This window comes from Cryptomeria japonica, chromosome 11 (genome assembly GCF_030272615.1).
Source record: "Cryptomeria japonica chromosome 11, Sugi_1.0, whole genome shotgun sequence".
Classification (NCBI taxonomy): Eukaryota; Viridiplantae; Streptophyta; class Pinopsida; order Cupressales; family Cupressaceae; genus Cryptomeria; species Cryptomeria japonica.
Window position 1 is genome coordinate 449,394,628 of NC_081415.1, and position 144,179 is coordinate 449,538,806.

Here is a 144,179-nt window from a genome sequence, read left to right on the forward strand (position 1 = left end):
TCAACTACTATGCTGCCACCACATCTCAAACATGTCTAGTAGGATTAGCCTTTTCTTTCCGTTATCCTGAGATGTCCAATGTAACTTGATCTTTGATATTCTTTGTGATAGAGACGTTATCAAAAATTACCAAATCATTAGCATAATTAATTCCCAAATTGGCTAATAAATCCGCCACCCGATTTCCTTCTCTGTATGTGTGTTTAATATCATATGTCCTAATTTGGTTTAACAGTCTGGTAATGCATGGAATCCACTTATTTAGACATCTGTTCTGAAATTCCGATTTGGAGATCCCATTGATGACTATTAACGAATCTCCCTCTATAATAACTTTGGAAAGACCATATCTTACACAGAGGTTTAGTCCTTCAATAAGAACCCGAAGTTCTGCCTCATTATTGGTGCTTTTCCCTATTGTGCCATATGTTCCTATTAATATGTTCCCTTCACCATTCTGAACTACAGCCCCAAAGCCTGATGCGTCGTGATTCCCTCTACATGCTCCATCAAAATTTATTTTTACCCAGTCAACAGCAAGCGGCCTCCATCTAATGTGTTTTCTGTCCTTTCTATTTTTATATGGTACATTCCCCGGATTGGAATTTTTAAGAAGCCACTTCTTTTCCATGCACCTATCCCAATCAGTATAATATTGTACATGTTTTTTTATTTTACCATTGACCACTTATTCTATAGCCATTTTTATATTTTTGTTGATTCTGTCGAGGGGAAGACTTCTATCTTTGAATATTCGTCTATTTCTTTCCTTCCAGATATGCCAAACAATCAGGGAGGGTCCTGACATCCGAATATCACTCCACCTCGAATGCAAATTAGATGGCCAGGACAAAAGAAAATCTGAAAGTGTTTCATTCCTTATAGTACTATAATTGATGTTATCCAAAAACCAATTCCAACATGCGACCGCTATTGGGCAATTAAAAAGTAAATGGTTGGAGGTTTCTTCACTCATTTTCCACATAACATACCAGTTCGGTCTAGAGATTCCAAATTGTTTAAGCCTATCTCTAGTTAAGATTATGTTATGAAGTGCAATCCATAGAAAGGCCCCAGCTTTAGGAAGAATTCTTTTATTCCAGCAGAGGTTATATGGCCATTTCAAAAATACTCCTTTATTTCTTTGTACCTCATATCCCAATTTCACCTTATATTCACCCGACTTGGATGCGCACCAGAAGATATTATCATCATCATTTGAGATTGGAATATGTCTGCTATTTAAAATTTCCCGAAGTAAATTGCACATTGTTGGGTTACCTTTGTTCACCTATTTCCATATCCTAATGTTTCCATCTGTTGTTCCTGTGTCAAAGTAATCACTAAATTTTGTCCCAAAGATCGACATAACCAAATTAATCCATGATTGATCTTCAATGAGGTCGTAGATTACCAGTTCCCCATCCCAAGAGTCGAACCAAAACTGGGCAGAGTTACCATTTCCTATGTGCCAAGATATATGGTCAGTAATCACAAATCTGCAATCCCATAAAAAATTCCAAGTAGCCGATCCTCTTTCAGAATTTGCAATGGTTAGAATCATGTTTGGGTTGTCAGAGTCCAAATATTTTTTCCTAAAAATTTTGCACCATAATTTTTGAGGTTCTTTGTACATTTTCCATGTTAGTTTTTCCCCTAAGGCTATGTTCTGAAGTTCCATTTTTCGAAGGCCAGCTCCTCCAAATTCCTTTTGCATACACATAGTTTCCCAATTGATGAGTGGTATTTTACTTGCATCTTTTGCTCCTTCCCATACAAATTTCCTTAGAAGACTATCAAATTTCCTTCCAATATCCTGTGGCATTTTGAAGCACGACATGCTATACACAGGAATGGCAAAAAGAACAGATCTAATCATAATTAATCTCCTAGCTTGGGATAACCAACGATTTTTCCAAAGCTGACATTTTTCCTCGCATGATTGACAGACATCCTCCCAAATTTGAGTTTGCCTGCATCCCTTGTTAACATTGATACCAAGATACTTCAGAGGGAGCTCTGTGATTTTTATCCCCATGAATCCAGAAATTCTTGTTTGAATCTGTTTATGGTGTTGAAAAAGAATAGTTGGGATTTTTTTATGTTCATAACCTGTCCCGATATCTCCAAATAGCAGTTTAGAGTCTCCATGATGCTTTTGGCCTCAGCCATGGTCGCCTCCCCAAATACAACTGCGTCGTCCACAAATTGAGAGTGAGTTATAGCATCCAACTTACTATGTATCTTGACCCCCTTCCATTCACCCATCTCTTTTTTTTTCTGTATGAGTTTACCCAACACTTCTGCCATAATCACAAAAATTGAAGGTGATAAAGGATCACCCTGGCGCAGTCCATTAGTGGCAGAGAAAAATCTGCATACATTCTCATTTACAATAAGAGAGAAATTGACCGTGGAGATGCATAATTTAATGCATTCGATCCAAGAGGAGGGGAAGTCAATTTTTTCTAAAACACATATGAGAAATTGCCATACCACACGATCATAATCTTTTTCAACATCTAATTTGATTGTCATACCTTTCATGTTGTTTTTATGCATAGAGTGAATAACCTCTGAGACCAAGATGATGATATCTGCTATCTCTTGCCCCAGAGTGAATCCATTTTGGTTTTCAGAGATGATTTTTGGAAGTATTTTCTTGAGCCTTTCCGCCATTGCTTTGGAGATAATTTTATAAATTGTATTGCACAGAGCAATCGGTCGATAATCCTTCATAGTAGAGTAGTCTGATTTTTTAGGAATTAAGGAAATTAATGTATGATTGATCTCTTTTACAAACTTTCTCTTTTTCCTAAATTCCTCCACAACCAGCCAAATGTCATAGCCCATGAAATCCCAACAGTTTTGAAAAAAATTTGCGTTTATTCCATCAGGTCCAGGAGCTTTGTATGGATGAAGTGCAAATGTGGCTACTTTAACTTCTTCCAATGTACATGGAGGCATTAACATTTCTCGATCCTCATCTGATACCAGTGGATTTATTACTTCTGAAATTAATGGGAAAGAATCTCCACCATTAGTTTGTCTATCTCCTAACAGTTCCTTAAAATAATCAAGTGCCACCTGCTCAATGTCTTTAGGTAGGTTCCTTTGAATACCATTACAATCCTTAATAGAGTTGATTATGTTTCCGTTCCTCCTAGATTTTGCCGAAGCGTGAAAAAATTTTGTATTCATGTCTCCCTCAGCAATCCAATGATCGCGTGATTTTTCTTTCCAATAAATCTCCTCCCATTTTAAAACCTCAGAATATTGAGTTTTAAGAAGCTTCTCAATTTTGAATTCCATATTGGACATACCCATTGCCATAACCTTATTATTTACTATCTCCATCTCTTTTTCTATCCTCTCTTTTTCAGCAAAAATATTTTTGAAATTATATTTGTTCCATTCTTTTAACTTCCTTTTCACCTGTTGCATACGTTTGGTGAATTTGAAGCTTGGAGATCCTGAAAACATATTGCTCTCAACCCACCATTTTTTAAGAAGATCCAGAAGGGATGAATCTTTCCACCACATGCTTAAAAACATGAAATAGTTTTTCTAACCTTTAATCTCCTGAGCAACTAAGAGAGAGATGGGGAAGTGATCTGAGCTGCTTTGGGGTTCGATTGAGGATTCTAACGAATGATTGCTTAGTGCCCATCATTCTCCAACCGGAAATCTATCAAGTCTTTCAGCAATATTAGAGAAATTCAGCCTCCTATTATTCCAAGTATATTTCCCATTCTTTAGAATTATATCAACTAGTTTACAATTGGAGACAAAATCCCTAAAATCATCAATAACTTTATTTGGTTTTCTCAAGCCTCCTTCCTTATCATCCAAGTTTAGGATTGCATTGAAGTCTCCTACCATGATCACCTTACTTAAATCCATCATATTAGCTTGTATTGTTATTTCATTCCACACTCTTAACTTGTCTTCAGTCTTGATCGGTCCATAAACATTGAAGAATGGAAAGCACTGGTTTTTCTTCTTACATTTGACATTACATGCCATCCAATATTCAAATGAAACTATTGGAATTACCTCTATGTTATCCTAGTTCCACAAAATTCCCAGTCCTCCCGCAGTACCTCTTGCCTCTTGAAACAGTCCTTCCCACTTGAAGCAAAAGTTTTTAAACTCCATCGCCTTGTCCAGATTTAACTTTGTCTCTTGCAATAGAATCACATCTGATTCCAGCTTGGTCAAAACTCTTTTGACCAAGCGTCTTTTGTCAGGGGCTGATAAGCCCCTGACATTCCATGAAGAAATCTTCATCTTTCTCCAAGGGAGGGGTTTCCTCCCTTGGATACTTTCATGTATTCCAAAACACTGACCAGACCTTTTTCATTCGCCGTCTGCTCCCTGATAGTTTTGTGACTCTTTCTTCCTTTCAGTCCTTTAACTCTTCCCAATAGAGTATTAGCAGATTGGCTAATACATCTAGGATCCAGATTATTTAACTCATCATCATGCTCATAGTTATCATCTGGCCCAGAAGATTCAGATCCCGAATCAGGTATCCCATCCACTTTTTCTTCTTGATTTAGGGTCAAATTATTTTGATTATCAACCTCTGAGATCGGCTTAGCAATATCTCTGTTTGGCTGAGAGTTCTCTTTCGCAAGTGATGTTGAAATCGATTTTTGCTTGGACTAGTTGTTATCAATCTTTGGCCCTTCCAATAGTAATGTTTTGTTCCCTTCATTTGTTTTCTTTTTCCAAACCTTCTTATATTTTTTCGGTGGTTTCTTGAAGGCTTTCCTCACACAAATGCCACATCTTTCAGAAGTATGAGTTTTACTTCCGCATCTATTGCATGATATGATGATTTTCTCGATTTCAATCTGTTGATGCCATTCTCCCTCCTAAGTTATAATGGTAATAACCTCTGGAATTTTTCTCACAGCTGCAATTTTTAACCTAGCGCAAGTGTAGAGATCTGCGCCAATTATATCCTCATCAATATCGAGTAAGGTGCCCAGAGATCGCCCAATTTTTTCCAGACTTGGCTCGCTCCAATATTCGATGGGAAGATTATACAATCTAACCCATACAGGACCATCATAAATAGCTAGAGAAGTAGGATCAAAATTAGGGCACCACAGTTGAAGGTATAATGGATGAGTTTCCAGAAACCAATTTTGCTTTGAAAGAGTAATATCTTTCTCTTTGGCTTCAGCAAAATCCGCAATGAGAGAACCTTTCAGAAGGAATTTGACGATCACATGCTTGCCCCAATTTTTATCAATCCAAGTTCTGATGGTTTTCCTCGGAAATTTTGGACCAACAATTCGGCCGATAATGGCATGTTTTTCAAAAATATGTCTTTCCTCTTCTACTTCTTCTGAGAGATCCACTTCGATGCGATCATTAGGGTTTTCTGATTTGTTTAACCTCTTTTGATTACTGTGGTCGCTGATAGCAGGATCATCTTGTTTTGAATGTATTTCATCCCATTCGACTTCAAAGACCTTCCATTTGACTGGGTTTGGATACTCGCTTGGGTTTTTTCCATTGTTTTTGCTATGTCCTTGGTACTCACGAAAAATTGGTTCACCTTCACAATTTGCCTTCAAGCTACTCCATTTTTCTACTCCTGCTCGCTCCATTTTACAAAAATGCAAATTTAATCAATCTTATCACTATAGTCCAATAATTAATTTATCAATAAATTAATTATTTCTCCATTCTTCTAAGGCCACCTCAACCATTATTTCTTCTAAAACCCGCCTAGTTAATTAATTGTAATTAATTAACCTAACTAAAGTGATTCCTACAAATCACTTTCTCTAAACTCCACTTAGCCTAATTTTATATTCCTCCACTCATTTCAAATCAACCTTGAGACTTTCAAAGAAATTCAAATTTCTTTCAATCCCTCCATGCATCCTTTATTTTGGAAATTTTAATTCCTCTTCCCTCTCCCCAAGAAATTTTATATTCCTCTTTATTCTCCCCATGAACCTTGATCCATGTCTTCTCTCTCAAATCAATCTCAACCCTTCTTCCCAAAGTCAATCTTGGCCCTCCATTGGCCTCCTCCAATCTATAAATTGGGGTCTCCTCCCCTTCATTTTGAATATATATATATATATCCAATCAAGTAATCTCATGTTGTTAACACAACTCTAGAAATCCATCAAAAGCATCATCATTATACGAAAGAATCCATGGCATCAATATCCTTATCATGTCCTTATGATCCTTCATTAAATCCAAATCTATCCATTTCCATCTAATCCAAATACAAATCTTATCAAATCATCCACCAATATTGTTGTATATTTGGAGAGCAATCCAAATCCCAAAGAAGAGCACATCCAATCGAGTGGAGTGATAGGGCACCTCCACTTCATCATTGGCTTAATCAGAGGAACAAGAGAGATCTTCTCTTGCAAGGTATAAATTAGTTAGTTTATTATTCTCATTTGGTTTTATATGCTTATTTGTGTTTAAACTAACCATCTAACACCTTGCTTGATTTCTCTTGCTTCAAAATGTATTTGATGAGCTACAATTTATTGACTCTAAATTGTATTATGTGATTAGACTAAATATTTCTTCTTTTTGAACTATACAAATATTGGGTGTTTAATAGGTTTTTAAGATATTTATTTATTGTAAAGATAACACTTTTCTTATGATACTATGACTCATATACTTAATTGAGAGATAATAAATGGGATCAAGCTACTTACACACTCACAAGGATGTCTATTTTTTTTTTGTAAGCTCTAGTTAGCTTAGGAACTAGCAGATCATCAAAATGAATATCCGATGAATAAATATCACTCCTAGTAAAGTATTTTTCAAATTGTCAGGTTAAAAAGAAAACAATGGATCTTAAGAACATTGTATATATTATCTCTATTTCTCAAGTCTAACTCCTGTTTTGTTATTACGATGGAAAAAAATATGTAAGTCCTCTTATGTGTTACCAACAAACACAATGAATGACTAAGATATCTCACAAGACAAAAGATAACGATAAGGAACCTTGAGGTTATTATTTTCCACATCATAACTTGATTTCCCTTCAAGAGAGCTGAGATATTATGGTATCTTATCTAAGTTGGTGAACATGTCAAAACACCTCACTAACATGATAGTGTTAGTTCATATAGCTAAAGAGGAGGTAAAATATCTAATAAACTCTTGAGGAGTTCCACTTAGCATAGACAAAAATGGGAAAAGTATATTCCTCTTGATTAGAGATGCATTTTTAGTTTGATAACTTACATGGATGAGCTTGAAACTATGAAGGATGTAATGGGTATGTATGATTTTGATTGTTGGAGAGGTTATTGATAAGGAGATGGTAGCATTGAACAAGATTCACACATGGTACTTAGTATCCTTTTCTCTAAGGTTCAAAATACCATTGGTTAATGGTTGTTTAAAAAAACATCATCATGATGGAAATGTTAAGAAGTACAAGGTTTTCCTAGCTGTGAAAGGATATTCTCAAGTTGAAGAAATTAAAAATAATGAGATTTTTCTATAGTTGTCGATTTTATATCTAATGAGGTCTTATTATCTATTGTAGCAGCCTTTGATTTTGAGATTGAGAAAATGTTTGTGAATATAGTTTTCCTTCATGATGATTTAGAGGAATAAGTTTGCATGACATGACCATAGCATTGGTTGAAGAAGGTAAAGAATATATAGTATGTAATTTTAAAAAAAATATATAGTCTCAAATAGGTTCCTATGATGTACTAGAATTTTGATTAATCCATAATAGGTTTAGAATATTGAAAATCCAATTTAGGTCATTCTATTATAAGAGGAATGATGGTTATTTCTTCCTTATCACATTTTATATTGATTATATATTTTTCAATAATGATAATGATTTGATTTGTGATTTTAAGTCATACTTTCAACACAATTTAAGGTGGACTTAGGGGTTCCTAAATATATCTTGTGTCTGAAGATAATAAGAGATATAGTTTATAGAAATATTAAGTTGGGCCAAAGAAAGTATGTGAACTTTATGTTGGAGATATTTAACATGATACCTCATAGACCATTGTGTCTTTCTATTTTAGTGGAGACTGGGTAATCAATAGAGCTATACTTTATGTTACCTAATGAGATTGACATGACTTATGTGTTTTACAGTAGTGTTGTTGAGAGTTTGATGTATGACATGGTTCGTATTTGATTAGGCATTTCCCAAGAAGTGGGAGTCCTTAGAGATTTCATAATTAATCATAGATCTGAGTCCAATGGGATCTAGTTAAAAAATATTTTACATATTTGTGAGGTACTTATGAGTACTCTATTTCTTTTATTGTGGTGACTCTACAAAGGATTCACATTCATTGGATGTCATTGGATTTTTTTATTTAAATTGTGTGCATGCTATCAACACCAAGTTATCCATCAATGGTTACATTTTTAATTTATATGGTGGTTCTATTAGTTGGATGAGCAAGTAGTAGGTTATCCTTTCTTTGTTTACTATAGAATTTGAGTATATGAAAACTACCCATGCTTTTAAAGAAGCAATCTAGCTTAATAGATTGTGTTCATATGTGGGGCTGAGTTGGGGAGGCTATCATATTAGTATGTGATAGTTTTGATCTTATATGTATGCAAATAAAGGTCTAACCTTTCAAATGAGGGCTAAGAACATTAAATTTTAGTGTCATTTTTCTCACGACATGGTAGGTTAATGTTGGTAAATATTGACACTTTGTAAAATGTTACAGAAGCATTGACAAAGCCCATAAGCATAAAAAAAATTAGGTGATGTAGCGAGTTATGGGTTTTTTGACACCTACCAATTAGATTCTAGTGTGGAGTTCTTCTTGCTCTTTGGAAAGATATTCAACAAGTAGGGAAAAGTTGGGAATATGTGTTTCAACCTTGCATTCCAATTGTTCATACTTTTAATTAATTGATATTTGTTTGTATTAGTTCACTATTTTTTCCTCACATGAGGAGTGAGGCATCCTACTATGAATTGGTGCTATTTTCCATGTTTTGGATACTATTATGGTGTGAAAAAACATCTTATGACATTGTAAGATCATAGTTACTTATGATAGATTATTATGACATATAAGAGCAAGATCATAAGAGAGTTACATTGGAATCTTGACCGACATTATTAAAGGTTGAGGCGTATCTTTAAACGGGTTGTTCAAAACAATAAAAAATGAGACATAGATTTGGGAGTTATATATGATGGATTCTATGACAAGTTAGGACAATTGTAAGAACACCACAATATAAACATAGTTTGCAATTCCATGACCAACTTGGACATTGGAATTTGGACCAAACATTGTGCATATTTTTAGTCTTTCTTTTGTCCAACAGTTTTGAAAAATCATTCAAGATGGTTGGTGGTTTGATATTTTCCTATTTATTTATGCTTGAATATTGAGTATGTATAAGTTGAATGGTTCATTTGTAGTTATTTCTCGCTGCCAAAATCAATCCAATTTGCATGTTAGTGATACTTTTATAAGATCATGTCCCTAAGATTGTAGTGTAGCTTTATTTCTAATAATACAATTGATTCATGCTTTGGAGTGTGGGGTTTTTCTCCCAAAAAATTTCCCAATTTAAACATGTTTAATTGTATATTTGTTACTATGTATTATTTCTTATAGTTTTAATGTTCTTTTTTACATTTTATCTCAAAGATTAGCATATGAAGCATTTGTATGTACTCTCTCTTATTTCTAGTTATACCACCATTCTCCTCAACCTATGTACACTCCCTTTTTAATACTCGTGACCCTTTTTTTTCCTCCAACCCAACTTTCCTTCATCCACTCATATTCCTTTTATTTCCCCGCTTTCCCTTTAAGCACTCATATTTTCACTATTTCTTCTACTCGCCAAACTTTTCTAACTATTTTTTCACTATCATGAGTGAGTTGAAGGTATAAAAACCCATTTTATGGATCTATCAAATAAGTTACTAAACAATTCATTAACTTATGAATACTATGTACACTCCCTTTTTAATACTCATGACCCTTTTTTTTCCTCCAACCCATCTTTCCTTCATCCACTCATATTCCTTTTATTTCCCTGCTTTCCCTTTAAGCACTCATATTTTCACTGTTTCTTCTACTCGCCAAACTTTTCTAACTATTTTTTCACTATCATGAGTGAGTTGAAGGTATAAAAACCCATTTTATGGATCTATCCAATAAGTTACTAAACAATTCATTAACTTATGAATACTAGATTATCCTGAATAACCAACAAGAATTTTAGCTACTAGTTTTACAATGTATGATGTTAAAGGTGACATCTTGAAATTTATATGCACTTTTATTGTAACATGTTTGGATTATATTTGTGATGAAATATTTTTTATTGTTTCCACCAATCTTGAAATATTATTCACTTAAAATTATTTTAAATTTTTATCTCATAAAATTATAATCATCCTTTAGGGTCTTAGTTGATACTTTCATTCACCATTTCCAACACAATACTGGACTCAAAGTCATTTTTTCCAAATTACCATAATGTGAGAAAAAATCAAATGAAAAGATCAATAGTTACATGCTTATATTTCAAAGTATGCTAACAAGAATGATATATCAACCACCAAACAATGAGATTCAAGATTTGTTTATTGATAACTTATCCTTCTCATCGTTTAAGAAAAAAATATTTTGAGACCTATAGATCATTTTTTACATTATGCTCTAGTATATGTGACTATGAAATTCAATTGTTAGATACTAATCTCCTACACTATAACATCTATAGCATTCATCATCATCATCTCCATAAGTTTCAAATAATATAAAATTTCAAACATAGGTGAGAGTGGATTCCAACACAAGCATAAACATATGAATTATGTCAATATTATCTATGACTTTCATGCCAACATTCAATATTGTAACGAAACCAAGGGAGTAAAATTTAGTATATTTTTTATCCTCCATGTATGTAAATCTATAGCTCTTTCAACATCAATTTATCACCTTAGCTCCCGTCAAGCCAATTGATACATCTAGAGGCATCCTGCAACATTTCAATAATGATTACATTTTTGTACAATGCAGGTTCATAATGCTCAAATCTAAAATGTGATTTCTTATAAATAACAATGTGATTTGAGTAATGGATATTAAAGATAATGTAGTCAAATCAATAGCCCCTCTAAATAAAATTGCAATACCTACACTTATAATTTCCCTACCTATGAACATAATGAATCTAAACAATTGAAATTTGATAATAAGGATCCTCCCAATTCTAGTTATAATGGCTTATTTGATTTATATAGAAAACTAATTACATGTAAAATGTACCCAAGTTCAATGTTATCGAGGAATATATCAGACATGACAAGTACCAAGGACAAATAAGCATGCATTTATGCAATATTGCACCACAATATGGTGGTATGATGATTGATCCTACAACTCTAGTGAATATTACAATATGAACAAGGGCACGTCAAGAGAATCGATAAGATCCAATAATTAAGAGGAAATATTATTGGCTATACATTCTCATGAAAATTCTCAAAGTATTAAAAATAAATAAAATTTTATCACAAAGTATCAAACATAATTTCATAAAATATATATGTAATGCAAGGGACATAGTCCTAGCCAACTTCTCCAATGTTAGTTCAAACTATTGCCACCTCTATTTAATACCTTTGTTTATAGAGAGACAATTTATAAGTATCCAATAATAGCATCAACATATCATGGCATCATAGTGTAGCATCATAAATTGTAAACCTACACAATTTACACCACCTTTTGAGCCCCTATTGTAGTTTGTCTTATGTTAGCTCTCTTCTAGGTCCATTTCCGACCTTTTTACATTGAATCAGATGTTATCTGTCTGCATGAGGAACTTAACCCATGCCTCGAGTTGTGCCCCTTGATCTCTCGCTTGTCTACCCTATTTGTGGTGGACCATGGTGCCTGAGGCGTCCTGGTCCTTAAACAAGACAAAATTTAAATGGGTTGATGCACTTCCCTACCTCAATGATTTCGATCCTTGGTGTCTCAATTTGATCATTGGGGGTCGACCTAATTGGTAAATTACCTTGGTAACCCTATATAAGAGCATTTTTTCTATTCATTTGGACATCCACAATCAACCTCATAATTCATGCATCCAAATCAAGCATACAAGGCAACATTTCATCCTTCAAGCATCATGGAGCAACAAATCTACATCAATCTTCATGCAAGCATGTATTTTTTATTGGGTCATTCATGTTCATGTTATGTCAAGTCATATTATTGCATCAAAATTTGTGATCACATCTAAAGAGAATTGCATCATCATCCATCATCAATTACAATAGATCTAAGGCAATAGATCCATGAACTACAAACAAAAATTTCGACAGAGGAGACAATGATGATCAGTTTTGAATTTTGTGAAGGTGAAAATCATAGGACCACCTAACGAAAACCACAATGACCCTAGGAATTTTTGACAAGCTTTTGGGAATAGATTCTAAGTGACATACTGAATCTGAAATATTTCAATCTATCTGCATCCGACATTAGGGATTGGGACGCAAATTGCCACAAAGTCATACATTTCTAGGCCGAACTTACTGTTGTAGGTGCTTCTCTGATTCTCCTATTTAGACTTTGCTATGTGCCTTTGTATCTCATCTATAGCTGTTGTTTTTGTGCTTTCATGTCAATTATTCATCAGTCACCCTAGATCTAGCATTCAAATCAATTTCTGTTGGATTTTGCCAAGATCAAGGGGTCAATGAAATGTACAAAATAGAGACACAATATAGGACAAGAATAAACTGTATTCTCATCAATACAAAATGATTCAATAGTTGTTACATACAATGTAGAAGAGCCTGCTTATATAGGCAAGGCTAGGGATATGTATGAGCACACAAACATGACATGTGGCTCAATAAGAAACAAGGGTAGGTAGGAAATAGGTGTGGGTAGGTAGGAGAAATAATATAATATTCCACATGAGGTGGATCACCCACCGAAGGTGGAATTATCACTCCACAATAAGTGGATATGATAGTGTAATAACAAGATCAACACCATAAGAGGTGGAATTTCTCCTACACACACTATCCCAATGTGGCACAAACACCCAAGTGTCTCATATCCAAACTACTATGAAATGCATTGTCCTAAGTAAACTTAAGTAAGTGTAATAATATCCAAGATGAATAATTATTTACACCAACACCCCCCCTTAAGTGCAACTTAGGGGAATGCACTTAAGTCTACAATGCAACTAAGCAATGCAAGATGGGTCCCGGCTATGAGGCCATGTTAGGTACCCATGTACAAATGCAAATGCATGCAAACCAATGCACTGAAATCTCTCACAAAGTGGGGAAAGAGAGAAAAACCCAATGGGAAAAAACCCTCCCCCAAAAGAGAGAAAAACCCAATGGGAAAATCATCAAATGTGAAATCATCATCATCAACAAAATCTGAAAAGGAGTATAACCGAGATGCATGATCAACCACCCCAGTCGCAATGATAGCTCTAGTCTCCATGTCTCTAATGAAAACTGAGTCAGGTGTGAACTCCACAACTCTCTTAGTTGCGCCATGTGTGATTTGATAGATAGAAAGGAGATTGTTTGTCAAGTGGGGTACACACAACACATCATTGAAGGAGTTATCCCCAATGTCAATAGATCCTTTCCCAATCACATCCATGTATGTATGATTGCCCATCAAAATCTGAGGCATGGTGCAAGGCTCAAATGTAGAGAACATAGACTGCGAAGATGCCATATGATGAGAAGCCCCTGAATCTAGAAGCCATCTCTCTGAATCATGACTGATAGTAGCACATAGAGCTTTTCCTTTTCTTGTTCCAAAAGAGTGAGTCTTTCCACTTGTAGAAGCCATGAATGCTTGCCCTTTTCCTTTTGAATGTGAGGAAGTGGAAGTTGATGAATCATCCTTCTTGTAGACTTTAGGCAAATCAATGTTATGCTTTTTGATGATATGTGTGAGCTCATCAATCTTCTTAGAATAGCAACGATGCTCCTCATGACCAATCTTTTTACAATAAGCACAAGTAGGTCTCTCTCTCTTTGGTGAATTATCTCTCTTGGAAGAGGATGAATCTCCTTGTTGTGGAGAAGATGGTGTTTTTTCCTTAGGCTTTGATTGCCATTTCTTCTTGTTTGAGTTGTCCTTTCCTTGATTTCCTTTGTTCCCTTGATTTGCCACTAATGCTTGAGACTTAGAAGCCTTAAGAATGCCCATGCTTATCAACTTAGTTTGTTCCATCATCAACATTTCATTGAAAGCATCAAATGTAGGCATTGTGTAGCTTGAACCCATTGTCATCCTATGGGTTTGGAAACTAGAAACAAATGCTGCATATTCTTGTGGAAGCTTGCCTATCAAGTTGAATATCAATTGAGTATCCTTCTTATCAATGCCACAATCTTTGAGTTGTGCCCTCAACTCATTTGCCTTAGTGACATAATCTTGTATAGTATCAAAGTTCTTGGGATCTAACATGGTGAGATCACTATCAATTTGATATCCCCTAATCTCATCAACTTGACCATACAAGTCTTGAAACTTTTGCCAAGCATCCTTGATTAGAGTACATTTCTCAATATGAAAAATGAGATCCTTTGATACATACTTTCTTAAGGTACCAATTGCCATGATATTTTTAGTGAGCCAATCTAAGTGACCAAATGGATCAGCCTTAGGATCAGCTGGAGCAACAATAGTTCCATCAATGTAATGAGTGAGTCCTTTTTCCATAAGTTTACTCCTTGCATCAATTTTCCAAGTAGCATAGTTATGTGGAGTTAAGAGAGGAAACTTAGAAGAACCCATTGCAGCAAAAAGGAAGGAACACAAGAGCACAAAAGCACAAGAGACACCCCCCCAAATTCAATCAATCAAAGTACCCCCCCTAAAGTGATGATTTTGGCACTTTATACTTAGTGCAATTACAATGAGCCACTTGCAAAACAAGGCAAAGTGGACTTATGATGCAAATTTTACAACTTCTCAAATGAGATACAAGAGACTTCAATCAATAGTGCAATGAATCTAACTGAGATTCAAGCAAGTATACAAGTACCAAGAGAGCCAAAAATGGCCAAGATCTGAAAGTACAATTTCTACTTACAATGGCATCAATCTGATAGCATCATGTGAAAGTAGACGAAAAAATACGCACTTTCAAAAAAAACAGCACATGAAAAGGAGGTCGTATGACCCCAAACGAAGCCTTTGAAGTTGCAAAAACTAAGATTACTCAGGGACAGTCACCAAAAACTGCATTTTTTGAAAAATCCGTGCATCAAAATCAAAAAATTTCTTCACCACTGCGGAGAGCACGTAATTCTAGCCCATTTCAAAAAAAATTGCACCCAAAAAGGAGCAAAAATGAGCAAGTTATGGGCATTTGAAGTTGAACTGCAAAATCAAAAATGCAAATGAGAGGGGGTCCAAAAAATTTCAAACCCTGCTGATGTGGCGCTGACGTCAGCAAGTCAAGCGATTAAATTTGACGGCCGTATGATCGTCGCAAAAACTTCGCCCTCTGCTGACTGGATGTCCGTACTGTACGGACAGATTACGTGGCAGGCTGACTGTGTATTCCGTACTGTACTGAATTGCTGACTGGGCGAGTTGATTTGGCAGATGATGTGGTGATCCGTATGGATAATGTGTCGTATGGAAAATGCTAACTGTACTGTACGGTTTTCCCGCGGGCCAATGGCCGCCTGCCACGTGGCTGGCGCGGTCCTCCGGTCTTCGTGACTGGTCGTCGGCGTTGTGCCGGGAGGCGGCGGGAGGCGCTGGAGCCGAGCAGAGGGAGCCAAGGATGGCGGAGACCTGCAGTCGCAGAAGCTGGGCGGAGAGGGGTGTGGTTGCCGGTGCTGGGCGGAGGAGCCGGCTAGGCGGCGCTGCGGGGGCCGCTAGTGGCGGCAGTCTGTTGCCGGCGGGGACCTGCGAGCAGAGGGAGCAGTGCTGGAGCGGGGCGGAGGGCGCCGAAGCACAGGCTGCGGCGATGTCGCGGGGACGAACAGCGGGAGCCGGCGGGAGATAAAGCTGCCGGCGGTACAGTCGGCAGACAGGTACGGCACGTGGTGCTGCGGACCTGCAGACCTGCAGACGCGTAGGTACGGGCGTCACGGGGGGGTCTGCGGACCCCCAAAAAGCCCCTTTTTTTTTTGATTTTTTTTTTTGATATTTTTTTTTTTTTTCAAATTTTTTTGATTTTTTGAATTTTTGAAAAATACTTTTCAGAAAATAAAACAAAAAATTTCCGAAAAATAAAATAATATTTCGAAAATCCGTACAATTATAGCAAAATTGGGAAAAAAAATTTCTCACCAAAATAGGCCAACTTTATAACCAAAATTCATGGAAATGACCTTCTGGACGCAATGGAGAGGTCGGATCTGGTCTAGGACGCCTCCAAAAGATGCTGCTTCTCAGATCTGCCTCTTGACGTCGCAATAATGCCTCTTCAAGACGAATCAATGAAGCCCCAATGGCTCTGATACCATGTTGGATTTTGCCAAGATCAAGGGGTCAATGAAATGTACAAAATAGAGACACAATATAGGACAAGAATAAATTGTATTCTCATCAATAGAAAATGATTCAATAGTTGTTACATACAATGTAGAAGAGCCTGCTTATATAGGCAAGGCTAGGGATATGTATGAGCACACAAACATGACATGTGGCTCACTAAGAAACAAGGGTAGGTAGGAAATAGGTATGGGTAGGTAGGAGAAATAATATAATATTCCACATGAGGTGGATCACCCACCGAAGGTGGAATTATCACTCCACAATAAGTGGATATGATAGTGTAATAACAAGATCAACACCATAAGAGGTGGAATTTCTCCTACACACACTATCCCAATGTGGCACAAACACCCAAGTGTCTCATATCCAAACTACTATGAAATGCATTATCCTAAGTAAACTTAAGTAAGTGTAATAATATCCAAGATGAATAATTATTTACACCAACAATTTCAACCAGACAAAGGATTCAAAGGAACTTGAAGATCTGCATTTAATCCCCTTGCATTAGAGCAATTGAGTTCTCCCCTTCCTTTAATGTATTATTTGGAAAGTTGGATCATTTCCTAGTTTACAAGGTTTAACTTGTGAAACCCTAATTTTCCATCCAATACACATAGAAGATAGCTTAATGTTTAAATATTTGAGGATAACGATGTTTATGTCATGAATTATCCCTATTGAAATTGGCTCAATACTACTTTAATTTGTCAATAATATTGGTTACTCTTTCCCATCTCTATAACTAAAAACATGTTACATATAACTATAGTATTGTATAGATATATGTTTTATTCATGCATTATTTTAATCATTTCTCTTGGTATTATAACTTTTTGGGAAAAGTATGGTTTATTTCTTAATATTTGTGCTCCCATGTTGGCATAACTGATGAAGATAAAATTGATGGAGATTGTTGGCTAGATGATGATGATATAGTTGTAAGTTGTTTGATGACTTTATTTGTGTTGTCATTGATGGCAACCATGTTTGCTTAGTCAAATAAGTCATCTAGGCCTAGCGGTATAGCCTAACCAGTAGAGGAATGTGTTAGATAGCAAAACTGCTAAGTTGTTGTAAACCGGTAAATAGGAACAGAGCGATGATCAAGTGATTGGTACAGACGATTTGTGAAGAGTTAGACATTGCGGTTTTACAGGAGTGTTGAAGACAAAAACATGCACCTATGTTCCAAACCGCATCAGCAGATTCAGAGTATTGAGTGAGTTATGATAAACTATCATGAACTCTGTGAAAAGAATGTATACCGGTAACAAATCTGTAACCGGTAACGATTTATGGTTTGGCAGTGGATCTTATCATGTTCATAACTTAGTGATGACGTGTCACAATCCATGTGTAATGATAAGATGGAATTTGAGCGTGTACAAGGATCGAATTTCTTGGGAAACAACAAAGTGCTTAGTAGAATGTGACAAGAGTTTGATTGATTATCAAATCGATGTGTGGTGATGTGTGATGATCATTCAACGATGGAAATTGTCTATAACTTTTTTGTAATTTGTTGTAATGATCTGTGATGCAAATTCATTGTATTTTGAATGTAGTTATGGTTATGTAACCGACCTAACTGAAAAATATATTTAGGGCTAGTTGGAGAAGAGATTTTGTGTCAATAGTTCGAGGACAAGGTGTTGCCGAACCAGATTGAAGTGTTTGCATGTGTAGTAGAGTTATGTTGAAAAGGATCTGTACTAGCAAGCAAGGAAGTGTTTTGATCAGATCATTTTCCCTGGTTTTCCCTAACAATTACAACAGTTTGAAATTCCTTAATCGGGTAGATCCTAACAAGTTTTATATTGTAAATCCCTTCACCGGGTGGCTCATTAACTTGAGTTTAAAATCCTCTAACAAGGTTACTCCTAACAAGGTAGAGCTCCTAACAGGGCTAAGGTAAAATCCCTTAATCGGATGACTCCTAACAGGTTATGCTCTTAATCGGTCATATTGTAAGCTCTTAATCGGGCTAGGCCTTTAACCAAGCGCATTCTGAAAGAGTGCAAATATTTTGTGGGTGCTAATTCCCACTATGGTTTTTCCTAGTTGGGTTTCCACGTGAAAAATCTGTGTTCATATGGTGGTTGCATTGTTGATTTATGCATTTGATATCTTTACATTGTTTGCATAATGATGAACACTTGAGTGAATGGTTTGGTAAATCAATTTAGCAGATTGTTTCAATAGTTACCAGTAAAGGTTTTTGAAGTATTGTAGAATTGTTTTACTACTGATTCTACCCCCCTCTCAGTAGTAACCAACTCCTCACAATAACAATTGGTATCAAAGCCTAATTCCCTTAAAGGCTTAACCGCTTGGGAAGGATCTCTAAGGCTAACATGGGGGAAGGTTCAACGAGTTACAGAGAGATTTCACACAAGCTTGCAGAATATGAAGAAGCCCTTAGTGAACTAAAGGTCAAGTACAAAGCTTCATTGGCTAAGAGAAGAGAGTTGGCTGAGCAGTTGTTGGAATTTACTGAAAACAGTTCATCTGAGGAAGCAAACATTGATGCCTTGGCTAATGAGGTGGAAAATCTGAATGATGAAAAGACAAATTTGAGGAGAGAGTTGGAAGCCCTTACCATCAAGATGAGCCAAGAGTTGGAAGTCGGAGGACAGTTGAAGACAAAATAAGAGATAAGGAGGATGAGATCTTTAAGCTAAACCAGGAGATTGGTACCTTGCATGCATATCTTCGTGAGGAAAAAGAGGAAAAAGAGGAAATACAAGTTGTTCTAGACATGGCCATGTCTCTTAGAGAAAGTCTTACAAAGAAGAATGAGGTGCTTACCAAGAAGTTGGATGATGCAAATGAATTACTAGCTAAATTCAACAAGAGCACTGCTATGCTTGATGAGCAGATTCAGACACAAAGGCAGCAAGGAGATACACATGGCTTGGGATACACAACCTTTGAACAAGGAGAGCCATCTGATACTAAGGACACCGTGCATAAAGCCAAATATGCACCAAAGACCAATAAGAACACCAATAAGAGAACCTACAAACCAGTATGGTTTAACTGTCATAAGGCAGGTCATACTGCAAATGTTTGTAGAAGTAGATCCAGTACTTTTGATGGACATAGACCTAATGTTGTTGAGTGAAGGTCAAGTGTGAAGAATCAAATATCTTACTGGGTTAGAGGTCTAATGGTGAATGGCAAAGATCTTACAATGACCAGAGTAACCCTACTTGGCAAAGATCTTACAATGACTAGAGGAAACCTACTTGGCAAAGACCTTATGTGAATCGGTCTAGTCCATATGAAATGGAGAATATATGGAATGTGACATGTTCAATCTGTCACAACTATGGTCATGTAGCTATGAATTGCTGGAGAAGAACTAATAGAGGAAATGTTGGACCTTGGAGAGCATCTAGAATGGCATGTTTCCACTGTCACAAACCAGGACACCTTGCCAAGTTTTGTAGAGCTAGAATGAACAAACCAGTTAATCAGTCGGTTGACCGGAAAGGAAAGAAGAAGGTAGACGTGGAAGAAACTAGAAGTGAGATGAATAAAATATGGAAGAAGAAAAGTGAGGATAAACCATCGGAGGACTCAAATTCTTCACCCGGTGTGGAGAATCTCTCACCAGAAAACTAAGCTATGATGAAGCTTAGGGGGAACATATTGTCAGATCCATTTCCGGACCCCCTAAATGGTATGCGGTAAGTGAAATCTGCATATTTTGATGCAATATGATGTTATGAAGTGATTTTGAGCTAGTTACATTTCAAACCGGTAAATTGGATGTGATATGTTCAACCGGTAGCAAGTTCTATGGTTGAATGGTGATTAGGCTATGTTCAACCGGCTTAGCAAAAGGCAAATATATAGGTGTTTGATAGTCTCATGTTTCACTTAGTATTTTTTAGAGCACATTTGGAGAGTGACAGAAACATAGAAGAGCTTTTGATTGCTACTTTGGCGAAGTTGATAGCAGATTGTGAAGATTGTGGAAAGTGTTAATGTGAAAGTTGATGAGTATTCTAATAGATATGATGATACCAACAAGTTTGATGCAGTAGATGAACATAAGATAGTGATTATTGAACCAGAAGTTCAAAATAATGCTGAGCAGAACAGTGTGGAGGATACTACTCAATCGGATGAAGATGAAGAAGAAGAAACTTCTATACCAGAACTGGTTATACCTAGATATGTAAAGTTGAATCACTCTGAAGAACTAATAATTGGAGACAGGAATGTTGGAGTACAAACAAGAAGAAAGATCAGAGAAAGTGCTTGTCTGATTTCCACAGTTGAACCTAAGACAGTGAGGGAAGCTCTCAAGGATGATGATTGGATAAAGGCTATGAATGAGGAGATTGATCAAATAGAGAAGAACAACACTTGGTCACTTGTCCCCAGACCAATTGATAAAAATGTAATTGGTACTAAGTGGGTGTTCAGGAACAAATTGAATGAAAATGGTGAAGTGGTTAGAAACAAGGTTAAACTAGTCTGCAAAGGATATGCACAAGAAGGTGAGGATTATGCAGAAACCTTTGCACCGGTTGCTAGACTTGAAGGAGTAAGAATGCTACTTGCATTTGCAACATTCAAGGGACTCAAGGTATACCAAATGGATGTGAAGTCTGCATTTTTGAATGGAATTCTAGAAGAAGAGGTTTACATTGAACAACCAAATGGGTTTGCATTGACTGAAGACAAGGACATGGTGTGCAAACTTTATAAAGCTTTATCTGGGTTAAAGCAAGCTCCAAGGGTATGGTATGAGAGACTCCATTCACACCTGATAAAGATTGGATTTCAAAGAACCAGCGAGGACAACAACATTTACTTGAAGACAAAAGGAGACAAGTTATTGATTGCAGAAGTATTTGTAGATGATATCATATTTGGAGGAGATGATGACATGAGTTTAACTTTTGCAGAAGAAATGAAAAAGGAATTTGAAATGTCTTTGATAGGAGAAATCAAAATTTTCATTGGTTTGCAGGTCCAATAGATCAAAGGAGGAATCTTTATCAGTCAGTCTAAATATGTGAAGGAAGTATTGAAAACCTTTGGAATGGAAGACTATAAACCAGTTGGAATCCCATATGATTACTGGTTGCAGATTATCCAAGGAAGATGATTCAGATCCAGTGAGTGAAACTGGGTATAGATCAATGATTGGGAACTACACTATGTTTTTCATAACAGACTGGACATTGCTCATGCAATTGATATAGTGGCTAGATTTCAGAAAAATCCTAAAGAGACTCATATGGTGGCAGTGAAGAGAATTTTCAGGTATCTTAGAGGAACTATTGATTATGGATTATGGTATCCATACAAATGAAGCTTCTCTTTGAAGGTGTTCACAGAAGCTGATTGGGCAGGTAATATAGATGACCGAAAGAGCACAACTAGTGATGCATTCTTTCTAGGAGGAAGATTGGTATACTGGACTAGTAAGAAACAAAGTTGCATTTCTCAGAAGCAGAGTATGTGGTTGCATCTATGAACTGTACTCAAGCAATATGTATGAGACATGTATTAGAAGGATTCAAGGAGATTACGACAGAACCAATGGTCATATATTGTGATAATACAAGTGCAATAAGTATTTCAAAGAATCTTGTATTGCATGCTAGAACACAACATATTGAACTAAAGTATCACTTTCTGAGAGAAAGAGTGCAGGAAAAGAAAGTCGTGATGGATCATGTGTCAAGTAAAGAGCAGTTGGCTGATATCTTCACTAAGACATTGCCTAAAGCAACCTTTGAATATCTCAGAGGAAAGCTAGAGGTTATATCCCTATAGAAGGTTAACTAAGATGTTGTTGTAGCATCAATCTAGTGGACTAATTGAAGATATTTCACTATGGATTGATGAGAAAAGGGATACTTCTTAGGAGGAGCAGCAGAAATGAAGAAAACACTAGCAAAAAAAGGTGAATTTGACACTTTGCACCTTTGACATTGTTGTCAAAGGGGGAGAAGAAAAGTGATAAAGGAGGAGAAGAACAGTGAAGAACAGAAAGAGGAACCGATGAAGGGAGAAGATCAAGTACAACAGTCATAACAGTTAGTGTTCCACTTTTGCATGATGATCTTTTGGTGAGCTTTTGGCATTTCTATTTTGGTGTTGCCATTAATGCCAAAGGGGGAGATTGTTGGCATAACTGATGAAGATAAAGTTGATGGAGATTGTTGGCTAGATGATGATGATATAGTTGTAAGATGTTTGATGACTTTATTTGTGTTGTCATTGATGGCAACTATGTTTGCTTAGTCATCTAGGTCATCTAGGCCTACCGATATAGCTTAACCGGTAGAGGAATGTGTTAGACAACAAAACAACTAAGTTGTTGTAAATCGGTAAACGGGAACAGAGCAATGATCAACTGACTGGTACAGACGATTGGTGAAGAGTTAGGTGTTGCGGTTTTACAGGAGTGTTGAAGACAGGAACATGCACCTATGTTCCAAACCGCATCAACAAATTCAAAGTATTGATTGAGTTATGATTAACTATCATGAACTGTGTGAAGAAGAATGTATACCGGTAACAGATCTTTAACTAGTAATGATTTATGGTTTGGTGGTGGATCTTATCATGTTCATAACTTCGTGATGACGTGTCAGAATCCATGTGTAATGTAAGATGACATTTGAGTGCGTACAAGGATCAGATTTCTTGGGAAACAACAAAGTTCTTAGTAGAATGTGACAAGGGTTTGATTGCTTATCAAATCGATGTGCGGTGATGTGCAGTGATCATTCAACAGTGGAAATTGTCTATAAATTTGTTGTAATGATTTGTAATGTAAATTCATTGCATTTTGAATGTAGTTAGGGTTATGAAGCCGACCTAACTGAAAAGTGTATTTAGGGTTAGTTCGAGAAGAGATTTTGTGTCGATAGTTTGAGGAGAGGTGTTGTCGAGCTAGATTGAAGTGTTTGCATGTGTGTAGAAGAGTTGTGCCAAAAAGGATCTATACTAGCAAGCAAGTAAGTGTTGTGACCAGATCATTTTCCCTGTTGTTCCCTAACAGCTACAATAATTTTAAATCCCTTAACTGAGTAGATCCTAACAGGTCTTATATTGTAAATTCCTTCATCGAGTGGCTCATTAAGTTGAGCTTAAAATCCTCTAACAAGGTTACTCCTAACAGGGTAGAGCTCCTAATAGGGCTAAGGTAAAATCCCTTAACCGGGTGACTCCTAACAGGGTCTGCTCTTAACTGGGCTAGGCCTTTAACCGAGCGCATTCCAAAAGAGTGCAAATATCTTGTGGGTGCTAATTCCCACCATGGTTTTGTCTAGTTGGGTTTCCACATGAAAAATCTCTGTGTTCATATGGTGGCTGCATTGTTGATTTATGCATTTGACATCTTTACATTGTTTGTATAATGATGAACACTTGAGTGAGTGGTTTGGTAAATCAATTTAACAGATTGTTTGAGTAGTTACCGGTAAAGGTTTTTGAAGTATTGCAGAATTGTTTTACCACTGATTCACCCCCCCCGCCCCCCCCCCCCTTTTAGTAGTAACTGGATCCTCATAATGACAATTACTTACCTCTTGGGGATAAAATCAATAATGCCTTTTGTATAGATAATTTAATGTATACAATTAATACACAAGAATTTAATGTATACAATTAATACACAAGATTACACTACATAACACTCTCTACTTAGTTTCATTTTTTAACATGTTTAATTATAAGAAACAACTTTATGAATTTATTTCATTTTATTTTCTTTCCTCTTCAATTTGTGGAAACTTCATCATAGTCCACACAATTCAAGGAGATGCGTTAGGGTGAACCCACAATAGTGGGTTACACTTTTTTGGACAACAGAAGATGACTCTAATTAGTATTAATACTATTCTTAATTAATGCACATTGATTTGAAAAAATGGAAAGCTTAATGGACTATTATATATCATGTGCAAAGGACATTATACACATGGTTTAGAATCTTAAATCCAAAAATAAATATTATTTTCATGGCTACTTTACCTTCATTTTTACTTTGGCATGTTTTTTCATATAGATTTGAACATAAAACAAAGTTGTCATGAAGGGGGAGATAGAAGACAAGGATGTAACTACATGGAAAGTGCTTACAACAAACTTTTTAGTGACTATTTTATTATTGAACTTTTAAACTCAAAAAATTGGCAAAATATTTGATACCTAATTAGAACAACAATTCATCTGAATTTAATAAGTTATATTTGAAAATAAAATTAATTTGCTAATAATATTATATAGTTATTGATTAGTTAATAGCAATATATCTTGAACATTGTATTGTCATTGATGTCAAAGGTGTATGTCATAGGTGTTATATTATCATTATATTCTCCTCTATTTCAATGTATCTGGAAGGTTGCTATAATTTTAATTACTTTTGTCATGTCATGTCAGAGAATTTATGTTTGAAGGGGCAAAGTCAAGATATGTTGGATAGCCCTCTTGCATAGTGTTAATGGTATCATCATAAACTTGTTTCAGTTGTTTGCAGAGGTCTATAAGTGCATGTGGTATGATTTTGAGGTTTGTTACTAAAAAACCATATATACACTAGCATAGTGCTTTGGATTGCATTCTAGTACAGTGATGTCCACTTACTTATGATTTGGAAGATAAGGCTACACAAAAAGGCAAATATATTCAAGTTTTAAAGGTGGAGATCGAGAAGAAGGGAAGCTATTGGTAGATGTGTGCTCACAGTTCTAGTTTATTGTCTATGTTGGTGTTCCCGATGAATGCACTAAAGTATTGTAACAGGCCCCAACTAGAGGAAACGTGTGAAGGTTTTCTAGGACTAGTTGAGTTCATGTTGGGTAGCGCATTGCATGATCCCACTCTTGGTGTAACATGTTGGCTTTAGGATGAGACCTATTACATGCTTGGTTTAAGGTTTATTCATGTGGCTGACTTATGGATAGTGTAAATATGTTCTAGGCCAACTTGAGGATGTAATAAATGTTGGAGTGCATATATAACGTCAATCAGATTCATTCCAAGTGTGTTTGTGTGTGTAAGTAGAGGATAACTATGGAAAAAAAAATGTAGATCCTATGCATATTATGAGTGTGTTCTAAAGTAGATTAGATCAAATAAAAGTTGAAGACTTGGCCACAAACGTCTACATGATGTATCATTCATTTATCTTGTTGTTATTGATGTTGATTCCTCATTACCTAAGTTGGTGCTCAATTCTTGGATTAGGGGATTGATGTCTCATGTAGGATGATGCCTACAAATTTGTTTGGGGATGGCAATGCAAGAGCATTCTTGGTTGTAGAGCACGCTTGCATCAACCAAAAATAGTTTATTTTCTCACATTTTAGTTGGTAGCTTTCTCAACACATTCTTCTACATTTCACCGCATATTTCTCTTCATGTCTTATGGATCTAGGATTACACACCACACGAAGTCATATACATCATATCTAGAAATCTTATGATTTGTATTCATCGTCGCTAAGTTATTTCTCCCAAAACTTCATTCATTTTCTCTATCAACGCATCATGTGTTAGTTGGGACATTGTGCTTTACACCTTTCCAATTGCATGCAGATCTAATTGGAACATCACTTGAGGCGTTTGGGTTCAATCTTGTAGTGTCTAACAATATAACCAAATTTTAATCATCACCATTGATTTTATTTATAATATATTGGTTGGGGTTGTATTTCATGGGTTAACATGTATCTACTAAGCTCCAAACCCCTTTGAGACCAAACTTATATTTGGGTCGTTGATGATTTATAATCTAATGAGTGGTGTTAAATTTTGGAGGCCAAAATATACCTGCAAAGCTCCAATATCCATGGGGCCCAAAATAGAACCCAAACCTTTACATTATAAATAAAATAAATGATAGTGAAAGAATTTAGGTCTAATTCCAAATATTCAATTTTTTCTTTCAAATATTAAGGAATAAAAGAATTATCAACATGAGCACTAGGTCATAAGTCTTAAACTAGTCAACAACTACCACCCTCAAGCCCTTGTAAGCTTTTCCATAGAATTGTTTTGGAAAATAGAATGATTTGACATGGTAATTAATGCATTTGCCTATTTTTCATCAATATTCACCACGATTTTCTACAAACTTCTTGTGATTTATTAAATTCACTGAAAATATTAATATTTTTTTGAAAAAAAAAAGGAATGATTTTCCAATAAAAAATTATTTATTTTTCTCAAAAAAATGAAATATCTACAAAGATTTTATATTTTTTCAAGGGGATTCTTAAAGTTAAAAATAGTTTATAAAGGAAAAAAGTCCATACCTCATTATTTTATCCCTTCATTTTACACATTGCATGGGTGACTTTCTTAGAATGTTAATAACTAGAGGTATTGGTTTGCATGCCAAGATCTAAATGTGTCTAGGACATGTATTTAAGACATCTCTAATATCCTTTATGATCACTAATTGCTAGGAAAAAGTGTTTACAAGGACAAACTATCTTAACTACATCAATTGAATCAATATTTGCATTTATGTGAGGCACATTTTTAATATTTGTAAACTCTTCATGCTTGTATTGTTCTCAAAGAAGTCAATGGTATTCCAACTATCTATAATAAGCCCTCGTACATGATTTTCAACACCATCAAGTTTCAAATGTAGGCATGGACATTAAATTGAATACAAATTTCAAAATTATAAAGGATATCCATGTAAAGGTGAAGTGTTTGAGGATAAAACTATAGGTGTAGCCTCATGCCAAGAGTCATAAATCTTTAAAGAGTATTGTATTTGCATCTTAATCTCTATTTTAATATCAAACATTTCAAAATCAACATCATGAAAAATCTAGATAGATTGTCCATCGTTTCTATGTTATTTCATTTCATTATCTCAAATTTTATTTCATTTCTACTTCTTAGATAAATACACACAAGCACACATACATATATACATACACACATACATATATACACATACACATACACATGCATATGCATATCTATAATCATGGAGAAAACCCTTTTGAGAGAAAAAAAAACATGGATAGAATATATGAGCTCATATATATGTGTATGTATATACATACATATACATATGCATACACATAATATACTTCCACCCACCTCGAGAATAGGTGGTGCTTAGAACTATAATTCTATTGTGTTCAATTCCCACCTAACATAACTGTTCCCTCCTACCTAGATAGGATAAAGTTTTGAATTATAGTGGTGGGGTGAATTGCACTCTAGCAACTTTGCATAAGGCAAAGTCTGGTTTTTAAGGGGTGATCGTGAAAAAGTTGATAGATAAGTTACCTTCACTATCACTATATAAAAACGTATATGAGAATTTCACCTCATATGGCTTGTTCAATTCTTTTGAAGGAGGAACTTTTTGTTTTCTTAGTTTATATGTGCTTTCTTTCAATTCTTTTAAAGAAACTTTGTTTTGTGTGTGTGTATGCATATGTATATGCATATGTGTGTGTATGTGCATGAGTTTGTGTGTGTATGCACATGCATATGTATATGCATATATGTGTATGTATGTATATGCATGCATATGTACGTGCATACGTCCGTATGTATGTATGTACATCAATATGAAAATGAATACAAAATATCAAATCTATGAAGAAAATATTCATGTAGGGATGAGGCATTTGAGGAGAAAACTATAGGTGTACCCTCATACAAAGGATCATAAAGCTTTGAAGAAAAATTTCTTGACATATTAATCTCTATTCTAATATTGAAACATTGTTTTAGCCTTCTCTAAATGAGTAGTAGTTAATCGAACAAATTTCAAAATCAATTCATGTAAAATCTAGATATTTTGTCCATCATTTCTATGTTATTTCATTTTTTTTTATCTCAATCAACCATATTTCAAATTTTATTTCAATCTTATCTCTTACATAGACACACACAGTGTATGTATGCACAAATACACACAAAACATTGTTTTCATCTTCTTTAGTAGAGTTGTTTTAGTCTTCTTTCATAGAGTAGTAGTTAATCAGACAAATTTCAAAATCAAAATCATGCAAAATCTAGATAAATTTTCGATCATTTCTATGCAATTTCATTTCTTTATCTCAATCATTCATATTTCAAGTTTTATTTCAATCGGTCTCTTATATAAACACACACAATCATGAGGAAAACCTTTTTGAAAGAAAAACAGAACACAAATAGAATGTTTGAACATATACATGTATAAATTCATACTTATAAAAATGAATATATAAAAGATCAAATATACAAAAGAAATATTCGTATAGGGATGAAGTATTTGAGGACAAAACTATAAGTGCAGCCTCATACCAAGAATCATAAAAGAAAATTGTGACATCTTAATCTCTATTCTAAGAAGTAAATCAAACAAATATCTCAGTTTTTATTTAAATTCTCTCTTATATACACATACGTGTGTATATATATATATAAGAGGAAAAACAAATATAAATAAAATGCTTATATATATATATATTGAATGTTTGAACTAATATATAGATGGATAACTGTTCCTTACATAATAACATTATTAAACAAAAACTAAAACATATCGATGTTTAATAATTTCGCAAAGTCATCTTATTATAAAATATACGCAAGGTGATTCACAAGCAGATGAAACCCTAAAAACCAAAAAATAACAGCATGATCACATCAAAAACCTAAAAGTGCATGTCATTCACAGATTAAATCGTATAAGTGGATTGCGTTGTCAGCTACGTGGTTGAATGTCTGTAAATTAACTTGCCTTATTATCAAGGGAAGCGTGACGATGTTGAATGCTCATTGTTTTTCCTTCGGTTCTGAGAGTTCACTGTCCGTCTGTGAGCTGCTGCCTCGTCTAAACAAGAGGGGTATCTTCAAATGACTTCGGTTCTCAGAGTTTGCCTCTTCCATCTGACAATCACACCAAATATTTGTGAAACTCCAACTTCAATTATAATAATTTTTATAATGAAATAAAATTTATTTAAAACAATAATTTATATATATATATATATATATATATAATTTTTTAATTTTGATTTGTTTAGATGGATCATTGGAAATAATGTTCATATTTGATCTATTAACATTATTTCAAATGAATCATCTACACATATCAAAATTTAAAATGTACCGTCTAAACCATGTTTTGTTTTGTAATCAACCCATAAACTTGTTATCTGAAACTGTGTATGCCCATAAACAACAACCAAGACATTTATTGGATCTAATCATTTCACCTACACAAAACAAAACTTAAAATGTGCTGTTTAAATCATGTTGTACAGTTATAATCAACCCACAAACTCGCTATCTGAAACTGTGCATGCCCATAAACAACCAAGGGACTTTATTGGACAACATAATTGGATATAGTCATTACCATTGGTTTGGTGGGCGTAGTTCTATGAGCAGCAATGCCAAGGCCAAGCTCCAAATCCTGGTAACCACCTGTAGAATCTATAAGTACCCAATACATCTTAAACTTTCCCTGACTACAAGTTATTCCAGATCTTTCTTAACCTTCAAAAAAGAGAAACCTATAAAAAACATTTTCCTAGAAAAAGCTGAGTAAGAAAACGTACTTGGGTCCTCTTTTTTTTCATCGAAATCTTCAGATCCATATAAACTTGGATCAAAGTTTGTTACTGCTTCTTTCCCACTGCATTTGATGGCTTGCTTATCATATGCCCTACATAGCTCAGCCACAAAATCCAATCTCCGAAATAAACTCTCCTAATTTATGCATTCAAAAGACTAATTGCCGAATGTGCTTTTGTCCAAATATAAGCGAATTGGCAATTTAGCCTACCTCGCAGCTTCCTCTTCGCTGTCAAACAACCCCAAATATATATACCTGCTTCACCCATTATAACAACATTGTTAACCAGAAGAATGCCATATATAGAAATCCCACAAAAGCATTCTAAACAAATTTACAGGCTTGTAGGGATAATACTTTTGGTGAAGAGAATTTGTTATCCATATTATTGAGTGCATGAAAATGGAAAATGGCATTTTCATTACTTTTTCCCATGGAATTGTCCCATTCTAGCTTCCCATTTGCCACACTTATGAAGAGTAACGCCTCTATACTTGGAACTTCCACGTGAGAAACCAGTGCTTTGTCGACGAAGAATATGCACATATTCTTCTTTTGAGAAGTTGCTCACCTGGACATGACACACAGGTCAGCTCTTGCTTCATTAAAATGATAAATAAATAAAAAACATTGACAAGTAAAGATATTTCGTAGATTGATTAGTTGATTTAGGGTCTGATAGCGAGATTCTCAGTGACATAGCTGAAGCTGAAGTTGAGTTAAGGAATCATAATTTGAGATAACACAACATGAAATAATTTAAGATATAAGCAGACAAAAGAAAAAATTCAAACTTAAAGAATTGTGGCCTAATTGATAAGAATGACAGTATGTAAGGAGACGTATCTTAGACACCTCCATAAGAAACGTCCCATCCATGTCTCCCATTTCGAAAACCCCGAACCCTAAAAATTAAAAAAGGAAAGAAAATAAGAAAAGCCTTGCGATTTTTCTACACACATTTTTCATAGAATCGAAAGCTGACAAACTCACCTGGTATCAGACTCAGAAAATAGTGAATAGAGTAAAACTTATTTGGATTCCGATAAGTTTTAAATGTTTCCAGTTTCAAGAAACAATAGTAGAGATAAGAGGATTAAACCGTTTGTCATCAAAAGAATCTATACGGATGTGATGGCTATTAACAGTTGTGGTCCTGTATATTCTTAACCTATTACAAAGCTCTCCAGGATTTCTGTATCATGATCATGTCCAGCCTCCAATGCTATTTTTCCCATTGTAGAAACAATTTCCCAACCACATTACATTCCTAATCACAACGTTGGCCTCCACTCTTGCTCTAAATAGCCAATACACCTTTCCATATATGCATTCCTTATTGCTATCTGTGAGATGAAAGGATAAGAACCATCTGTAGGATTTAGTAGATATCTTGGTTCACTCAACTGAACATTCCACAGAGGGGGTATTAGGCAATTCAACATTGACTACCATCGAACATAACCACCAATTTTAGCTAATCAATTCCTTAGTTGGATAAAAAACCTATTACCTTACTTGATTCATGATATGAATGCGTCAAAATACTAATGTTCTACTTTTTATTTCGAAAAATGACATTAATGCGGGTACTCATCTCCTTATACCAGTAACAATACCAATCTCCAAGCAACTATTCAAAATGTTGTGTATTCTAACTTTATGCCTGACGTAGAGCTTTTTATTTGTTTCTTACATGCACATGAAACTAAACCACCACTAAAATAAATGTGTGTCTTAAGATTGATCTTCATTCATCAATATTCTGTACCCTATGTGTGTCACAATTTATCTAATTAGTTTAAGATGTTTGTTTAGGCTTCCATTGAATATACTTTGAAGCTTAATAATTCCTTTAATTTTTTTTTCTTTAACTTGAAAATTATATGGTTCATGACAGTTTGAAAATGTTGGGTCTACTAGAGATAACTGCATACATTAGGCTTCTAATTCCATTTTGATATGAGGTAACTGCCATAATTTTTTTATCTTATGTCTTGGGACACATGACTACCCTAACTTGTTACCACCTTTCCATTGGAGTATGTATTGGTTTAGTTTAGAGATATCCATATTAAAATTACTGAGTGTTCTCAATGTACCTTTCTTTATTACAATGATTTGTTTATTCTATTTGTCTATCATATTTTGAATGTCCAAAAAATGATAGTTTCACCATATGAAAGGTCATTTCAAATTTGGATATTAATTTAGTAGCTTAAATAAGTGTAGTTCACTTTTAGATCATCACTTATAATAATAGCATCATCAACATATAAAGATACAATTACAAGTAACTCATCAATATACGTTTAATGCAAGCATTTGAATCTAAAAGTAAATCCATGCACACACTACTGGCATCAAGATCTTCACAAACAAATTTCAAGCTGTGAAATTTCCATATTAACCTTATAAGGAGCTGTGAAAGATTATATCCAAAACAATTTCAATAGCATAACAATATATAAAGCAACATTTAGAAAGAAATAATAAAAGATTAATAACAGAAGTAACTACAAAAGAGGTACAATCACATAATATAACATATATGGAGAAAACCTTGTACCAAAGGTGTTAATGATTTTAAGTATTATTCAATAATAATAAAATTACAATACAGTCATCTTGAAGAGCACTCTCATGAAGAAACACCAACCATGTTTGGAGCTATTCTAGTAGAATAACCTTGCAAATGTATCATATGATATGCCTCCATCTCAAGTCCTCAATATATATAATTAAGGAGGTAAAATAATAATAGCACATGGGCCTAAACAAAGGTCCCAAAACATCATGGTAAGAATTCTTACAACCAAAATGATGGTTCAATGGGTTACTAAATATTTCTCCATGTGGATGCATCCCCTACCCAAAATGACCCCATCCCATATAGGGGACATTTCAAGGATGTAAGGATAGCTAGGAAACGTCCACACCCCATCACCTTTTTTATCAAAATTTATAAAACATCCTCTGGATGCCAAAAAAATTGTAAGGTGCATTAGGGGACAACTACTCATCCCCAACACGACCAAGGAACATCTAAATGCCCCTAATTTGTCTTGGGGATGGATAGTTAACCCTTAACATAAATGCCCCTAGTTTGTGTTACATGCTCTTATATGGATTATAGAATTTCTTAAATATCTTACTGATCTTGCAATCTCACAAACGCTCTTACACATCTTACATGACACTAGATATTCTCTAATGCACATCATTCAAATAAATACACATTGAATAAGTATTGACTCAAATTGGGATGCTCTTTTCTTATGATAGTAATAAAATAGTACAATTAAACCTATAATCTGGTGCTAAGATATGTGAGGTGTATGACAACCTATGATTGTTCCACTTGTCATATACCTTACAAGAGCATAAAGGAAACACTGGCAATCCATAAACTATTCACCAAGGGTAAAGCCATGTTGCACTAGCTAATTCTTCTATGCTTGTGGACTTCAATGAACTATCTACAACATCCACCAAGCAGCAACCATTTTGCTTTAACAAAGCATCTACAACATCCACTAAGTGTCAACCATCTTGACCATAACTGTCTCATCCTCCATCATGTCTAACCATGAAAGATTCAAAAGCCAAGCCAAGATGACACACTAAATGTCATATAGGAACACTATTATATCTAGCCTAAACCCACTATCCAAACACAAACTTAGGACATTCTTCTCCAAAATAGAATCCAGAATATACGATACAATCAATTCTAGCTATAACAATGATCACATCCAATTACACACAGATCTAACTAATTTTAACATGAAACTATTAGAAACTTGAGTTGTGTTGCCTATGTTGTCATTGATGTCAACATGTCTAATGTTGTCATCGATGTGACAATGTGAAGTGTGGATATTGCAGCTCATCCGGAAGTGAGTGTTCAGATGTTGCTATGTTGTTTTATGGTGACGTTGAGTAAGTATGAGGTGCTTCTGGAAGATTCGTATAGTGGAAGTTTCAATATGTAGGAAACAATATTTAAACATGTCTTTATGAAAGAATGATCTGCATTTCTTCGATTCTTGATGTTCATGGCTTGCAGTTATAGATATAATGTTTATGTTCTATGGATGTTGCACTATCATGATTTTAGGTTTTCAAATGCAAAGATGATGTAGTTGGCTGTGACAGTTTGCTGATAGTGAGGTTGTCTAGCAAGACTAGTTCAGAGAATGCTCTACATTGCTCCGCTATGGTGATTCAAGTGTTGCGGCTTGGAGGAAACTTTAATATGGTTTGTGTAGTATTCTAGTTTAGATTTCTAGTGTTGATTTGATCGACAAGTGAAGTTATGTTGTTCTATGTTGTGTGTTGTCAGTTGTGGTGGTCTATGGCTAACTTAGGTGGTGTATCTTTTTTGGATCATACTCTTTGGTTTGGATATGCATTGGAGGTTGACTTAAAATGTTCATATGGGTCTCACAGTAGCGTGTGTAGATCTGCATTAAGTATTTTGCATTAGGTGATGTGTTTTGAGTCGATTAGTTAACGTGTTTCATTGTTGTTATATATGATATAGTTGATTCCGACTTTGATGGATGGTCTAGCGTGTGTAGTTTGTTGGAATTGGCTTAGGAAGATGTGTTGTGATGTATTTGGGTCCTCTTTATCTCCTGGAGTGGAACACATTGTGTTGTTTTGGTCTGAGTGACCAACTTTATGTTATTCATGTATACTTTGTTTGTGGCTGACCTAGTTGAGGGTTTCAATGTATAACCTTGTATAAATAGATATGTGGATGTATGAGTTGAGTAATGGAATGTGTGTAGATTTTTGTGAATTGGATGTGAATGATATATGCAAGTAGCAGAAGTGCAAATTTTATTTTGTGATGAGCTTTAATGATTATATCTTCAATGCGAAAGTGTGTTAGGACAATAAATGAAGTTAGTGATGTTTGGCATGATATTGGTTGCATGACACGGTGGTTCAAGGATAGTTTCATGATCAGGAGATCTTGTTCAATACAATTCATTTTTCCCTGTACCTGCCAGAAGACAATGTGTCCTTTGGTAGCATGTGCAACTCTTTGTATCTTTCCCTAAGATTGTGTGTCTCAGTACTGCAAGTCCTTTGCATCTTGCCATAAAGTTGTTCACCTTAGCTTTGCAAGTCCAATCAAGTGCAAAGAGCTCCTTCGCCTTAAGCCTAAAACACTGTAATCAATTATTCATATGATGAGTGTGGTTCTCACCATGGTTTTTTCCCTATTTGGGTTTTCCTTGTAAATCTAGTGTTCTTATGTGTGTTGCACTTTGTGCTTTCATGTTTCATAATTGCAAAAATATGTTAATTATGGTTTTAAATTTGAAGGATTATAAATAAGTTGTTTAAGGTTCAAAATGATTCACACGCGCCCCCTCCTCTCAATCATGTCATGTGTTCAACAAAAACAAGGTAAACACAACCATTAGTAGACCTCATACTATCCAAACATCTATCCTAATCTGTAAAGTCCCTATATAGACAATGTTCTACTCAATGCTAATCTACTCTAGTAGCAAATATACACATGCATAAACACTAAAGACCATCAATACCAAAATCCAATAAAATTTGTCCAACATGGACACATATACCTCCTTATGTCTCCCACTAATTAGAAAATGTGTATTGCCAACCATAGCATCCAAATATCCATCAACAATGCTCAATTAAGGACACAACTTGTTTCTTTTATATCTTTATTGTCAAACAACACTCAATGATCTCCAAAACTACAACAAAAATGCTATTCCAAGATAAAGCATACTTGTACCAAAAAAATTTCTCATCCACTCTCCATTTATCTCAATGCTGAAAAATCTCTCTACCTTTTATACAACACATGGAAGGTAGCAATTGAAAGGCGCCAATCATCATACTATTAGTTAAAAATTATGAAGTGTAATAATAGTAAACGGTCAACATGATTAAAAGACAAACTAAATTATCTAATTAGCTCTACATAAATCCCAAATCCAATGTCATATGAATCATACCTCAACTAGGAAAAACATAGACCAAAGAAAGAAGACCTACAAGCCAAACCATACTCTTACATCAACACCACCAAGTTCTCTAGCTAGGACAAGTAAAATCTCTACCTCTAAAACTATTTAAAGTTGTCACACCATCTAATAATTCAACTCCAAGATGAAGCACAATATAAGATCAACAAACTAAAAAGATGTAACTTGTTTAAACTTCTTAAGTAAAAAGATCAAATTATGAAGAATTTACACAAGGAAAAATTCCTAGAATCACAAATTACCCCTTGTACTCCTCAAAATAGTCCCCAAAATTAACATCCACCACTCAAGACTTATTCACATGAAAAGACAAAGGAAAATAAAACCATGTCATGCACATCTCAACTAGTTCTCAAAATTGGCATCCACAACTTATGACTCATTCACATGAGAAACAAGGCACACAATAAAATGCATTTGAAACAAGTGAGGAATACCTATTAGCTCATTCTTTATTATCTGAACCGCTAAGAGGAGCATGAGATTTTTTGTCCTTAGATACTAAAGCTCATGTTATTAGTCAATATGAACAATTTCCTCATTAGGTCCATGCTAAAATCACATCCAACTCTAGGTGAAGGTTAAGTTTGATATTTCTATTGAAAATTCATCCAAAACATTTTGTTTCAACATTCAGTTTGTTAATTTACTTGGGTCTATGGGTATCATTGTGTTGTTGAATCATTTTCGTCATAAAGATAAGGTATCTGTTCCTTTCTATCTTCTTTGTTCTCTGATTACCAGTCTTAAGGATGTTAGGGCTAATACGGATGGTAACCCTGCTCTCCATGAAAGGTTAATGGTGTTATTGTATGATTATGTCAAATCCACTTCCATACAACAAACCATTTCTGACCATTCTGCCTCGAAAGAGGAAATGCATGATTCAGATGATTAGGAGGAAGGGGGGTCTGATATGGAATTAGAAGAGGATATGAACATGACTACCCCTATTAAGAATACTGGCAAAGGTAAAGGCAAAGAGACTATTGCTGGGTCTACTAAGAAGAATTTGGGGAAAGTGACTAAGAATAGGAGAAAGAAGAATCAAGAGGAGGAGAGTTGGTATGAGGAAGAAGATGATGACGATGAGGGTATGGAGATAGAGAATGAGGATGAGTGGGTTGTCTCTCCTCCAAAGAAGAAGACAAATATTATCTCTGCTAGAAGCCTGGGGGATGATGTGGGCAATTCGAAAGCTTTGTCCCCTCCTCTGGCTTCTAAGAGCCCTGTTCGACCTGTTGATAGTATGCTTAAGGGCATGGTAGGTGAGGTTTTCTCTCCTATCAATGACAAAATCCCTATTGTTGATTTGGAAACCCTTGGAGAAGAGGCTACTTTTACTAACTTGAACAATGACAACAAAGACCCTACTATCAATGTGTTGCAAACTACCAAGGATGGGGCACTGGATTTCTACAGGGTAATGAAATGGGTCTTTCTTGAGGTCAAGGACATAAAAGCCAAGCAAAGTGCTGCCTCCAACAAGATTGAAATTATTGAAGCCATGAGCACTGGTAAGCTTAGCTCTCTCCCTGATAATTTGAGGGAGCCGCCAAAGCAGTTAGCGATGCTGAAGCCATTACTGATGCTTATGGCTCCAATTTTAAAGTGGTAGAGGCTAGGTTTAAAGATCTGGAGAGGAGGGTTTCTAGTCTGGAGGGTACCCTCAAGAAAATTGGGGAGAAGAGTTATAAAATCCTCAAGGCCTCTGCTCAACAATTAAAAATCCGGACTGCCAAGTTGGAGCACGTCAACCAGGAGAAAGCTATTGTTGAGGTTATGGGAGACAATGATATGAGCCGTGAAGATGCTTATGCTGGCCTAGGTAAGTGAACACGTGCAAGTACCAGGAAGATGGCGTTGTGTGCTAATAAGGAGATCGAAGAAATTAAGAGTGCAACTGCCTCTATGGATCAACTGGAGCTGGAAGCTACGAAGCTCTTAAAAGTTTTGCTTAGGTCTATTTCTTGGTGGGTCCTCTGTTGTCCCTTGTGCGCCTGTGTGCTGTCCTTTTGCTGGTTTTTTGTCCTTCGTTGGCTTTTTGTCTGTTTGCCAGCTGTTTTATCTTTGTTTTTATGTTCTATCGATGTGGGTCTATAAGGTTTGGTCTTATTAAGTAATGCTATAAAGGGTTTTGGGGTCCCTTCAAAACATGCTTTTCACTTAATCAAAAACATTCAGTTTGTTATATCTAGAGATATCTAGCCTTACCTAAGGTTAAAATTTCCAAACCTTTCGTAGCATCACCACCATAGAATCTAAGGGCTTTTCATTTCATTGTCGATGTGGGTCTATAAGGTTTTATCTTATTAAGTAATGTTGTAAAGGGTTTCGAGGTCCCTTCAAAACCTGCTTTTCACTTAATCAAAAACATTCAATTTGTTAAATCTAGAGATACCTAGCCTTACCTAAGGTTAAAATTTCCAAACCTTTCATAGAATCACCACCATAGAATCTAAGGGCTTTTCATTTAATTGTGACTCATATATTCATAATAAAACATAATATGTCTCTAAATGAGAATTTTTCCCAAAAGAATACATATCACTACAAAACCTTTGTTTAATGTATTCTATAGATACAATGGTATATTAAATAATTCATTATTCTTTTCTGAGTGCTTAGCAGACCATCATGAGTGGGGAATGAGTTTTCTCCTCTTTAGATACTCTAAGTCACACTAACTTTGAATATGTACAATCTCCTCATTTGTTCTATGTGGAACTCATGTCCAACGCTAGGCAAAGGTGAATGCTCCTTAGTATTTTTATAGACACTTCATCAAGCTACATTATTTCAATTTTCACTTTGTAAAGCTAGAGATATCAAATTGTATCCAAAATTAAAATCATTTCCAAATCTCTCATTGCATCACTACTATAGCTTTCAAGGGCTTCTCATGAGATTCTGGTTTACATCTTTATAACAGAAGATGATTCATCTCCAATTAATAGATCTAATCAAAATCATACCTAATATGTCAAAACCTTCATTTAAAGTGTTTTAGAGCTACTCATGGAATCCTACTATATGTCCTCAAAAACTAAAGAACATTCACCAAGCCCTTGTTGTGGGAAATGGATAGAAATATTTTTTAAACTTAAGGTTTCCCATCCAAGTAATATAACATTTTTTGGCATCACAACTTGGTGCTCTACTTCTCATTAGAAAATTACAATATTTATTTCATCAAAGACATCTCGATATTCATAGATATAGGCATCCCTAGATAAAAGTACCTTACCCAAGTAATCATTTTCTTGACAATTCCTTTTCCTTTCAAGGTCTCACCAGAACCAATTCTCAAATAATTTTAATCCACAATGAAATAACCATAGATCAAGAACCTAATAAGAACCACCATTAAAATATTTAGTGACTAATCACACATTGTAGTGTTGTAAATTGTAACCCCTTTACAATTTCACACTCCTTTTAGACCCTTGCTTTAGTGTGACACCTTCTAGGTCAATTTGTGTCTGTGTTGGCCTTACAAAATCCAAATTGTTGCCATTTCCTCATTAGGTTACCTAATCATATGTCTTATTGTTGATTTCTTTGCGACCACCTTTGTTTTGTCCTTTTTTGGGTGGACTATGGTTTCTGGCACCCTAACCCCTCCAAAAGGGGCCCAAATTCAAACATGTGCAAGTGTTAGTTCCTACCATTTGTGATCCAATCGTGATATTTTCATATGATCGTTGGAAGCCAACCTATTTAATGTGAAAATACCTTGGGAACCCTATAAAATGCAATCATTTATTATTCACAAGTTACAAGATACATTCAAGCATTCGCAATTCCCTCATCAAGAGAAAATCTAAATACAAGGAGTATCAAGCTACAACAACTTATCTTCAAGTATGTTTTCATGATAGATTTTATTATGATTTGTCATGTTATACCACTAAAAATCAGAGTACTAATCTAAAGATAATTGCATCACAACCATTATCAATTCTAAGATATAGTATTGTTGATTCAACATTTCAATTATATTGTAGCCTCTACCCTACTAGGGGTAAGCTCTATTTATCATCATTATAGCTATTGTGGAGTTAGAAACACCAATGCAAGGTTTGACTTAGGCAATCCACTATACAACACAACATTTTTCCATCTTCTATGTGCAAGTTACAAATCTAGCAATAGAAAGTTGCAGATTTGCATTGAGAAGATTGCGACACACAGTCTTAAACTTTGAATAGGCAAAAACCCCTAGACTTTGCCAATTAGCTCCATAGTCCAACACGCTTAGGCTAAATTTTGGAGGGAAACATTTATAGAGCCTCTTGATCCAAAATCCAAAGCCTCAATTGACAAAAGACCTTCAAAGCTAGGGTGCCAGGTCCATGGTTAGACACTTTTAGCTCCAAATTCCAATTACAGGTTCCTCTTTGCATATCATTTCCAAATCTGTACTTATATGTTTGCTTCCAATTTTGTATCTTTTGGTTTATGCTAAATCATCCACCAATTTACCTATTCATTATATATCACATCAAATAAAGTCAAAAAGAGAAAATAATCATACATAACATCCAACTCTATGTTAGGACTAAAGTTGGATCTTGTTGGCTATTTCCTCCAATGAATGATTGTGATTTGGGAATTAAGATCCTTGGCTAAGACCACTACATTTTACACATGAACACTTTTACAATAAGAAAGCTACAAATAAACTCCTCTAACCATGCATGTGAGTCTACAACTATCTCCACCTAGAAAACCCTTGAAAATTATAATCTAAAAAACAATATCTTCACAAATCTACAAAAAAAAATTAATTTTGAAAGTGTTGGTATAGAATACTTAATAACATGCAAGATTTTGCTAGTGATTGTAGCCACCCAATATCTAGGAACTTCTATGAAAGCATGAGAGAGATGAGATATGAAAGAATAGTTCTATTATATCAAAAGATGCAAATTATAGACTACTTACAATTGAATTGATTGATTTGGATTACAAACGAAACCCTTTGGTTATATAGGATAAGGTGAACATAGGATTGTATAAGATTATGACATGTCTTAATATTATGACTTGAGACATATAGTGACAACTATCCTATGTGTAGCCTATGTAAACTTAAGTAATAAGTGTTAATAGGACCTAGGTGGTGAACTAGCTAGCTAAAACATCCCTTTCACACCAACACCCCTCCCTTATGTGCATCTTAGAGAGGAGTACACAAATGAAAAGGTTATGCAATGTTGGTTCCTAGATACTAGGCGATGTTAGGTACCCATGTTTGAATGTAGAAAATGAGGAAACTTGGTAGGACAAAACTCCTCCCCAAACAAGGAATGAAAAAACAAAATTCTATCAATGAAAAATGAGGACAAAACATCGTGTGAGGAAAAATTCCCTAATAAGAGAGATTAATAAAAGAGACCATGCAAACCCCCATTAATGTTTCTTCTAAAATGATGCTAGGATGCTAATCTTTTGATTTCGAAGAACCACTCTCCCTTATGGGAAAAACCTAGCACATTCACTAATGCCAACCCAATCAAATGGATTTCATCTGTCTTGAACATAGTCTCAAGAGTGGTAGTAGTTTTTCTATTGTCCATCCCTCTTCCTGAGTACATAATTATTTATATATGTATTTAGAAGAGGAGGAACATACCAAATAGGGGGTGGGAGGAGACAATTGCCCCATAGAGTCATCTATTTTCCTCAAAACTTGCTTCAAATGTTTGTTCAAAAGGAAGGAGCTAAATAGTTACCTCTAGCAATAGATTCATCAAAATCCCTATCGAAAGGCATCAAATTTCAAGCACTATGAGGGTGGGAATTAGGAAGATAAGTTGGTGGGAAGATGTGGTTAGAGGGAATTTTTGTTGCTCCAAAATGATTCAATCTCTAGACTTGCTTTCTTTATCGACTGATTCTCTCGACAGATGGGACTAAGTGACTTTTGTCTTTTACTTAACTTTTGATGAAAAGAATGGCAAGAAATCTCAACCAATTCTACCCTATCATTACACAAAGTTCAAACCTATAATGAAACCTACCATGATTTGACACCCGTTAACAAAACCTTACTTGAAGTAAACACACATTAATTGAACCTTGCCTTGAATAGACATCCATTAACCAAGCCAGACTAGCTACCCATGGCCTATCACTGAAAACTAAGAGTCAATGTCATAAATAACACGAGTGGATACTAAATGTAAATCCACCCAATCCTCTCAATACCTCTTTCAACAAGAATCGTTGTTTCTATTTTTCCTATGCTATGCTCATGTGTTCAAAAAAGATGCCCATCCCATTCTCAATGTTCCAAGGTTCCCCTTCACAGAAAAGAATCATACCAATCCCTTAACCATGAAAAAATCTTAGAGGAGAAATCATGCAAGCCTACATATGAGGAAACCAAAATAATCAACTTGGCTCTTCATGGGTATAAACTAGATTGCCAAGCTATATTGATGGATATGAAGGAAGGCTTGGTTAGACTAGAATATAGATAGATGGGACCCCACTATTTGCTAATCTATTTACTACAACCTCAACTCAATGAAATCCAACCACTCTCTACTAAGTGAGTTAATTGAATGAACCCTTTATATGGAATCCACATGTCAATATGTATTAGGAGAAGGTTTAACCATAGCATATCAGGGGCTACCGTTCATGACCAGCAATAACTGCTAATAAAAAGGTTTTTGTAGGACGAGCACATAGAAATTGTGCATTCACAATTCAGAAATCACATCCAAATGAACCACAAATAGATGATGCTCAACTTACAAGCTTTCTTCACTCATGTCAATGTGGTTACTACATCCACATACAAATCTATTCAATTGTTACCTTTTGCTCCTTCATAATCATTTCTTATGATTGGGACTATTCCACCACTAACAAAGATAGGCTGCTTCATGGTGATGTTGGTTGTCAACCAATTCAATTGTCATTTAATGCGTCCTCTCGTCTGCTACTAACCCAAGATCTACTACTTATTCCTAACACCTTACTAGTGAGGGGTGAGGTATATTTGTCTTCCTCGAAGTATGAATGAGAAATGAATGAAATGAGATAGAAGTTGTCACTCCTATCCACCCTAACACCTTGGGGTTTTAGGAAATACAACCAATACTTCATAACCTTTTTGAAGGGTTAATATCTATTCAATTCCATCCAATGCCCCTCCTCCCACTCCCCTTGCTACCTCATAACTATGATGATATCCCTTGAAACTATCACTTCTCCCACTTGGGAATAATTAGTTAGTAAGGAGGGGGCTTGTAGTTGAACCAATATCTTCATTATTCTACCAAACCTCGAGGACCCACTTCACCAAACTATATCTATTGTTGACTCCATCTCCACCCCCACTAGGGTTCAATCAATGCTTGGTCTCCTTTAACCACTTAACTACCATTTGAGTGTCTCTCAAATCGCTCTTCTTGGAGCCATTGATCATACGATTTCTAGTCCTCGTCTATCAATTTTTTTTCCCATTTTAGGTTCTATCAATTTTATCATTACTATCTTTGACATACGTGGCCCTAGAATGACTATGCACACATCACCTCTCTTTGCACCTTTACCATCACTCCTAGTTTGTTGAAACTTTCTCAGTAAGATCAACTACTAATGACAATGTCATCGATGAAGCCTCTACTAGAGGGCATGAAATTCAAAAGACCTTTAGCTCATAGTTTGATTGGACATGTGGGTTATTTTCGTACTAGTTTTTCACTTGGAACGATAAGAGCAATTCAATCACTATTAATTGGAATCTTCATTAATGTATTGATGATGATAAGTAAATTTGTGATGGTCCCGACATTACAACACACGTGTTAAATATATGGCGAATCTGGGCACTCCAGGGAAAACTATTCATTGCTCATTCACACACCAACTCCATATGCAAATACAAATCACCTAATAACTATCATCTAGACACACACCCCATCAAGAAGGATTGTTTCCCATTCACATACCTACTCATTTCTTAGGCATACGCGAAGTTTTGAATTTGTGTCATTCCTTGACCTAACCATATCTTGTCATTGAAAATGTGTAATATCATAGAGGACGGGGTGGGGTTGCAACTTCTAATATACTCTTTGAGGGATATCAATCGCCGAAATAAAGTGATTCTACATTGTTCCTCACAGAGTTTGGGGAAAACATCTTGTACCTAAAAATGAGTGTTAAAGATTATCCAATCACATCAAACAACATTCCTCCCTTAGAAAGAAACAAAACCAAGATTGTATGCAAGATGTCTTCCCATTCTTGAAAGGGAGATGAGGAAAGAAATATGAAGTGTAATGTCTCTAGATCTTTATAAGGTGTCTACATGTTGATGGTTAAAGTTGTCACAACCAAATCAAGTGTTCTAGGCCACATTGACAAAGATGACAATCTAGAATCTCCTAAAAAATTGATGTAAAACACAATCCAAAGACATAGATACCTACTCTAAAGATAAAGATTCCTCCTCTAGATGCCACTCAAAAGGATCCACACTCATGTCAAACAGTGATGAATAATCATGTGGAAAATGAACAAGAGGGTTTGAAGGTTCCATCACAACAACTAAAGAACACTCATCTCCATCAAAGAGAATATAAATGCAACCAATAGTGTATCCCAAATCTAAAATGTGAGACTCTACAATGTTCATCAAGTGATCATCCTAAGAAGATGCATCTGGAAGAGGAAGACAATATATGTCCCACTACACTGAATCACAAGTAGCCAAAATTGTGGCAACATAGGCATTGTCACAACAAACAATAGATAAAGGAGACAAAATATCAAAACGTTCCTTTAGAACCTCAATCGATGAAATAACACCAGGATTCAAATGACCATACTAAATCTTCTCAAAAGTGTTCACACTAGATGGCATAGTGTGTAAATCAGCTGAAATAACAACAATAGGAGCAAAATGTGAGAAGGTGTAGACTCAAGGTTGATGATCAAACTCCCCAACTGCAATCTGATGCATACTCAACACTCTTGTATGTTTCACCATGTGTGATCTACTAGATGGAAAAGATATTGGTTGACAATGAAGGCACACTAAGAAAACCATTAAATTATTTTTCATCAATGTCGATATATCCCTTCCCACAAACATACATATATGTGTTGTTAGCCATCAAGTTGGGTGGTGATGAACAAGAATCAAATGTAGATAGTATGATTTGTGATGAAGCCATATGATGAGAATCTCAAGAACCAAGTATCCACCTCTCTAACTAAAAATCTATAACTTCAACAAGTGTTTTCCCTTTACATCTCTCTGACTTTGATGAGGAAGAAGATGATGAAGCCCCTAACATTGCTGAATAAAAATTGATTTGATTCTTCTTAAGAAGATGCTTCAACTCATCAATCTATTTATGGCATTTATGTTCATCATACCATGTGTTCCTACAATATGTGCACTTAGGCTTCTCCTAAGAATATTCCTCTTAATAGGGAAAGGATTCAAATTTTGTGTAGCTTGGTCTTTTTCTTATTTTGCTTAATTTTAGGAATCCTTGATTCTTTCTATACCTTTGACTTGCTTGTCACCAATGCTTGTGGTTTAGAAGAACTGATGATACCCATTTGATTAATTATCCATCCCCTCGGGATTAGGAAATTCACAAAGTCATCAAACTTAGAAAAAACATATGATGATATCATAGAAAACCGATGGGTATGAAATCTAGAAACAAATACTAAATACTCAAGACCAAGCATAGTCTTGGATGTGGCAAAAAAATTTTGGATCAAAAGATTCACCAAAGCATTGTCAATTTCATATCCCCTAATCTTATCAATTTTACCATACAATTTTTCAAAAGTCTCCCAAGCCTCCTCATGTGTTCCTCATGATTCAATATGAAATTGTAAGTCAAAAGAGACCTACGAAAATATGCATGAAAGTGTTTTCTCTGATCAACCTCGCATCTTGTTGTTTCTTTAGCATTGGTAGGTTGAGAAATTTTTTCCTTTGTATAGCCTAAATAACCCTTTCCCATGAAATAATTCCTTAATTATTTTTTCCATGAAACCTAATTATATCCAATTAGAAGTTTAATATGTAATTTCCCTATTGCATGAGTATACAACTAATAAAAGAATGCAATAAACATCCACAAGATTACCCCCTGCCCCCATATCAGGCAAGCAAGGATCCCCCTTAACAATATATGATATTGGCACTTTATGCTTAGTGCGGTTGTAGGTGCTAGTTGCCAAAAACAACAAACTAGACTTCATCTTAGTGCTGCCAGATGTCAAATTAAGACATAAAATCAAAGCATAATTTTTGCACAAAATGAGATCAATTTAATCACACCACTACAAAGTATAGAAAAAGTTATTCACTTTAAATGATATTACACTAGAAAAATTTACCATAGGAGCAAGAATAGATCTCCAAATGTTACCAAAATGAGAATGGTTCAGCAACACGTTCGAATCTGCAATTTCTGAAAACCTAAGCACCAATTTTAAAAACAATGACCTTCGGATGACTGAGCTATAACCATTTGAAGTTGAACTACAAAATAAAAAATTCAAATGGAGAGGGGTTGCCCAAATTGGGGATCCGCTACTAATGTCAATAGATTGTTTGATGACATTAGCTAATAGATTGATGACATTAATTAACAGTTTCCTAACATCAACTAATAGTTATTTTTTATGATGTCACTAGCTGAAAGGTGACATTAGCATTTCAAAAGATGATTTTAGCATCTAAAATTGAAGGAATATTCTTCTCTATGTTGAAGTATTCACTGCATGGCTTCCTTGAAAGAATATACTATTAACCCTTGAATATTCCTTTTCACAATATTTATAAATTTAATGGTGAATCTTCTAGAAATATTTCTTTCAATAGAATCTTAGCCACCAACTGTGGGATCATTGGGTCATGGGGTTAGTTGACTTGTAGGCCAGTTCTGGTGCATCACATAGTACCTAGTTGTGCACCTATACCCTATTGTGCATGCCAACATACTCTATTCTTTTTTTACAATTAAAATTTAAAAATCAAACAAACAAAGAAATTAAAAAAATTGTCGACCATACCACCAATTATGCCAACATTTGTAGTCGTAGTACAAGGAATATTTGGTAGAATATTCTCTACCAATGTACAATCTATATAACAAATAGGGAAAAATATTCTCTAATGTCCCAAATCAAGAGTGTCTAATTCTGAAAAATTGGCAATCAATCTTACAGTTATTGGATCTCTGAGACATGATGGATGGGTATGTTTCTACCCAAAATTTTCCAAAAATGTGGCTAACTTCTAGATCTAACAACTAGCTTTGAGCTTCAAACCCTCATAGATATGACCTCACATGTCTGATTTAGACAAAACGAAAGATAAAAGTGACTTTCTTAGATACTTTGGTCTCAACGGTGAGCTCAAATTTGCACCAGCAAGCTCCAAAATGAACCTACAACACAAATCCACAAAGAGGAAACTATATAAATTTGAGCTATGTTTTTTACATGGATACCATATTTGGTAGTATGGATTTTCCCTCTACTCTTATTGAGGTTGTAACTAAAGGGTAGAAAACAATAAGTAACTAAAGCATCCAAAGCTCAATTTGGGTTCCATTAAACCTCTCTAGCATGTAACTAAAGGATAGAAAAGAACCATTAAACATAAACACTATCAACTATATAAGACCAAATATGAAAATTGAGCACAAAATCCATAAGAGAAAAGGGAGAATACATGTTACCAAATGAGCTCCACAACAAAAACATGTCAACATGAAGATACACATCATGCCAACTCTCCATGTTTACTCCACCTAGAGTGTCCAAAGCTTAATTTGGGTTCCATTAAATCTCTCTACCGTTATACAAGCTCTTACCATATTATCCCCAAAAAAATACAATCAATTACGAGGCTCCCATTCAAGAAAAAGTAATATTAGAAGAAGAACAAATCCTCCTAATATAGCCAATATCAATACCTAATACCAAATTAATACAAATACATGCATGTACACTAATAACACATAAAGCATAACAAACATAGCTCTAATAAAATTACAAGGAAATTGTTTCCATAAAGTAGAAATGTGATAGAAATTTCGAAAACATATTAGCATATAAAACAATATTTAAAAATAAGAATGAAGAAAATAAAAGTGCAGTGTCATAAATTGTAACCCCTTACAATTTCACACTCCTTTTGGGCCCTCATAGCTCTTTCCAAGCCCATTTTTGGCCTTGAAACAACCAAACAGTCGTCATACGCTAACTTAGTGACCAAATCCTATATCCAAGACCTATTCACTCCACAGCTACTTTTGTTTCACCCCTTTCTAGGTGGACTATGGTGCTAACCACCATAGTCCCCTAGAAATGGGCCCAAATTTAAACTTGTCAGGGTGCCAATTGCTACCTTTTGGTATCCGGTCTTGAAGTTTTAATATGATCGTTAGAAGTCAACCCAATTAAAAAATACCTTGAGAACCCTATATGAGAGCATCTTTACTAATTCATTTCACCTAAGAATGTCCATCACTATTCAACTACATCCTATAGCAAGCATTATGAGCAAATTTGCTCAGATCTGAGCATTGTGGAGCAGAAAGTTACAAAAAATTTCATGCAAGTGTGTTTTCATGATTGATCAAATTGTCTTCTCATGTCATGTTATTGCATCAACACTTGAGGGTTTTATCCAAAGAGTATTGCATCACCATCATTATCAAGTTTGAGGTATAATCTTGTCAATTCAGCATTTTACTTCATATTTAACCTCTAATCTACAAGGGGGTAAGCTCTCTTTTTCCAATCATCAGTGTTGCAATGGAGATTAACACCTATTCAAGGTTTGGTTGAGGCAAGCCCCCCTATACATCCCAATAGTCTTCCCCTATTTTCTATGTGTATAATTTAGATCCAACAAATTTGGATTAGAGATTTGTGAAGGGTAAGTTAAAATGAACATACCCAAAATTTGAAGAAGGAAACAACCCTGGTCACTGTAAATCAACCACAATGACCGATATGATTTCAACAAAATTTCAACGAGATGATCTTTCAAGCGTCCTTATCTAGAATCTGCTAATAAAATTTGTATCAAACATCTTTAGGTCAATGGAACCTATTGACATAGACTGGCACTTTTAAGCTCAAATTGCAAACATAGGTTCCCTCCGGAATCCTCTTTTCAGATCTCTCTTCAAAATTTGCATATATTTTATGTAGTTTACTGGTTATGTTGATTTTAGTCAAATTTGTAGTTCTTATATCATTTTTCATTCTACCTTTTCCAATCATAATCAAATCAATTCAAAAGAGAACAATCAAACCACAAGCAATGCCCAACTCTCCCAAAGGTTTGAAGTTGGGCCTAATTTGTTGTTCTCCGATAGAAATTTTTGGAAATGGTTTCTAGTTTGCATTCTTAGGCTAGATTCCCATTTTCACACATTACAGTAAGCAACCACTAAATGAGTAGAATCACATACCACAATATATATCTTAGGAAACCCCTTCAAACAAAGAATCTGAACAACAAAGGTGTCAGTGTCTTTATGCATTATTCAATAACAATATATACAATTATAATATAATCTCCAAATACCATCAACCCTCAAGCATGAGATTTTGAGATATTCCAGTATCATAACTTTGTAAATACACTATGAATTCTCCATTTCCATTCCTCAATAAATAGACTTCAAGAGACCTAGAAAAAAACCAATACCATAGGATTGAAACAAGGTCTCCAAATGCTATGATAATAATTCTCAAAACCCATACCCCATGATAGGTCACTATACTATTATTATCATATTCCCTTACACATCACGAGCATGTCATAATCTGCCACCAAACTCCAGGGCACCATTTTGTCATTCACCTCCTTGCAAGATGATTTATGATGTGTCATTCTTGCATGTCATAAGTGGTTAAAGATTCCTAGTCCACTATATAATCTCCCTCTTGCATGCTCTTACAAGCATTATAGAATCTCTTACATGTCTTATGCATCTTACAATGTCATCGATGATCTTGTGCATCTTGCATGCTATTAGATATTCTCTTAAACATGGCTTAAATGTCAACTCAAAATAGGATGCCCTTTTCCATAAGATCATAGTAAAATAATAAAACTAAATAAATAATGCAACATTAGGATATGCAACATGTATGACACTTAACCCCAAAATAATAAACACTTCCATTAACATGTCCTTAGTCCTAGAGGAAACCCTCAAATCATTCATACCATGATTTTGAGGAATAAATTAGTACATACATTGTCTTACATAAGTTCCTTCAAATTTTTTCATATCAATTCCTTTAAATTTTAATTTTAAAGGTTGGAACAATAGCTAAAAAAAATCCAATGAATTTTATTTTGAACACGCGAGTAGGTCATTTTTTTTCTAAATGGAATATGTACATTTACATCCAATTGCTCTTCTTCTCTATTCCCATGTCAATTTTTTCAGAAATTCATATTGAATGCCTCTTATATGTTGTATGATAACTCTTAATTGTTACTTGTAAACTAAGTGATTCATCAACTTCTAAATGGAGGGCATTTCATTCTTGTACCTTTTTGTTTTGTTTCCTTCTTCTTGTTGACATTCTAAGTTGTGATTTTTTTTTACATGATATAAATATGATTGATGCTTCTAATACTCATATTATTCTTTCTACAAAATAGTCCTCATGCTCTATGTCTTCATAAGGTTCAAAATAAAAAGACTCTTAGTTTTATATCTTTGTATGATTCTCCATCTCTACTAGTTTATGCAAAATGGTAATTTTATCAAAATTGAATCTCTTCTTATTAGAGGCATGTATTATGAAATCATAAAGTTTGTAGGCCTTTAAATCTAAGCGAGAACCAATCAATGTGATATCTTTGTCTTGTTAGATAATTTTCTATATCCTTTTATCTGGTATGTGTGATATGTTGAGCAAATGTGTATTTTTCTAAAATATAGTATTGTAGAGGTTTAGACCTAGAAAGAATTACATAACCTACTACTCTTAAGAATGCACTTTGCACATTCAATAATAATTATGTGTTTTCTCTCTATGCCACAATTATGTCATGGTGAATAAGAAGTGGTGTATTCTAAATTGATTCCTTCTTTGCACTTATTTTTTTATGTAATAGGGGTAAATTCATCTATATTATCTCTTATTAACTATTTCAAAGGATTTCCCAACTTTTTCTCATCAAATTTAGAATTTAAATATCTCGTACATTTTAAATACATTTGATTTATTTTGAATTAAATAACAAAGGTCAGTACATAAAAATCATCAATTAAAGATGATGAAATATCTTGCACCTTTATGTGATACTATTTGTATTAGTTTACAAATGTTTGAATGTGTCAACTCCATTTATTCTTTAGCACTTGTTTCTCCTTTATTTCAGCAATTTGAAAACTATGTTACTTTCATAAATTTGAATCCTTCACATGATAGAAACTACTAAATGAAGGTTAAAATTCTCTGCAATTTTTAATTTAAGTGAATGTGAATTTGCATGTCCAAATGTGATTTTAAAGGACCAACTTAAATCTTCCATCAATTTCTTTGTTAACAATACTTCGCGAATTTAGTACACAAATTGTACATGTTTTACTAAACCCACCATCTATAGAAAGACACATTCATTTCACACCTTTTATAAGATGTGATTTTTAGTCAAACTATACCACTATGTGCATATCTTCAATTTCGCTAATTGCTAAAAAAGTATTTTGCTAAAGTAGGGACATACCATGCATCTCAAAGTTCCTTAGATATCAAAAGATATATTTCCCACTATCATCATCCCATTCTTGTTATCTCCAAGAAATAAATTATTCTCTTTGGACTTTTGTATAGTGTCATGGGTTGAGTTGTCCCTAAAACCCAAGTAACAACACTTTAGTGTCAAAATTTCTAGACATAGCAACTATAAATAAACTCTCTTTTTGGGCATTCTTTCTTGAAATATCCTTAATTGAAAACCACAATGAAAGCACATTCCCTTTTTTTCTCTTTTGTGTCCTTTACAGTCTTAAAAACATTATGCTAAGATGTTTAATATTTTATCTCTCTTCTTCTTTTAAGCATTACCATTATATCTTACAAAAAATGGAGATAATGAAATGTTTATAATTTATTTCACTCTTCGTCTTAACATTATTGTTATATCAAATTAGAATCAGAGTTATAAGATGGATTTTTTTAAAAATTAAGTGAATGTGAAATTGCATGTCCAAATATCCAAATATGTGATTTTAAAGGACCAATTTCAATCTTCCAGCAATTTTTTTGTTAACAACTCTTATAGAATTTATGTACACATTGTATATGTTTTACTAAACCTACATATATAGCAAGAACCCTTCATTCACACCTTTTATAAGATGTGAATTCTTGTCAAACTATACCACTATGTGCACCTTTTCAATTTTACTAATTGCTAAAAATGTTTTTGCTAAAGTATGGGCATACCATGCATCTCAAAGTTCTTTAGATGCACCATTGTGCATATCAAATGCTATATTTCCCACTACCATCATCCCATGCTTGTTATCTCCAAGAATAAAATTCTCCCCTTTTGGACTATTGTATGTCTCGAACCTTCTTGTTAGTGTCACATATTGAGCTGCCCCTAAAGCCCAAGTAGAAACACTTCAGTGTCAAAATTTCTAGATATAGAAACTATAAATACACTCTCTTTATGGGCATTCTTTCTTGAAATATCCTTATTTGAGATCCACAATGAAAGCACATTCCCTTTTTTTTCCATTTTGTGTCCTTTACAGTCTTGAATGCATTACACTAAGATGTTTGATATTTATCTCTCTTCTTCTTAGCATTACCATTATCTCCTACTAAAATATATTGAAATGTTTGAGATTTTATTTCACTCTTCTTCTTATCATTGTTCTTATATCATACTAAAAATAAAGTTATAAGAGTCTTAACCTTAAATCAAGCAGCCTTTCTTCTAATTTTGACAAGGATTCTGGTAAACCACTAAGGAATATCATAACAATATTTTGTTTTATAATCACTAATCCACACACACTATTATTTAAGTTCTTAGACTAAAATTCAATTGTATAGTTTAATATACTACGCGATTCTTACATATTTAACTCAAAAACTTTTCTTGTATATAAATTTTTTGATTGAAAATCTCAATCTTCCTTTGTTGTTTTTCATTCACTTACATGCAAAAGCACATTATCACTCAAATTAAAACTACATAAGAACAAGCCTTGCCTACTTTTACCTTCCTCATACTAATCATGTTTGAATCTTGAGTAAGCTTAGTCTTTGTCTTTTTAACTATCTTTAGCAAGTCCTTGTTCAACAAATATATCTCCATTTTAATCTTTCAAAGATTAAATCTAACACCATCAACACATTCCACGAGCCTTTAAGGATTTGTTGCAATGAATGTGGTCATTTCTCTTCCTTTTAATAGTTTAGAAAATTAATAATCAATTGATGAGTCTGCTATAATACCATATTAAAATTCTTATAAATAACTACAATGAACAATGTCCCTATAATAAAGATATGCGAAAGTATTTTGTTCACTTTTTACATTATAAAATAATATCTCCTTGAAAAAATATAAATAAGATATTCTTAGATAACTCAATCTAATTTTATTATACCTACTCTATTTTAACTCAATTTAACTACAATTATAATTAAAAATGAAACTATTAAATGTTTGATTACTTTCCAACATGCTAAATGTCCTTTTTATATATAAAATATGGTTTATGGATCACTAGTATCTTCTTGATCCTTTAGTTAGTCATACTACAATATTTTATGTCCTTAATAATATGAAACAATCAAATAGGCCAATTGGCAGGTACATGCTTTTCCATACATATAAAGGCTTCCTTTGATTAAGAATGTATATTTTAAAGATATGCATTTGGATGTATGTATGTATGTATGTATGTATGTATATGTATATATACACATATATATACATATACATATACATATACATACATAAACATACACATAGACATATATATGTATATGTATATACATATACATATACATATATATATGCATGTATATGTATATATACATATGTATATATATGTGTATATATATGTGTGTGTGTATATATGTATGTATATATACACATACACACACACATACACACACACACACACACACACACACACACATATATATATATATATAGTTTTGTTACATAAGAATGAATTGTGGTTTCATTCTTTTAATATATATGTATAATTGAATTGATTTTTTAAGGGAGATGATTAAATATAACATTTATTGGATTCAAAAATATTCTTTAGATCTCATAATTATTGTATTAATTTTTTCAAGATTATTTTACTTCAAATTAAAGTGTTTATGATTATTTTTATATTTTTTTATTATGAATCTTTAAAAGATTCTTATTGCTTAAAATTTCATATAAAAATAATAATAATTTTTATAAAAATGGAATTTTACTATAAATTAAAAATACATATTTATATTGCCTTTATCATTTATTTAATATAATTTTGTGTTATAAAACCTTAACCTTTACTTAATGAACATATAACCATCATTCTAATCGAAGTCTCTACCATAAGTCAACCCAAAATGCTTATAAATCTAAAGTTATGAAAAATAAAATAACAAAGAGGTCGATATCATTTGGAAGATAAGCTTTACTACTATCTTGACTAAGCATGAGGGATTCCTCCATAAGCATAGTCATGCTATTAAATCAAGGAATTGCATTGTAATACAAGTGGTTCATGGTAATATGACCTAAGTATTGGATTCTCTTTCTTGAAATGGAATACGAATCAGATATATATCATGGTTACCAAAATTATAAATTGAGCACCATAGATTTATCTATGGGACATTTTATTAGAGTGGAAAGTAAATTTTGATTTTTCATTATAATACAAATGATTCATGGTATGACCCAACTATTGGATTGCCTTACTTAAAAAGGAATGTCAATCAGATATAGATCATGGTTGCCAAAATTATAAATTGAGCACCATAGATTTATCTATGAGATGTTTGACTGGATTGGAAATTGCATTTTGATTTTATTTTAAATATTTCAAAATTTTAGATGATTTAAATTTTGTTAAAATACAATTTAATTATTTGTTTTGATAATAAAAGTAGCAAAACAAGGGTGTTGACCCCATACAACAAAAGGCCCCAAGTGCAAAGAAACATAGGCCTAAAACAAACCAATTACAGTAGGCCTATAATAGACCATGTACAACAAGCCTTTTAACAAACCGCTTACATATGCCAAAACCAACCTCTTACAACACATGAGTAGTATTATACACAACCCACATCAAGAGTGGATAGAACATTAGCCCACAACTTAGGGAAGAATGTAGGGAGGAGAGAAGGAAGAAAGACCTTTCTCCATCTACTAACAATAGTTCAGGAAATACTACCATGTAGAGCACCATTACAAGGGGGAGAAAGAGGAACCCCCTTAAACGGTTTACTAACACAAGGAGAAAAATGTTGATGTGGCAAGAGAAAGCAAAGTACAATCCACAAGGCATAAGGAGGCCACACCAACAACAAGAGTCTAGCATCATCCTAGGTGGATTCATCATCATCCTAGGAGGAGTTCATCAATGGAAGACCCAAAAGCATGGGACATCAAGTGATCACCATTAGTGTCCTTCCACCAAGTAGTAGCATCTTTATGATGCAAGAGAAATCAATCCATGCCAAATGACCATTTGAGAAGCATTGACGAAATTAAAAAAGGGAGACCCTTATAATCCAACGAGTAAGTCCACAAACTATCCCCCACCATTATATCCACATCCTCATGAAGAGGTTTGGAGGTGTCAATATCAACCACAATGCGAGCAAAAGAAGAATGCCTCGTGAATGAAGTGGAATCATCAACCATGAAAAAATGGTCAATAGACTTGTCAATGACCTCATAACAAGTAACCTCCCAATATTGGAGCGGAAGATTAGGAAGATGAACCCACATTGGACACACATTGAGTGGTTCGGTGAGGGGATTAAAGGAAGTTGTCCAAGGTTTGATCAAGATGGAATGTACACCCCAAGACCACAGCTTGTTCATCACCAGATCTCTATCATAAAGAAGAAGTGAAGGAAGAGCACAACGAAAGAGCTCAATCTTACTTGACACTAAAGGCTTCCAAGAACACAAAACCTAGCCATGATCTAGAAGCGAAGGACAAAGACCATAGAACCTACAAACTAAGCCACAAATTTGGTAAACATCCTCATTATTCACCACATCATGGCCACACGCCACAATAGGGGAGGTTTTGGCATAAGGAAAAGTGCAAGTTTTTCCCTTGGGAGGATGAACAACAATAGCAAAACCGGTAACACAAGCAAAACTTCTATCAATAGCAATAGTGACAAGTCGTTGAGGGGGGAACCACCACTAACAAAACCAATAGAAGTAGAGACCTGTGGATCATGAGCAAAATCTCAACCCAACAATGCAGAAGGAGGCCTCACAGAAGCCCTAGAGCTAACCAACAAAGAGGGCAAGCTAGGCAGAGGATCACCCAACAAGCTAGCGGCAATGGAAAGGTTTGAAAACGCCTTGCACATGGCAGAGCAAAGAGAGCCATCAAATATTTAATTATTTGTTTATTTAAAAATATTTTTTATATTAATTGGGTTAATTTCATAGAATTTTTTTATATTAATTGGATTAATTTCATAGAATGCATATACATAAGAATGATAATTTTAAAATATGTAGGTATATATTTTTTTATTTTAAATTAAAGGTGAAAAGTAAATTTAGAAAATAAGGGTATTTAACTTTATAGAAAAAATAAAATTTGGTATTATGTTGAAAGATGAAGGTTTTGGGGTAAGGTACAAAATATGAGAGTTTTTAAGTCAATAGATTTGGTTCATATTTACAAATGCAAAAGTGGTCATGTGCCTATAAAAATGATTAGGAAATATGCACAAATCTACTTTTAATTTTAATTGATTCACCTATGCTTCTTTAACCTTTATTGATATTTATAAATAATGTAGAAGGGATATTCCTATTCCATAAGAGGATGTGTGTTCCCCTAGATCAACCCATAGAAATGTATGTACAAGATCAAAAACAACACTTTATCAAACATGGATATACTCCTACAATTATCATGCAGATCTAGATGCATTTTATTGCACTAATTTAGGTGTTATAATGCTAATAAGAATCAAATAGGAGAGGCTATGTAAAATGAAGGATTGAATTCCTTTAAACACTAGTGCATAGCATCCAAATTCACACAATTTTTACTTATTTGGCTCAGTGGAAATATAAAGGAGGCCAATTAGCCATAAATACTACAAAAGTGACCATGGGTAGGTAAACAAACATATCTAATTTTATAACAACTAGTTTTAGGTAGGTGTATGAATAAGTGTAGTAAGTGCAAGGACTATCTAAAGGTAATGGAAAAAATTAAACGTTTTTCGTAGTTCAACACTCATTCACACTAGAAGAGAAAGAAAGTAGTCATTAGAATTGGCATCCATAGCCAAGTACTCATTCACATGAGAATCTAAACACAAAATAGAATGCATCTAAAATAATAGGTGTGAAATACCTATAGCCAATCAATCTTCACTTCTAGGAAGAGATTGTTCCTCTTGAGAAATACTAAATCATAATTTAACTCTCTATAGAGAATCTTCTCATTAATTGAACTCATATCCAACACCAAGTGTAGGCTCCTTGGTCTTTATACTAAATTTCAATTTTGTACTCATCTTCTTCAACGAGGTCTTCCAAAATCATCCAACAAAATTTGTATTTCTATTTAAAACTATTATTTTGGCAACCTATTCAACCTCATAATTTATTTGAAAAATAAATCAGCCATCTTATTACATCATTTGTACTACATTTGTCATAATGTACTACATCATTTGTTTTATTACATGGAATAAAATATGCCATCTTTGAAAACTGGTCTTTGAAATATACAAATACAAAATCATTACCTCCCAAGAAATCCTAATACAAAATCCATATTTGTTTTCTCCCAAGGTTTCTCCCAATTAAAAAATAGTTTATACAGTCCAACATTTTGATCACTTCCTTTTGTGATTTAATAAATCTTGCAACTTTGAACGTGTATCTTGACATTGTTATACAATTGTGGCCAGAAATAGTTTTCACTTAGTAGTACCACTATCTTATCAACCCTAAAAGGACTAGCTATTTATCACTTCTATACTTCTCTTTGATTGAATTTTCCTTCATCGAGCTTCTTGGACTACCCTTGAATACTCATTCTAAATTAGATTATCAAGCCACTTATTTCTATGTATTCTTGCCCATTCTCTACATACTTTCCATGCTTCCAAAAAAATATGATTGGCTTCATACACATGCTTAGATTAATCAAACCCTACTAATTCTACCATCATTTTGTTCATCAATACTCAATCTGGAGATCTAAAACATTATTTGACTTTCTACTTTTGTGTTTTAATACAAAAGAATAACTTTGTGTAAACTCAGCCCATCTCACATTAGTGTGATTTATCTTGTCTTGGTTGTTGAAATATTGAAATTCCTAATGGTTTATGTATTACACAAGCTCTTTAAGTAACGAGTAATGTCTCCACTTCTTCAATGATTAAATTATGACAAAAAAATCCTAATAATACACTAAATACATCATTGCATCATCAAAATTCTCACTAAAATGAGATATCATTATGCCTTCTTCATTTAATATTGTTCCAATTACATTTCAGTTGCATCATAACAAACTTGGAATACCTTGTTAAAATATAGAAATGCTAACATTAGATGTTTAGTTACCTTCTCTATTAATTCAAAAATTCTATTTTCTCCTACTATCTATTTTATTTTTTAGGTTATCCCCATTCATTGTCTCAATTATTGCTACAAGATGCCTCAAATTTTGATAACGGACTTCCTATAGAAACTAGTTAATCCATGGAAAGATTGTACTTCAACATTCACTATTGTAGGTCACTCTACAATTATTCTTACTTGATTTGGTCCATCTTTGAACCTTCTTGAATTGAGGTTACATATCCCTTGTATACTACTTCTAACTCCATGAAAATACATTTCTTCATGTGTAACCTTTACAATTTACCAATTTGATATTCTATAACCTATTCTTCCTTAATTTTACTAAAGAGGCAAGATATCATCTAAGTCTTAAATATATAAGGTGTGTTAGTTAATTGAAAGGGCATAACTTACCACTATTATAGTCCTTCCTTTGTCTTACACACAATCATTCATTCATCTACTTTAATTTTGATCTAGTAATAATCAATCTTCAAATTAATCTTGGTGATCAAGCAATCCATTATATCATGCATCCTTGACAATGGGAATTTACACTTACTTATAATCTTATTTATTGCTCGATTTTCATCTTTTCTTCAATGCTACTTTTACAATTACCTCGCATGATCTTAAACTTTCTTTGATCAAACCTTTCCTTAGTAACTTTTGAACTTGTCAATTTAGTTCTTAATTATCTATTTGTGTCATCCTATGTGCCAGTTTACTTAATCAAGTATCCCCTAGAACTCCAAAAGTTGACTAATATTCCTTTTTGGTAATCCACTTGGCATACAGTCTAATACATATTGTTCTTACACTAAGTCAATAATTCTTAAAATTTTATTTGTGGTGCTTATATTACACTTTCACTTGTGTTTACTACCTTTTTGGTGCCACAAATTCAAGGGACCATTTAAAAAGACGCATTATCACATCTTAGACCATCTAAGAACCTTCTTCCATCCACTAAATATTTCTATAATTGCAACAAATTTGCCTCTCTTTCAATGGTAGCAAAATATGTTACTTGCAATCCTTCATCACAATGTAAGTTTCTCTCTCCCATTTTGTACAACCATTTTATCAAATTTCATGGTCTAACCAACAATAAGTGACACATATCACACAAAACCTCATCGTGATATATTACTATCTTGATTTTCATGAAATATTGTTCACTTACCAACACTACATGTTCTTTCTTCAACCATGAGATTCTATGTAGACTAGGGTCTTTCCAACATCTTAATTTTAGCTTATTAACCATCAATTAAAACATCAAATTTTCTATGTAGTTCCACTATTTCTTATAACCTTACAATATTTCTCTTTCACATGATTGTAAATAAACCATTCCTTTGTATTAGTTCTTTCACTAAACCATTCGGGTTTAGCAAAATTATTTTCCTAATCAATGAATTGACCCTCTTTAGTTCATCTACTAGTATCTATGGCCTTTTAAACTCTTCATAAACATATGTAGTTCTTGTGCTAACTTTTAAAAGTATCCTACTAATGCTTTCTAGATTCTAAGAACATTCAAATTATGTTGTTTGACCTTCAACTCCACACCTAAAACAAGTTCCCTAGAAATATCTTCCACCACCTCTACCATATCTTCCTCTATGTCCTTGATAACCATTATAATTATCTATATATAACTTTAGTGCCCCTCATCTTCCTCTATCTCCTTGATAACCATTAAAATTATGAAAATATTACTTTGTATATGTAAAGGCTTTGTATATGGGCTTCTCATTAAATATGCCCCTCTCATAGCTTGGGTCTATAGGTTTAGATCTTCCGCCTCATCTCTAGCAGTAGTGAGTTGGTCTCCCTATCAATTTGTTCATCTCCTTTCTCACTGTACATTTTAATTATTATATATCAATATAAAAGTTAAGGCATTATGCCTTTTCTTTACAAAAAATCATTATTATTTTATAATATTCTAATTGATATTAAATTATTATTAAGATATGATTATTATTGTTATAGTTTAATATATTTGAGGTCAGCCTAATTCTTTCTTATTGGGGCAATGTGTTTTATATTTTTAAATTTCCATTAAACTCTTTACAAAAGCTAAAAAGCTTCTAGTATCAAATTATCATTATTATATTAAAGTCTTAACAAAAGCAAAAAATCTATTAAGATTACATTATTATTACATTAAATTATATCATTATATTTTTATTTTATATTTGTTCTTATCCATATCCTTGAAAAAAAGTAAATTTTATGTAGGGACTCTTTCAATCCCCATAATTAATAATATTATTACTAATCTATTGGTATACTAATATTTTATTATATTATATATTTAAAATAATGTAAAAATATATTTTTTGTTTTTATGTATATTTACTAAGAATATTAATCTGCTAATCCTATAAAAAAAAAAAATGTTTTTTTGTTTTTCATTCACTAAGTGTCACAAACACATCAAATTAAATGCTTCGATTTTTTACAAACATTTTTGTGTCCACGTGTCAATGTAAAATACCTTTGACAAAATAAATCTCTTTCAAGAAATAAAAGGAGGAGGATAACAAGATGGTACTGCATATTACAAACAAGAGCTCATATAATGTACATGGGTACTACAACAAACTATTAAAATTAAAAAGTAGAGCTCTTATAATCTACATAAAACTCCTAGTACAAACGGATTGATGAAAAGGGAATAATAACTTTGAAACCAAAAGTAATAATTTAAAAAATGTGCAATTGTAGAATATATTATCATATGAAAGAACTTATCATGTGAGGATACAATGGCAAGATTAATAATTCATTCAAAACTACCCACAACTAGAATATAAGAAAACTGCTTTTTTAATCAAAGAAAAATGCTTTGTTTTCCATAGGTGATAGGTTATGCGCTTTTTTCCATAAGTGATAGGTTTGGCCCTTAGGAAACGAGCAATTGTAGAATTTGTTATCATATGAAAGAACTTATCATATGAGGATGCTAAATGGGAAGATTAATAATTCATTCAAAACTACCCACAACTAGAATCAAGAAAAATGCTTCTTTAAATAGGGGAATAGGGTATAGGTTTAGCCTTTAATCCATGAGATGTGTTGAATATGTTGGAATATGTAATGGTCAATAAGGCTTACATAATTGTTGATTTGTTATTATTAGGTCTTCATATAAGAGGTAGCAAGTAATTGTGGACATAATTATTGTTAATAAAAGTGGCTCAATTTATTTCAAAACAATTACTCTATTTCCTTCTACAATCTTGTAGATGTAATACACTATGTTATTTTACTCTTTAACTAAATAGTTTCATAAAAAGATGTTTATATAAAATTTGATTTTATTACCCAAATGTAAGCTCTACACCAAAATTAAGACATTATCCACATTTATTATTTACAAGAGAAAAGAAGAAAATAATAATTTTTCACAATTAAAATTAAAAACTCATATTTATTAGCACATGTCTCTAAAGTATTTATTAAATCATTACATGACCATAATAGCATATCATTCAATTTTTTTATTTTTTTAAAATTAGATAGAAAATATACTATATTAAAATATTCCCATTTGTACAAGCAATTGAAACATTTTGTAACAACTATTTTTAGTTGATTTTATTAAATTCGAATAATTTTTTTTGGATCATCCCCAAAATGATGGTTTCTACTTTTTGGTCAAACTTCACATTGAAATTAATATTTTAAACTAAATCTTCACATTTTGACACCCATGCTAAGTCATTATGAATTGGAAAATGATGTGGACTAGTGATTTGTGAGGTTTTGTTTGTAGATTCTAAATGTATTTTCTTTAAAAAATTAAAATTGAATTGTATTTTTTTTATGTAACTTTTAATAACTTGCTTTTTTTAATAATAAATAATATTTTTTAAAAGTGATAACATAACTTTTTTATACAGAGGATAAAATTCTTTTTTCTTTAACATAGATTTATGCTTGCATTTTTTTTTCATAATGTTTTGTGCATATTTTTTAAATTAATTTTTGAAGTCAAACTAATTATAATTTAGACATAAGTGTATGATGTTGCACTGTATTTGTTGAAACAAGGACATCAATACCTAATAATGTGGAGATATTTTCTTATAATTTTTTCATTAATTTACTATTTTTCCATATGTGAAAAACCTATGTCCAATAAAAAAATTAAAAATAAATTATAATAAAACCAAAATATATTAAAATTATACTTGTTGGAAAGCTCATTTTGAGGTAGGTAGAGAAAGTGCTTAGCCAAGTACCTTCGTTTCAAGGTATGCCATGCCCAAAAAAAAAATTAAAAGAAAACCTTTGAACGAAGGTAACTTTCAAAAATGGAAAAGAAGGAACTTTGTTTGAAGGTCTTTTTTTTCCATTTTTAAAAACTACCTTCGAACAAAGGTACTTTATGATGTACCTTGAAATGAAGGTGTTTTTCAATTCTCACCTCCATCCAAGTTCTAAAATGTGATGTCCCAAGTTTGTATCATGTTATTATTGGATTACTTATGACCATCTTGAAAAAACTCTCAAAAATAGTTATAATATTAATAAATTGTTTTCTTTTAAATATGTCGTGATTAATATAAATACTTTAATCTAAAAACGTTAAGAAATATCTTATTTATTTAAGAATAATTTTATTCTACTATATTGTTTACTTTTTCTATTTAAAAAATTATTTTACATTTTCAATATTGTTATAATTTTTTATTATTATTTTAATAATTTAAAACTAATTTAATCTTTATAATTAAATAAAATATCTATAAATTTTATTTTGATTTGTATGCACATTACATAATAGGATAGAAACAAGGAAATTCATTGTAAAAAGAAGAATAAACATAACCAGCGTTGCCTATATTGGGCTACTCATGGCGAGCAAGGAGGGGTTCAAGCGGGTCTGGTTGAAGAGTGATTCTCTTAATATCGTCAAATGCATTAAGGGATGTACGGTGCCTAGCTGGACTATCTTAAACTTAATAAGAGATTGTCTTGAAATGATAGCCGGCTTGGAGGATTTTAAGATTTTGCACGTTTTCCGGGAAGGAAACAAACCGGCGGATCATTTGGCCAACTTGGCAGTGGGTAACGTGGCAGTTAAATGGTGGAGTGGAGAGGAAACTTTCCCGAAAACCCTGTACGACCTAGCAAGAAATGATGCCAAGATCTATGACCTTTCCAATGAAATTTATGATGAAAGATTATGATGGGATGGGAGCCGTTGGGTTGGTATTTCGAATTATTACCACTTTGAGAAGTGTAAGAATGTTTAGTTTGCCCTATTTATGGTTTGCTTTCCTCCTGGTTTTTCTGGAATCTATGTTTTGCTTGAGCTTCAGAATGGGAGGGGAGAAGAATAGGTTTGAACCCACAACCTATGATAAATGGCAGAAGAACAAGGAGGTTTGGGAGGAAATATCTGATGGCGGGATGGTTCCTTTTCTGGAAAGACTGCATGGTCATTCAGCCATTGTTACGGAAAGCTTCGTCAAAGGATGGAATAAGGGTGTGTTGACTGCTTTCGAGGCGGAATTTCAAGTTGATGAGAATCTAGTCGCCACTGTTATGGGCTTGGATATGAAAGGCAGAAAATTATATAGAGACATGAAGTCAGGTGAAGAGGCTATTGCGGCCTTTTATGTTAAGGAGAAGGAAAGATTGAGGGTTACGAAGATGGCGAATAGCGGCTATAACAGGAAAGAGTTGATTTCCCTCTGGTCTGATATGGTAGAATTTATCATGAGGTACATCACCCTAGATGGTAGATATGCTAGTATTTTTTCTCATCATTTTACTATCTTAAACCATTTTAGACTTGGTAGATTGATTTTCATTCCCTTTTATCTGGTTTCGTCTTTGGAGAATAGTTTAGTTAAACACTTTGAAAATCAGGATAACCTTGTGATTCATGAAGGGCTTATCCTGTTAATTATGGAATACGCCCAGGCCCATGAAGTGAAACCCTCCCCCAAGGATAAAACCCACATTTCCTCTTCTAACCCTAATGTGCAGTTGGTTTCTGATACGGAAATGGATGAGGATGATAGTGGAATGGCCATGGACTGGCGGGATATCAAGGATATGGAGGACCCTAAGTATAAACCTAAAATTGAAGGGGAGTTTATGGTAACCCCGGGAACTCACAGCAGTAGGAAAACCAATCCCCAAAAGGGGCGACTAGTAAGTTTAAATCCAACAGTAGGAAAATGAAAGACCTGGAGCCTCCCACCAAAAAGAAATCGAAACTAACCAAATCTAGTGGATCCAAAGCCTTGGACCACAAGATTAAGTTAAACATCCTTATCAAGGTGGATGATGAGAAACAGGGTAGTGCGATTAAGGAAAATAAAGGCGTGATAAAGGAGGAGAGGGTGATGGGGAATTTGCTATTGGAGGCTACCAGAAGTCAGGAGCAATGTTGGAAGTGGGTGGAGAAGGAGATTGGATCCCTAAAAGAAGGGATTAAAGGAATTGTTGAAACCTTCACGAAATCCCCTGGGCCCAACAAATCTGAGATGATCATGAGTATGATCTAGAAAATTTCGCAGGATGTGGAAACCATGAAGGTTAACCAGGAGCACAGAATTGAGAAGTTGGAAGAGGATGTGAGTGAGATCAAGGAAAACCTGAACAATCTAGTGGAAATCAGTAGGCAGGCGATGAACAATAACGTTGATGGTTTGGAAAAGATTAATTCTATGATGACTGATTATAGAGTCAGGACCATCGCCAGTGACCCTCCCATGGGTGAAAAGCAAAAAAATATTGCTTCAGAGGCTGGACAGAGTGTTGTTGGGAAGATCAGTTCGAGTCCGTGTACTAGAACCAGGAGCCGGAGCCAGGATCGGGGTACCTCCAAATTCATCATGGAGGACTTGGAGAAGATTAATAGGAGTATTATTCACAAAAAACACTAATTTGATAAACTCTCTTAGTTGGGTGTGTGGTCCTGTTTTTGGTTCTACTTTTTTGTTTTTTGTTGTTGGTCTATGTGGGGTTCGTCCCCTATTCTGCTTAGTTTTTTGCTCTGGTTGTCTGCTGGCCATGGTCTGTAAAACTTTGGGTTTCAGGTTCCTGTAAAACCTGTTTATCTTTATCAAAATCTTTAGAATTTTCATTCTAAATGAAGTTGCCACTAAGAAGCACACTTATTAAAACATCCTATTGCTTAGTAAAAAAAGCATTTATTCTAACAAAAATTACTATTAATTAAGCTACTAACAAAAGAGTATTATTAATTAAACTAGTATTTTTAAAATTCTATGAAAGTATAATATATATACACACAAACATCATTTAGAATTTCTAAAATAACTTTATATTAATTTAATATATGAAAAGGGAAGATTGTCAATTTATAAAATTTATTTAATTTTAATTATTTTATTATCAATTATAATAATGTTTGATTTTAACAATAATTTTAAAAAACTTAATAATATATGTATAAATATACAATCTTTAATTTATTTTTTAAATTTCAAATTCTTTGAATCTTCACAAACTTACATGGGTTGTTAGATTTCTATAGATGAACTTTATATTTGATACTCAACTTTTTGCAAGGGTCTTAAAAATAAAATAAAATAGAGAAGTTCAAAGACATTAAAGTATTTCGTGATTATATGAATTTAATAAAAAAAGATTAGATATTTTCAAACTGTCATTTTTATATCTAGATGTAATAGGTTGACGATAACTATCATTTTAATTATATTAAGCTAATAAAAGATTTTGAAGAATTTAAAAAATAAAGAAAAAGAAAATTATAAAAGAATATAAGAAAAACTCTAAAAATGGAAACGAAACACTTTCATTTTTAAGTTGACCAAAATATAATGTCAAATGAATATAATGAGGTATAAATGTATAAAGAAATAAAATCACTATAATGTTTATATATCCTAATACAAGGGCTAAACTATAATATATTCAAAACTAACTTTAGAAGCGTTACATATAAAAATATATATATTTTAAGCTAGACTTAAAACTAAAATATAAACTAAATATATCCACTTTAATATTCTATTACTTACCTAGTGTATTTTATTAAAAATAAATAAAAAATTATTTTATTACTTTGCCTTCTAAGAAGTGTCTTTTTTGAAAAACTCTCCCTAAAAATATATACTTCTTTTTTAATTTATAGACTTTTTTCTCACCATCCTCCCCTTAACCTTAGCTTTTTTTCCCTTCTAAGAAATATCTTTTGTTCTTGTTACAGCTTACTCGTTTCAAAAATATTGTTTCTTTTATTATTAGACATTATTTTCTCATCTTCCTCCTTCTTAACTCTTAGTTTTTAATTACTTTCCTTCCAAGAAATATTCTTTATTCTTATTTCAAAAATCTTGAAAATATACTTTATTTTTCTAATCATTACATATTATTTTCTCACCATTCTCACCCTTAATGCTTAATTTTCCAACATGACTTGTATGATAAACGAAACATTTCTTTTGAGTTCTCTCAATAAATATATATGCAAGTTGATCTTTTCTTTAAATAAAATAGTATAGCTATAATTCTCCTTGCCTCACATAAAATGTTTTTTATTAAGGGAAAACAAGTTTTGATGGGCCCCTGAAACCCATTACAACAAAAGATCAAAAGATAGTCATTAAAGCACTACAAAAAGCCAGAGACAGTAAACATATAAAAGACAGTTGACCAACAAACAAAAGGCCAGCAACAAAAAGACAACAAACAACAAACAAGACCGATCGAGAAAAAGCCAAGGCTAGGTAAAGTTCTTAAGCAGCTCGGCAGCTTCCAACTACAGTTGCTCCATGTTATCAGCAATCCGCTTGATTTCTTCAATCTCCTTGCTTTGGCTTATCTTTTTTCTAGTGCTCGCGCGAGTTCTTCTACCATGACCAATCTCCTTATCTTCAGGGGTGTCTTCCTTCACCTCAGTAATGTCCGCAAAGGCCTTATCCCCTTGGTCACTATCAAGCTTGTTGATAAGAACCTTCATACTTGCAGAGGCGGCCTTTAAGATCTTATGACTCTGCTCCCCAATCTTCTTGAGCGTGTTGTCAACCCCTTCCAGCCTTTTTTCAGTAGCCCCAGCTCTGTTCTCTGGGATTTAGAAGCTATTACATTGAGCATTAATGATCTCCTTAGCATTACTGATTGCTTTGGTAAGTTCACTTAAACAATCAGGGAGGGAGCTAAATTTACCAGTGCCAATGCCCTCTAAAGTCTCAATTTTGTAGGCTTCCTAGGTTTGCTTGGCCTTTATGCTTATAATTTCCTTTTGAACCCAGAGGAAAACCTTGTTGAAGCTATTCGTGCCATTTTTTACGCAAAGGTCAATATCCAAAGGGGAGCCTTCCTAGGCCTTGTCTTCTGCAGGATCCAAATTCACCTCCAGACCCACCTCCCTCACATATACACTCTTAGCTTCCTTCATGGTGGTGTCCTCCCCAGCCAGACCCTTATCCTTAGAACTAGTCGAGAAGGGCGAACAGTTCTTATCTCCCACATCCTCATTTTTCAGAGTTCTTGCCTCACATAAAATGTTATGACACAATCTACATTGACTTTACATGAAGAACTAGATTTTTAATAGTTTGAATCATATTACTAGATTGTTATTCTTAATCTTTTAAAATTCCTTTCAACCAAATTATTCGACATGTTGAAATTTTTACTATGTATTATGCCTTCATTATAGAAAGAGAAACTATTTGTTGCTTCTTTGAACTCTACAACGGTTCTAAGAAAAAAATTATTAATGTTGAGTTATGATCAGCTACCAAGATTGCCAATTGAATTTAACATCCTATAAAATATAGAAAAACAACAATGCATGAAGGTTTGATGGTGATTCTATATAATCACATCAAGAACACTACCGTCCATCTGAATATAGATATCTCTAAGTCGGAAGAGGATCTCGATGACTCTGATGATGAGGAAGGCGAAGGCTATAACACAGAAGCCGAGACAGAGGACGACCCCCAAATTGCTAGGTTGAGCAAGAAAAATAGAAAAACAGAGCAAGGGAAACATAATAAAGGGTCGGCCAAAAAGAAGCAAAGAGGGGATGAAGAGGATACCTGGTATGACGAGGATAATGAGACTGATAACGCCATGGATACTGAAAGCGAGGAGGTCCAAACCCTCGTGAGCCAAATTCAGAAAAGGAAGACTCCTAAAACTAATAAATGTGGGAACCAAGAATCGGTTGCCTCTCACGACTGATTCTAAGGATAAGGGCCTGATGGGGGAGGATATGGCCATGAAAGAAGCTCAGAGCTCTGAAGTCAGGGAGGTGGGACTGGAAGTGAATCTTGAGACTACAGGTGACAAGACCCAGAAAGAGCATCACATGGATATTGACCTTTGTATCAATAATGGCCTGGATAGCTTCAAACAGGTGCTCCTCTGGATGCAAAAGGAAATTACTAGCATTAAAACCAAGCAAGCCAAGGAAGTAGGAAAAATTGACACTTTACAAGCTTTAGACTCGAGTAAATTCAATTCCCTTCCTGATTGTCTCAGCGAGCTTACCAAAGATATTGGTAATGCAGAGGAGATCATCAATGGTAATCGAAATAGCTTTCTTAGCCTGGAGAACAGATCAGGGGCCAGTGAAAAAAGACTTGATGGAATTGAGAACATGCTCAAAAAAATTGGTGAGCAAAGTCATAATATTTTTAAGGCTGCCTCGGCTAGTATGAAGGCTCTTATCAGTAAGCTTGAGAATGACCAAGGGGATAAGGCTTCGGCGGGCATCATTGAAGTGAAGGAAGATACCCCAGAAGATAAGGAGACTAGGCTTGGGAGAAGATCGCGAGCGAGCACCAAAAAATGCAAAAGCCATAGCAAGGAAATTGAGGATTTATCAAGCGGGCGACTGATAATATGGAACAGCTAGAGTTGTAAGCTGCTGAAATGCTTCAGAACTTAACCTAAATCTGGGCTCTTTTTGTCAGTCCTTTTGGTTTTTGACTAGTTGTCTCTAGTTTGCTAGCGTTTTTCTCATCAGTTGTCTTTTTCTTTGGTGTTGTGTTTTGTGTTTTGTTGCGCTTTAATGTAAATCTTTTGATTTTTTGTTGTAATGGGTTTCAAGGGCCCATCAAAACTTGTTTTCCCATATTCAAAAACATCCTATAAAATATAAACTATTTATTGTTTTTTAATGAGCATTAAAGTTTGTTCTACCTTTTATACAATTGAGTATTTTTTCCTCTTGAATAGTTTTCATGTGGATGTATTATAAACCTTGAAAACAAAATTCTACAAAAGAAATATTTAATCTAATAGTAAATATATAATTGAACTTCTAGACTTCAAAATGTACCATCAATAATGTCGTTACCTTTTCACTTTAAGCTAATGGGTTTGCCATGACTTTTTAATTACCCGTTCTATAATGCTTCAATAAAATTTGGTGTATATTCTAAATAAATAAAAAACATCATCATATGACTAGCTTATTTTCATAGCAAGAAGAAGTATATTAATCCAAGACCGATCATCTCAATTTCTCTAACCATTCTTGCTTGACTTCATATATTATGATTAAATTGTTATTTTGTTAAAATCTCTCTCTCTCTCTCTCTCTCTCTCTCTCTCTCTCTCTCTCTCTCTCTAATCACTTCAACTTCACATTCAATAATATTGGTTCAAACTACAATAAGGCTTATTTAAAGTCATATAAATATTTCCTTGCCTAGGTTATGATATAATCTTATTTTCCTTCGAATTGGAAACTTAATGGTCACTCCACATAAACTTTTTCTTCAATTAACTACTCAACAATTCTAATATCACATCCATTTAGACTAAATGCCTAATTATTATGGACCACAAAAGCTAGCATGTGTCTTATTAATTCCCAACAAGAAATCGATGCAAATATATTATCATTATCTATGCTATATAATTGTGTATATCCCTTTGCAAATAAATCTTTATATATAATATAAATATTTCCTTGTGTTATAAACAAAATCTTCTTTTCCTTTGAATTTAGAATTTTGTTGCCACCACGTAAAACTCTTCTTCCATTAAACAAATATCATATCCATTTGGTTTGAATGTCTAATTAATATGGACGACAAAAGGTAAGACACATCTTATTGTATCCCAAGAAGAAATTGGTGCAAATGTTTTCACATTATCTATACTTGGATATAATTGTGCATAACCCTTTGCAACCAATTATTTATATATCTTATAAAGTTTTCCTTAGATTATATAGGCACATTTTTTTCCTTTGAGTTTAAAAACTAGTGGCCACTCCACTTAAACTCCTTTAATGCTAATAGCACATCCATTCAATGGTCTAAATGCCCCAATTATTATGGGATACCAAAGCTAACACTCATGGCTTAATGTATCCAAACAAGCAATTGGTGCAGATGTTTTCTCATTATCTATGCCATATAATTCTACATATCCCTTTCCAACCATCTTTATATCTTTCAAACTTTTCATCACTCTTGTGCTTAATTATATAAATCCACTTAACTCTTATACATATTTAATCTTTGGTGGCTATTGATTCCCAAGTTATATTCTTTCTAATTTTTGTCAATTCTTCTCCCATTTAATTCTCATTGAATTTGAGAAACCAATGCAAAACTATAAATTTAAATTTAAATCATCTTTGGTTATTAGCATTTCAATGAATTTCTTTTTATAGGCCTTGTATTTGGTGTTGGTCTCATGATATTGCTTGAACTTATTGAATGAATTCTCAGAGATGAAGTGGAACTTTGCCTCAAATGTCATTCAAAATATTTCAGAGATGAATGATTTTATCATGTAAAGAAAAATCTCCACAATTACACTAGTTCATTTTATCGTTCACATTCTTTCCATCCCACTTCTTTATCAAATAATGACCGTGGTACAATCACTTTCTTCAATTTTTTTTATCTAGATACTTGAATAATTATTTCTTTCAAAATATCTCACAAAAATGTTCTATATACTCATTGCATCCAACATTTTTTTGGTCTAATCTACCACATGTACATATGCCAACAAAATAAAATAAAAACTCAAATTTCCAATAGACTTAGACCTATACTTAACCATTAACCATGCTTCAAGTCTATTTATAATTTTTCAAATTCTAATAAAGGGTGGCAATTGAAGATATACATAATTGAAGCTATTGCTTCAGCCCACAATCCATTTCCAAATTCCCAATTTTTTTGCATATAACATGGCCCTTGCCACTTTGACAATATTTTTTTAATCTAGTGTATGTTGTTGTACGATATCTTCTTATTTCATTTGAATCACAATAATTGTTAACATTATTTTAAGGTGAGATCTCCCACAATCAATTCTCATAATTTTAAATAGATGGCCACATTCCCTTTTTACTACTTCCTTGAATTTAAAAAACAAATTTGTGCTTCACCCTTATGCTTCAAAAAAAATAAATGCATCTTTATGGAATAGCCATCAATGATGTTAAGAAACAAAAAGACTTGTTCTAATTTGGTGTTTCTATAAGGGCACAAATGTTTGAGAGTATCAACTATAATGGTTGTAAAGCCCATTAGGATTTCTCAGCCAGAATTATATGTCTGTCGTTTCCTAAATACACAACCAAAGTAAAAAAAAAATCATTTGCTTCAATTTTGGGCAAGCCTTCTGGAATTTTCTTAGTATGTAATAAGTTTAATCCCTTAAAGATCAAGTGATCATACCAATTATGATATAACCAATTGGTTTCCTTGAGAATTTATTTTACAAAATATTTTTTTAATGCCTTTTCAATGGAAACATTCCAATAATTACCATGGGAACTTCTACTACAAATGTTTTGCTAATATTTTTATCAAAACATTTGTAAGTATCACTATCAAACATGCTCACTTTGTAATTGTTCTCAACAAATTATCCTAGACTCAATAATTTGTGCTCTAAGAGCATTAACTATTGAAGTATCTTAAGTTCTTTTTACCACATATTTGTTGGTGTGAATAGCTAGAATGCCTTTTTCTAAGCAAATTCTACTAATTTATTGTCTCCAAGCTTCACTTGACTCTTTTATTCTCAAAAAACTAACTTGCACTCGATAATGTGTTCAAGACCATCAAATGATAAAGTATTTTGAATGTATTTTACCTCCCGATTGTTAGTGTGAATAGATAACGTGTCTTTTCCAACAACTTCCACTACTTTATTGTCTCAAACATTCACTTAACTGTAGACCTACTTTATCAATTTACACGAATAAAAATCCATTTAAAGATATATGATCTAAACAACTTGTCTCAAGAAATGATATTATTTTTGAATGCAGGTGTGAATAGCTAGCATGTCTTTTCCAACAATTTTCACTACTTTATCGTCTCAAATATTCATTGCTATGTCAACATTATTTTTCTGTGACATGTGAAAAGATTATTGGAACTCCAATAAGCTCTTTTATTTTGAGTGAATTTTACATTCTTATTTTACATGTGATTTTGCTGAGTCTACGATCTTTTTCAGAATTGCCTTATGTTTTTCAATTGTTGAATTGAATATGCCTTATACTTGTATAACAATATCCAACTTCTAACACCATGACCTCTTTATTCTTTCATTTGAAAATTTCAATGTCTTCATTTTTCCTTCCAAAGGATTGTTGAAGTTGTTGCTTCCTACTCTAATTTGTTTCTTCAATAGAAAATCTGTCTCTATGTTTTCTTTAAGTTCTCCTTAATCTACTTCCATGAGATGATAACTAATTCAAGATATTTTGTATTCAAACACAAAATATAAATTTTAAACTATCCTTCATTTGAATATTTTTAAAATACTCAATTACCAATTTGATGTATTTGTACCCTTTTAGGTAGACTATAATGTTCCATGCTTCATAATTAAACCTTTTTTTTTTCTATCCTATATTGTGTTATATTAAACATTTCAATCACCCAAATCTCTATAATTGTCTTGTGTTATCTCCTTTGTATTATAGACCAACCACAATGTTCTCCATTAAATGGATGAACTAATCTTTTCATCTCTACAAATCTCTAACAACTTAGCTCTAATATATAAAAAATTAAAATCCATATAGTTATTATATTATTACAATTAAAATATTATTATTATAAATTTAAAAAATCCAGAAAAGAAATACAAATAAAAAGATTTTACAAAAAAAAATTATTACTTTTACAAAATCACATCATAACACACATTTAATATTAACTTTAAAAACAGTATAAGAAAAAGAAAAAAAATATTTTATTATTCAATTTAAAATTGTAAAAAATAATGCATTTCATTTTATTTTTCTATTAAAATTATTTTTTACTAAAAATATAAAAAATTTCAATAATACATACTAGAAGATCTTAATGTTTTTAAATTATTGTCTAGATTTTTAAAACATCACAATTTTATCAAAATAATTAGATTTTCTAATAATTTTTTACTAATAATTTTTTATTCTTATTTTATCTTACTCCCTGAATATGTACTTCAATTAAGCTGCATTTTCTCAACAAAACATCTGATTATCTTATGAGAAATTTTTATTTTTCAATGAACATTAAACCCACAACTACCTACACAAAAATAAATAAGAATTAAACAGTTGATAAAATTGTAATTTGTAATCGAAACAAAACCAATCTGCAGCTAGGTCGGTCTAATCACAACAGTATATCATGTTGACTAACGGAGGTTTAATGGTTCAGGTAAGTGTTGTATTTTGTGAACATTGTTTATTTTTTATTAATATGTGAATTAGAATTCCATGATGGATCAAGGAATGCCATCTTAAAAATAGATGATAAAAATGTTCACGTTTTCAAAATGCCATCCTAAATTGATAACCACAAATGTTCACATTTTCATTGGTGGTTGATATATATCAAATTAGAATTTTGATGAAATGCATCCCAAGAATTGATAATGAAAAATGTTCACAAATGATATAAAAAATCTTAATGAAAAAATATTCACAATCTAATTTAAAAATATTCAAGCATAGATTATCATAAGAGAACTCATGCAATTGGATAGAAATAAATGCATTCGGAAACTATACAAAGATGACAGCTCTTGCAATTGGATAGAAATAAATGCATTCAGCAACTATTCACAGACATTCAGAAGGAAGGATGATCTGACCTGGCCCATTTCTTCTTCGTAATCACTGAGAACAAAATTGATATCAGCTTCAACACCACGAAACTTAATGGCCGCTCTGTCGTAGGCTCTACAGTGCAACAGAATTCACAAATATTACTATTACACTTCAATTTCTTACTGCTTGATCCGTATTAAACATGGACCATCTCTAGGAACTTAACAAGCAGCGTCTATTATGGACTCACTAAACGTCTAAACTCAAGTAATAAATAATGGAGTCTAAGCAGCTGAAGTGGGCTGTAAAATTTTACCTCGCAGCTGCATGAGCGGTGTCAAAGCCACCTGCACTTAAAAACAGAATCGGAAAACTAAACGTTTAGGAATCCTCAGATACTCTAGTTTAGTAAACCACAGAGATAAAAGAAAAATGCATCCCTTGTTATGAAATCCTTGCATATTGATAAATCTAAGCTTATATTTCACTTCATAATATTTGTTTAAAGATTTCTGGATTAGAATATGCAAACATTTTTCTTCGTCAATATGATAGACTATGTGAATATTTCTTTTTGTCTCTGTTTTGAATCACTCCATGATCAATTATCATAATAAATAAACAAATGAAGAGAATTTGATGAAGAAAGAAGACTGTGTAGACAATTTTCTTCGTCAATATGATAAATTATGTCAACATATTTCTTCATCGATGTTTTGAATCACATTCTATTAAAATAAAATAAACAAAAGAAGAGAACTTGATGAAGAAAAAAGACTATAAACGATTTGCTTCGTCAATATTATAGACTATATGAACATTTTTTTATGTCAATGTTTTGAATCACACTCCATCAGAATTAATAAACAAAAGAAGAGAATTTGACAAAGAAAAAAGATTATCATAATAAATAAACATATAAAGAGAATTTGATGAAGAAGGAAGACTGTGTAGACAATTTTCCTCATCAATATGATAAACTATGTCAACATTTTTCTTCATCAATGTTTTGAATCACACTTCATTAAAATAAAATAAACAAAAGAAGAGAACTTGATGAAGAAAAAAGACTCTGAACGATTTGCTTCGACAATATTCTAGACTATATGAACATTTTTTTATGTCAATGTTGTGAATCACACTCCATCAGAATTAATAAACAAAAGAAGAGAATTTGACAAAGAAAAAAGACTATGTGAACAGTTTTCTTTGTCAGTATATATGACTGAATATTTTTTTCATCAATATATTAAATCACATTCCATCAGAACAAATAAACAAGAGAAAAAAATTTGATGACCAGAAAGGATTATGTGAACATTTTTCTTTGTCAATATTCTGAATCACACTCCATCAAAATAAATAAACAAAAGAAGAGAATTCAATGACTATTATGTGAACATTTTGCTTCATTAATATGATAGACTATGTGAACATTTCTTTGTCAATGTTTTGAATCACACTCCATAATCAATAATTGAAATAAATAAACAAAAGAAGATAATTTGATGAAGAAAAAAGACAAGGTGTCAATATGATAGACTGTGGAAAAAGTTCTTCGTCAATGTTTTGAATCACACTCCACAATCAATCATGAAAACAAATAAACAAAAGAAGAGAATTTGATGTTTGAAAAAAGAGTGAACATTTTTCTCTGTCAATAAATTATGTGAACATTTTTTTTCATCAAGGTTTTGAATCACACTCCTCCGTCAATCATCAGAATAAATTAACAAAAGAAGAGAATTTCATGTTAAAAAAAAGACTGAACATTTTTCTTGACATATAAATATTTTTCTTAATCAATATTTTGAATTAGATTCCATCAAAATAAATAAACAAAAGAACGAGAATTTGATGAAAGAAAAACAACTATATGAACATTTTTCTTTGTAACTATAATAGACTATGTATCACATTTTTTTTCATCAATATTTTCGAATCGCATTCCAGGATAATAAGAAGAGAATTCTTTGAAAAAAACTCATACTCCAGTAATCCAGAAATCTTCAAACAAGCACTAAAATTTCACATCTTGAAGCCAACACATTATTACCATTTCACTGTAAACACAAGTGACAGTTTCAAAGTCCGGGAGTACAACATAACCAAATAGAGGAAGCTCGTACCTAGATAGATTTGCTTTCTGCAGTCCCTGCAATTGTACAAAGAGAACATCAATCTCGAGCTCAGCCCAAAAAAGGCACAAAAAAACCCAAAAGGCTCGGTCTTGCTGTTACCATATATGGGACTCCCACCGGCCTGTACGTCTGTAAAAGGTCACCCCACGGTACTGCGAGCTTCTGGACCTCGGCCCTCGCCTGCTTTTCTTCACAGCACGGGCACCCGCCTCCACCCCTGGACCCGTACCTTGCTCACCCAGTTCCACCCCGTTAACTGGGAGGAGCTGCCGGGTCACATAGACCGGCCTGTGTTGTTTTTCCTCGGTACTCAACAAGTTCTTCGCTTCGCTCACACCGGCCACAGCCACATTGTCTCTCAGAGAGAAGCCAAAGATCTTATGATCCGATGAAATATCTCCTCCATCCGCCGCATCAATACCCTCACCCGGCTCGGGTTTAGTACCAGTTATCGATGAGTCGGAGGTTCCACCTGCCTCCGCCTCAATTTCAATTAGGGATGACCGGCCTCTTTTACAGCTCTTACTATTGCTGCTTCTCACCTGCTCCTGATCCTGGTCCACACCCGCACAATCCACCACCTGACCCGTCATCTCAGGCCCTAAAACTCCAATCTTTGCTCTGCTTTGCCAAGCCCTAAAAGTCCAATCTTGAGGGCACTCCTTGGAAAAGATCTGCGGATCATCCAGAAAATGCCAACAATTTTTTCCGAAAGATGTAATCCACTGCAGAATTTCTCCAGCGCAAATGAAAATCTAGAAAATTGCGATCCTTCAAACGCTCAGAAAGACCTCGCTTCCGTCGCCGGCTCCAAAGACAATAATCATGATAAATAAACCCTTGAGGTTCTCAGAAAGCTAGAGAAGATTTCTTTTTTCTTCAGCTAGAGAAGAGTTTGGAAGCAAAGGAAGGATTTATTTTTCTTTGAGGTGTTCCGATTTTTCATCCGGTCTTGCTTTTCACAGTCCTCCATTGAAGGGAAGAGAACCTGACTCGAACAGGACAACTGTAAAGCAAGGGCGCCCGACAACGGCATTATTACGAAGCGCAGTACAAAATACCTATACGGAGGACTTTCAAAATAGGCTTATTTTAGTAGTTTCAGCCAAAACGAGATTCAAACACCGCCAAAAAACGCGGTGATTTTCGTAAATGTGGAAAAACGTGACCAAAATATCGGACGTTCGATGGATTATACTAGTGTACGTAATTATTTACAAACAGGTAAAGCAGACTAATCATGCCTGTTCAGAGATATGATGCTTTCGCAGTGTATTGAATGTGTCTGGATTGTCTTGTCAAAAAAATTGGAAAGGTGTTGACGCTTGGAAATTCTTACTATTTTTTATTCATATAAATAGAAATTACATTTTTAATGTCCTTTATAGGGTGTAAGGTTAGCATATAAAATATTTCTACACAATTGTTATATGAAATAGTTTCAATTCTACATTCAGTTGTGTATTTTTTATATTAGAGGATTTGGATTACACTCAATAATCTATTTTCATGGAGAGAGGAAGAATGCTATATAAAACTTCAAATTATACTCAATAATCTATCATCAAAAGAAGAAGAGTGGCAATCTCATCAAGAAGAAGAGTGGCATGTTGAATTATACTCGACATTCTATCATTTGGAAGAGGAAGAGTGTAATCTAAAATGTCAAATTAAACTCAATAATCTATCATCAGAAAGAGGAAGATTGTAATTTGAAACATCGAGTTACACTTAATAATCTATCATTAGGAAGAGGAAGATTGCCATTTGAAACATCGAGTTACACTCCGTACAAGAAGAGGAAGAGAAAATGTCAGATTACACTCAATAGTCTTTCATCAAAAAGAGGAAGAGTGAAATCTAAAACATCAAATTGTACATTCAATAATCTATCTCATCAAGAAGAGGAAGACTCTAATTTAAACATCGAATTACACTCAGTAATCTATCATCAGAAAGAGGAAGAGTGTAATATGAAACGTTGGAATACACTCAATAATCTATGATCAAGAAAAAGAAGAGTGTAATCTGAAACATCGATACAAAAAGTACACAGTTAATTTTAGAAGTATTCTTGTAAATACAACATGGATTATGGAAAACTTATGCCCTTTTTTTTAATATTATATATATTATTTATAGAGTTTAAAATGTGATTAAAGTTTATAGAAATTATTTTCTATTTCAATTGGTTGATTTGGGTTGTTTAGTAAGTAAAGATATTGATAAACATTCAATCTTTAATATTATAGATCAAACCTCTAAGATTGTCAAAAATTTGAATGGATCACACTCTCACCCATTTTATTTCTATCATGATTCGAATTGGTACACATTTTTTCTTGATTAGTAATGTATACCTGTATTTATAGGTATTCAATTGTATTCATTTTATTAACCTCACATCACTCAACTTCCCAAAGCATTCAAGAAGCATTTATTAGAGGAACACTTCAATTGATGCAATAAGAGGAAAACTATTTACTTCAAAACCATCATCTAAGATATTTACATGGTTTCTTGATGCATGTTGATCTTTAGCACAACCTTACAAACTAGTCTCTTTTAATGGTTGACCTAGGAGATCTTGTCCCTTAGATATCCGAAAACCTTCTTAAGGTACTTTTAAATAACATTAATCGATGACTACTAGAAATAATCAAGATATCAAGTGAAATAGAAAACAAAAGTGTGCAACTAATAAGATCTTTGTGCATAACATAATAGACTTACACCCATGGAAATGATCTATTTTTCCAGAGCCATGAATTCAAGGAAGAAAGATATTTTTATAGAAAAATTGAGATAATGGATGAACTAGATTATTAATTTTTATGTCAAAATAATAGATTTGAGCATCTAGACTAAGGTTATCTATTTTCATCATTTGTAGAGTAAATGGTCATTATACATCACATTTAAATGATTATTAATTTTTATGCCAAAATAATAGATTTGAGCATCTAGACTAAGGTTATCCATTTTCATCATTTCTAGAGTAAATAGTCATTATACATCACATTTATTTTTTTGACTCAGAATTTCCTCATGAATCACCACTCTCACAACTGTCATGTAATTAATCAATATTTATTTATATGATAAGTCATGTGCATCTTATTGAATAAGACTAAATTGAGCTTAGGAAAAGGTGATTTCCTTTACAACCATATAAACCAAATTATCATCTAAATATATGTGACTACAAAACATACCTCTTGTATTACGATAATTTTCTACATGAAGCATATTAAATACCAAGTTATCAACTTTATAAATACCAAGCTTAACTAACAATTAAAACATATGGGTTCTTCCTTCAACAAAAAAATATCCTTTAAACTAATTTGTGTTGGTTAAAATAAAATTATTATAATGGATCTAGAAAGTAAATCCATATTTTATAAGGCAAACATAGTAAGTGGTAGTAAATGGAATCAACAAATTTGTATCATAAAATTAATTATATACTAGTCAAGTGTATTACACTAACACTCATATTTAAATAAATAGCAATAATGAATTGATATGGTTTATAAAAATTAAATTTTTAAAATTTCAAATTTATTGTGAGCTCATCTTATCTTCCACCACCCTCAAATTTTGATTTATGGTTTATATCTTTATTATTGTATACTTTTGAAGTCTGCTTTTTATTTATTGTATTATATTGTTTTGTTAGGTTTTATGTGCATTTCATTTGATTTGATTTCATTGTTATTTCATTGATACACATTTCCTTTTAAGGTTTAGCTTTCATTATTTATTATATTCTTTTTCTCATCCTACTTACCCTTGGCTACTCCATTATAATTTCATTTTCATGTCAAGCATAACATCAATACCTCTGATTTTTAATCTAAATGTGAACTATTGACTTTAATTTTGTATATTTTCTTTGCATCATGAACTACTCACAATCTTAGTTAACAAGGGTTTTTAATTTAAATCTTAACATTTTTTGCCCATTCCCAATATTTTTTAATACAATTGCTAGATTATCTAATGCTTAAAATATATTACACAAATAATTGTATGACTCGTGATGTTTTCATCAATTGATAGTGCTAAAAATGCTTCATATACTATTAGTGCATATACCTCCTCCCCTCCTACCATTGCTCCTTGGATTACTACCATTATACAAATCCACACTAATACTCCCTCGTTATCCTTTATTCACCTTCCCTCCTCCTTATGAACTTATACCTCTCTTGAGATACTTGTATCTCTCCTGATCTATCACACCTTAGTGCATGTTTCATCTACCACTTCATCTCATGCTATGCCTATCCCTCATTTTTATTCATTCTCCTCCTAATTAACTTAGTAAATAAAAACTCATAAAATGTTATTGATAAGTTTTCTACTTGATTAGAAAACCCGAAGAGTGGCTAATTAATGCACAACATATGATAATCGACTCTTTGAAATATTCTAGGAAACTATGTAATTTCTTATATATCTCCTCCTATATACTAAATAAAAAGGATAATCGAATGTTTGAGGGTATTGTGTTATGTTTTTTTTGTTTTTTTTTTTGGAAGAACTCAATTTTACAATGAAAAAGTTTATTTTTTTACTAATGCATATTCTCTTTTCTTTTCTTTTCTTTTTTCTATGGAAGACTAGTGCTAATAGGGAATACCATGATTTTATTTTTGAATATCAATTTAGACTTTTCACCTAGAATATGAATATTTTTTCTATAGATGTTTTTATTTGCTACAAAATAGCATGTTTATGTTGGGAGACAAATTTTTATGATTTATGAATTAGAGATTTCCAATTGATTATTTTTGTATGAATATTGTAGATGTCATATGATATTTATTTTTATCTAATTCCAAGGGTGAGGGATTACACAATCTTTAATTTATTTGTAAAAATAATACATGCATATTTTGAGATTTCATTAAATATGACTAATGGAATATTTCTCATGCACAAAAAATTCATGAAGCTTTCTATTCCATATAATATTTCCTTATGCTCACATCTACATGAGAAAAATTGGGTAATGGTTCTAAAATCCTCCTCCCTTAATTTCACCAACATATAACAATGGCTACTAGATCACCTACGCTACAAAGCTAGCCTTGACATGGCCATGTCCTCAACTTTTGCTACCACCATAGAAGAACAATTAGGCATACTAGCTATGCAAAAGAATTTATATCATAGCCTAAGTAACACTACTAGCTAGTTAGAGTAAATATACATTCTCTACAATATTATGTTTTATTTTATACCTTTATTGTTGGTCAATTAATGAATTTTTAAATATTTATGTAGCTTCAAATAGATATCCCATATATCAATATATAGAAAGGAAAAAACAATGGTATATTCAACAACTTGTGTGAGAAGGTGCAACATTCTCCCTTGTTGAGGCACCATATTGACACAATCTACACATCAATCTTTGGTAAATTAGAATAATCTATAACTAAATATATTTGTTGTATATCATGTTTAAATATACAATGGAAACTTATAGCTCTCCACTAGACAACAAGAACAAGAAACCTATGCCAATTTACTTTGATGGATAGTATTTTGGTCTTCCTACACAAAAATTATATTGCATCAAACAAAACCTACACCAAAGTTATTTCTAATAGTTCCCAATGCCACCCAAACAAAAAACTTTAACATTCTACACCAACAAGCCACATCTTAATTGGCAATAATTTGTCAGATCATTTTCACTCTACCACTTTGCACTAATATATTAGACTCTATTTAGGTATATCTTTATTACATATCATGGTATTGTCTAATATTCCACACAACAATACATCATAGCATTATTTATTCCCATGGAATGCACATTTTAAGGATGGTAAACACATAGACATATATAGTGGTGTTCATATTGGAATTAGTATCCTTGTTATTTTTAAGTATTTGCTTTTTTGAATGTTCATGAGTGCTCATTTAATTTGAGATACATGATCATTTTAAGATATACATGCAACTAAAGTTGGAAAAAATATAATGGTGAAATTTGCACACTCATAGCTTTGGGAATATTTTGGAGTAATGTCTTAATGTAATTACATATTGACAAATGGTGATATCTTGTGTGAAATTGGTCTCATTCATCAATCCCTCATGTATCCCCATTTACACACATTCTCACACACAAATGAACTTTTTGCACATGTTTCCTCATGCATTCCCATAAACCTAGAATTTATAGTATCCATCATGTCTTGAGATATGTATGAAGTTCCTATTGGCATTTGGCATTATAACAAACAAGGAGAGATTGTTGGCATTTCAATAAGGATATTGAGAAGGTTGTTGATGATTATGGATAAAATTGATTAAGGATGTTTACTGTCTTAATATTATTATTTTGTCATTGATGTCAAGAAATTGATTTTCTAATTCAGTATGATGTTGCCATATCTTGAGAAGTATGATTTGATGAGTATAAAGATGTCGGTAAAAGACACAAAAAGAATATGATGAATAAGGAGAGGAATAAGTTATTCAATGGGCAACTATTATCGAGTTAGACAATGATGAGATCATGATGTTTAGATTGTTTTGATATCATACATATGTTATTGATTGTAAGGATAATACTATACTATGTTATCGAGCAAAGAACCTAGTCGGTAAACCCTAAGGTTATCGCTATCAGTTAATGAAGGCAGAATGTCTACCGAGTGAAGTTTAGTATTTACCGAGTTGCAACCGAGTAATAACAGAATGCATTAAATGATTACATGCATTATTTAATGAAGGAAGCTGATGAGCTAGCTATGATTAAATGATTGGTATGTTGTGAATGAAGTTTGTTAAAGAATCTATGACAAAGGAAAATCGGCAGGAAGATCTACAGCTTAGATTGAACCACAATACCCTAGCACAAGTTCCAAGAAATGTATACAAGTCCCTAGGCGGGGTAAAACGTTTTCAAATAGAAGGATACATTGAACCTGGTCAAAGTTTGAAGATCTGATGGCTATGATTGATCATGGGAAATGTGATCAAGGAGATTAAGCGGTTAGCTATTGTTTATAAATAAGGAACTGTTGATAAATAATGTCTGCAGGCAAGTGTATGCACAGGGATGCTACATAGTGATTACCGAGCACAAAAGCTTGAAGACCTATTTTGAATAACAGAGTATAGAGTCTAACAGATGGACAAGATTAGTTCTATGTCTATATTGTATTGAGCAAATAAGAATCTGCTTTAGCATTTTAGATGTGAAGTTGTAGATAGATTTTTATTACTGTTATTTTGTAAAGTGACAGAAAATCTCTTAACCGAGTGGACTTAACAGTCTTATTTGTAAAACCCTCTAGCAAGGTGACATTCTGATTGAGTGTTTGAAATCCTTTAACAAGGTGAAGATCCTAACAGATCTGAGGGAAATCCCTTAACCGGATCACATCTAGCAATGTGTTTGTAATCTTTAACAGGATTTGCTTTTAACCGAGCATACTCTAGAAGAGTATATTTCTTAGTGGGTCTGAAATACCACGATGGTTTTTCCCTATTTGGGTTTCCACGTTAAATCTGGTGTTATGAGTGTTATGATGTTTATATGCTTTTGAGTTTGCATGTTTAGTAGTTTTGGTTATATTATTGATGTATAGGTTACCGAGGTTGAATCTAATGTTTTTATGGAAGATTAAGTTTGTATGATTCACCCCCCCGCCCTCTCATGTTATTAGTCTGGCATTTGTACTTAACATTAAGTATCAGAACTATAATTGGTATCAGAGCTTTGGACTCCGAAAGAAAAATTTTAAAGGTACTTGAGGAAAAGATCCAAAGATGTATAAGAGGGATGCACCGAAGCTGAACAAGTCAAGTTTCTCTACATGGCAGAAAAGGATGAAGCTGCACCTATCAGGAGTTGGAGAATATGTTGTATATTATCTGGAGAATGATTTCATCACACCGAGCACCTATCCATTGACAATGGAAGAGATAAAGGCAAAGCAAGAACATATTCAAGCAATGATTGAAATAACATCTACATTGACTGATTTAGAGTTTAATGATCTAAAAGGCTGTAATGATGCAAAGGCAATGTGGGACAAGCTCATATCTGTGTATGGAGGTGATGAACATGTTCAAAGAGCAAAAGTGGATAGTCTAAGAGGACAACTTGAATCTATGAGGATGAATGAAGGTGAGAACATAACCTAGTACAGTACAAGACTAAAGGAGATTGTCAATCAAATCAAAGGAGCAGGTGGAACTATTGAAGAAAAGGATATAACAAGTAAGTTGTTAAGAACCCTTCTACCGACTTATGCAATCCGAGTCTCTGCAATCAATGAATTAAGGTCTGTACCCAATATGCCAGTCTCTTTAGATGCTACTATTGGTAAGCTACATGCATTTGAGTTAAGTAACTTTGATAACAGTGGGTCATCAGTAAATAAAGTTGAATCTGCATTTAGTTCTTTTCATATTGATGAATCTAATGATTACAATGAAAGAAAGTATAAGTACTCTGAAGGAGATCATAGTGGAGTAAGTGAAAGACTTCGCAAGAACATGGAGGAAGTACACAAACTGTATGAGGAAATCAAAAAGCAAGAAGAGTTTGAAGCACTATTAGCCAAAAGGTTACCGAGAGGCAAAGGTAAGTATAAAGGAAAACTACCTTTGAAATGTTTCAATTGTGATAAGATAGGACATATGGCTTCTAACTGTCCTGACAAAGATTCTACTAAAAAGAGAGATTACCAAGATGACAGACAGAAAGATAATCATTACAGAGGACACCGAGACTTCAGAAGAAGAGATAGAAAGACATGCTTAATAGCCGATGAGGAATCTAATGATGATAAATCAGATGAAACTGATATAGAGGAAGTAGTTTATGTGGCTATCAAAGATGGATCAGATGAAGAAAGGTATGAAAAAAAAGCCCTAATATCTCACATAAATACTTATGATTCTTGGATCATAGATAGTGGATGCTCACATCACATGACAGGTGATAAACACAAGTTTGTTATGATAGAAGAATATGATGGAGGCTATGTTAGATTTGGTAATGATGCACCATGTCCGGTAAGAGGTAAAGGATCCATAACACTTCTTGACAATGCAAGATGCAATGTTGTTTATTGAGTTGAAGGTTTGAAATATAATTTGTTGAGTGTAGCACAGCTAAACAATACAGGATACCGAATAGACTTTTAGAAAGGAATTGTCAAAGTTCATGACAAGCATGGAAAGTTAGCTGCTACCGGGACACAAACTAAAGGTAACACATTTCACCTTGACTCAACTCGGAATAAATGTTTGTATGCAAAGATAGATGATACCTGGTTATGGCATAAAAGGTTTTGTCATGTAAATTTTGATAATCTGATCAAAATAAGAAAGAAGCACCGAGTAAGAGGTCTATCGAGTCTTGAAAAACCTAAGAATGCTATGTGTCGAGGATGTTAGATGGGTAAAATGACAAGATCAAGCTTTACAAGTAAGTCTTATACTTCTAAGGGAATTTTAGATCTTGTGCACACTGATCTTTGTGGTCTTATGAAAGTTCAAAGTTATTATGGTGATAAATATTTCATATTATTTGTGGATGATTACTCAAGGATGATGTCAGTTATGTTTTTAAAAGAAAAATCAAAAGCTTTTCAAATGTTTAAATGGTACAAGGCAAGAGTTGAAAATGAAACAGGAAGACAACTGAAATGTCTTAGATCAGATAGAGGAGGAGAGTTCACATCTGATGAGTTCAACTTATTCTGCAATTATCATGGTATAAAAAGACAAGTCTCTGCACCGAGAACTCCACAACAAAATAGAATTGCTGAGAGAAGAAACAGATCTATTGTGGATTGTGCTAGAACCCTGATGATTGAAAAGAAAGTGCCACAAACATTTTGGAGAGAAGCAATAAGCACAATAGTTTACACCCTAAACCGAGTACAACTGAAGAAAGGTACTTTGAAGACACCATATGAAATCTGGTATGACAAGAAACCTAATGTAAGTTATTTTAAAATCTTTGGAAGTAGATGCTATGTACACAAAGATGATAGAAATGGCAAGTTTGATCAGAAAAGTGAAGAAGGAACATTTCTTGGTTATTCTTCTAGAAGTAAAGCATTTAAATGTCTGATCAAATCATCTAACAAAATAGTAGAAAGTGCAAATATGAAAATTGATGAATTTGTAGAAAGAAATGATGAAGGAAACTCCAAAGAACCAGAAGATTATGATGAATTTGTCTATGTTCAACCGACAAGTCTTATCGAGAAAACTGCAGAAGGAAATGAAGAGAATATTTAGTTACCGAATGATGAAGAAGATCATACAGAGCCTACCGAACCTGTATTAGCCAGGTATGTCAAAAGACATCATGCATCAAGTCAGATTATAGGAGATAAGGATGATCTAGTGATGACAAGGAACAAACTGAGACAGAACACATGTTTGATATCTGAATTTGAACCGAGAATAGTGAAAGAGGCATTTAATAGTGAAGAATGGATAAATGCTATGACAGAAGAGATTGATCAAATCAAGAAGAATGACACATGGACACTGATCCCAAGACCGAAGGACAAAAATGTAATTGGTACAAAGTGGATTTTCAAAAACAAGCTGAATGAAAAAGGTGAGGTCATTCGAAATAAAGCAAGACTAGTTTGCAAAGGTTATGCTCAAGAAGAAGGAATTGATTATGGTGAAACTTTTGCACCTGTGGCTAGACTTGAAGGAGTAAGAACATTGTTGGCATATGCTGCTTTCAAAAATTTCAAGGTATATCAAATGGATGTCAAATTTGCATTTCTAAATAGTATATTAGAAGAAGAAGTTTTTATTGAACAACCTAAAGGATTTGTTGAAAACAAGAATAAAGATTAGGTATGTAAATTGAACAAAGCTTTATATGGTCTGAAACAAGCACCTAGAGCATGGTATGAAAGATTGCACTCTTATTTAATCAAGATTGGTTTTATAAGAACAAGTGAAAACAACAATATTTACATGAAGAATGATGAAAATGGAATACTGATCTCAGCCATATTTGTTGATGATATTATATTTTGTGGAAATGACTCTTTATGCAAGAACTTTGGAAATGAAATGAGCAAAGAATTTGAGATGTCATTAATCGGTGAGATAAAGTATTTTATAGGTTTATAGATACTGCAAATGAAAAATGAGATTTTCATTACTCAATCCAAGTACATAAAGGAAATCTTGAAGAAATTTGGAATGGAGGATTCAAAACTAGTAAGTACTCCTATGACTACCAACTGCAAATTATCAAAGAATGATGAATCTACATCTATTGATGAGACACTTTACCGATCCATGATTCGAAAGTTGCAATATGTTGTTCACAGCAGGCCAAATATAGCACATGCAGTAGGTATAGTTGCAAGATTCTCTGCAGATCCTAAGGAAACACACATGACAGCAATCAAGAGAATTTTTAGATACTTGAAAGGCACTGAGGATTATGGCTTAATATATTCGAAAGGAAATGACTTTCATTTAAAAGTTTATACTGATGCTGATTGGGCAGGTAACATTGATGACAGGAAAAGCACAAGTGGAGGAGCTTTCTTTTTAGGAGAAAGACTAGTGAGTTGGCTTAGCAAGAAACAAGGATGTGTTTCATAGTCAACAGCAGAAGCTGAATACATTGCTACAACATTAAATTGTACCAACATAGCATGGATCAAACAACTGTTGGAAGGTATAAATGAGAAAGTTACCGAGCTAGTAACTATATTATGTGACAATACTAGTGCCATTAACATTTCAAAGAATCCTGTTATGCACTCTAAGACAAAGCACATCTCTATCAAATATCATTATCTTAGAGAAGAAGCTCAAGAGAAGAAAGTGGTGTTGGAGTATGTTAGCACAAAGGAACAAATAGCATATATCTTCACCAAGCCATTGCCAAGGGACACTTTTGAGTATCTCATAAGTAAGTTAGGGGTCCTACCCCTATCTTCTACTCACTGATCAAGTTCGGTGAAAGCATCAATTCGATGACTCTACAAAATATCTTTTAGGAGTTGATGCTATTTTACACACATTAGGATGTTTTCTAAAGGTGTGCAAGAAACAATACAGGAAATAATATAGGGAACAGGAATTGAAGACAAAATGCTCTGACCGAGACTAAATTGACACATAATAGCAGGAATTCACTTCTCAGTGGAAGAAATTATGTTTTAGTTCTTTACTTTTTGGCATTGTTGTCAAAGGGGGAGAAGACTGAAGAAAAGGGGAGAAGACAGAAGAAGAGGAGAAGACTAATGTATGGGGGAGAATTATGATGAAAGGGGGAGAGCATTTCAGAATCTCACAGCAATCTGAATCAATTAGGTCAAATCAATTGGTTTTGCCATCAATGCCAAAGGGGGAGATTGTTGGCATTTGGCATTATAACAGGCAAGGAGAGATTGTTGGCATTTGGTATTATAATAGACAAGGAGAGATTGTTGGCATTTCAATAAGGATATTGAGAAGGTTGTTGATGATTATGGATAAAACTGATTAAGGATGTTTACTGTCTTAATATTATTATTTTGTCATTGATGTCAAGAAATTGATTTTCTAATTCAGTATGATGTTGCCATATCTTGAGAAGTATGATTTGATGAGTATAAAGATGTTGGTAAAAGACACAGAAAGAATATGATGAATAAGGAGAGGAATAAGTTATTCAATGGGCAACTATTATCGAGTTAGACAATGATGAGATCATGATGTTTAGATTGTTTTGATATCATACATATGTTATTGATTGTAAGGATAATACTATACTATGTTACCGAGCAAAGAACGTAGTCGGCAAACCCTAAAGAACCTAGTCGGTAAACCCTAAGGTTATCGCTATCGGTTAATGAAGGCGAAATGTCTACCGAGTGAAGTTTAGTATTTACCGAGTTGCAACCGTGTAATAACAGAATGCATTAAATGATTACATGCATTATTTAATGAAGGAAGCTGATGAGCTGGCTATGATTAAATGATTGGTATGCTGTGAATGAAGTTTGTTAAAGAATCTATGGCAAAGGAAAATCAGTAAGAAGATCTACAGCTTAGATTGAACCGCAATACCCTAGCATAAGTTCCAAGAAATGTATACAAGCTCTTAGGCGGGGTAAAATGTTTTCAGATCGAAGGATACATTGAACCTGGTCAAAGTTTGAAGATCTGATGGCTATGATTGATCATGGGAAATGTGATCAAGGAGATTAAGCGGTTAGCTATTGTTTATAAATAAGGAACTATTGATAAACAATGTATGCAGGCAAGTGTATGCACAGGGATGCTACATAGTGATTACCAAGCAAAGAAGCTTGAAGACCTGTTTTGAATAATAGATTATAGAGCCCAGTAGATGGACAAGATTAGTTCTATGTCTATATTGTATTGAGCAAATAAGAATCTGCTTTAGCATTTTAGATGTGAAGTTGCAGATAGATTTTTGTTACTGTTATTTTGTAAAGTGACAGAAAATCTCTTAACTGAGTGGACTTAACAGTCTTATTTGTAAAACCCTCTAGCAAGGTGACATTCTGATTGAGTGTTTGAAATCCTTTAATAAGGTCACTTATAACAAGGTGAAGATCCTAACAGATCTGAGGGAAATCCCTTAACTGGGTCACATCTAGCAATGTATTTGTAATCTTTAACAGGATTTACTTTTAACCGAGCATACTCTAGAAGAGTATATTTCTTAGTGGGTTCGAAATCCCACAGTGGTTTTTCCCTATTTGGGTTTCCACGTTAAATCTAGTGTTATGATGTTTATATGCTTTTGAGTTTGCATGTTTAGCAATTTTGGTTATATTACTGATGTATAGGTTACCAAGGTTGAATCTGATGTTTTTATGGAAGATTAAGTTTGTATGATTCAACCCCCCCCTCTCATCTTATTAGTCTGGCATCTGTACTTAACATTAAGTATCAGAACTAGCAGTCCCCACCTTTATCCTACTGCATCCATGTCCAAGGTTAATCTTAATCATGGAATTGACTTCCAAGATTCAAAAATTTAAATTTAAATTTAGCCAACTCCTACACATTTATTCCCACCACAAGTCAACTAAATACACATTTCCTTGATTATTGCTATATAATTTCTATTTTTAAGAATACAAAATTGCATTTATTGTATCATCCTAAAATCATTCAACTTCCTAGTACATTTAACAATTATTAATTAGAGGAGCACTTCAATTGATGAACTAAAAGAACAATATGTACTTTGAATTGTCTAGGAAATTTGCATTCAAGTGCTTGCTTCCTTCCAATATTTAGCGTGAAAATAGAGTTAGTCTCTCCCAAAATTTGACATAAAAGTACTTGTCATCTAGGGGGTAAAAGTTCAAAACAGTGGACCACACTTTTTTCCAATAAAGGGATTTCAAGCAAAATTCTTTTGCCTAAAACTACTTGGCCCACCTATGTGAAACTATTAAATTGATATAATTTAATTTTTTTAAAAATAAAAATTGGTTGGATTTATATGCAATGTTACCAAAACTCTTTTTAGGTGAAAGAGATTTGGCCAAAACCTTTTTGGTCCAAACTATGTGGCAAAACATATAATCTAACACTTATTTTGAGGTAAATTTAGCAAAAACCCAACTTCAACGATAAACTTTTTGGTGATGCATTATATCCCTCTGATGGACCTGGTTAAGGATACTGACAACTCCATTGCTGGTGGCGAGCCCAAAGAGACTACTAAAACTACTGATGACTTGGTTGCTGAGAACCCCTAGGAGGCCCCTTCTCTGTAGCAAATGGAAAAGTTGAGCACGGATGTGTTGGACATCACGTAGAGAATTGAAAACCTTGGCCATGTTCTTGATCTGTAGTCTATCAAGGAGGACGTCAAACAGCTCAAGAACAAGATGGAGACTTGGGAAGCCGAGATGGTGGGCCTGAACAAATTCCATATGCAGGTGTTACACAACTCCGCACTCACCCTCTCTCCGTTGAGGGAATGCTATGCTGACACTGAGGAAGAAAAACAAGAGGCTAGGGACCTCTACAAATTCCTATCTACCGAATGGAGCAGTACCATGGAGGCCACTGGGGTGCGCATGGCACCCCTGTAGTTTGTTTTTTTTGTTGTTGTTTTTTATGGTTGAAAAGACTTGGTTCCTTTTTTATGGTTGTTGTTGTTAATTGTTGTTATATTGTTGTTTTTTCTCTATGATTGATAGTTCTGCTATGTAAAGGGCCAATGCCCTTGTTCTCACTGCTTTTTTAATCAAATACAATAAACTTTTTCCAACCAAAGATGCTTTCATGAAAATTTGAAAATACTCTTATGTATAGATTAGAGTCTAGAATCTCATTTTATATATTTTAATTAGTTTAACTATAATTTTTATTTTATTTTTTTACAAATAGATTACTATAATCAAACATGAGGTCAACACTAATTTTTTCTAAAAAATATTTATTTTTATTTTTATTTTTAAATATATGGTGCACTAGAGGAGAGAATCCTCTCTAAGATGGCATATTTTTCTTTGAATTAAAAAAAAATTAGACAAAAGTTGGCATCTCCTCAAAACTATGAATTTTTTAGTAAATTTGATTTTAAAAAATTATTATTAAAAAAAATTGTCAAAAATTCATTTTTTTCTATATGTGCTAAATTTTAAATTATATAAATTTAAAAAAAAAATCAATTTCCCATTGACATTTCTTTTTAATTCGGTTTTTTTAGCAATTAAAGTAATTTTTTTTAAATCATAAAAACCTATATCCAACTATTTTTTAAAATAAAAATAAACAAACAAAATTAAAAGTTTTATGAACAACATTTTTATCCATTTAACTGTTGTCACATATCAGTTTAGTCAACATGGCACGTGGGAATGATAAGATGTCGGGTAGGGTTTTGACAGGAGGTGAGGTTGTTGGAGAGGAGGATGGAGAAGATGGGGATGACGATGGCGTTTCAGACGTGGTGCAGGATTTACGCCTGGCTCTCTTTGGTGCAGGGGTTTGATTTGCTCTCTCTCCTCCTGCGGGGCTTCTTCCTTTCAGTTGTGGTCCAATTTTTCTCTACTTAGCAGGGGTGTTCTGTGCTGCTCTATGGAGGAGGGTTTCATAGGGAATGAAACTTGCAGGGGAGACTGTTGTTTTCATTGTCATTTCCTATTTCCCCTCTATGTTGGCGAGATCTACCATCAGAAGGCATTTCGTTCGAGGAGCTTTTGGCGTTGTGGGTTATGGAGATTTCGTAGATTTTTCTCCCAGTACGTTGGTGGTGGCAGAAGCTTCCTTTTGTTAGGAGGGTTTGTTTGGCTCTCACTTGCTCTATGGGGTTTTATGGTGGCTTTGTTCTCCACGTCACCCCTTGCTTGGGGGAGTGTTACGGATTGGATCTTTGGTGGCCCTATGCCTTTTTCGAAGTTCGCTTTCTTGGGTTTATTGTCTGTGGATCTTTGTTGGCTAATATGGAGTTGGTTTTGGTTTGGGAGTGGCTTTCTTGCCCTCTTTTGCCCCTCCTTGCTTATTCTATTGAGGTGAATGGTGTCTCTATGGGGGGAAGGAGTGGTTGGTTGGTCATTGCTAGATGGAGATTTTTAAGGGTGTTTGTTACCCTATTTTCGAAGGTCGATTATTGTTCTACTATCTTCACTAGACTAACTATTCATTTCCACTCTTATCCTATGGAGGTGGATAACTTGGCAGTGATTGTTTGTTTGGTGCCTGATTTCTATGGGCCTCGGTTTCTATGAGATTTTGCCAAGATCAAGAGCTCAATGAAAAGTCCAATAGAGAGACAAAATAGATGATAGGAATAAACTGTATTCTATCAAAATGAAATACTGATCAACTAGATCATCAAGCGTTACATACAATGAATATGAGCCTTCTTATATAGGCAAGGCTATAGGGATATGTGAGCACACAATCATGGCATGTGGCGCAATAAGAAACAAGGGTAGGTAGGAATTAGGTGCGGTAGGTAGGAGAAACAATTTAATATTCCACATGAGGTGGATCACCCATCGAAGGTGGAATGTAACAGCAAGATAAGACCACAAAAGGTGGAAATTCTCCTACACACACTATCCCAATGTGGTACAAACACCCAAGTGTCTCATACCCAAACTACTATGATATGCATGTACCTAAGTAAACTTAAGTAAGGTGTAATAATATCCAACATGAATAATTAATTACACCAACACCCCCCTTAAGTGCAACTTAGGGGAATGTGCTTAAGTCTACAATGCAACTAAGCAATGCAAGATGGGTCTTGACTACTAGGCCATGCTAGGTACCCATGTACAAATGCAAATGCATGCAAACCAATGCAATGAAATCTCTCACAAAGCGGGGAAAGAGAGAAAAACCCAAGGGGAAAAAACCCTCCTCTAAAAGAGAGATGATAAACATACAAGAGAAGTCTCATAGAAGCATGTGAGGAACAAAACCCAATGTGAGGAAAAAGTCCCCCCCATATGAGAGAAGAAGAGAAGCTAGGTAGCCCCCCCCTCAATGTAGAATCTGCACCAATGATAGAAGCTCGATGATGTATGAAGAAACTGCTCCACGAACATCGAACAACATTCCTCCCCTTGGGAAGAAACGAAACCAAAGGTGTATCCATGAAGTCTCCCTAATCATGAAGGGAAGATGTAGGAAAAAACTCACAATGAATGGAATCTCTGAAAATTGCTCAAGTGTCCCCATGTCGATGTTGAAAGTTACCCCTTCCAAAGGTGGTAAACTGCTCCACACTTCTGAAAAAGGCACTCCGAGATCTAGTGGAGAAGAATGTAGAACAAGTCCCAAAGACTCGCATGTCTCCTCTACACATAAAGACACCTCCTCCAATTGTTGGACAAAAGTATCCACAATCATGTCTACCTCAAAAGAATGATCATGTAGAGAATGCACAAGAGGGTTAGAGTGTTCCCTCCCAACAATCGAAGAAGGATCATCTTCATCAAAGAGAAGATGAATGTCATCAATGATGTCTCCCAAATCTACAATGTAGGATTCCACAAACAAACCTGCAATGTATGTCAAGTAATCATCCCAATCAACTGAAGTTGGAGGACATGAAATATCCTGCTGCACTGAATCACAAGAAGGCAAAACTATCACACTAGTTGCATCATCAGGTGCAATAGGTGATGTGATGTTAATAGGAGGAGATGAAATACAAGGCTCAAGAACGAGGTCACATGTGAGAATCCCCAAGTTCAAGTACCCAAAGTTCTCCTCAAAATCCGAATCATCAACATAGGAAGAATCAACCTCATCAATAGGACCAAAATGTGAAAAAGAGTATAATCGAGATGCATGACCAGCCACCCCAGTCACAATGATAGCTCTAGTCTCCAAGTCTCTAATGATAACTAAATCAGGTGTGAACTCCATAGTTTTCCTAGTTGCCCCATGTGTGATTTGATAGATGTAAATAAGATTATTTGTCAAGTGGGGTACACACAACACATAATTGAATGAGTTATCCCCAATGGCAATAGATCCTTTCCCAATCACATCCATGTCTGTATGATTGCCCATCAAAATCTGCGGCATGGTGCAAGACTCAAATGAAGAGAACATAAACTGTTAAGATGTGATACAATGAGAAGCCCCTAAATCTAGAAGCCATCTCCCTGAATCATGACTTGTAGTAGCACAAAGAGCTTGTCCCTTTCCTTTATATGTCCCAAAAGAGTGATCCTTTCCTTTATATTTTTCCTTGGAAGAAGAAGTCGATGTAGACATTCTAGAAGGTAGGTTGATTTTGTTCTTCTCAAGAAGATTCTTCAACTCATCAATATCCTTCTTGTAACAATGATGTTCATCATGTCCTGACTTCTTACAATAGGCACAAAAAATATTGTCCTTATATGATTTCCTCTTAAGTGAGGATGTAGAATCACCTTGTTGTGGAGAGGATGATTGTGCTCCATCTTGTTGTGGTTTTGACTTAGGTTTATTTTGATTATGCCTTTTCCTTGATTGCTTTGATTCCCCTTATTAGCCACCAAAGATTGTGACTTTGAAGATTTGAGAATCCTCATCTTGGTCAACTTAGATTGCTCAAGTATCAACATCTCTGTGAATACATCAAATGAGGGAGAAGTGTAAGAGGAACCTTGAGCTAACCTATGGGTGTGAAAGATAGATACAAAGGCTACATACTATGAAGGAAGCTTGTCCAACAAGTTATAAACCAATTAAGCATCATTTTTTTCAATGCCACAATCATTTAGCTTTGCTCTTAGCTCATTATCTTTTGTGACATAATCTTGGATTGTATCAAAATCCTTGAGATCCAAAGTTGCGAGTTCACTATCAGGCTTGTAGCCTTTAATCTCATCAACTTGTCCATACAATTTCTCATAAATATCCCAAGACTCTTTAATTGTTGTACACTTATCAATGTGAAAAATGAGGTCATCTAATACATACTTTCTAAGAGTTCCAAGTGCAATAGCATTCTCAATGAGTCATTTAATTTGAGCATTAGGATCAGCCTTAGGATCAGGTAGTGTTGTTATAGTTCCATTTACATAATGATTGAGTCCTTTTTCCATTAGTTTACTCCATGCTTTAATCTTCCATGAAGCATAATTATGAGGAGATAAAAGTGGAAATTTAGGAGAACTCATAGCACCAAAAATGAAAAAGCACAAGATAGAGAGATAACAATCACACAAGACACCCCCCAAATTACTCAATCAAGAAACCCCCCCAAAATGGTGATTTGGCACTTTATATTTAGTGCGTATACAATGGGCCACTTGTAAAACAAGGCAAAGTGGACTTCTAATTTCAATTTTACAACTGCCTCAGATAGGCTATAAGAGACTCCCACAAATACTGCAAGTGATCTAAACTGAGATCGAAGCGAAATACAAGTACCAAAGAGGCCAAAAATGACCAAATGTTGAAAGTACAATTTCTACTCAAAATCACTGCAAACTAATGGCAGATTATGAAAGTAGACAAAAAATTATGCACTTTCAAAAAATACGACACCTGAAAAGGAGGTTGTATGACCCCAAATGAAGCCTCTGAAGTTGCAAAATCGAGGATTAGGCAGGGACAGTCATGAAGATCTGCAAATTCTAAAAAATTCCTCCATCAAAATCAGAAAATTTCTCCACCACTGTGAAGAGCACAAAATTATAGCCCATTTCAAAAAGAAATTGCACCAAAAAAGGAGCAAAAATGAGCAAGATACGACCATTCAAAGTTGAACTGCAAAACTGAAAAGCTCAATCAGAGGGGGGTAAAAAATTTCAAAATACTGCTAACGCAGTGCTGACATCAACAAATGACGATGCTAAATTTGATGGTCGTTTGACCGTCATCTGGTCGTCGCACCTCCCTGCTGACAGTATGGATATGCTGACATGGCAGTCTGACTAGGCATCTGGGCTATTGACGTGCCTGTTAGACTGGGATATGTTGTACAGGTGACTGTGTGTACAGTTGCCTGCATGGAGGGCTGATGTGTGCGGGTCCAATGAAGTGGAATGCCACGTAGACACGGATGTGGCAGGTCAGCAGGAAGAGTAGCAGTGGTCAGCTAAGGCTTAGCGGTCGCCAGAGGCGGGAGGAGTGGTGGTATTGGCGGGGCCAGGAGCACGATGTGGTGGCCGACAAGCGAAGCAACCGGAGGGAGCCGTTGGGAGGGCTTCCGAGAGGAAGGAGTCGTCGGGAGACACGAGCACTGGAGGAGACCGAAGGGGAAGTTGTCGAGGTACAGAGGATTAACCCTGCAAAAATAAATTCTACAGTGCGATATGTAGAGTATGGTGTCGGGTGGGGGTAAAAACCCCCCCAAAAAATATTTCTTTTTTTTATTTTTTATTTTTTATAAAATAAAACTTTTCAAAAAAACTGCAAAATGTATTATGATTTTTTATTTTTTTTAAATTTCGCAAAAATTACAAAATATTTTTTTTAATTTCAATTTTTTTTTGAAAAGTTGTACAACAATAGTCAAATAGGTGAAAAAAATTTCTCACCAAAATAGGTCGAGTTTATACTCGATTTTCATGGAAATGACTTCTCGGACGCGATGGTGATGTCCAAATAACTATACGACACCCCCACAAAATGTAGATCCCCAAATCCAAAAATTGAAGCCTCCAAAATGACTAATCAAAGACGCTCTAATGGCTCTGATAACCTGTGAGATTTTTTCCCAAGATCAAGAGCTCAATGAAAAGTACAATAGAGAGACAAAATAGATGATAGGAATAAATTGTATTCTATCAAGATGAAATATTGATCAACTGGATCATTAAGCGTTACATACAATGAATATGAACCTGCTTATATAGGCAGGCCTATATGGATATGTGAGCACACAATCATGACATGTGGCTCAATAAGAAACAAGGGTAGGTAGGAAATAGGTGTGGTAGGTAGGAGAAATAATATAATATTCCACATGAGGTGGATCACCCATCGAAGGTGGAATGTAACAACAAGATAAGACCACAGAAGGTAGAAATTCTCCTACACACACTATCCCAATGTGGCACAAACACCCAAGTGTCTCATACCCAAACTACTATGATATGCCTGTACCTATGTAAACTTAAGTAAGGTCTAATAATATCCAACATGAATAATTAATTACACCAATAGTTTCTTTTGAAGGTTTTGGGAGCCTTTTTAAAACCCAGTTCTCTAGTTTCCGAGTGTGGTTTAGATTATCGGCCTCTGGATCTTGTGGGGTTGAATGATGCTTGGAAGGATCAACTGGATTTCTGTTTCTCTTCAGACCGTATGGAGGTGGAAAAGTGCTTTGCTGGTGGGGAGCTAATTTTCAGTTGGTATCTCTTTCTTGGCTTCAACTTGGGGGTTTTGGGATCCCTTTCAAAACCCAATATGTTGTTGGTTTTGGGAGCCAGTTCAAACCCTTATTGGCTTGTGGGAGCCTTGTAAAACCCTTAGGTTGTGGGATCCTTGTTAAACCCACACTCTTCAAGGTTGAGGGAGCTCAGAAAAACCTTATGTTTTTTTATTTTCTCAGGGATAGGTTGGATGCTGGCAGTTTTCAAGGGTCCAGTTTGGCCAATTTTTTTTTTTGGTTAGGACCAGGCTTTGGTTGTGGCCTAGAGATTATGTTGTAGGTTATGGGAGCCTGGAAAACCCCTCTTATGTGGGTTTTGGGAGCTTTCTTGAAAAACCCAAAATGTTGTTGGTTGTGGGAGCCAATTCAAAACCCAACTCTGGTTGTAGTCTGAGCCTTGTAAAACCCATTAATTAGGTTATGTGTGCCCGGAAAAACCCTTGGTTTATGTTGGAAGTTAAGGGAGCCTTGATAAAACCCTTGTGCTAGAGGAAGGCTTTTTCCTCTTCCCTTTTTAGCTAGATTTCATTGATTTATCTCTGATGTAAGGTTGGTTTTTGGTTGTTGTCTTTCTTTGATATATCGTTTGTAGCTATCTGTTTTGGGTTTCGGATCCTGGTAAAATCCACGGGTTTCAAGTCCCTTCAAAACCTGTTGTAAGGGGTTTTAGGTCCCCTCAAAACTTGTTTTTCCTAATAAAAAACAAAATTAAAAGTTCTACATTTTATTAGTTTATATCACTTTAAAATTCACAACATAAATGCCACTTTTAGGTGGTCCATGTTAAAAAAAATTATTTGTGCTGGCCATTTCCCTTATACAAGTGTGATATAATTCTAAAATTTTATCTTAGTGATATAGTGGTCTCTTAAGATTTTTTTGTCTGTCACTAATCCTTGATGTAATAAGAAAAAAATATAGGGTAAAGTGAACTAAAGAACATAAATAAACCTCTAATTAGTAAGATCATATTCTCACCTATACAAACAATATAAAGTTATGGATGCAATCCAAAAAGACATATTTATACACAAAATTCAAATGAGATAAAGTGAAAATACAAATTACTTATTTTTGTGCTAGAATAGCATATGCGGGAAAAGCGGGGCAATGAAACTTAAAATGTGCAAATTAAAGCTCAAAGAGGCTTGTCCACACACCCACAGGACTTCTTGGTGAAAGTTATGGAGTCATGAAGAATGACTCAACTTCCCAAGGATGGTTCCATGGTTCTCTATCTCACAAGGTCCCTCAAGCCAATGCCTTTTCTCTCAGATCACTGAGCAAAGTGGCTTAGGGATGACAAATGCAAGAATGAGGGATGCTTATGATTGATTTAGTTATGAAAATGCATCCTATCTATGCATGATTCTACAAATGCAATAAACTAGATTATAAGATGACAAGATTAGTAGCAATACTATCCTAACATGATATACTAGTTTATGAGTTAAGCTAATGATAAAGGAAATAGTCTAAAATGCTTATTAGATTTATTCCTATAACAAAGAGAAGCTAGATGTGTTAATAAAATTGAGCATAAATGAGATACTAAAAGCTTGCATGGATCCTTAAAATAGAGGAATGAGAGCTCTATTTATAGTGAAAATAGGGCAATGGATGGTCAGGATTGAAAGAGTTAATCAAGGGTCAAGTTTGAAAGTTGTCAATCCATGTTTTCAAATTTCACCAATGAAATGGTGACAATTGTCAACGTAAGGCTGGTTGAGGAGAGGTAAGAAGCATTAAATGCTTGAGAAGACCTCATGGTTACCCTAGGAGGTAAGGGTTAAGCTTAGGTTAGGGTTATCCATTGGATAAAGCTTTTACCCAAGGGGTAAACTCTTGTGCAAAGGTTAAAGGAATAACCATGGTCAAAGCAATAAATGCTTGATGAGACCCTTGGGTTAGATGGAGATTAAGTTAGTCAAAAAATTTCTAACCATGCCACTAAGGGTTAGTTAACCATTAATGGTTTGAAGACTTTGGGGACAAATTTGTAAGAGTCCTTCCAAATTTGGGGGCATTCAACAAGTTAGCTTGTTGAATGGATAAAGGCTTTAATGCCTTTTGAAGATTTTACTCCAAATTTGAGAAGTGACCTCCTCAAATTTAGGGAAAGGGGATAATGGATGGGTTTGGGGTTAATTGATTAGGATTAGATGGATTCTAGAAGAAATTAGGAATAGGATTAGGAGGCAAGTGGGAGATGTAGAAAAATGCAAGTGGGTGAGGGAAAATAGAATTAAAATAAATTGCTTTATTTCAATTTGGTTTCAAGTTGGGGATTTAAATAAATTAGATTTATTTAATTGGGGTAAACTATTTAATTAAATGTGAATTTAATTAAAAGTAGAGAGAAGGGTTTTAATTAAATAAAATGATTTATTCAATTAAATGATGTAAAAAGGCTTAAGTGAATTTAAATAAATAAAATGAATAATTTATTTAATTAAATAGAAGAATGTGGGTGATTTAATTAAATTAAATTTAACTAAATAGAGGAATGAGAATAAAATGAACATTAAATATTCATTTAGGAATATGGTCATTTTTATACGTCTACAAATAGTATATTTCAACATCTACAATAGAGTTATTCACCTTCATCAAATTTTCTTAGACCTCAATATCATTGTCTATTTCATTTAATTTTTTTACTTAGCATTTAATTTTGAATACCCACTCACACAACTATCATTTAATTAATCTAAGTTAATTTACTTTGAGTTGTATCCAACTTATTAGATTAGCCTAGATAAAGCTTATTAGAATGTGATTATCCATAACATTTATACTTATCAAATTGTTTATATATATATGTGTGTGTGTGTGTGTGTGTGTGTGTGTGTGTGTGTGTGTGTGTGTGTGTGTGTGTGTGTGTGTGTGTGTGTGTGTGTGAACAACACACATTTTATACAACAATTAATTGCTACATCAAGCATATTAAATATTAATTTACCAACTTTCATTACCAATTTCCTAATGCACAATTAAAAAAAATGGTGATTTCTTAGATTAAATCATATCATTTAAACTATTTTTGGTTGCACATAACAATAAAAAATTTAATGTATTTAGAAAGTATGTATCCATATTTTATAAGATGTATTTTATATTCTCATTCAATTATAATAATCAACAGTATCAAACTTATATATTATTTCATTATGACTTTATATATATATATATATATATAAAAATAACAATTACAACAAAAATTTATAATTATCAAAAGAAAATTTGTTGCTCGATAAAAAGGCTTAAGCCGTATGTTATTGATAAAGAATGTTACAATCTTCGCTCAGTGCGGGCACCAGTAAGAAAGAGCAGAGAGGAGAAAACCTTCGGCCTTGCCCGGGACCATCAGTCCAGTCAAACTAATAACATTTAAATTACAATTGACCGTTTATAGGTTCTACATTCTAGCTTATCAAAAAGCCTTTCATATGGAGAATCTTTGATTTACATGGGATAATGTAGTTTTGTCTAGTTTTCCAAGTTTCTTGTTGCCATATTAGTCACCTTCTGCTTATCCTGGAAAATAAATTTTAAAACCTTCTCCTACAAAACAGATTTTCAAAACCTTCTTCTGCAAAACCACTATGTTAACTGTTAGTGTCAAGAGAAGAATAAAGCCAATACTATTTATGTACACTCTCCCCTGTTGTTATTCTAGACTAGGTTTCTTTCCAAATAGGTCAACATCAAAAATTGTTGGTCCTACTTTGAAAGATTACCCAGCCTACAATAATTCTCAGAAGTGAAAGCACTAGTCAGCAAAGAATTGATACTACCACAACCTCTCTAACCTGCACTTTAGATTCTTATTGTGATAATCAAGATTTATGTCTCATTTAAGTATAGTTTTAACTATATTTTGATATTTCCATACAGTGAGCATCTTACCCTTCGCTATGCATACTATATCAAAGAAAATAAGCAGTTCACTATGTATCATGAGCTAATGTAGATCCTATCTGTTTATGCATAAGATTCATTATAATAGTAATAGCAAAAAACTATGTAACTGGAGCTTAATCTTCTTCCCTATCATTTGTAGCTTCCATACCAGAGGCTTGTGATTCAGTGGGGTTATCAACCTGGAATGGTGTCCATCCTTCTTCTACCATATAACTCACCCACCATTCTCCTTTCGGTTCTTTGACCACTCCAAGCCATTGCTTAAGGAATGCAATGCTTCTTACAATTTTTGTTTGTCTTTGGCTACAAAATCTCTGGTCCTTATTATTGAGAATAGGCCTTTTGAATTCTACATTAAGCACCTCCCCCTTATCAATGGCTTCCACCACTTTGGAGTAATCTTTCAGGTAAGGTATTTGTAGATTATCATCCATGCATTTTATCGCCATTTTTAGGTTATCCAAGTATTCTTCTTTGAAAATCAACCTGCATAATGTGACTGTTACTGCTTTTCCTTCTCCCATTGTAAGTAAAATCATTGCAAACCCTGTTGGGATGCTGTTGTTAACTCTTTTCCTATGTTTTGAAAGGATTATATCATCACCCAAAATCCTTTTGGTCGCATGTATAACCAAATCATCCTCCATTTTCAGGATAACTGACCATCTCTTGTTATAAATTTCTCCTATGAAGGACATTTCCTGCTTCTCAGGGTAGAGAAAAATACCAGAATCCATTTTAGGTAGAGCTAAGTGATATATGCCTATGCGAAGATATACTAGTTATGGCAACCAGTAAAATCGGTACTACAAATTGTGACCCCAATTGTGCTAGGCTATTCACATGAAGTTTACCTATTTGTCTTTCACTATTTTGTATGATTGCTTGCTGATAATTCTGACATATTCCTTGCCCCCGAAATTTCCTGTTGTATGACTACGGGAGTGATGATCATTGATTTGCCTTACTCCCTAGCATTGTCAGTGCATGATTGCTTAGACAATCGAGTTGTATTATCATGATGATTTCTGGCTATGTTTCATCATTTTAATATACTACATCGAGAAATATATATATGTCCATATATATATATATATATATATATATATATATATATATATATATATATATATATATATATATATATATATATATATATATATATATATATAGGCAAATATATCTATATTCCTATGTAGGTATATATTTGTTTGTTTCCATTTTTGCCCATGCTCGAGTATGCATGTATGTATATGTCTTTATGTATTTTTATTTATGTGGCTATGTATACGTATATGCACTCATATGCATATATCTACAAATATACATATATGCATATACACTTATATGCGTATACGCATATATCTATATCCATACTTGTATATCTATATATCTGTGCATATATATGTATGTAAGTATATATTTTATCCTACTATATGTATGTCGATGAGCATTTTTGTATCAATCGAATCTACGAAGGTGCCATCTTAGTTTTGTCATGTCATATCAGTTTTGAGATTTGTTTTATAATCTAACGTCATCATTTTGCTAAGGATTCAGGCCGTGTTTTGCATCTTTTTCCTCTAAGAATATATATGTCTATATCTTTAGGTTTTTATGTGTATCTCTATGTGAGTGTGAATATGTTTCTATTTGTGTATAAGTTGTATGCCATTTTGACACATTCTTGTTTGCCTTAAACCCTAGGTGTCTACCACCATACCTAGTTTATGTTCATTTGTGCCTATAGAAGGGAGTGGTCTCTACTCTCAAGATACTATTGATGGGTATATATGTGATTTCATGCGCTTATAACTACATCTATGTCTGTATATACCTATATATATAGCTATATATACATATGTGCATCCATATATGTCTTTGCCCATATATATGCACGTGTACACATATAATTATATAAATACACCTGTATACGTACATGTATATCTTTATTTATGCATGTACCTATATATACCTTCCATTCTACATGTAAATGTGTTGTGAATGTTACTAGGATTCTATCTCAATTTTTGTTTGTGTATGGGTATCCATATATGACTACATGTGTGTTGATGTTGTAGTTCTGTTTATTCCATCTGCCCCTAAATTGGCTAACTTATTTGCCAATGTGTTTGCTTCCCTGTAGATGTGATTGATCGTGCAATCTAAGAAACTTCCCAATAGCGATAGGTCTCTATCCAATAAGCTTCTGAGCTCCCAATTTGTCATTGTCCTGGTCCTTATTGCATTAACAATAATAGTCAAATCCCCTTATATTTCTAATTTGGATATTTTTAATTGTTTGCATAGGTTTAGACCTTCTATTAGGCTCAATATTTCTACCTTATTATTTGTGCCATGTCTTGGATATTGGGAGCTTGATCCAATACATATCCCTTATTGTGAGTGAATTATACATCCTACCCCTGCCTCCCCTGGATTGCCTCTGGATGCTCCATCAAAATTGATCTTGCACCATCCAATCTTCGAGGGCACCCATTTGCATGCTTTTCTATCCTCAGATTTATCTTTGTTCCCTTTCCCAAAGAAAGGGGGAATTTTGATCCCCTTCCACTTCTTTCTAATATAGTTATCCCACTCTGTAAATGCCTTATCATGTTGTGGAATGATCATATTCCTATTATTGGAGGTTTATGTGATGGAGGCTTCTATTTTTGCTGTCAGGATTTCTGCCTTCATTTCTTTTTCCTGAAAGATTCTTCTGTTTCTCTCCTTCTAAACCTCCCAGATTACTATTGTTGGACTGCATATCCATAGATTATGGAAGGTTCTATTCCTTTTGATTAATGACCAATTTATGAGCCATTCCTTTAGGTGAGGGATGATGGCACCTGACCAGCCTAATTGTGCCATCAGCCAATACCAACATCTTTGTGTGTAGCTACAGGTTGTGAATATGTGGTCATTTGTTTCCTCATCTTTCTTGCATAAGACACAAATTGAGGGACCTTCAAAACCTCTAAGTTTAAATTATTCCGCAATAAGTACTTTCCCTTGAAATGTCGCCTAGGCAAATAAGCCAGCTTTTGGGAGTCCAAAATTTGTCCCAACAAATTGTGTTAGGGGTGTAGTCTTTGATAATGTTTGCCTCCTCATATATGGTTCTAAAGCCATCTTTGCAGTTGTATTGCCCATGCTTTGATTTTTACCATATAAGCTCATTCGACCCAGGTCTGAGTATTATTATTCTTCCCTCTAGAATTTGCAGCAATTCTTGGTCTTTGTTGTCCACTAAGAATAGGGACATGTTCTTCCATGTCTATCCCATTGTCGTTTCGGGTGCCAATGTCATATAATCCTTTACATGGTTCCCCCATAAAGCTTTCATTTGGTTTTTAATGTCAGTTGTGTTCATTAGACTATCAATTAAGGGGTAGCCACCCCAGGAATCCTCCCAGAACAAGGCTATTCTACCATCATGAATATCCCAGGATAGGTGGTTCACTATGAGTGATCAACTTTCTCTTATAAAGTTCCTGATTCTAGATCCCTTAGGAGGATTTGTTTCCCTAAATACTACCTCTCTCTGATTTTGTGACATGTATTTTGCTTCTGAGGATGTATATATTCTCCATGCCAATTTTTCCCCTAAAGCCATTATTTTCCATAGTAATTTTCTTATTCCTGTGCCTCCATCTCTCTTTTCATGACATATCTTTTCCCATGATATTAGTTTCATTTTGTTTTTATCTTCTACACCATTCCAGTAGAAATCTCTCATTAGTTGAGTTAGTTTTTTAAATGTCCCTTTTGGAAGTGGTATATAAGATAGAAGATAGATAGGAATTGTTGCTAATACTATTTTTATGAGGGTTAATCTTCCTGCCCCTGTCAACCATAAGGCTTTCTAGGATGATAGCTTCTTCCTCATTTTTTCAATCAGGGGGTCCCAAAGTTTATTCGATTGATGCCTTTATCTAGGGGCATCCCTAAATATGTTAGTGGTAGATGTCCTCTTTTGTATCCTAGATGTGAAGCTATCCTGCATTCCTCCCGTGGTTCTGTTTTAAAGAAGAATATTTCTGATTTTTCTTTGTTTACCATCTCTCCTGAGGCCAGCCCATAAGACTGTAATATGTTTTTAATTTACTTGGTTTCCTTTAGTTGTCCTTTTTCCAAAACTATTGTGTCATTTGCAAACTGTTGATGGGTGCATGGGTCTACTCCACTCATGATCTGAATTCTCGACAGTTTGTTGGACCTTCGTGATGCCTCCAGACTACTGCCAAGGGCTTCAGACATAATTATAAATAAGAATGGGGATAAAGGATCCCCTTGTTTGAGTCCTCTGGAGGCTTGAAAGAAACCTTTCGGTTTCTCGTTTAGTAAGATAGAGAACCTAGGGTTTGATATACAAAAGTAAATCCAATTTATCCATTGTTTGTTAAAGCTAAAGGCCTTCATGCAGCTGCATAGGAAGTACCAGTCCACTTTGTCATAAGCCTTTTTAATGTCTAATTTTAGCAGCATATTAGTCTGCCCCTAGTTTTGGCAGGAGTGTATGGCTTCCTGGACAATAATAATCCCATCTAAAATTGATCTATTGGGTACAAAGCTTGTTTGTTCTTCTGATATTATGATAGACAGTAATTTTTTTAATCTATTGGCCATGACTTTAGCTAGTAGCTTGTAGATCATGTTACATAGAGAAATGGGTTTGAACTCATCCCATTTTGAGGGGTTCTCCTTCTTTGGGATTAAGGCCAAAAAGGTGTTATTAATTTCTTTTAGGAATCTCCCTGCATTGTAGGTGGATTCCAAGGAATTAGTTACCTCGTCCCTTAAGATGTGCCAACATTTCTGGAAGAAACTAGTAGGGAAGCCATTCGGACCAAGGGCTTTGTCTCCATGAAATTGTGCCAGAGTTGTTTTAACTTCCTCATGAGTGATTTTGGAGTTTAACATTTTGTTGTCATCCTCTGTTATCAGTTTGGGTATGTTATTTGTTAAGATTCTATTGTTGGGGAGATCTGAGTGTTCCTAATTGTTAAGGATGTTTTCAAAATACATAATTGCATCTTTTGCAATCTGATCTTGATCCATTATGATCTAATCACTTTCATTAGTGATTTGGGTGATTTTATTTGTTGCTCTTTTAATTTTAACACTGTTGTGAAAGAATTTGGTGTTTCGATCCCCATCTTCTAACCATGATTCTCGAGATTTTTGTTTCCACTATATCTCTTCTCTGGCCAAAATGCCTTCATAATCACATAGGAGCCTCTTCTCGGCTTCATATGTCTTAGAGATCATCCCATTTTGCATCACATCAGTGTTTATTGTCTCTAGTTCATTCTTAATTATTGACTTTTCCTCAAAGATGTTTTTAAATTTCTCTTTGTTCCAATCTAATATCTTGTGTTTAATCTCTTTTAGGTTAGAGACCAAATAATACAATTTTGATCCTACAAAGATACTATCCTTCTACCATTTTTGTATGTTGGGGAGGAAGCCTTTGTGTGTAAACCACATTCTCTCGAACTTGAAGGGATACCCCATTTGCTTTGTTTCCCCCACAAGTTCTAAGCGTACTAGGTAGTGATCAGAGCTTGACCAAGGTAATACCGTAGTTTTTAGTTCTGTATGAAAATCAACTAGGTCTCCTTTAAAGAAGAATCTATTGAGTGTTTTTGCGATGTTAGAAAAATCTTTTCTCCTGTTATTCCATGTGTGGAAACCAGTCTCTGTTTTGATTTCGAATAAGTTCTTGTTGTTTATCCAGTTAATGAAGTCTCTTTGTGATTGTTTAATGGTTATTATACCACCACTTTTATCTGATGAGTATAAGATAGTGTTGAAGTCACCACCTATGATGATGTGTTTTTCATCCTGCATATTTAAGTGTTGTTCAATTTTCAGCCACACTAATCTCTTCTTTTTTGTTGAAATTGGGCCATAAACATTAATAATTATAAACTCAAGGTTTAGACTAAGGGTTTTGACTTTGCCAGCCATCCAATTTTGCATTTTGGATTGGCATGTGAATGCAATTGTACTTTTTCTCCATATTATACCTAGTCCCCTCAATGCCCTTGTAGATTCCACAGCTTCCATTTGCCATTAGGTGAATTTTTTGCTAAAATTATTTATATCAGTCTTTCTTAGTTTTGTTTCTTCTATCGAAACTATATCCATGGCAGATTTTAGTATACTTCTCTTAATCAGTCTCTATTTATTAGGGGCTCCCAAACACCTAACATTCCAAGTGAGTATGTTTATACCTCTTCTAGTGATGGGGAGATTTTCCTTTCCCCAACATTGTTGTTATTTTGGTCTACCCCTCCGCATCCCCGTCCATCTTCCTTTTGTCTAAAAAAGACTTCCTACCTCTTTTGTTGCTCAAAGATTTTCCACAATAAGGAGTTGGTCTCTCTCTTCCTATCTGGAGGATACCTCTGTTTTGTGGATTGGTTAGGCTTCTATCTACTATTCTGTTATTGTCTGTTACCTACATATTGATTAGTTCCTTGATAATAAAATCTCTTTCTTCATTTGCATTCAAGCCTTCCACAACAGGGGAATCCTCTAGAGTGGTGTAGGTTGTGGTTATATCTTCTTGGGCCTCCTCATTAGGGTTGTCGATTAGTAGGGATGTTTTGGGGGGGATTGAACCTGTTTTATAATGGGGATGTTATCATTTTCTGCCAAATTTAATGGGGTATCGATGAGTATTTCATCTACATATTCTTTAGCTATTTTCCCCATTAGGTTTTCTATAACATTGTTCAGTTCTGCTTGGATTTGCTCTTCATTATTATGAGCTTGTGTTTCTAAGGTTTGTTGGTATTGTGGATGTGTTGCATTGGTTTTGTCATTGATGTCAACACTTATCCTTGTGGAGATCTTTGGTTATGTTGAACTGACACATTATGTTCACCGACATGTTCAGTGACTTATGCACAGTCATCGGTATATTGTTCACCGGCACTAAGGATGACTTGTTATCATCTGGAGATCACTTGGTTATGTCGAAGACATGGTTTGGACATGTGGTTTTGGTATTTTGGTTATTGGTCTAAACGGGTTGACATATTTGTTGTTACTGGCAAATTGGTCTAGGTTATGGATCGGTATGCATTATCTATTCCAGATCAGTACGACACGTTATGGAGATGATTTAATTAATTGGATATTGTAAATGTATTGAGCTGACATGATGCATCACATCTTGACTTATTTGTAATTGGTTTAATTGTAATATTTTTAGTTAGCTGACCTACACATTTGGTCTTAGGTTTTGGTATATATGTAAGATCTCATTTGTGAGATGACATGAGCCGTTATATGCTTATGGTATTGTAACATGGTATGTGCGAATATTGAAGATCATATGAGCAGACCATAGAGAAGGTTCAAGGAAGGTTTGAAGGTAATTATCAGAGCTTAACCGGTACTGAATCCGTCATTGGAGATGCTACTTTGAGTAGTACATTATCATTGGATTTAATCACCCAATTGTAGTCAGTGTGACTCCTATTTTGTGTTTGAGCAGTGAGCTCTAGGCGGTTGGCCTTTCTGCATGTACAGACCCCATTTGTATACACATACTATCTACAGTAGTATCATCTAATTGTGGGTAAGGTTTCCCACTATGGTTTTTCCCCTTATAGGGTTTCCACGTACAAATCTTTGTGTTATGTGTTGTGTATGTTGTTTCTCTTTCTGTTTTATGCATTGAGTTTCACCGGTATTAATATTAATTGCTAATCTGTCAACCGACATTAAGTTTGGTTTACCGGTATTAAGTATCAATTTTGATTAATTTATATTTGGGTTAAAATTAATAGACAACTGATTCACACCCCCCCCCTCTCAGTTGCCTCTAGGTCCTAACAATTGGTATCAGAGAAAAGTCCTCTTTTTGCAGAAGTTTAACAACTTGAGGAGATTCTATGGCAACAAACTTTTTCGAGAAGGACAGTCTAAAACTTGATGGAACAAACTATGGTATATGGAAGATCAGAATGGAGACACATCTGAATTGCATTGGAAGAGACATATGGGATGTTACAAAGAATGGCTATGTTGCTCCTTTACCGAATCAACCTTATCCACCAACATTGGCTAAGGACATGGAAAATGATTGCAAAGCAAGAGAAGCACTTTTGAGCGCATTGTCAGATCAACAAATCATGGGATTATCAAACCGATCTACTGCTAAAGATATTTGGGATAAATTGGAGACATTGAATGAAGGAGACACCACTATCAAAATTGCAAAACTGGAATGCTTCCGAGTCAGGTATGAAAATCTAAAAATGGAAGAAGATGAAAGAATTTTTGCTTTTATCGAAAGGGTTAGTGAAATTGTTTTGGGAATACAATGTTGTGGAGGTTCCTTAAGTGAAGATGAAATTGTTTCTAAAGTTTTAAGAGCATTGCCACCAGAATACAAAATGAAAGTAACTTCTATTAATGAGTTGAGAACAATGCCTAATACATCAGTATCTAGAGATACCTTGGTTGGAAAGCTTTCAACATTTGAGCTTGAGGAATTTGGTCTTGTTGCTACAATTAAAACAGATTTAGCCTTCAAAGCATCATCATCTACAACATCATCATCATCATCTGACAAATCTGATTGGAAAGCACTTTATGCAAGAGAACTTGAAGATATCAGGAAGGAAAATGAAGAATTGGAAGAACTCGAAGCACTATTTGCAAGGAAAATGCCTAAAGGTCCTATTGGAAGTAAGTATGAGGGTAAAGCACCATTTAAATGTTTTAATTGCAATAAAGTTGGTCATATGGCATCTAGATGTCCTGATAGACATGCAAGATTGAGAGAAGAAGCTAAAAGAACATATAAGCCTAACCCTAAATATCAGAGATACATATTTAAGAAGAATAGAGACAAATCATGTTACTATGTTGATGAAGGAGTTACTGATGATTCTAATGAAGAACCGACAGACAATGGATGGGCTTTTGTTGCAATAAAAGAAAAATTACCGACACCTACTATTCCACTGGTAGAGAAGGCCCTGACAGCTAAAATTGAAGAAAAGGATGAATGGAATATAGGTTTTGGATGTTCACATCATATGACTGGTGATAAAAGTAAATTCTTATCTTTTCAGGAATACAATGGACATCTAGTAAGATTTGGGGATGATAAAGCTTGTTTGATCAGAGGAAAAGGTACTATATCTTTTGATGGTAAGCACAATACTGACAACATTTACTATGTTGAAGGTTTGAAGCATAATCTTTTGAGTGTTGGTCAATTAGTTGAAAAGGGATTTCAGTTACAGTTCAAGAATGGTAAATGCAAAATCATTAATAGAACTGGTTTGGAGATTGCAACCGGTAATCAGACTAGAGGTAATATCTTTCATTTGAACAACAATGAAAAGACATGCTTGATTGCACATATTGATGAATGTTGGTTATGGCATAAGAAACTTTGTCATGTGAATTTTGATTGCATTATAAAGACTAGTTCATCTAAGGTAGTAAGGGATTTACCTAAGATTGTAAAACCTCATAATCTAGTATGTAAGTAATGTCAGATGGGAAAGCAAGTTAGAACAACTTTTAAGAGTATTTCTGAGAATTTCAATAATGTTCTTGATTTAATCCATACTGACTTGTGTGGTCCGGCAAGAACAAGAAGTCTACAGGGAGATAGATACTTTATGCTAATCATTGATGATTATTCTAGAATGTGTTGGGTTACTTTTCTCAGGGAGAAATCAGAAGCTTTTGGGAAATTCAAATTATTCAAGGCAATGGTAGAGAATGAAACCGGTAAGAAAATAAAATGTTTAAGATCAGATTAAGGAGGTGAATTTACATCTAAGGAGCTTAATACATTTTGTGAAGTAAATGAAATTAGAAGACAACTATCAACACCTTAGACACCTCAGCAAAATGGAGTTGTGGAAAGGAAGAACAAAACTATTCTAGATGAAGCTAGAAGCATGATATTAGAAGCAAATCTACCTCATGTGTACTGGAGAGAAGTGGTGAATACAACGGTCTACACTTTTAACAGAGTTCACATCAAAGGTGAAATCGGTCAGACCCCTTATGAACTATGGTTTGGTAATACTCCTACTCTTAAATACTTCAGAATATTTGGAAGCAAATGTTATATTAGGAGAGATGAGTATATTGGTAAATTTGATCCTAGAAGTGATGAAGGAATATTTCTTGGTTATTCTTCTAAGAGCAAGGCATATAGATGTTTTAATAAAAGATTGCAGAAAATCATTGAGAGTGCAAATGTTAAGATAGATGAACAATTAAGAGGAAATTCAAGATCTATGGATTCTAAACCGACAGTTGAGATGATCATAAATGAACCTATACAGAGTGTACCGGTACAGAATGTGGATCCAATCACACCGGCATCATCAGAGAATTCCACAGTGACTGAAGAACAACAACAAGTAAACACACCCAGGTATGTAAGACTGAATCACTATGAAAGTCAGATAATTGGGAATAAGTATCAAGCAAGAGGAAGACTGGCAAACGAAGAGGTATGTTTAATTTCTCAAATTGAACCAGCATCTGTTACTGAGGCATGTGAAGATAAATATTGGATGAAAGCTATGGAAGATGAATTAGAAAAAAATGAAAAGAACAATACATGGACATTGGTTCCCTGACCTAAAGACAAAAATGTAATTGGAACTAAATGGGTATTCAAAAATAAACTTAATGAAGATGGTAAAGTAATCAAGAATAAAGAAATATTAGTGTGTAAAAGATATTCACAGAAAGAGGGAATTGATTACAATGAAACCTTTGCACCGATAGCTAGAATTGAGGTAGTTAGATTATTTCTTGCATTTGCAGCTCACAAGAACTATAAAGTATATCAAATGGATGTAAAATGTGAATTTTTGAATGGTGATCTTGAAGAGGAAGTTTACATTGAACAACTTGATGGATTTTCATTGACAAATGATAAAGATATGGTTTGCAGATTAAGGAAAGCTTTGTATGGATTGAACCAAGCTCCTAGAGCTTGGTATGCTAGATTGGACAAATATCTTTTGAAACTTGGTTACACTAAAGGTAATGCTAACAACAACTTATATTTCAAAGTGACTAATGAAGACATCTTGGTTATTGAAGTTTTTGTTGATGATATCATTTTTGGAGGAGAAGATGGATTGTGTAAAGACTTTGTTAATAAGATGTAGGAAGAATTTGGAATGTTTATGATTGGGGAGATAAAATTCTTTTTAGGATCACAGATTTCACAGACTGATAAAGGTATATTCATATGTTAAACAAAGCACTTGAAGGAACTATTGAAGAAATTTGGTATGGAAAATTCCAAACCGGTAAGTACTCCTATGACTACACCTGATAAATTGACATTGAAGGATGATTCAACTCCTGTTAATCTGACAATATATAAATCTATGATTGGAGGTTTACTGCATTTGACACAAACAAGACTTGATATAATGAATGCAGTATGTATTGTTTCAATATTTCAGAGTAATCCTAGAGAAAATCATGAATTAGCAGTGAAAAAGATTTTCCGGTATCTACAAGGCACAACAAATCTTGGTTTATGGTATCCTAAAGATAAATTTTTTGATTTATGTGCATACAACAATGCAAATTGGGAAGGATATGTAGATGACAGAAAGAGCACCACTAACGGGGCATTCTTTTTTGGTAGCAGATTGATTTCATGGTTAAGCAAGAAACAAAGTTGTACATCATTATCAACAACAGAATTAGAATATGTTGCAGCAACAACTAATTGTACTCGGGTATTATGGATTAAGAAAATGTTGAAGGACATAAAGGTAAAATGCAAAGAATCTATAATCATTTATTGTGATAATTCAGCAGCAATTGATGTATCTAAGAATCTGATATTTCACTCTAAGACTAAACATGTTTCCATCAAATATAATTTTCTGAGAGAGAATGTTGAAGCAAAAGAAGTGAGATTGGTTTATGTGAATACTAAAGAGAAGATTGCAGATATCTTTACTAAGCCTTTTCCTAAGGAAACTTTTGAATATCTTAGAGAGCAGCTTGGGGTTATATCCTCATCGGTAGAGACTTAGATAGTTGATGATTGGCATCAAATTGACAGAATTAACATAAAAACTTTTTTTTCTGGCTTTGATGAAGGAGAGCTACTTCTCAGGGGGAGTAGTTGGTTATAACAATTGGTTATTATAATTGGCTCTATGAATTGGTTGTATGTTCTGGTATTTGTATTTCTTTGGCATTTGATGTCAAAGAGGGAGAGATATCTATGGAAAACCATTAACATTCTCCTTTGGGGAGACATTATTCATTGGGGGAGAGATATATACTCTCAGCACTTGTATTTTGATTTTTGGTATTGATCTATTCTGGAGATTGTTGGTTTTTGGTTTTTGGCATTCTGTTTTGGCACTTAGATGTTTTTCCATCTTGTGTTGCCATCAATGCCAAAGGGGGAGATTGTTGGTATTATGGATTTGTTTCATTGGTTTTGTCATTGATGTCAACACTTATCCTTCTGGAGATCTTTGGTTATGTTGAACCGACACATTATGTTCACTGACATGTTTAGTGACCTATGCACAATCACTGGTATATTGTTCACCAATGGGTTATATTGTTCACCGACACTGAGGATGACTTGTTATCATCTGGAGATCACTTGGTTATGCCAAAGACATGGTTTGGACAAGTGGTTTTGGTATTTTGGTTATTGGTCTAATTGGGTTGACATATTTGCTATTACCGGCAAATTGGTCTAGGTTATGGACCGATATGCATTATCTATTCTAGATCAGCACGACATGTTATGGAGATGATTTAATTAATTGGATATTGCTATAAATGTATTGAGCCGACATGATGCATCGCATCTTGACTTATTTGTAATTGGTTTAATTGTAATATTCTTAGTTAGCCGACCTACACATTTGGTCTTAGGTTTTGGTATATATGTAAGATCTCATTTGTGAGATGACATGAGACACTATATGCTTATGGTATTGTAACATGGTATGTGCGAATATTGAAGATCATATGAGTAGACCATAGAGAAGGTTCAAGGAAGGTTTGAAGGTGATTATCAGAGCTTAACCGGTACTGAATCCAGCATTGGAGATTCTACTTTGAGCAGTACATTATCATTGGATTTAATCATCTAATTATAGTAAGTGTGACTCCTATTTTGTGATTGAGCAATGAGCTCTAGGCGGTTGGCCTTTCTGCACGTGTAGACCCCTTTTGTATACACATACTATTTGTAGTAGTATCATTTGATTGTGGGTAAGGTTTCCCACCATGGTTTTTCCCCTTACAGGGTTTCCACGTACAAATCTCTGTGTTATGTGTTGTGGATGTTGTTTCTCTTTCTGTTTTATGCATTGAATTTCACTGGTATTAATATTAACTGCTAATCTATCAATCGACATTAAGTTTAGTTTACCGGTATTATGTATCAAGTTTGATTAAGTTATATGTGGGTTGAAATTAATAGACAACTGATTCACCCACCCTCTCAGTTGCCTCCGGGTCCTAACAAGGTTCTGTCATGACTGTTACCCAAGACTAGGATAGGATGCAGAGTTGGGGTAGTCTCAATCCTTTGTTGACCAGTATTTATAATAAAGCCACCCTTGTTATCATTAAATTTTATGTCTAATTTCCCATTTGAAGCTACAATTTTATCCAAAACTGTTGCTTGTGGTTTCTGTAAATTATGGTTTGACCTCTTGCAGAAGGCTTAATCTTCTACTACCGATCCATTATACCATACCGGTTTTAGAGTATATATGCCATCGATTGATTTTAAGATTATATTTTTTAGGTCTCCCTTAGCTTTGTTGAATTCTATTAGCATTTTTATGTCTGAGCTATCTGACCAGATTTTTTCGACAGCTATGAATTTGCCCAGACTATCCTCAATTTCTATAAGAATTTTAGCATTCATTAATTCTACAGGGAACATTGTGGATTTCTATCCATTTTGATTCCATTTTAAATTCAAAACTATTAGCATCAAATTTCAGTTGCCAATCAATGAAGTTAAAATGTATGCCTTTGTAAAAAACATAATCTTCATGCAAAAGCTTGGCCTTTATAGATTTATCATGGCATTCTATGTATATAAAGTTGTTTACTATGGTTGTTATACTTACCTGGTCGTGGAATTTTATTTTCCACCACTCCACAATTTCTTCGAGTGGCTGATTATTCCCTCCCCATCTTGCAAAGAGACCGTGCCCTCTTTAAAACTTGCTTAAATCCTTTTCTTCTGTAGGGCACTTGATTTTGATGGGCTCTGGGTCGAGATTTGTTGTCGCTAGGGCATCCTCATTTCTTATAACCTTGTATGGCGAGTTTCTCCACTTCAAGACCGGAACTGATTTGGTGAATTTAGGGCCATGAAATGGCAGTGCCCTTCCTCCATCCTTCATGGGTCTAACATAACCCTCTGTTCTATTGGTAAATGGGCGCGTTTTCTATTGAGGCTTACATATGGGTTGTCTAGGGCCTGAATTATTTGTTTGAGAGCCTAGTGGTATCTTATTTGCCTTGGTGGCGCAGTTGGGAATTTGTGAGGTGATGGGAATCACCCACATTTTTGGTTGATCCATCACCTTGGCTTCCCTCGTCTCTACCCTAGCTGCTCTCTTTCCCACTACCAAAGGCCACAAATGGTTATGTGCAGAGATTTCCCTATCATATGGATGGTTGCCAGCCATTTCCCAATTCCTGCCCTGATATGGACGATGTTCGACGGGGTATCGATATGCATAATCTATTACTGCCCTAGTAGCCCATCACATTTCTGCCCTGATAGTCTTTTTACTCTTCACAGTTTCCCAAGGTTGTTCCTGCAAAGGGGAAACCCTACTAGATGTTGAGGCAACCCCAGCGTGTCTTCTCCCCCCATCGCCTGCTCGGTCATTCACATGTTTGCCAGATTGCAGAGCCATTTTCCTATATTGATACACTTTCACCTTAATTATCAATATTAATCTTTATACAACTTTTAGTTTTATTACATATTAATGTCTCAATCTAATTTAGAATGCAAAATATAACAAAATCAACCAAGATTATAAAAAATTCTCAATATAAAAAAATCTAATAAAAAATCTCCTCTCCTAGAGATAATACACCCCCTAGATAATTTTCTCTTTTTAAATATAAAAATAAGGAAGGCCTAAATTTTAGAATTTTTAAGATAAACCTTAAATAATCTCGTTAGATAGTTTACATCATACAAATTACTTGAATGTGATTAGTTAGAATAAAGGTATGATATCATTGGTTGCTTACACAGTTGTTTACTTTTTCTAATGTACAAAGTGAATATTTTATTTCAATTTAGAAATAAGATCTTTTAAATAATATTTAAGGTGTATATTAATGCTATATTTAAGGTGTATATTAATGCACACCAATATCTAAGGTTATCATATAGCTTCAACCACTTTAATTCAATAATAATTCTAAAAATTGATTATTTGTATTTATTTTAATTTTAAATATAATCTTCACAATATTTAAATATTCAAATAGAAGAGAGATTGAGATGTATACAATTAATATATTTTGAAGATTATTAAATTTAACATACATTAATTTTTGATAAATCATAATTTTATTTTGAATATAGTCATTGATATTTAATACAAATAATACAAAAATTTAAAATATATTATATGTCCATATTGAATATTTCAAATGAATGATATATTATTTAAATTGTCATGTTTTAAGGTATAAAATTAAAAGATTAATAATTAAAAAACACACACACATATATGTATATATTCTTTATTTATTTTTAATTCCTTAATTGTAAGGCAAGGGTCTCACTTCCATTAAAAAAATATGAAAATATCAACATTAGTAAATATTCTTTAGACATTTGGTAGGGGAGCAATGAGTAATTTCTATAAACAAGAGAATAATACAAGAATATGCCTAAACTACCTAATGTTACTAGAGAGGAATAACATAGAACACAAATACCTTGCATGCAACAATTACGATCTCTTGTGCAATAACTTAAGATTTCTTGTACAACAACACAATTTTCTTGTTTAATGGCTTGTTAGAATTGCATAACAAATAAGAGCTCTTGTGTAACAACTACGAACAAAGTTCATATAGGGTTATAAGAATTTACAACCTCATCAAATTTTTATTTGAGAAACATAATTAATTTGAAATTTCAATCCTATATGAATATAATGTAAATTGTAATGCCTTGTATATTCCAAATTTGTAAAGGGGGAATGAGGGTCCAATAGTCTCACTTGGGACCTAAATTTGATGGTAAATGACCATTATAAAATAATGTTTTATTTTGTAAATTATCATATAAAAATGAACACCGTGAAAATAAATTATCATAATAGCCTGTAGACAACCTTTTTAAAGAAGAGGAATGCATTCTCACAAGTTAAGAGTCGACTGATAATGCTATCCCTAAGGAACAATCAAATGATAAAGATCCATATATAAAAACATTCAAAGATTGGAAATGTGGAAATCAAAAGCAAATAAATGTATTTTAGTTCAGCCAACTTTTCTCATAGACTACTATTTTTTTCTACAAAAACATGGATAAGCTTCAACTAAAGAGCAAGTTATTCAATTCCAGACTACAAACACTTTTGATTGAAGCCATTTTTTGACTCCATTTAATTTTACCTAGCTGCCTAGACTTTGTTGGATTTTGTTGGACTTTGTTAGTCTAAGTGCCCTGCTTTTTTTGGGTGTGTACTAACCATGGGTCCCATAGACTACTTTAGCCTAGTGAACATTATTAAAATATTTCATTTCATTTCAATATTCTTTCATCTTTGTTTTGTCCACGGTCCACTAAGGTAGACTATGTGCATGTACCTCTCTACCACCCTTCTCTCTTTATTTTTTTTAATAAAAAATGTTCTCACTTTCGATCAATAAAGTTAATGGTAAAAATTCATAGAAAAAATCATGACCTATCATTTCTCTCCTCTTATTTTATATCTGATAATAATGAATCAAAGACTTTGATTCCAAACGATAAAAACAACTCACATTACAATCAAATCCAAAAACACATCCCAAATCCAAAAACATCCCATTCTCTATATGAAAACAACTTTGAATACATAAGAAGACCGTCAAATTTAGGCCCTGATACTCCCACTCCCTTGGGTCTCTGCCATTGCTCCGTCTCGAAGTCCAAAACTTTTGTCGTCTAGCGCCACGTCACACCCCGTACCCGAATAACGACAACCCACCGTCCGGCGGTTGACACTGCAATTCTGATAAAACAGCGCCTAAAATAAAAAAACTTCTGATAAGACAGCATAAAATAAAAATAAAATCTGATATAAACTGGCCTAACATTTGTCGGTAGGCTCGAAAGTTGCACTAAATATTTTACATTATTCATCGCCTGACATCGCGACTCTCGAAAATATCTAGATCGGTCTTCGGGAGGCCCGATTTCACACTAATTCACCATATTTAGCCGTGTATTCTTCCCTTTTCTGGATGTTTGGAATTTGGGAAATTATTTTTCTCTCTGCGGATAATAACGTCCTGTGATGTCACCGACAGGGACGGTATAAATACCCATTATTCTTCCCACTGTATAAAAACTCTCCAAGTAAAGTACAAAGATTGTAACTAAGAGTACAGTCTGCTCAATAATTTATTTGATGGAGTCCTCTGCAACTTGACCAAAAAAAGGGCAGAAGACCCAGAGACCCACTTTCCAAATTACATGGCTGGGTAGTGGGCATGTGACAATTGTATTGTTGTGGAAGAATGGGGCAATTTTAAAAAGCGTTTGGGCCTCGGGAATCTGTGTTTACTTTCCAAAAGCCGTATGAATTGTTCTGTCCTGTCATGAAAGAGTCTTTCTCGTATGGGGGGATACAATCTATGGGAGATCTGGGACGATGGGACAACACTGAATTCGGGCTTTCTTATCAATGCATCCCCCATTTTAAATTAGAAGCGCACCACCATTCTCTCGGGAAGGGACCCAAGTGTCCACCCACCGGGAAACAACAAGGTTGGATTTTGTATGCTAAAACTTTATAGAAAATGCTTTACTTCCACTTCCAGCACACCACTGATTGACTGATGGATATCTTCAATACGCGTGTTGAGCATCTGCCATTTTTATACACTTAAGTTTAGGCGTGTTGGGTATTTCCGCACGTGACACGCTTTCTGAGCATTTCTACCCGTCGTTTTGTTCTCTGGGATTGGCGTAGCTAAGTTTAGTGCGTGTGGATTGTTGTGGATATGCCTCTCCTCCACTCCGGCCCACACAAATTTGGAAGGGTCAGACTATTTTTGGCTCAATGCACTCGGACCTACCGTATGCTCAAGTGCATTCTTTTATAAAATTGCTACAATTAGCAGCAAATCCCATTACGGAATGGACGGTTGTGTACCTGTCTATGTACTTTTGTATTATAATCTGATTGCCATCCCCATCTTTTGTTTTATGGTTCTATAAAATTAGGGTTTTCTTTGCATGGAAGACAATTAGCAGCAAATCCCATTACAGAATGGACGGTTGTGGACCTGTCTACGTACTTTTGGATTTTAATCTGATTGTCATCCCCATCTTTTGTTTTATAGGTAGTTCTATAAAATTAGGGTTTTGTTTGGATGGAAGATAATTAGCAGCAAATTCCATTACAGAATAGAGGGTTGTGTACATGCTTATGTACTTTTGTATTTTAATCTGATTGTCATCCCTTATAGGGTTTTGCTTTTGGATGGAAGATTTGGAGGGCTGTGTGTCTGTTTATGTATTTTTTGTATTTTGATTTGATTGTCATTTGAGTTGGTGTATTCTTGAAAAAAGAGGTCACAAGTTCAAATCTTGCATATGGTAAGGTATGTTTGTCTTGTTTGTAGCACCAATAATTGCCTCCCACAAGGAGCACATTGGTAGTCCCATATTAGTATAAGTCATATCTAGACCCATAAACAGACCATCCAATACCATTCTTGAAAAAGAAATCACAAGTTTTTTGTATTTTGATTTGATTCTCACTTGAGTTGGTCTATTCTTGAAAAATAGGTCACAAGTTCAAATCTTGCATGTGGTAAGGTATGCATGGCTCGTTCGTAGAATCATTAGGTGCCTCCCACAAGGAGTACGTGGTAGTGCCATATTACTATAAGCTATTTGTAGATCCATAAATAGTCTGTCTGGTATCATGTAGTATACAAGGATCTATTTTCATTTCTCTCTTCATCCCTATCTTTTGTTTCATAGTTCTATAAAATTCGGATTTGTTTTGGATGGAAGATTTTATAGGGTTCATTAATTATCTTTTCTTTCATAATTCTATAAAATTAGGATTTTTTTTGGATGGAAAATTTTATAGGCTCATGAATCATCTGTTCTTTCATAATTCTATAAAATTAGGATTTGTTTTGGATGGAAGATTTTCTATCATTCACAAGTTTGTTTTGCTAACTGATAAGGGAGCATTACATGAGTCTATGTTGATGCCTCTTTGGCCAAGAGTAAATAATTGAGTACCTATCTTTTGTTTCGTAATTCTATAAAATTAGGATTTGTTTTTGAGAGAAGATTTTATATCATTCACAAAGTTTGTTTTGCTAATTGATAAGGGAGTATTATGAGTCAATATTGATGCCTCTTTGGCCAAGAGTAAAGGATTGTTTATCTATATTTTAATTTGATTGGCATACCTATCTTTTGTTTTATAATTCTATAAACTTAGGATTTGTTTTGGATGGAAGATTTTATACTGTTTACAAGTTCGTTTTCCTAATTGATAAGGGAGTATTACGAGTCTACATTGATGCCCCTTTGGCTAAAAGTAAAGGATTGAGTATCTATATTTTAAATTGATTATCATACCAATCTTTTGTTTCATAATTCTATAAAATTTAGATTTGTTTTGGATAAAAGATTTTATAGGGTTCATGAATTATCTTTTCTTTCATAGCTCTATCAAATTAGGATTTGTTTTGGATGAAAGAGTTATATCATTCACAAGTTCGTTTTAGTAATTGATAAGGGAGTATTATGAGTCTATATTGATGCCTCTTTGGCTAAGGGTAAAGGATTGAGTATCTATATTTTAATTTAATTATCATACTAAAAATTTGTTTCACAATCCTATAAAATTAGGATTTGTTTTGGATGAAAGATTTTATATCACTCACAAGTTTGTTTTGCTAACTAATAATGGAATATTATGAATCTATATTGATGCATCTTTGGCTAAGAGTAGATGATTGAGTATCTATATTTTATTTTGATTGTTATACCTATCTTTTGTTTCATAATTCTATAAAATTAGGATTTGTTTTGGATGAAATATTTTATATTATTCACAATTTTGTTTTGGTAACTAATAAGGGAGGATGTGTCTATATTGATGCCTCATTGGCTAAGAGTAAAGGATTGAATATCTACATTTTAATTTGATTGGTATTAATACTTTTATAAAATTGACATAATTAGTAGGAAATCTCATTATGGAATGGATGATTTTGTACTTGTCTATGCAATTTTTGTATTTTAATTTAGTTAGCATCCTATCTTTTGTTTCATAGTTATACAAAATTAGGATTTGTTTTTTATGGAAGATTTTATATCATTCATGTGTTCATTTCGCTAACTGATAAGGGGATATGGGTCTATATTGATGCATCTTTAAGAGTAAAGGATTAAGTATCTATATTTTAATTTGATTTTCATCCCTATCCTTTGTTTCATAGTTCTATATAATTAGGATTTATTTTCAAATGAAATATTTTATATAGTTCACAAGTTTGTTGGGAAATTATTGAAAATTGTTGGAAATCTCCAATAATGTTTAACACTACCAAATGCTGAGAGGGAGGGAGGGGAGGGGTGAATCGACATATACTAAAATTTGATTAGATTAAGTCATTCATTCCATTAAATATTCAAAACAACATTCATCTCACATGCATACAAGTAAATAATTAAAACAACAAGTACATCCACACAAGAACACCAAAATATTTATGTGGAAAACCCAAATTGGGAAAAACCATGGTGAGAATAACACTCATAGTATTAGTAAGAAATTTGGTTACAAAGATTTAGGCCATAGGCCAAGGAGCTCATTGCTCTAGACTTGTAGCCTGCTAAGGTGCACAACCTTACGGAAAGATACAAAAAGACTTGCATAGCTCAAAATCACTTCTTTAGAGCAAGATACGAAATATTTGTCTAGATACAATAAAGATAAGAGAATGAAATGCAAGAGAATGACATCTACCAATATGTAGATAATAGTTCACAACTTACACTCATCCGATCCAAACTTAATTGCACCACATCCAAACCTCTATATCACCTTAAACTTGCATTATATGTGTGTGTGTGTGTATAGATATACACACCATACATACACACATACATACATACATGCATGCATGCATGCATGCATATATATACACATACATACATGCATGCATATATGTGTGTGTGTGTGTGTGTGTGTGTGTGTGTACACACACACATATGTGTGTGTACATACATATACATACACACACACACACACACATACACACACACACACACACACACACACACACACATATATGATGATGATGATGATGATGATGATGATGAATACATATATTCATCATCATTGCCATCCATATCATTACTCAATTAATCTATCCTTTATATATCAACTAGATCTTTAATATCCTCTATAAGGTCAACCTATAATAATATACTGTGTATATGCACTATTGACAACAAAACAGTCCATAAGACACATGTAGAAGGAAAAAGAGACGTGTGAAGATTCACACCAATTTAACATATCTTCCAATTATCTCTAAAAGGATTCTACATTATACCACACACAACTGCTAGGACCAAAACACATAAGTCAGGTCATACCAATCAATCTTACTCAAACTTAGCAAGTCAAGGAATGCAATGCATTCCTCCGCAACATCTTGTAACTTTGTTATCCCTGAACATAGACACAAGTAGCTCACACTTAAAAATATCTCTCCATTTGAAAATTAAAATATGAGGAGATCGATCGTCCATAACCATTCTTCTCCAATCCATGTGCACTTCCATTAGATACATATTTGATACAATAAAAAACCACCAGACAAAGATACTGTTAACCAGAATAATCACTTGAAATAGGTATACAATTTTTGGACCAAAGAGAAAGTCATCAGTTCTCTGGAAACACAACGTACTATCAATATATTTCATCCAGGAATACTTTCAGATAATCTTGACACATCCACACAACATCTATGCCCACTTACACCATTGTGACATCTCACTGTTTCTCCACAAGCCAATATATGTCCACACACAAATATAATGTACATCTTCCTCATTCCAGACAAAGAACAACATATTCACATAATCCTAAAAACACTTTATTTCATCATCCTAGATACTTACCAGCATACTGCATTTAATCAACAAGACATTCATACACCTGTGCATCATATCACTTTCGAACCAACATTCAGATCACCAACAAGTTTGACACCAATATTAAAACTCTACTAGATCACTTGAACCAAACCAATATCTTATACACCTCTACATCATATCACTTTTGGACCAACATCTGGACCACCAACAAGTTTGACATCAATGACAATAAAGACTTATATGTGCAACAAGTATTTATGAGATTCAATGCTTAGACTACACCTAATGAAAATTGGTTGTATGCAAATCTAAAAATTATTGTTTTAATATGGAAAACTGTGGGGATATTCATCTTCTTTGTTATGCCAAAAACCACCACTTTAACATGCTTAATAAACCTATCTTGGATAAATATTAAACATCATATAAATTGAATATTACTTCACCATAAGATAGCAGCAATAAGGAAGCATAAATCAACAACACAAGAAGCAAAGATAACTTTAAGAAACCACCCCCAAGACAGAAGTGTAAAATCCTGGCGAATCAGACATTATATTTTGGGGAAAAATTTCATATTGATGGCGAAATGTTTTTCAAATTTGGAAAAAAATTAATTTGTGTTGTAGATTTTTTTTAGGGCATGAAAATTCCATAAAATACTGGCAAATAATTCATTATTGTGTGGGGAAAATATATAATATCGGAGGTGAATGTTTTTCGTTTAAAGGAAAAAATATATAAATGTATGGGCGAAAAGTTATACTCGAAAGAAAAAATTATTTAAGTGTATTGGTGATTTTTATCTACCATTTGAAAATTATTTAATTTTATTGGCTAATATTTCATTATTTATGAAAAAATAAATATTTTATTGGCGATTTCATAAATTCATTGCTATTTTCCTTATCTATTAATAGCCATATCGTCATCTAATTAATGCAACATCACGTTGAGTCTGGAATCTGCACGATGTATCGATAAGCGTGACCTCATCGACACGTCACACATACCTAAAATCCATCAATGATTTAAAACCGTTCGATGATCATAGATCAATGGCTGAAGTTTTTATTCAGCCCAAATTTCTGAAGAGAATGTAGTTCTCCAGAAAGTTCCTAGAATGGAATGGGAGACAATAGACACGTATTGAATCTAATCGAGTATCGACATTTATTAATGTCTTGTCACTAACATTCTCTAACTACGATCCACTCAGCACATACAACTTCCAATCTAGTAATTGGTAGTGGTTTACGGTTGTTTCCAATTTTGCACACTCATGCATTTATGATAAAGATTTACTGAGAGATACAAAATATTTATAAAAATTTAAAGGACAAAGGAATTAATACGGTTGGTGAAGGAATTGCTAGTATCAAGAGATATTTATAGACAATCTCCACTTCTTTCTTCTTCAGTTTACCTTTGGTAGATAAATTGTTGGAGTTGACTGTTTATGGTGAAAATGGATAACAATAACAACAATATTGAAAGGCTAAAATGAATCCAACCACAAAACCCTAGCCTAACAATGAACAAAGATCCACCATAACATATGAAGATAACCTAAGACAATGCAAAATAACTCAAAATCACAAAGATTATACCATCACATGTCCAATAGGGTTTTGATCTCCATTCTTCCTATCTCCATTGATCTTGCTTGATATATTTGCTCTCAGATTTTTATATGCACAAGAGCTCAACAAAGAACGGAATGTGGTTGCAAGTAGGATCGTAGTGTAGCCAAGTTGCATGAAAGATCATTAGCATGAGTCATTAGGGTTTGACAATGAAGAAAGCATCTCCTTAAATAGAAGACACAATAAGAAATGGAGGGATAAGATTGAGAGGTGTAAAAAGAGAGGTTGGCTAGGATTAGAGGGTAGGTATAAGAAATACCAAAATAATGAAAGAGGTAGGTAATGTATGAATTAAGAGATGAATGACATGTGTCATGGGTAGAAAAAGATAATGAATTAATTAAATAAATAAAGATTTATTTAATTAATAGAAGAAGTAGGACAATTAAATAAATAAAATATTTATTTAATTTAGGAAAAGGATAATTTAAATAAATAAATGTATTTATTTAAATGAGAAATAAGGCTAGAAGAGGATAAATGAATTAATTAAATAAATAAAGATTTATTTAATTAATAGAAGAATTAGGCTTAGACAATTAAATAAATAAAATATTTATTTAATTAGACATGACAATTTTGAGTGTCTACATTTTGCCCCTCTTTGAGACAATGCGGCTTGTCGCGTTGTTTCAAAGAAGATAAGATAAACTGATACAGAGTTTCCCCCTCGAGAGATTGGATGAAAATGTCTGAAAAGATTGCAGACAATCTCTCGATAAGAAAGACGGGATAGAATGGACTGATCGGATAAAGTGACAAAGTCACAGGATGAGAAAGACTGACTTGGGAAAGGAAGACGAGGGCTAGGCTAGGCTATAAGATAGACCACGGGAAAAAGACATCCTCATTGTCATCCACACCCTTACGAGATCACAGTGCAGAGCGAGAAAAGAGCAGCAGCAGTCAGCAGCGATGGCTTTGGTTCATAGATTCGATCGCGTTTGCCGATTCCAGCGACCAGCAGATGCAGAAGAGCCAGTAAGTACCCGAAAACCTCCTCGTACTTTCACGCATTTCAAGTTTTGTCATTAATGCATGCTAAGTAGCAATAAATGCGCTAGGAATAGGGTAGTTAAAAAGTGCAAAAAAACGCGCAACTGCGTCTGTGTCAGTGCCAGGCGCGTCTGTGTCGGACAGGCGCGTCTGTGTCGGGTCCAGGCGCGTCTGTGTCAGGTCCAGGCGTGTCTGTGCCTGGAACCGCGTTTGTGCTGAATACGGACGTGTTTGTGAAATGTAGAGGCGTCTGTGCCCTGTAGGGGCGTTTATGTCATGCAGGGACGTCTGTGTTCCCTGGTCGCGTTTGTGCATGGTATAGGCACGTTTGTGTTCAGAAAACGCGTCTGTGTTGCAGAAGCGCGTTTGTGCAGTCTAGAAGCACGTTTGTGAGTTTAAGGCGCGTGTGTGTGTCAAAATGCATAAGTTGAGTCTTTTAGGTCAAATCGGCAGTTCTGTGATGAACATACGCTGTCGATTGGATAAGCTGCTGAGAGGATACACTCAAGCCGGTCCTCTAGGAAGACTAGGATAGATCAAGGCACTTTGTGATGAACAGGGAGCACCAAGATAGGCAGCACTTTGTGATGAACAGGGAGTGCGAATGTGAGTAACACTTTGTGATGAACAGGGAATGTCACACACGTAGTACTTTGTGATGAACAGGGAGCACTACTAGGATAGATAGCAACACTTTGTGATGAACAGTGAATGTCACTAGGATAGGTAAGCATATGCATTTAGGTAGCAAGTAGCATTTTGTGATAAACAGTGAATGCCACGATAACTGACATGATTGATTGGTTGACTGCAGGAGTATCTGCCTATGCTGGAGTCACGGGAGAGATTCCCATCGACTCAGAGGTTGCGACCAGAGTTGTCGATTCAGGATTGCTATTGAGGAGATGGGTCTCACACATGTGCTATATGTGCCCGAGTTTCGGGCAAACATGGGTTTGCTGACTGCGTTGGCTGAGAGATGGCACTCTGAGACGTGCACGTTTCATTTGCCGATGGGTGAGATGACAGTGACGCTTGAGGACGTCTACAGGATTCTGCATATTCTGATTGATGGAGAGTTGATTCCATATGATTGAGATGGTGACAGGGAGGCACTGAGACGGGTATTCCAGGATCCCGGGTTGGAGATGCGAGCAGGTCACGTGGCATGGGATACCATGACCGCTACAGGTTTAGCTTTACCAGCTGTTATCGGAGGAGTCATCAGTGGTTATTTATGTCCGGACAGAGCCACACGGGGATTGGCAGTTGGCTGGGGAGGGGCATTGGAGACGCTGATGATAGAGCACACCAGATATGCATGGGGGCCATGTGTCCTGGCACATTTGTACTATGAGCTGCATCAGTTTGTGTACCACGGATCAGTGGGCTTGGGCTGCGGAGTGACTCTCCTTCAGGTGTGGGCATATGAGCACCTTCCTATCACACGGCCTATCCACTTCAGAGGCAGAGGGCAGGGACGGAGTTTTGTGCATTTGTACGATATGATTACATCACAGCCTCGGATTGGTCGACTGGAGCATTGGAGGCGCGTCATAGATGACATTGACATGGTTATCTGGAGGCCGTACCTGGGGTGCGAGGAGTGGGATGACGACGCAGTGGAGCTACCCTATGCATTCAGGAGCAGGTATCTGATTGGGCGGACACCCTATATTCTGGAGAGGCAGCTTGTTGACAGAGTATGCAGACAGTTCGGCAGGATTCAGCGGATGCCACGAGGCTCGGGCATGTATGCTCGTACAGTCAGAGATCAGGTACAGTTCGGGCCGCTGTTATCATATGATCAGGCCGTGACACAGCTGGCGGAGATGATGCCATTACCATGGGATATGTGGCCGGAGGTAGAGGATGCAGGGATGGACGCAGAGTACTCTGCGTATTGGGCAGAGCATCCCTTTCCAAGATTGACAGATCCGGGAGAGCTGCTGGAGGGAGAGGTAGGAGGGGATGATGATGATGATGATGGAGGAGATGGAGGCAGGGGCCGACGGAGGCGGAGGGGAGTGGTGGGAGAGAGGCGAGTAGCACCTCGGAGGGAGGGAGGACTGGAGAGAGCAGCCCAGGTGGTGAGGGGTCGAGGTGGATTGCCCCTACATGTACCAGCAGCACAAGGTCCTAGAGCACAGGGATCAAGACAGGTGCAGGGACAGGGACAGGTGCAGAGACAGGTACCTATTCAGGCACCTAGACAGGTACAGGCGGAGGCACAGGTACAGGCACCTGCAGAGGAGGAGCCACAGGCAGAGGCTGAGGGTGATGATCCTGAGGAGGATGAGCTGCTAGGGCTGAGAGAGATCTGCCAGGGCCAGGCAGACGAGATTGTGGATTTGGAGTGGGAGAGGGATCACCTCAGGATCAGGCTCAGGGACACAGAGCGGGAGAGAGACCAGGCCATCCAGAGATATACTGAGGCCGAGACAGCTCTGAGGGCAGGGAGGCAGGCAGCAGAGGATGCAGGGGCAGGCTACGCATATGTGCTGCGAGCCGGAGAGGAGATCGCCTACTGGAGGGATCTGTACTATGGTGTCGTGCCAGCGGATCAGCAGGCGAGGAGCTTCCATAGATCGTCGTGCACAGCAACGGCTACGGGAGGGAGTCGTAGGAGGCAGGCATCCAGCGGTGGGGTCATGGGTCCTCCACCACCACCAGACAGGCAGGGGGATCCTGGAGCGGGACCATCTAGAGCTCAGACTCCGTCGAGGCCAGGTGGCTCCGAGGGAGGGAGTTCATCATATCCATAGAGGGCTCCCCTTTGTATCAGTATATGTACCATTTTTGTATTGTAGACACCTGCGGGTGATTTTGTAGCCATATGATTCTTTTGACATCATTGTATCATGACACATTTTGATTATATATGAGATGATCCATTTTTTTGCGGCAGTTATATGCATGTGTACCTTATGTGATGAAATGTTCTTATGTGATACATGTTTTATGATATGGATGCTTATATGATGTAATGCAATATTTTTGTTCTTTTATGTTGTATATGTAATGCATGATGCAAATGTGAATGTATGTAATGCAAATGAATATGATAATGCAGATGTAAATTGTGCTAACAGGTGTTGTGTGCAGGATGTGATGCAGTTGTGATATCTATATGTATGTATGAAATGCTTATATGTGGTGATGTAGGTGCAAACTATATGAAATGCAAATGTTTTTGGTGTGTCATTATACTCAGTCATGTGATAGCGGGCTACGCGGACTCGAGAAGGACGATGGAAGTCAATCAAGAAAGGGGGATGAAAGACAGAAGATATGAAAGTGAAAGAGCTTCTTGTGCGTTATCATCATTGAGCTTATTATGGCAGAATAGGTTATGACAATCGAGGCATATGTTCGGCCCAGAAAGTCATTGTACCTGTTTGCATGGAGATAAGACAGTCACAAACAAGGAATGCCCCAGTTCATACTAGACTCACAGCGTCCTCATATCCTTGGACAAGTCATAGCATTACTAAAAGACAATCCACAGATAGCAAATGCAAATAGGTGACGATACCCCATCCTCGCCTTTCTAGTCAAAGACATCCTGGAGATAGAATCTCTAGTCAGAGACATCCTGGAAAAGCTAAAAGACATGTCACCAAAAGATAAAATCAAAAGAAAACCAAGACTCGACACCAACATCCACTATAGTCCTCAAGTTTAGTGTCTCTTGTCACTTGTATAAGTCTTATTTGATTGTGGTCACAATGTTTACTTTCACAGAAAGGATAGATAGTACTGAACCATATGTTGTCTGAATCTGTTGAAAGATTTGATTTGTTGAAGCTCATTGTTGCTGCTGTGTCTTATTTGAAACTGACTGAATCCATGAAACTGATACTTTATTGCGGAGAAGATGAAACTTTATTGCGGATCTGCGATGCGAATGTTGCTTTATTGCGGATTGTGCGCGAATAGACTTGAAGGAAGCTGGAAGAAACTGTACTCCTCGAAACATGTGATGTTCTCAGTTCCACACCCATTACTAGACGTAGGATTGGTCGTAGTCACAGATAGGATCTGATTTATTATAGATGGAAAGGGAGTGAAAAGGGAGGGTTATGGATGGCTAACCAATCTTAGGTAGATCAATAACAAGCCATGATGGGAATGGTTAAGTTTATTGTGAATGAATAGGTTGTGAGTGTGTGCAAAGTGAAAGGATGAAAGAGAATCCTGAAGGATGGAGGAGCAAAGTCTCTACGCATGGCGCTGGGAACCCAGTTTTCACCATGGTACTTGCCCAGGGCGCCACCGAAGTGGTTTTCACCGTTGGACGAAATTATTTCTGTTTACTTTTTTTGGATTTTTCAATTTTTTTGTGTCACAAGGTGCCTGTTTGCCAGGTTTTCACCAAGTAACGATTTTTTTGTTTTATAATTTTTTTGTATTTTTGACTTTTTTACTTTTTTTTTTGTATTTTTGAATTAGGATGTTCCGAAGAGCTTATGTGTAGAACCTGCGAAGGTGCATGCTGTTGATAGGATCCTCCAAAGGTTCACCTTCTGTAGTTGAGAGCTGATAAGCCCCAGATCCATATACCGCTGTAATGATGTAAGGACCAAGCCAGTTTGGTTCGAACTTGCCCTTCTTATCTCTGTCTTGCTGATTCTTGGGGTTCTCTCTGAGTACTAAGTCACCTACCTCAAATGTGCGAGGCTTAACTTTGTGATTGTAACTGTGACTCATTCGTTGTTGGTAAGCCTTGAGATGATTAAAAGCAGTGTGCCTTCGTTCCTCCAGCAGTTCTAGTTCTTGCAAGCGAGAGACGCTGTAGTCTTCATCGTTGATTATGTTTCTCAAGGAGACCCGTAGAGAAGGTAGCTCGACCTCAATAGGCAAGATGGCTTCAGCGCCATAGACAAGTGAGTAGGGTGTAGCTCCTGTAGGTGTGCGGACACTTGTGCGGTAGGCCCAGAGTGCAGGATTGAGTTGGATATGCCAGTTACGGCTAGCATCGTCGACTGTCTTTTTAAGGATTTTGAGAATTGTTTTATTAGACGCCTCAGCTTGGCCATTACCTTGGGGGTAATATGGTGTGGAGAAACGGTGAGAGATATGGAAGCGCTCACAGAGTTCACGAACATCCTGATTTTTGAAAGGACGCCCGTTATCAGTAATAATGGAAGTAGGAATCCCGTATCGGCAAATGATGTAGTTCAAGATGAAGGTAGCGATTTGTTTCCCAGTAACTTGTGTGAGAGGCACGGCTTCAATCCAATTTGTAAAATACTCTGTGGCTGTAATAATGAATTTATGTCCATTGGAAGAAGGAGGGTGAATCTTGCCTATGAGATCGAGTCCCCATTGACAAAAGGGCCAAGGAGACGCAAGTGGTTGTAGTTCTTGTGCTGGTGCATGTATGAGGTCTCCATGAATTTGACACTGCTTACATTTCTTGACAAACTGATATGCATCTTTTTCCATAGTAGGCCAGTAGTATCCAGTCCTGATGAGTTTCTTGGCCAAGGTAGGACCACTAGTATGCGGACCACATATCCCTTCATGCACTTCTCGTAACGCAATCTGAGCTTCGTCACTCTCTAAACATCTAAGAAGGGTGCCATCTAGACCTCATCGGTATAGGATATCTACTAAAATGACGTATCGAGAGGATTGGCGAATGAAAGTGCGGCGTTGATTGTTCGATAGATCGGGAGGTAAGATATTGTCGCGAAGGTATGTGAATATGGGACCATATAACTGGGATTCAGGACCAACAACACATATCATTTCCGTAGGAGTGATTTCATATGACGGAATCAGCAGGTTGTCTACCAGGAATTCATAGCAGGTCTCATTTTGCAGTAGATCAATGAGCGAAGCAATTGTAGCCATGGCATCTGCAGCACGATTCTGTTCTCTTGGTATCTGCTCAAACTCTATCTTTGCGAAGTGCTGTTTTAGATCATCTACCAGCTGTTTGTAAGGCATTAGCTTTTCGTCTTTTGTTTGATAATCATCAGTTGCTTGACGGATGACAAGTTGAGAATCCCCAAAAACACGAAGTTCTTGGATCTTCCATTGAACTGCAATTCTTAACCCAGTTGTTAATGCCTCGTATTCCGCTATATTGTTAGTGCAAGGAAATGATAAGCGGTATGACTTTGGTATAGAATCGCCTTGGGGAGTTATAAAGAGTATACCCGCTCCTGCCCCGTGTTGTGTATATGAGCTGTCAAAATATAATTGCCATGGCTTTGCAGGTGATATTGTTAGAATGGACTCATCTGGAAATTCTGACTGTAGAGGAGCATCATCTATCATGGGAGCATCTGCCAGTTGATCTGCAATTGCTTGTCCTTTTATAGCTTTTCTGTCCACGTATTCAATGTCGAATTCACTCAAAATCATTACCCACTTGGCCAGCCGCCCAGTAAGTGTAGCTTTGTTGAGAAGATATTTTAGTGGATCAATTCTGGCAATCAACTTAGTCTTGTGAGTGAGCATATAATGTCGTAATTTTTGTGAAGCAAAGACCACAGCGAGACATGCACGCTCGATTGGTGTGTAGTTTAGCTCATATCCCACCAATGTGCAACTGATATAGTAGACTATTTTTTCCTTGCCGTCAGGTATTTGCTGTGTTAGGAGTGCCCCCAGTGCTGTCGGAGTAGCCGATATGTAAAGTAGCAATGGTTGATCTGGAATTGGTGGCATCAAAACTGGCGGGTTCAACAGATAATCTTTGAGCGTCTGAAAAGCCTGTTGACAGTTTTCATCCCATTTGAACTTGATGTTTTTGTGTAGCAGGTGCTGGAAAGGATTACACTTATCTGCAAGTTGTGCTATGAATCTTCGTATGGACTGGAGTCTCCCTTGTAAAGATCGAAGTTGACTAATATTCTTGGGTGGCGGCATGTCCAAGATAGCCTTGACTTTTGCTGGATCGGCTTCTATTCCTCTTTTAGACACAATGAATCCTAGGAGCTTCCCGGAGGTTACTCCAAAGACGCATTTCTTTGGATTTAGTCTTACCTTATATTTTTCCAGCCGATCAAAGACAACTGAAAGGATGTTCAAGTGGGTGTCTCTGTCTATTGACTTTCCTAAAAGATCGTCAACATAATCTTCCACTGTTATGTGCATGAGAGCATGAAAAATAGTGGTCATCGCTCTTTGATAAGTGGTGCCTGCATTTTTCAGCCCAAAGGGCATGACGTTCCAACAGAAGGTTCCCCATGGACAAGTGAATGATGTTTTATGTTGATCTTCAGGTGCAATCCTGATCTGATTATATCCAGAAAATCCGTCCATTAAAGATAACATTTCATGGCCTGCTGTGAGATCAACGATCAAGTCAATGTTTGGTAATGGGAAATTGTCCTTTGGACAAGCCTTGTTGATATCTCTGAAATCTGTACATATTTGGATGCTGCGATCCGGTTTGCTGACAGGTACTAAATTGGAAATCCATTCAGGATAATCAATTGGGCGTATGAATCTGACATCCAATAATTTCTCTAGCTCTACCTTGACTAGCAATGCCACTTGTGGATGCATTTTCCTTAATTTCTGCTTTACTGGTTTTGCCCCCGGTTTGACTGTTAAATGATGCATCACCAAATCCGGGTCTAGCCCAGGCATATCAGCGTATGACCATGCAAAGTTGACTTGTCGTCCCTTAAAGAAGCTTATGAATTTTGTCCTCTCGGCCTCTGTCAATGATTGAGCCAAAAATATGTTGTGTGGAACCTCTGCTGTACCAATGTTTGTCTTTATAGTCTCCTCTACCAACATAGATGATTTTTCCTCGTATGATGCTGGGAGAATGTTGAGCCTTCCATCTTCGGGCGCCTCAGAGAGGTTTTCACCCTCAGATACGTCCTTTCTTTTTACTTTTTTGGAGTCAGATAGCGCCACAGTGTGGTTTTCGCCATAAGACCCTTATTTTGTTTTTATTTTCACATTTTTGCGACTAGAAGGCCCGACACCCTCACCAAAGTATGCTATGTTGTTGAGCTCTATGGCGTATCCTGCTTTGTGGTCTCCAGGGGGAAGATCATCTTGAATGCCAAGGTAGTCGATAATAGCTTCGTCATTTTGAAATGTATCAAATTGTGCTGGTCCTTCATGATCCCAGTCAATGAGTTGAGGATGAACAAGGGGAAGGTCATTAGTGTTTTCAGAGTTTGCTGGACTAATAGTGAAGATGTGGTTATATTCAGGTATGTCAAGGTAATCGTCGAGGTCATCGATGGCACTCTCCTCATCAGTTTCGATCATGAGCGAATCCAAATTGTCATCACTAGTAGAGCCTTCTGGGATAGGTGTCCTCATCCTATGTGATTTTGACCTAGGACCTTGAAACGAAGCTTGTGCGGGATCCTTATAGGTTGGTTCTTGACCCACTCTGAACTTTTTGTAAAATTCCCCCTCCTCTGTGGGTTCATCTGGCTCTCTAAATGTTTCAGTGAGCTCATAGTCACTGGAGGATTTGTCTGAACCCCATTCCCACTCATTGGAGTCTGTGGAATAGTAATCCTCTTGTTGAACTTCGGCAACTTTAATTCGCCATACCTCTTTTGTTCTTTTATTATGTAGTCTGGGATTCAGAAAACCAAGCCCCTTGGAGCGTTCCCTTCTTGTAGTTAGCTCAGGTTGTAAGGGCTCCATGACACCTTCTTTGCGTAGTCCGAGAGGGCTTTTTCCATCATACCCGAATCTTTGCAAAATTTTGAAGCCTTTGCCATAGTTCTCACAGGGTATAATAATCTGATCATGTGTGTCCTCTTCAACGTCCTTATAGAGCATTTTATATAAATTTTCTTCTTCTAGTTCACCCCATTTTTGAAAGATTGTAGGATCCCATTTGAGCATCATGATGGAGATTTGCTTGTTAGGATGTGGCCTCCCATATTCCTTGGGAGAGGTCAGGACTTGTCGTAAAAACATTGTTTGATTCAAAGTGTATTCTCCCATGCCTTTTTCTTGAAACTTGGCTCTAAGTTCACCTTGTTTGGATGTCGAGGGCTTTAATGACTCAGGATCAATATATGCTGAAGAAGGAGTAGCCTCACGATTGCTGGGGATGATAGTCTCAGTATGTGATCTCAAGTTATTACAATATATGAATGGATTTGGATCACCATTGACTGTTACCTCGACTCCATTATGAGGAAACTTTATGCATTGATGGTATGTTGATGGGACTGCCCTCATTTCATGAATCCAAGGACGTCCTAGCAATATGTTGTATGTGAGATCAAGATCTAGGACTTGACAAACCACATCCTTTGTGAATGGCCCTATTCTTAGCGGTAAGGTGACTGTGCCCTTGGACGAGCGCTCTTCATCATCATAAGCCTTGATGGTGATTTGGTTTGTAGAATTCATAGCCTTGTCAGAATATCCCAATTGTCTGATGGTGCTCAATGTACAAATATTAAGACCTTCTCCTCCATCTATCAGGACTCGCTTTATTCGATGTTTATGTATGAAGGCTTCAACATGTAGAGGTGCATTATGTGGCTGACTTATGGAGGCGTCATCGGCTTCTGTAAATGTGAGGGAGTGTGGAACGGATAGGTATCCCACCATGGCTTGAAACTGGTCCACGTTCAGATCAGTAGGGACGGCAGTATCTCTCAAGATTTTGTCAAGGATAGCTTTATGTGCAGGAGATATACGTAAGAGCTCAAGAATAGAGATAAGTGCAGGTGTCTTCCCTAGTTGTTCTACAAGGTCGTACTCAGGCTTGATTGATGAAAGATTGGTATTCTTAGTGGAGGCACCTGGCAATGTAATCTTACCTTGATGGGTTGTAACATGACATTCAGAGGTAGATTCGGACGAAGATCCCACACCTTTTAGGACAATTTTGGGTCTTTGAGAAGGTTTCTCAGGATTTTTGTTTTTGATAGTAATGGTAGAGATATGATTGTCCATTGAGATGTGATTGATAGTAGAATCATAATTGTAAGGTGCTCTCGTATAATTGGCTTGATCATCTGTGACTTTGCCTTTTCCTTTGTCATGTTTTGGGAATGGTTCCTTAAACATCTCATGCTCTTGATTAGATGAATGTCCCTCAATCTCTATATCTCCTCTGTCAATGAGATCTTGCACAATGTTTTTCAATCGATGGCAATTACCTGTCTTGTGACCCTTGCTCTTATGAAACTCACAAAATTCATCATCATTCCACCAATTTGGTTTGACCTTTGGTTCATATGGAGGAAAATCTGGAACTGTGATCACTTTGTTTGCCACAAGCTTCTTGAAAACTGACTCAAGTGGTTCTCCCAATGGAGTGTACTTCCTTCGTGGTCTAGAAGTTGTTTGAGTGTTCACCTAATTGTTGGTAGAACTTGATCCAGAAAAGACGAACTTGGGTCTCACTATGTTGGCATCAACCACACCATCATTAACTGTGTTCTTGTTCTTGTTCCAAAATTTTGGTTTGTCCTTTCCTTTGAAGTCCTCTTTGTTTTCTTTGAATAGTTTGATAACTCCTTGTTCAATTAAGACCTTTTCTGTTGCTAGGCCCTTTTCAATGACATCCTTGAATGTAGACAAACAAGCTTTTCTGAGATCATATCCAATAGCCTTGTTAACATTTTGTGTGAACATTTCTACCATTTGTTTCTGCGGGATTTCACAAGAGCATCTGCTAGCTAAGTTTCTCCATCTTTGTAAAAATGTTGCGAAGGATTCTCCTTCCTTTTGTTTCGTATTGCACAAGGTGGTAACTGAGACATCTATTTCTATGTTGTAGGAGAAATGCTGAATGAATGCCTCTGCTAAGTCGCCCCATGACTTAATACCAGGAGGTAATTGAGAAAACCATTCCATAGCTTGATCTCCTAAGCTCTATGGGAACAACCTCATTAAGTATGTTTCTTCTGCCGCTACCTCAATGCAAGCTATGAAGAATTGTCTTATGTGTGCCTTGGGGTCTCCTCTCCCTCTATATTTGTCAAATTTTGGCGTTACAAAGTGTGGAGGAAATGGAGGCATTGGAATGCTCTTATCGAAGGGATAAGGACATATATCTCTCATAGTGTATGTTGGTTTTGATGTACTCATGTCCTCCATTTTCTTTTCTAAATCTCTTATTTGTTGCTCCAAATTATTTTTGGGAGGAGATTTCTTGTAGCATACCTCATGTTTGAAATGCCCATTTGAGGAGGAGCTTGTTGCATGTATGGATGATACTGATCGTAGACATGTCCATATGGAGGTCTATATTGTTGCGACATGTATGGAGCATTTGGCATAACTTCATGTTGAGGGACCCCATATCTATTTTGTGTGTATAAACCATATTCAATAGGCCTTTCATTTTCCATTGTGTTGCCCCCAATTTTGACATGAGGTCTCCTTGTGTCAAAATTTTGGGGATGCCTTTGAGTATCTACTTGTTTTGATTGATTCATACCTTGAGCATGTGATTGAGCATAAGGCCTCCATGATGGTCCTTGAGTGTAAGTATCATATGTTTGAGCTTGTGTATGTGGGATTGCTGGCTTTTGAAGCAAAGCTGATGGTGACTCCGGCATCATATTATTCGGTCCTCTATTTCCTCCACTATTTGGTCTCCTTTGATCCATGTTAGGTTGAGTTTGTTGTGAGGGTCGACTTTCCATAAGTTGAGACATGTCAAAGTCATGAGGTATTTTAACTCCACTTTGTGCCATCATGTGTAAAAAGTACTGTCGATCTCTCTTCATTATCTCTTCAACCAATCTATTGAAATGAGGATTCATTATGGATTCTTCTCTGTCTGCTGATAGTATTGAAGAGTTGTCCACATTGTCATTGTGTGTAGTATTGTTGTTTATAGTGTTTGCGCTTTCCACATTTGGATTGTTTCTATAAACATTCATGTCTGGTAATGTAGTGTGCTCAGGATTGTAGAATAGATCATTGTCATACTCATAAGAACTCATGTTTACGGATTCTTGAGCTTCTTTAGCTATTCTCCTAGATTTTTGAAGGCGGGTTTCAACCATGAACTAGGTGTTAGACCAAGATGTGCGAAACTAGATGAAGAATGAAAAAGTATGGAAGACCAAGAGTTGTATGGAGTGTAAATGAATCTTGAGGTGTACTTGCAATGTCCAAAGTGTAAGACCAAGTATGTAAGTAGTAGAGTAGGTGTGACTTCCAAAGAGAGGATAGTTTCTCTTGATGAGGTAAGCTGACCTTGACTCTAAGTAAGACCAAATGAGACCCAAAGGTAAGAAACCTTGATGAGGGACCACTTAGCAAAGTGTAGTAGTATGTAGTGTGTTGACAAAATATGATGAGGACAAGCAAGTGACCTTTTGACTCAAGTTTAGACAATTGTGAATGTAAAATGAGATGTGAAGCAATGATGGACTGTGAAACCTTAGAACAGGTTGAATGCTAGATGAAACCTGAAGAAACAACCTATGAAGCTCAAGTATGCCGAAACTGATTTTCTTTGTTTGCTTGACTGTTAAAGTTTTCAAATCCTGACACAGACGCCTCTGTATACTTCACAGACACGATTATCTGACACAGACGCCTCTCTGTTTGACACAGACGCTGATAAAAACACAGACGCTATTATGTACTTCACAGACGCGCTTATCCGACGCAGACGCGGTTTGAACAGACACAGACGCGTTTCTGTAACCTTAGTGCAATTTTTTCTATCTGTGAAGTTGTTTTGTTGTGACCAAATCTGATTTTTCGACTGTTTTTCGTGACAAGAGGACACAATGTTGATGACTCAATGTTTGCAAACTGTTTAGACTCCAAAAGTGTGTTGTTTGATGTAAAAAGTTTTGCATACACTTGAAGACACAAAAGACACAATGTTTTGTTGTTTTGTCTTGAATGTTTGAGTGTTTAGCATAAGACAAGCACAAATCTTAGGGCTGGCCAAGACAATAGTTGTTGATCCCACATAGGGTTTTACCCCCGAGGCTACGCTATTCAGAGCAGATACTTAGATGCTTGACCTCACTGGCTCCACCCTCGGCACTCACTTCTCGGGTCAGCCAAGCATCAGTCCCCATGAAAACTCCCCATGGCGAACTTTGTATCTCTACTAAGAACCGTATGTGTGTGGGCCGCTACCAGAGGTCCGACCTCCTGCCTCAACAACTAGAAGGATTTGGGCATCTAAAACAAAGAGGTGCTAGTAAGGGCATCCGCTCGTGTGGCCATACATGCGACACTTTCAGCTCTGTAAATACAGAAGGCTCCCAGCCGGTAGGGGTTACGCCCTACAAATGATCAAATAAATTTGATCAAATGGGTTTATGGGGAGACATAGTGTCGGTATGAACTAATCAGCACACGTTATTCATAGTTTTCACCATGAATACATTTGATTATAGTGGTTTGGATGAGGTGGGTTTTCCTCGCTACCACTTGGGTCGTTCTCTTCTCACTAGTAGTCCTAATGACCACACGGGAAGACAGGCCCTCTAAAGATCAAACAAAAAGAGCCTATTGCTCAAGACACAAAAGACAATGATTCAATTTTAGTGCACCAATGGAAGTGTTTGCTAATCTATGAAAACAAGGCACACAACAAAATTATGAAACCCTAGCCAAGGCCCTGCAACAAAATTGTTAGTAGTTTGGGTTGTTTCAAATGATTACCCCTTCCTGCAAGCACACAAGTTAGGTAAATTTTAGAAAACCCAAAAGACTTTGTGAAAAGGGGCCTTCAACAAAAACGTATTTGCCTCCAAAGCAAGCTGCACAAACCAGGTTAGCTAGATCTGCAAGGGTTAGCCGAAAATAAACCAGATCTGAAACCCTAAGTACAAAATCCGAAAACCCAAATCTCAGAAAAATTGAAATTGCAAAACAGAAAGCACAGACGCTGCTATACCAGACACAGACGCGTCTGTATGACACAGACGCGGTTCTGTGATTCACAGACGCGCTCAGAGATCACAGACGCTGTTAAATGACGCAGACACGATTTGATGCAGCGCAGACGCGGTTCGGAACCACAGACGCACCTTTCGAAAACCTGCAAAATAAAAAAAACTGACAAAAACACAGACGCGATTCCCGCTATCACAGACGCTTCTAAAACACAAAAACGCGATCCGAACACTCGCAGACGCGGAAAAACCTAAAATATCGTCGAAATTGTCCGATTTGCAACTTCAAAAATGTGAAATAAGCAACAAAAATGTTAAATGCAAAGGGACAAGAGTCCCACCGGGCGTGCCAAAATGTTTATGGTGAAAATGGATAACAATAACAACAATATTGAAAGGCTAAAATGAATCCAACCACAAAACCCTAGCCTAACAATGAACAAAGATCCACCATAACATATGAAGATAACCTAAGACAATGCAAAATAACTCAAAATCACAAAGATTATACCATCACATGTCCAATAGGGTTTTGATCTCCATTCTTCCTATCTCCATTGATCTTGCTTGATATATTTGCTCTCAGATTTTTATATGCACAAGAGCTCAACAAAGAACGGAATGTGGTTGCAAGTAGGATCGTAGTGTAGCCAAGTTGCATGAAAGATCATTAGCATGAGTCATTAGGGTTTGGTAATGAAGAAAGCATCTCCTTAAATAGAAGACACAATAAGAAATGGAGGGATAAGATTGAGAGGTGTAAAAAGAGAGGTCGGCTAGGATTAGAGGGTAGGTATAAGAAATACCAAAATAATGAAAGAGGTAGGTAATGTATGAATTAAGAGATGAATGACATGTGTCATGGGTAGAAAAAGATAATGAATTAATTAAATAAATAAAGATTTATTTAATTAATAGAAGAAGTAGGACAATTAAATAAATAAAATATTTATTTAATTTAGGAAAAGGATAATTTAAATAAATAAATGTATTTATTTAAATGAGAAATAAGGCTAGAAGAGGATAAATGAATTAATTAAATAAATAAAGATTTATTTAATTAATAGAAGAATTAGGCTTAGACAATTAAATAAATAAAATATTTATTTAATTAGACATGACAATTTTGAGTGTCTACACTAACGGTAGTTGAAATTCTGCCTCTGTTTTAGGTCTTTATTCTATATAATTTGGTATTCAGATTTTTGAAGATGGGCACTCCTATCCAGTTGAGAAACACATCTGAGGAGGACCAGAGGGCCTTTTTGGTCTACGTCAAAGACCCAACCCTCCAATCAGTTTGTCAGGAGGTCGGGATGTTCACTAACGAGGCTATGAGGATGGTGTTGAGCCGAGAATTTTTGAGAAATGATAATAGATATCGTGTTAACATGGACATTATGTCTCGGTTCTTAGCATCTCTTCTAGACCTCGAAGGAGAAAAGGTGGATATGTTGATGTTGTTAAGGAGGGTGTTCAAAGAAGAATTCCTTAGGGATGACGTTAGTGTTGTCGTCTTTGTAGAAGTAGCCCAGGGTGGGGATCCCTTGGGCGAGTGATCTACCCAAGCTTCTCCTTTGTGACCAAAATGTGGCCAGGCAACCTTTTCTTTTGAACCTGAATGCTGAGCAGTTGACACGACATAGGAAATGGGTACAAATTGGTAGGGATTTACTCCATAAATGGTTTCTCTTGTCCATGAATTTCAAGACTACAGATAGCTCGAATAATTCTTAGAGCTTCTCATCTCTGAAGAATTCTACTTAGACGAATGGAAAGATCCTTAGGGTTACCCATGAAGGGTTTCAATTTTTTGGATACCACTGGTCCATCATCCACTACCAGTGCCCTAGCTCCTAGTAGTTTTGTTTTTTTGGCTATTTCCTCGTAACCTCCCTCATTTTGGCTTTAAAGTTTTGGAGTGACAAGGACTCCAACAATCAAAAATTGTAAATTTGCACAACATATTAATGAAAATTTTGCAAATTCCAGTTCATTTCAGTTTGCCTTTTATGGATTTAAAAATGCTTTCTATTTCATTGTATTATTAGTTCCTGCCATGGTAGGATACTTAGCATAATCATTATGTTCTGAAATAGCTTAAATAGTTATTAATTTGTGTGGATATAAAATTTAATTTTCATCATTTAAAAATATAAAATTTTAAACAAATGTCAAATCTCATTAAATTAAATCTCGAGCAGAGAGAAAGGGAAATTCCATTTTGAACACAAGTTGGAATTTGAAGATTTCGGATATGGGATAGTAATTAAAGG

At 34.8% G+C, this 144,179-nt stretch overlaps 1 protein-coding gene across 9 annotated transcripts; it reads right to left on the bottom strand.

Moving 5' to 3' along the window:
* Window positions 1–10,701: 10,701 nt before the first annotated feature.
* On the bottom strand, window positions 10,702–78,416 carry LOC131041437 (APETALA2-like protein 5). 9 transcript variants are annotated; one of them, XM_057974542.2, is made up of 10 exons: window positions 77,350–78,415; window positions 77,239–77,264; window positions 75,426–75,456; window positions 75,154–75,241; window positions 30,570–30,715; window positions 30,355–30,402; window positions 30,128–30,234; window positions 29,926–30,002; window positions 29,305–29,453; window positions 10,702–11,022 (listed from the first exon to the last, which is right to left on the bottom strand). In XM_057974542.2, the coding sequence occupies exons 1-9, from the start codon at window positions 77,841–77,843 to the stop codon at window positions 29,340–29,342; spliced, it is 1,131 nt and encodes a 376-aa protein (XP_057830525.1). In that variant the 5' UTR covers window positions 77,844–78,415; the 3' UTR covers window positions 10,702–11,022; window positions 29,305–29,339. The 9 variants fall into 9 exon arrangements, with proteins under 9 accessions (XP_057830525.1, XP_057830530.1, XP_057830524.1 ...); XM_057974547.2 differs by lacking the exon at window positions 10,702–11,022 and having other exon boundaries at window positions 29,043–29,453; window positions 30,128–30,204; window positions 77,350–78,416; XM_057974541.2 differs by lacking the exon at window positions 10,702–11,022 and having other exon boundaries at window positions 29,043–29,453.
* Window positions 78,417–144,179: the final 65,763 nt, after the last annotated feature.

What these genes read in the sequence shown, in the direction of transcription:
- LOC131041437 (XM_057974542.2), bottom strand. Translation starts at nt 77,843, where the DNA reads ATGACGGGTCAGGTGGTGGATTGTGCGGGTGTGGACCAGGATCAGGAG. An exon ending in CAGAAAGCAAATCTATCTAG is followed by an intron (nt 75,457 to 77,238) that starts GTACGAGCTTCC and finishes TTTTAAGTGCAG; the next exon opens with GTGGCTTTGACACCGCTCAT. An exon ending in TGAAAAAAAAGAGGACCCAA is followed by an intron (nt 30,003 to 30,127) that starts GTACGTTTTCTT and finishes GGGTACTTATAG; the next exon opens with ATTCTACAGGTGGTTACCAG.